At 39.7% G+C, this 144,179-nt stretch overlaps 7 protein-coding genes, 1 long non-coding RNA gene and 2 other non-coding genes across 12 annotated transcripts; 5 read left to right on the plus strand and 5 right to left on the minus strand.

Moving 5' to 3' along the window:
• Window positions 1-358: 358 nt before the first annotated feature.
• Window positions 359-14,876, minus strand: LOC137609727 (sphingosine kinase 1-like). 2 transcript variants are annotated; one of them, XM_068336962.1, is made up of 6 exons: window positions 14,417-14,876; window positions 9,477-9,626; window positions 6,306-6,400; window positions 5,284-5,399; window positions 3,897-4,702; window positions 359-1,715 (listed from the first exon to the last, which is right to left on the minus strand). In XM_068336962.1, the coding sequence occupies exons 1-6, from the start codon at window positions 14,841-14,843 to the stop codon at window positions 1,624-1,626; spliced, it is 1,686 nt and encodes a 561-aa protein (XP_068193063.1). In that variant the 5' UTR covers window positions 14,844-14,876; the 3' UTR covers window positions 359-1,623. The 2 variants fall into 2 exon arrangements, with proteins under 2 accessions (XP_068193063.1, XP_068193064.1); XM_068336963.1 differs by lacking the exon at window positions 359-1,715 and having other exon boundaries at window positions 2,969-4,702.
• Window positions 14,877-17,111: 2,235 nt separating this feature from the next.
• Window positions 17,112-18,392, plus strand: LOC137610280 (uncharacterized). The gene is made up of 5 exons (XR_011038445.1): window positions 17,112-17,247; window positions 17,539-17,602; window positions 17,774-17,837; window positions 18,017-18,073; window positions 18,255-18,392. It is a non-coding gene; the product is annotated as an uncharacterized lncRNA (long non-coding RNA).
• On the plus strand, window positions 17,876-17,943 carry LOC137610389 (small nucleolar RNA SNORD49). The gene has a single exon (XR_011038479.1). It is a non-coding gene; the product is annotated as a small nucleolar RNA SNORD49 (small nucleolar RNA).
• LOC137610388 (small nucleolar RNA R38) lies at window positions 18,109-18,178 on the plus strand. The gene has a single exon (XR_011038478.1). It is a non-coding gene; the product is annotated as a small nucleolar RNA R38 (small nucleolar RNA).
• A 14-nt stretch (window positions 18,393-18,406) lies between the features above and the next one.
• Window positions 18,407-27,298, minus strand: LOC137610279 (fas-binding factor 1 homolog). The gene is made up of 27 exons (XM_068337820.1): window positions 27,213-27,298; window positions 26,222-26,276; window positions 25,282-25,419; window positions 24,995-25,173; window positions 24,748-24,889; window positions 24,515-24,589; window positions 24,379-24,429; window positions 23,804-23,936; window positions 23,454-23,620; window positions 23,294-23,375; window positions 22,764-23,207; window positions 22,613-22,672; window positions 22,458-22,528; window positions 21,998-22,047; window positions 21,621-21,746; window positions 21,424-21,521; window positions 21,087-21,293; window positions 20,777-20,884; window positions 20,535-20,674; window positions 20,325-20,443; window positions 20,089-20,211; window positions 19,832-20,008; window positions 19,463-19,639; window positions 19,244-19,381; window positions 19,078-19,174; window positions 18,878-19,005; window positions 18,407-18,544 (listed from the first exon to the last, which is right to left on the minus strand). Exons 4-27 carry the CDS (start codon window positions 25,004-25,006, stop codon window positions 18,473-18,475), a joined length of 2,997 nt encoding a protein of 998 aa, XP_068193921.1. The 5' UTR covers window positions 25,007-25,173; window positions 25,282-25,419; window positions 26,222-26,276; window positions 27,213-27,298; the 3' UTR covers window positions 18,407-18,472.
• A 6,033-nt stretch (window positions 27,299-33,331) lies between these two features.
• Window positions 33,332-39,245, minus strand: LOC137609803 (cytoglobin-1-like). The gene is made up of 4 exons (XM_068337103.1): window positions 39,107-39,245; window positions 38,884-39,026; window positions 34,601-34,832; window positions 33,332-34,140 (listed from the first exon to the last, which is right to left on the minus strand). The coding sequence occupies exons 1-4, from the start codon at window positions 39,242-39,244 to the stop codon at window positions 33,973-33,975; spliced, it is 681 nt and encodes a 226-aa protein (XP_068193204.1). The 5' UTR covers window position 39,245; the 3' UTR covers window positions 33,332-33,972.
• Window positions 39,246-44,985: 5,740 nt separating this feature from the next.
• prpsap1 (phosphoribosyl pyrophosphate synthetase-associated protein 1) lies at window positions 44,986-57,125 on the plus strand. 2 transcript variants are annotated; one of them, XM_068336929.1, is made up of 11 exons: window positions 44,986-45,390; window positions 46,748-46,800; window positions 47,645-47,711; window positions 48,485-48,657; window positions 48,791-48,906; window positions 49,005-49,060; window positions 49,217-49,362; window positions 50,264-50,305; window positions 52,749-52,819; window positions 53,851-53,997; window positions 54,767-57,125. In XM_068336929.1, exons 1-11 carry the CDS (start codon window positions 45,308-45,310, stop codon window positions 54,923-54,925), a joined length of 1,113 nt encoding a protein of 370 aa, XP_068193030.1. In that variant the 5' UTR covers window positions 44,986-45,307; the 3' UTR covers window positions 54,926-57,125. The 2 variants fall into 2 exon arrangements, with proteins under 2 accessions (XP_068193030.1, XP_068193031.1); XM_068336930.1 differs by lacking the exon at window positions 50,264-50,305.
• Window positions 57,126-59,046: 1,921 nt separating this feature from the next.
• Window positions 59,047-60,247, minus strand: LOC137609971 (ras-related protein Rap-2a-like). Its single transcript, XM_068337355.1, has one exon. The coding sequence runs from the start codon at window positions 60,141-60,143 to the stop codon at window positions 59,517-59,519; it is 627 nt and encodes a 208-aa protein (XP_068193456.1). The 5' UTR covers window positions 60,144-60,247; the 3' UTR covers window positions 59,047-59,516.
• Window positions 60,248-73,080: 12,833 nt separating this feature from the next.
• LOC137610095 (cell adhesion molecule 1) lies at window positions 73,081-74,950 on the minus strand. Its single transcript, XM_068337541.1, has 3 exons — window positions 74,714-74,950; window positions 73,723-74,037; window positions 73,081-73,609 (listed from the first exon to the last, which is right to left on the minus strand). Exons 1-3 carry the CDS (start codon window positions 74,796-74,798, stop codon window positions 73,251-73,253), a joined length of 759 nt encoding a protein of 252 aa, XP_068193642.1. The 5' UTR covers window positions 74,799-74,950; the 3' UTR covers window positions 73,081-73,250.
• An 8,226-nt stretch (window positions 74,951-83,176) lies between these two features.
• On the plus strand, window positions 83,177-131,956 carry LOC137609849 (alpha-1,6-mannosylglycoprotein 6-beta-N-acetylglucosaminyltransferase B-like). The gene is made up of 18 exons (XM_068337184.1): window positions 83,177-83,545; window positions 85,510-85,622; window positions 95,723-95,867; window positions 99,085-99,194; window positions 100,434-100,507; window positions 101,365-101,532; window positions 103,701-103,865; window positions 106,600-106,769; window positions 115,400-115,531; window positions 117,292-117,425; window positions 118,237-118,367; window positions 119,688-119,693; window positions 120,890-121,045; window positions 121,184-121,330; window positions 121,552-121,668; window positions 123,996-124,070; window positions 130,129-130,397; window positions 131,205-131,956. Exons 1-18 carry the CDS (start codon window positions 83,478-83,480, stop codon window positions 131,401-131,403), a joined length of 2,379 nt encoding a protein of 792 aa, XP_068193285.1. The 5' UTR covers window positions 83,177-83,477; the 3' UTR covers window positions 131,404-131,956.
• The last annotated feature ends 12,223 nt before the right edge of the window (window positions 131,957-144,179 follow it).

Here is a 144,179-nt window from a genome sequence, read left to right on the forward strand (position 1 = left end):
TATTATAACTTTAGCTCCCATCCCTAAACCAGATCATTTTTCACCTTTAATTGGTCCTTACAGGTGAAAATACATCTCATTCTGCTCAGAATATATTAGAGGCTCATCTTCATGTTTTCATAAATTTACAAGGGCATTCATAAAATACTTCATCTTATAATTAGCTCCTTCAAGGATTCTCTTTGTCTTTTTGTTTGTTTGTTGTTGAGAGCAACAAAATAGAACAACCCATCAGATTCTAGTAGAAATGATGTTCACTAGAATCCAGAATATATTGTATCACTTATCATCATGTTAAAAACTCATGAAGTGAAACAATGTAAGAGAAACAAATACAGAGATCTTGTTCTTCTGGTATGAATATGTTTATTGATCTTTAAAAAAATCTACAAACAAAGAATTACAAGGTAAATAAAGGGAGATAAGGGATACCTGGTCATTAATTACAGACTTATTGATATTACATCTTAACAGTCATTCATTCTATCTTCCACAAACAGTCACATGTCAGACTTCCATCTCGAGCAGTGTTTGTGTTAGAATCATACCCTGTACAGATCAGGCCCTGGAGCGACCTCAGTTCACAATGATGCTCATCAATCACTAAAATGTGAGAGTGGAACATTTTTTATTTTATCTGTATGCAACATCTTCCTGCTGTCTTGTGTGATGACAAAGGCACTTCCTGGAGATACTTTTATGTCCTGTTTGCATTTAGGTCAAAGTGAATACCTGCATTACGTGGCACACAAATAATGTCGATGGTAAATGGTTTCAGACTCACATTCAACTAAACCATGTGGCTCCACTTAGTGACTGAAATTAAGTCCAGTTTCTATCACATTGAAAGACAAAACCGTGAGCAAAACATTCATCACCAATATGTCAATCAAGTCACAGCCTCAAACTTTTGTTTAATGTGGAACAGCATAACACAAAGCAAAACATCACTGGCTTTGCAGACTCTGGGTCATCGCCTTTCTGAAATCATACACTTAATAAAACGTTAATAAAAATATGAATATTAACGTGTGTTAGAGAAAAAAAGCTGCTGTTAAATTAGGGCATCCACTACGATGCTGTAAATGAACATAATCTTGAAACAATTTTTTTGTATTTGCGTCTGTAATTCTATGCAACTATCAAGTATGGTACATTAATCTGATGATAAATTACATTAGACTGGATGTTTGCTCTCTGCTAATCACGGTTGGCTTGAGGGAAACAGTGCCTGAGACTAATATAATCTATTAATTACTGTAAATATAAGAAGCAGGAAAGAGGATGCAGTCTGAGGAGGCTGTGTTGTGTGAGAATGGGATATATTCCAGGATGTAATTTTCCCTCCACATCATTAATACCATGTGTGAGCCGATCCAGCAGAGGGACCCCTAACTCCATATATCAACAGCCACACGAGGCATTTGCATAGCACATCTCTGCCATTATGAGATGCATGTTATACATTTAGTAATGAAGAGTGCACATGGACATCCTGCAGAGCAGAATGATGCAATTCAAAGAAGCTGGATAGCGTCATTGATTATACAGCAATCCTAGACGACTGCATGGAACACAGAAGCTTTAACTATGACTGTACAGAATCTGTAAGGTGTAAAATTGTCAAATCAAGTTAAAGGCAAGAACATCGGCACTGCAGTGAAAACTGAGGATGGAGGAGGTCAGCTTCAAGTATAGTAGAAGTCCTTTCGATACTGTAAAACATGATGATGAGTCATTACAAATGGAATAAACAGTTTATCAGCAGGAAATGTGTTTTTTTTTTCAGCAGTTCAATTCACAGGAACTTATACAAATAACACAGAATAAAAATGAAAAACTTTCTGCCTCTCTTCACACCAAATTATTTTCATATTTAGTCCATAACTTCTTCATTTCATCAAGGGAATACACTTTAATGTTAATGTTTCTCTTCCTTTTTCCAAAGCTCTGCAAACAGCAACAGGACAATAAAGTGTGTCATCAGTGTGTTATTAGGTCTCTGTCTTAATGTTATTGAACTCAGGGTGACAGTGAAGCATTCAGCAAAAAAACAAACAAACTTGTTTCCATCATTTCTTTCAGCTTCATTAGTCTGTCAAAAGAATCTGTTTTTCCTTTCAGCACAAGAGGTGATTTTGCTTTTAGCACTTGTTTGAGTGTGAACATCGCCCCGCTGACAAGCCGTTTATAACCAAATTGATTTGTTTTTAAGGTCACAGATGACAGTGATGGCATTCAGCTGCTGCATATGTGGGTGTAACTGATTCGGTCAGAGTGCAACAAACTAAAGTGAGAGGATGTATGTGTGTATGTGTGTGTGTGTGTGGGGGGCACTGATAATAATGGTAACACTTAGATTCTCTCCTGTTGTGGTGCAGCCTTAGCAAAGCTACTAAAAAGGCCCCAAGCAGATTGCTTGACTCTCTACTGCTCACTATTGATTGCACGTCGCTCAATATGCACCTCACTGGTCCAGTGTGAGATCTGCTGTCTCAGTGTTACTGAGCTGAAACAACCAGACAAGTGTTACTGAAACTCACTTTCAAACTTTGGTATGATGATTTAAAAAAAAAACAACAACAAAAAAACTGTCCATCTCTATTTTGATGCATTTAAAGGAGTAAAGCTTAACGTTAAGGACACATTAGGTGCTGATTGCTCATTAACCAAATGATGGAGAAAAAGAGAGAGGGAGTACAATCATCTGATGGCTGGTCAGGAGGGGATCAGATGCACAGTAGCAGACCACGCCCCTCCCCCCTCACTAAGTGCTGCAGAGATGTGAGGGAATGTGTGTGTGTGTGTGTGTGTGTGTGTGTGTGTGTGTGTGTGTGTGTGTGTGTGTGTGTGTGTGTGTGTCTGTGTGTCTGTGTGTGTGTCTGTGTGTGCGTGTGTCTGTGTGTTCCAAGGAGGGGGGGATGGGTAAAAGAAAGTGAGAGTGTGTTTATGTATTAGACGAGGTGGCTCCCCCAGTTTGATGATGGTTGCAGAGGAAGGGGGGGGGGGGGTGAAATGGATTGGCTGGTGATGGAGGTGTAAAGTCACACAGGCTAGCTTTCCTTCCGCACCAACAGCACTTAATGCGTGATTAGCTGGGGGATGTTTTCACACACACGCGAAGGGGAAAGAGGGGGTAAATTCACTGGCTTGGATCAAGGATTGCTTTTTTTATGTAAGATATGCAAAGATTAAAGATTTTCCTACATCAAATCCCCACAGGATTTATGTCTTCTGAGAAAGAAAGCTCCTCTTCAGCTGGGTTAAGAAGGTGGGGGCGCTGTCAGAGCCCAAGTGGGAGGTTTCCAGCCCAGTGTAGTACAGTGAGACAAGGGGCGTGGCCTGTCCACAAGTCTCCCAGGATGGGGAAATGTGCTTCTCTTCATGTGTGTCATGCTTATGAGGTCAGACAGCAGAGTGCAGTCCTCAGTCACTACAACCATGCTGCTTTGTGCCAAAGCTCCTCACACACAATCGCACACACGCACGCACACACACACACACACACACATATTCAAAAACATACATAAATATGCACACAGTCACACACAAATCCCTCCCCATTTTTTCTAAGCTGGAACCAGCCAGCAGCGAGATCATCCATGACTGACCCTGAATGCAACATTGAGAGATAGCGGAGTCCATAAAAATAGTTGCTTCTGTAGAAAAATAGAGGAATTTCCGTGAGGCTGATAAAATGTCTTTGGCACGTAAAAAAAACCCCCCATAGCTTACATAAAGAACTGGACTCAGAGAATAAAAAGCCAAACAAAGCTCTCCAGCCAGAAAGATTAAGATAATCCAAATTCATCCACAGATGAGTTTGGCCAGTCCAGGGTGGATTTGAGCCTGAACAGGCCCGTACTCCACCATTTCTCCATCCACAGTAATCATACCTTGTGGGGTGAAGGGTTCCAGCCGCAAAGCCTTGACCTTCTCGTACACCAGGTGGGGGCAGCCACATGCTAAGTGGGCACCCTTCTCCATAGCCAGGAAAAGACGCAGGAGTGCCGGGCGTGAGATCCCTGCAGTTACGTAAAAAAGGTGAATCATCCCATCATCTGCCATTGCACCAGGAACTGTCCATAAGTTCTCTGCAAGGTGGGACTGGTAAATAGCCAGCACCAAGACAAAGTCCTCCTCCTTCACCACTGTCCAGCTCTCTGGGACTGGCTGATCCAGGTCAGGAAGCAGAGTGTCCACTGGTGCACTCTGGCTCTCAGGTCTCTTAGTGTTGATAGAGTTGTTGGAAGAATTGTTGATGGTGTTGTGGTTGGAATTTGTGCTGTTGTGATTGTGGCGAGAGTTCTGGTTGGGAGAAGTGTTGGGGATCAGCTGACATGGAAGAGAGGAGCAGAATGACGGATGCTGAGGTGTGGAGGGAGGCTGGTCTGCCTTGATGCTCCCTTTTGGAAGTTCCACCACCTCCCTCACGGGAAGATATGCTAACCTGCCCTGATAGACTTTGAGGGAAGCCAGACGCACCAGGGTGCCCATGAGGAATCGGATCGCTCCAACGTGACGGTACTTCTCGCTCTCAATGTCGACATCAGCGACAAATCCCCAGGCCAGGGAGAGAAAGGAGAAGAGGCGCTGCTTGGAGCCCAGGTGGATGGACACCAGGTCCAGGGAACCGACCAGACCTTTGCAGAGGATGAAACCACAACTGAGCAGAAGCTCCTCATTCCATGCTGGAGGTGACCTGAGAGAAAGAAGAGCAGTCAGTAACCATAGCAGGACAAAACATCAAGAAACAAAATCAGGAGTTCATGCAGTGATGAAGCTGATGATGAGTGGCAGAATGGTGTGTGGACAATGACAGCTCCAGTATAAGAAGTGGTCGAATAGAATCACAGGATTTTTTAAATTTTATTTTCAGCTACGGCCCTGAACACAAGCGACAACCCTGGAAAGTCAAACGGATTCCACTTTTTCTTTTATGGTCGTCTCCACAGAGAACCAGCAGATGGAGATGATAGGTGTGTGTGCTACATTAACTGGTTCCACATACACACAACACATTATAATCACATAATAAACAAGTTCTAAACCCATTACATCACTCTTTTGGGAGTTATTTGCCGCCTGAAATGACCTCTGCCGCACGGCAAAGTAGCTCTAGCACGCTCCATCTCCTCCCTCCTGAGGCACGATGTGCCCAGTCAGCCTTTGGAATAATTGCATAGAAATGAGCTAAATTGCTCCTTTTTTAGGTTTAGGGAGGTTTGTCTTTCCTCTCTGCTGGTCCATGCATTTAAATGACTCGTTAATGGCCTGACTCACTGTGAATAGTGGTGGACAGAGGCAGCCAGGGCATTGCCTGAGCCACCTGGTAGGATACCCAGAGGAGTCTGGATGGCCTCTTGCCAGTCCTCTCGCTCCATTAGACCATTAATCACCTTAATGAACAAGAACAAAAACAACAACAGAATCAGACCACGGTTCAAAATAGAAAGCAGCATCTGAGTGTGACCAGAAGACAGGAGAAAACGTGGTTCTGTGTCATGTGATGGTCTATATATTTATGCATCAGACAAGCATTTACACAATGGTAGATTCAAACATTTGACAATATTTTCCAAACATCTGCTGATCATTTTTATACAATGACATTCATCAAAAACTAGAAAAAGTTTGTTTATCTACAAGGGAAAATTTTTTAGTATATATGTGCATCATGTTTGGAAAAAAAATCAGATTTTTTTTGTTTCAGTCAACTCTGACACATTCTAAGAATAGTAACATGGCTGGGAAGGTCTATATAATTACACATCTTTATCCGTTTTGGGAAACTTAAATCATAAAATAAGGGGTAAAAAAATATGAAATAAAGTGCAATACTTAACATAACTTCTGATATTAATGACTACTGTTTCTTTTTTACATTTATTGACTGTGTCAAAAAAAATTGTTGAGCCCTAAATAAGTAAGATACGCTTTGTGTTCTTAATGTTCTCCAGGAAAGCCTCGCCAAAATAAAAGCACTGTCATTAGTTTTCACAGGGTGTGAGGGAGCTTTCTGTTAAAAAGGGAAAGGCATTATCGATGTCCAAAACATATTGACTGTCCAATCACATCACAGACATTATGTTTGTTTACAAAGCTGATAGCAGCCATAATGGAGAGATTTTGACCGTCACTCAAAATCTAAAAGAAAATAAATGTAATCATTTGTTTAATTCTAAGACAACAAACACATAAAAAGAAATCATATGGGTTACGAATCTCATTTTATTTGACTGTGTTTATCCAAGTGTTTTAGATCTGAATTCATGCTTGAAAGGCTGTGGGAAAAGTCAAAGCACCTCAAACAGCAGCCCGTCACCAGACATGATCACCAGGGCGTCCCACTGTGACAAATCGGCCTTCTTCACCACCTCCCTTGCGTGGTTCTGGTGCTCTGTGTGGTGACAAAAATAAAGAGACTGAAAGAGTCGAGTAATAAAATAGCCAAAATAAAAACAAGGACAGTCAAGGGAAGAGAAATGAACAAGCTGCCTACGGCCGGCGTAGCATCATGGAGATTAGAGAGAAAGAGATTCAGTGTCCCCACCTCACATCAGCCAATCCTGTGGCTACTCAACAGTTCCAAGGCAGCTTAGCCCCAATGCAAACATCTGCGACTGACTAATGTGTATGAGTGTGTATATGTATGTGCGTCTAAATATTGGTTAATGCGCTCAAGGCAGGCTGAGCTGTTTCCTCGGCCTAGTTTTTATTGCCAGCATCTCTGACTGGGTCCCTCCGGAGGGGTCTCTGTGGGCTCCTCCTGCCAGCATTAAAGTCCACAGTCCTAAAACTATAAATACAAATTATAAAGTGAGGAAATTTCAATATTCAGAATGTGAATTGGTAAAATATCTGAACCAGCCATAAATAAACCATAACCCAGCTACGAACCACAAACTGTTCGATTTTGGCAAAACAACTGTATTAAGCTTCTCTGTCTTGGCATATACCTGTTCACTCATGTTTGAATAACAAAAAATCATCCTGATGCTCTGTCTATGTGCTTTGGAATAATTCCATGACTATGGGTATTCATAGATAAACTGTTTCCCTTTTGGAAATCTACCAAAAACATTTCCCCCGATATTTAGTATTCGATTCATTTGTAAAACATATTTAATTGAGGGATACTGATGAGTTATAAAGTCAAAACGTATTATAAAATAAATACAATACATTTTTTTCCCAAAATGTTTACAAATGTTAAATAGTCTTGAAAATCACTATAAATTTTTTATTTTGATTTTTTGGAGTTTTTCATCAAAGTGCAAATTAGTTTGATTTATCACTGACACTTAATGTCTGTTATTTACTTTCACACCTGTGGTGCAAAACAAGTATAGAAATTATGCGATGTGGTTGAAATGAACCTGAATATAAATAAACACCTGACAAATATATAAATATGTAATGATATATGATATTATTTATTAACATCTCACACTCACTAGTCAATTTTCAATTTAACCAGTGATGCTCTATGTGTGTTTGTGTCAAAGATACCGCTTTGGAGAAAGAGAGAAAAAGAGGGAAATATAGAGAGAGAGGGAAAGGGAGAGGGAGAGACAGACAGTTAAGAGAGGGAGAAGGAGAAAAAAACAAAGAGGGAGCAGAGAGAGAAGGAGAGCACATGGAGAACAGACAGCACAGAAGTATTGATGCAAAGCCATCATGAAGGAAATATTTTTCAGCTTCACGTATTGATTGAGGACAAAACTGAAATAAAACATCCGTCCTCTCCTTTCCTTTCACTTTGCTCAACCTCTACCTGTAGACCCCCCCCCCCCACACACACACACACACACACACACACACACACTCTCCTGGGCCTCTTTCGCTCTCTCCATCCCATTTGTTTGCTTGTGCTGGGGAGGCTGGAGGCAGTGATTCAGTGCTGTGTTGACAGACTGCGTTGCACAGCTGACTCAGCACTTCAAACCTCTCGACGCTCAGGATGCTTTACTTCCCAGCCACTTCCTCATTCAGTGTGGCCACTGCCCAACACCCCACCTAAACCTGCAAACCTGAAGGTGGGGCAGCTCGGGGTTTCATGTAAACTGTGGATTATTCCTTTAGCTGCATGGGTTTTGTCTGATAGTTACATTCCTTAAAGATAAATACTGTAGATATGCCATAAAAATGAGATTAGCTCCAGTTCTTCCTCTTCCAGAGCTAGTTTTTCCTCGTTCCACTCTGCCTCCTTCTGAGGTCAAGCAGGGTAAAGATAATCCTGGTGCACTGGATGCTTCATGCACTATGTAAAAGCTACACGCTGGCACGAGAAGCGCCTTCACTGGAACTTGTCCTTCCTCGGGCAATGGCTGTGTGATACATTCATCAAGGAAAGGCATGCTGGGAAAAGTGCTGCCAATTAAACCAACCGTAGTCACATGTTACCCCTGACTGTATGAGACCACTGAAGACCCTCAGTGACCCTCTGGCTGTTTTTTTGGCTGGTTACCAAAAATACTGATTTAGCCTCAAATGCCATTTAATATACGATTGTGCAACACATCTTCCTTATTATATAAAATATATTAAGTAATGCCGATAAACAATACATCTGTTCACAATGACACAATTATTCCAAGAATATCAAAGTTGTGACAAACAGACCATCTGGCAGCTTTAAACAGGGTTTACTTCTCAGAGCTCCAACCTGTGGCTGTTCATTTTATTTATGTACAATATGTTCACAGGAGATTTCCTGAAGCTTGTATCCAGGATCACTTGACTAAGATCAAAATTTCCATCCCGTGTTCTTCTGACATTTAACCAGTGGCAGAGAGCCAAGTTCTGAAAGTAGAAGAATATTACATTTTTCTGCTGTCACTACAAAGATGAAGGTGATACTAAAAGCCAGCTCATGACCATCTAAGTATCAATCAAACAAGAACTCAAGAGGAGACAATCATTCCACTCATTAAGTAGTCTCAGATTACATGATTCCCCCTCAGTTTGCAAAAGCTCTGTCCTCAAAGCCATAGTCCTGAAAACCTCCTGATGCCAGTTGAGCTGAAAGAAATAGCTAATTGTTGGCATGGTAGTGGGTGAAAGTTAAAACCCAGAGGCCAACTGGTGCATTGTGCATCTTTTTTTTTTTTTTTTACACCTTTGGCATTAAAGCATTTCTCTATTTCCCAGCAGCTCGCTGGCATTCAGAGAGGGGTCACTCAAAGTTCACAGCCTCTGATGGCAGCAACGAACACATGGCACTGTTTAAGGTCACCAAAGTCACTAGCAATTCATACAGAATGAGCAGCTGGGGAGAATGGGACAAGAGTTTAATAAGGATCGGTGTACGTGAGCTTGAGTGCATGACGTGTGTTAATGCACTTGAAGTTGTTGTGTAGGAAACTACACAAATAATGCATTGCACAGCAGAAAATAGATATTTGTTTCATCTGTCATAGTAAAATCCTGTTCTTCCAGGAGAAGCTAAACCATATTTGTGTGATGCTACTGACCTGTGATGACTAGTGTATAGGGAACAGCGGCCTCCGTGAGCATGGCCTGCACATGGCCAGTGAAGAGCTGGAGAGCCTGGCCGCGACCGCTGTGAGGGTTCACCAGTATCATGACTCTGCACGGCCGCCGCACCTCCGTATACACCACACCTGAGATGGACAGAGAAAAGTGGATGTGAATGGATGCCAGGATAGAGGATGGTTTTGTTATGCATGATCAAATATTGGAAGGAATGTCTAAGGACAGGTTCATTCCTTCTGGGGAAAAGAGCAGGAAACAGTTAAGCCATCGGCTGTGACAGGGTACAGCTACGACGTTGCTGAATGTTAATGTGACAAAGCAGCTTCCTTCAAGGAGAGAGGGGTAACATACTTCCCTGTCGGGATCATACAGATTATTAATAGTAATTCTGTGACATATTATTAATCCCCATGAGGATGTCTTCCTGTACTTTATGTCCCTGAAAGTCATAAAAGTAATGGAGAGATGATTTGCTTCACCAAGGTGAACAAGCTTTCAGTATCTTGCCCAAGGTCACTTTGACAAATGCTTTACTTAACTGATGTAAAACTTGTCTGTGACTTAATAAAGTCAACTTTGTGTGAAAGTGAAAAACGGAAGCAATTCGAACATTTAAGAAATTCCTTTCACCTTCCTAAAGTAGACTATTTTAGATGCTTACAATTTAGACACCCTTTATCAAAACAAAAGACCAGAACAAAACCACACTCCTCACAGGACCAGATAAATACTTCATACATTCATATGTGGATAGAGGTTAAGAAAAGGTAATCTCTTAATTTTACATCAAACTTTTATAGATAAACCTAAATAATTCAGTAAATATTAAAGAAAGATGGAACCAAGATTCAACTAGTGATATCAAGGGATGGCTGGGAAGAAATAGGTGTGACAGAGGAGTTCAAGGTGGAGGTGGGACTGCATCAGGGATCAGCTCTGAGCCCCTTCTTGTCCGCTATGGTGATGGACAGGCTGACAGGCGAGGTTAAACAGGAATCTCCATGGACTATGATGTTTGTAGATGAAATTGTGATCTGCAGTGAGAGCAGGGAACAGGTGGAGGAGAAGCTAGAGAGGTGGAGGTTTGTCCTGGAAAGGAGAGGAATGAAGGTTAGCCGCAGTAAGACAGAGTACATGTGTGTGAAGGAGAGGGACCCATGGATGGATGGGTGGGTAGGTGGGTAGGTAGGTAGGTAGGTAGGTAGGTAGGTAGGTAGGTAGGTAGGTAGGTAGGTAGGTAGGTAGGTAGGTAGGTAGGTAGGTAGGTAGGTAGGTAGGTAGACAGACTGTTGTATTGATGCTAACAGCAGATCAGTTATCACTTTGTTGTCACAAGTGTGCCCTGATTGGTGCAAACACTAAATAAAGTTCCAATGTGTCTCCAGTGTCTCATACTGCAGTCCTGGTGGGATTTATTAAACCCAGATTTGACATTGAAGAAAGCCCTCAGGGGGAGAAACAAACATGCTTCTTCTCACTGCTGTCTTTCAAAGCTGTCTTGCTTAGCAGTAACTATATCCAGACTGGACTGACGTGTCTGCAAACAAGTTGCATTCTGAGGTTGGGTGAGTGCCTGCTGGAGAGGAGTGGAAACGGTCCAAAGAATACAAACATGGCTGTCCACTGAGGCATCACCAGGCTGAGGGAAGGCGGGGGCGGAGAGGCAGGGTGTTGACAGGCCATCACAGCCGTGTGACACATAATGGAAGACGAAGGTTCCGAAGGGACCGAGATGCTGGATGGGGTTAGAGGTCGTATGGTGACAGGACAACTTGGAACAGAACCTCACAGAACACACACTAACAGACACACACCTGAGCCTGCAGCTGCTGAAAAAAGGTGCCCTTAGAGGAAGCTGAGCAGACTCTTTCCTCCCCCCTCTCTCTGCATATTTTAAGGGTCAGACACAAAGACACAGACTCATTGGAAAAATCCAACCAATCCACATCAGCTTCATATCACAGAAACATAAGTGGAATCAAAGGAATGTGGAAAACCTAGTATATACATGTAAATCTGTTTCTGGCCTCCTACAAGCAGAAAGGATACACCCAGTAACAGTACAGGTGGTGACTGGTAAGGAAAGTCAAATCAAGTAACCATCATCCTGTCTCATTGCATGCAATTTCTGGTGCTTCTAACCAGGGGAAATATTGTGGCAGCACATTATTGTGTACAGGGCTATATCATAGTGTATGCTCTTCATTATTTACAGCTCATTCCTTCCAGTGAGCCCTCGCTAAGAATAAAAACCCTCTGAGACGTTCTGCTACGGAGTAAATTACATTTCTGAAGTGCCAACCTCCATGTAAACTAGCATCACATGCTGGCATTCATTAATTTATACTTTATACTAGAATCACAGTGATATCTGTCTAAATACCAGTATTGCACTTCAATTTCACTTTTAATCCAACCTATCCATCTGCAGGGCCAGATGAGATGACATGCAATTAACTCAGGGGGTAAATACGCAGTTAAGGATTAGCAAATCACCATGACATTCATACACCCTTTACCAAGAGGCAGTTTTCTGTTGCAACGACGTTACATATTTATATCACATAATATATTCTGTTAAATGCTGTATTATATTATGGGATGGCCCGGATCTGCAATGTTAAACAAGCTCATACATTAATGATGTGGTCGCTGAAAAAGATGAAAAGTGGGAAAAACAAAAATCTGGGTTGGGAAGAGTTGTTGGTGAGGACATTCTATTTGAAAAACTCCCAAGCAGAAGCTCTCTGGTGGGTCCAGTCAGAAGGCTGATAAAGTGTGTGTGGAGGGGGGGGGGGTGTGGAGGGGGGGGGGTGCTAGTTACCTCTGTCCACCAGTTTAGCTTGTATTAACATCTACTGGCTGCAGACCAAAGGGAGGATGGATGTTCGTCTTCACAGAGTGCCAGTCTCTCTCTCTCTCTCTCTCTCTCTCTCTCTCTCTCTCTCTCTCTCTCTCTCTCTCTCTCTCTCTCTCTCTCTCTTTTAGAGAAAATCTTTCTCTCACTTAGTCATACTTTCAACAAACAGGTGTACATCATAGATTTGAAATATAAGAAGAATCACAAAAATGATTGGCAGATTATATTTTTTCTTTTGGGCTAAACAAAGATGGCAGTTTATCTGAGGAGGAAGAGAAAAGTTAAAGGTTTGTCTGACTGCAGTGCAGAAGCCATTTTAGGAAGAACGTGTCAAGCAAGAATCAGAATCGATTTTAACTGTTTCAGACCTATGAATGATTTAGACACTTTTACAAACCTATGCTGTGTCAAAGGTGTCTTATGTTCCATGTGGAATGGAGAACTTGTGTTCAGTCAGTGGTGGGTCTAATTCACAAATTTTTTGCTTATGTTCCTATACATGTCATATGTTTTTTTTTTTTTTAAATGTGAGTTCCTGTTTAGACGAAAGCAAAAAGATGATTTTGGAGAACAGTTAGTTGTCCACAAAAATATTGTGTTAACGTGATTATCTTGTAATTTGGATTTAATGAATGAACGGAATTTTAAAAAATCAACCCCCGCCCCCTCTCCATCCACCTCTCCCACATTGGTGGTGTACACCTGGAGGCTGCTACCAGGAGGGTGACCTCATTCCTCATCATGCAACACTAACACTCCACCCAACATGACATTCAACATTCCCTATTCATCGCTGCCAAATATCCTCGTCCTCTTCTTCCACTCTGCAAGGCATGTCTGCTTTACTTTACATATTTCTACAGAAAGAGAATGCCTGACTTGGCAGAGTTGATTCACAATTTAAAACAAAGAAAATAATGATTTCAGAACCTAAATAGTTTTATCCAATCACCTAAATGTATCAATACTTACTCCAAACTGAGCAGGAAGGGCTGATTAGCTGCAAAAAACATCACTCATAAGGCGGTCTGACCGTCTTTCAGGTGAGAGATGCTAATGAGGCTGGAAGACAAAGGAACCTGAGGATAGTCTGCATTTGAACAGAGCAGGACATGATGAGACCTAATTAGATGTAGCTGCTGCAAGACAAGATGAGAAACAGGCTTTGTTGTGATGGTGATTGTTTTTTCCCATCAACAATTAAATCTCGGTGGGGGTTCGCTGAGCAGGACTAATGAAGCTCCTGTAAATATTCTGCACACTGATGAGAGTGACTCTCTTTAAATGATCCATTTTGTGGGTTTGTGAAATCTACAGTTCAGATCCAGAGTCATTGCTCTCATGTGGGCCGTATAAACAGCTGTAAATGTGGGTGGATCAGGTTGAGTGGCAGGTAGAGCAGGTTACTGAGAGGAATGTGTGCAGTCTCTCAGTCAAAGCAGTTTGTGGCAACAGGAGGGTGAAGTGTTGTTGGGGCATAACATCAGGCTTTTTGATGAGCCCACAATGTTAAACTGTCAAATCTCAACAGTATTCTGATATTTTAGTACAGTATATTAGAGATGCATACTGTAAAAAAAAATATGGGAAGGTAAAAGAAAAAGTTTGGAAACTAAAATCAGACGGGTTACATGTTCCAGCATCCACAGTGCTCATTGATAAGGCAACATCCCCTGAATAAGACTCTACAGTATTTTTAGTTTGTTTAAAAGTGCAGGGTAGCCTCAGCCGCCACAGGATGAATACGTGAATGCTGGCTGATGTTGTTGACAATCAGACAAGTCTTTCAAAATAAAATAAAGGACTCATATAGGCAAAAAACCCCCAAAAACCTGTCATTTACTGACAAAACTGTGGTCAGTGTTGTGCTGCAGATGAATTTATTTATAATTTATATTTACTCCGCTTGTTGTTTTTGCACTTTATGTTGCTATTTCCTCACCTTCAACATTCATCACACTCCTGTCAGTGTGTTACACACACAGGCCTGTCTACTTGTGCTGTAAAGTTGCGTGTTGGTCGTTCGGGATGGGTATGGATGTTTACCCCAGTGCTCACCGTCTCTCCGGAGCGCCTGACGCGCGGAGGCATCTCTGATGGCTCCAGCCCATCTCTCTGCCTCCTGGAAGTTGACAAGCGGGTCCTGGACCAGCGCGACCCGAAAGCACTGCTCTACCTTCTGCCGGGCCACCCCGGCGCTCATCCAGCGCCTCTTGAGCGGATAGAAATAGGCTGTAAAGTAAGCGCCGACGTCCGCGCTGTCCGGCCCTCTGTGAGCGCGGCAGCCGACACAGTCAGTCATGTTAAAAACCACCTCAGTCCGACCGGGTGACGAGGAGATCCTCTGGACGGTCAACGCGCTGTCCGACAGGCTCACCGAGTACCGGTCTCTGTCGTTCAGCATGTCGGTGAACTCCCCGTACAGCACGCCAACGACCCCGTTCCGTTGGCGGGATGGCTCCCGTTCACCGGCGTCTTTCTCCATCCCGGACGGACAGTGCGACGCGTCCGGGCTGGTGGGCGGATGGCGGCACTGACTCGGTCTGGTGAGGACTGCCGTGGGACCCTGTCGGGATGAGAACAGCAGCTTTCACAGTTCGAAGTCTCTCCCTAGTGACTAAAAGAGGGAATGGCAGTGATGGAAGTGTCGAGGCTGTCCGCCATACAAACTCTGTCCTCTTTGCTTCCAGCTGTCAAGAGTCCTGTCTGGTGAAAACAGGTAGCAGAATAGTCTAAGTTCTCACTAGTGCTCTCAGTTCGAATACAGTTCGAACTTTCATTAAATTCAAACTTCGATACTTACTTATATCTATTTTAAGACTACAGCCTAGAGTCTCATTTCCTTTATAAGAACTACACAACACCATCACCTCATAAACTCAATACAATATAGAATATTATGACAAAAGACAAAAATAACAGAGGGGTAGGGCCGAGAGAAAACACTCCCATTGAAGTGTTGTGTATTTAATATCATTATTCATTAATCTATCCGTCCATCCATCCATTTATTCATGCATTCATTCATTCATTCTTTCATTTTCCGAACCGTTTCCTCCGCTTCACTGGATATTAGTCAGTATCAATACATTTAGTCTTTGTTTCTCTGTATTCTTTTATTTATTTTTGGTTAATTTTATTACAATTTTTACCATAAAGTTTAGCAGAGAATCAAACCGAGAATTAAACTGAACTTTCCCTCCATGCTTCTTCTCTGTCTATTTATAATCATTGCATGAAAAGTATTATTCAGACTAAAAGCAAAAGTGATTTTTTTTTTTGCTCTCTCTCGCTTGACTCACTTATACGTTTTTTTGTGGCCCATATCACTAAAATTCCGACAGAAAAGATGGACAGAAGTCAGAAATGGAGGATCACGGCAACGGTCTTTTCCCTTTGTGTTTACCTGCCATTATCTACCTTTCTTTGTTTACCTGTCTCTCCCATCCTGGCTCCACGACTGTGTGTGACGTCAGCGCTGCTGTGATCTGAGACTTTAAAAATAACCCTCTCACTGTTGATTATTAAATGGTGAATAAACTACACTTTAACTATGTATGTTTGTAAATCCAATTATGATGAGATCAGTTCCTCACCAGCCATGAACCTCACAGCACATCACTGATACATACAGTCCATTTGGAACTGGTGCATTACCAAAACCACATGTAACTCTAATTCTTTATTTTTCATTTCATTTCATTTGCCTTCTGGATTGAAATATGAAAGCATAATAGATTGTACAGTCAGTCAGTCATTTTCATATTACCACCGCTATATCCGCCGCAGCGGGTCACGGGGAGCTGGAGCCTATCCCAGTGGCATAGGGCGTGAGGCGGGGGACACTCCGGGCACGACGCCAGTGCACCGTGGAGCCACCGTGTTGTGAGGCCACAGCGCTACCCACTGCGCCATTGGTTATTATTATTATTATTATTATTATTATTATTATTATTATTATTATTATTATTATTATTATTATTATTATTATTATGCATTGTAAAAGGTGACATCAAGATTACATTTTATTATTTGGCATGACCTAACAAATTGCTCATGGTCAAACATTTCACTCATAAATTTCATTAAGGTTACTTCGCTGTCAAAAACCGAGTATTATACTGTACTATCAAAGTTGCACAATCTTTAATTTTCCGATCACTTAAAAAACAATGGTTGTGCTTGTACACATAACTGTGAGTTTATTGGATTGTAATTGTTTTTACGGTTCTTTTTTTTGTTAGATGTCCTCCTCATTTTGGACTGGCAGGTTTTTTTCGGTGACATTCTGTCCTGTGGAAGCCGATTGTTGAGTCACGAGTGGCAGGAGTTAGTGGTGGATCTGTGGGCAATGTCCACGCTTGTCAGATTATTTTACCCCACCAACTGTACATTCTTTTGCCGGGGAGCAGGCCAGCATCCAGAGAGAGAACCCACGCTGACACCGGGAGAACACGCGAACTCCGCACAGAGCGGGACTCGAATCCGGACCCGCCGTGTTGTGAGGCCAGAGCGCCACCCACTGCGCAAAATAAAAAATAAAATTTCGCAAGTCACGAAGTCAACTTGTACCAAAGCTGTCCTACATACACTGTAGATGTATCGGAAATTATTGATATCGTTTTCCACATTGATTAAGAGTGAGTGGTGCTTTTTAAAGGCTTTAGCTGCGTGAACTTTTGGTATTCACTTTTAACCACGCCCAATAATCGGTTACGCCGGATATGACGTAACATGGGGATTTAGTCTTTCCGGATACGGTCTCCCGCTGTTGTTCGTTATATGTACCGCGCTGCTACTGTATGTGCAGAAAGACTCCGACTACATCATGAAGCTTTCAGATAAAGCCATGAAAACAGTCTTCGTTGCAGTGGAGCCGCCATGATTAGGTAATATAACTTGGTTATTAATGAGACTTACGTGTGTGGTAGTCTGATGACGATTTCTCATGAATGTGCTAGCCTTCTAGCAGCTAGCTAATCCCGAAACGAGGCGAACACGTGCAGGGTTTCCAATGCAAGTAGTTGGTGCTTTTGGACAAGTTAGGCACATGTTCAAATCGTTGGCTAGTGTAGTGTTAACCTACGAAATCCCAATTTGTGACATTCATATAGTCACTGGATTTTTACATTTTCGATAATGGATCTCATGTCAGATTTGTTGCATGTGCTTTTTCCTAGCTAGTCTTCACTGACTTGGAATGAGGCTAATATGTCTGGCATGAAAACGTCGCCATGATGAAAGGTAAAACGGAGCATCTGCGTCTTTCATTTTATTCTCTCAAAAGTATGATGAGTTTGTTATCCCTGTCTGAAAAATAAGATGCGGAAACAAATAGTATCTGACATGCAGAAAACAACCACGTGTTCCTTCATGCTGCTGCTTGATGATCAGTAATGAAGTGTGTTATTTCAGATTCAAAGATGATCGAACCACGTGGTTCTGATTTCCAGAATAAAGACGGGAGCATGGTAAAAAGGTTTGTACCAGTTGTGTTCTTTTTAGTGTGTTCAATGACTCGGTGATGAAAACATAGGAAGTGCCGTCTGATGCGACAACTGACGATGGCAATAACTGTTCTGAGAATCATTGTTGAACGTTTTGCCTTTGGTGTGCATTAATTGAACTCTTGATCTAGTTGTTGGTGTCTCCCTGCAGGTCTTTGCATCTTGTGAAGTGAGTGATGACCCGTGAGTGCTGAGATGAGTTGAACAGGTTAAAAAAAATTACACTGATGTTTAATGTTGAAGTCAAGCCATTGATGATACAAGTTATCCCTGTCTGAAGTGTATTGTGGAGTCATGGTATCCTGAGGCTTTACTAGAGATGTGGGGCTAATATAGTCTCTGATGTTATTATTATGTGAAGATGTAACTATGTTACTTTTGATTTTCAGTTAACCATGGAGTGGACATGATACCAGCTTTGGACTGAACCAGTAATCCAGATCCAGACACCATGATTTAATATCAACCACATTGCACATTTACAAAATAATATGTGTAAAACATGATTAACAGAACTACCAAAATTCAAGTATTTAGTTCGCAATGTGTAATGTCAACACTACTGACTCCTTGGATATTTCCTTCAGTCTGTTGATTTGTAATATTTCTAAAATGGCTTGTAGGTCTTCTTTTTCAACTTGTCCAGGAAAATCTGCTCATCTTCAATGTACCTTGAGTCCTGTGTACAGGAAAATAAAATGATGAAATCGAACAGGAAATGTTTACTGGAAGACATTATCAATGTATAACAATAAAATCCCCTACAATTAACAATCCTGTGTTTATTTTCATTATGTTAAGGAATATAAACAGTGTTATCTTGAGTTTGTTTTTAAATTATGTATTTGGGACAATATTTAACATCTAACGTTTCAATGACACCGTTGTATCAGGACAAGTCTGCCAAAATAACTATTTATGGTAGGTCGGCATATCTGTCTTTCATGATGGTGCAAGGATTAATCGTGTCAGTGGTCAGTAGTGGTTCTAATGTGCAAGAGATTTCCTTTACCTTGTCTGTATTGTACTTCCACAGAGCCAAACTAGTTTGAAAAGATGTAGACTCCACATTGGCAAGTGCAAGAGTAGTCCTTGTGGTTGATTGCAGCTCGGACTTTGGCAACATTGAACCTTTATTTTCTGAGAAAAAAGACAAAACCCTGCTGTAAACTTAATTTATAATGGTGAAATTTTTTAATGACCTGACCTCACCTGATAAAATGGGTGAAATAGACTGGAAAGGATTAACTGGTGACTCCAGTGTTTGCGTCTCCATTGCGTTCTGCAGATGATTTAACCGAATTTGGTCCTGTAATGATTTTTCATGTGACTGGTGTTCATCTGCTTTCCAAACCTACAATCTAAAAAACACGTGTACCTTAAGAATCCGCTGCTCTTGCTGCCTCAGCCGCTCTGTCTGCACATGGATTTTTGCGAGCCTTGCCTCATGCATAGCCTCTATGTGTTTTGCTTCCTGCAGTGCTCGTTCACCTTCATCATACTTCTCTGCGGCGAGCTGCATGAAATACAATGTGCTTTAATATACAGTACTGTGTAAATCACTCTACATGCAGGGATCTGTGAAGGGGGAGTTTACCTTGGAAAAGGCCTCCACCTCCTGGGCTTTAGTCTTGACCCTCAAGGCTGAGCTGCTTATTTGCTCTTTCTCATTGTCCAGTTCTTCTCTCAGTCTTTCCAGAGTCTCTGTCTCACGTGCCACTAAAATCTCCTTTTGTTTTAACTCTGCAGTGCGAAGCTTTAGGTCCGCTTGTTCCTACAACAATCAGAAATAATTACCTTGTTTTGTCATTTGGCATCCCGTGTAGCCCCAGAGTTCTGACTGATTTATGACTTCATATATATTCCATCATACCTGGTGATGTCACCAAAAATATAAGTAGTAAATAGCTTTGAAAATGTACTCAGCATTAAAGGCCAATATGATGCCGTTTTCCCTGAGAGTTACCTGTGCCAGACTGATGATGGAGCCCTCTCTCTTCTCCAAGAGGCTGCTAACATCACGCTCGGCTCTCTCATACCTCTGTTTCTCCATGGCGTGGAATTGGTCGCGCTCAATTGCTAGCTTCTTCCTCTCCTCTGCACAATGCTGTATCACTGACTTCTGTTCCTCCAGTAATGCACTCTGATGGAAACAAACCACGGTAGGATGAGCACGGTAGGATGTCCATTGCTGGCTCTGATGTGAATGTCAGCCAGTCTCACCTTTGCTCTATCCAGCTCCTCTCTTTCCATGCTGATCTGCAATGTGAGGGCATGTCGCTCTTCCTCCAGTCCTCTTTGAGTAGACTCTACCTTGGCCTGCTCTGCTGTCACCTTCCAGCGTTCCTGAGACATAGAAGATGTGGTTCTCAGAGTAAAGTAAATATCTTTTTCAGGTGTTTGTATGCTATTGCTATACTGCCATTTAGTTTCTTTTTAGGGCCTGATTTCACCCTGACCTTCTCAAGCTGCCTCTGCTGCTCATTGAGCTGACTGTCCATCCTAGAAATGATTTCCTTGAGGTGTGCTCTCTCCTCTGCCATGGCTTTCTGCTGTTGAGCCAGACGGTCCTGCATCACTGATATATAACAGAACTATTACAAAACTTTGACTTTCGTCTATTGTGTTTCAAGTGTGTGGGTGTGGGTGTGGGTGCTGGTTTGACTTACATCGAAGCTGCTCGTCTCTGTGCCGGGCGCCCTGCTCCAGGCCATGAGCTGTGTGCTCATGTGTGCTCTCCACCCGAGAAGAAATCTCCCCAAGTCGGGAGGAGAACTGCTCCATCCGCTCTATCACCACTGTGAGTGACCTGAACACCAGAACGCAGATATAGCAGAAGATAGTAAAGATAGAAGACTGCTCAAGGAACCATTTGAATAAAGCATCGTCTTCAATGACACTCATGACCTACCTGGTCTGAGATGTTGCACTTGTAACTGCATCAATTTCCTCATCTTTAAGTTTCTTCAGCCACTGAATTTGATCCTCATGGTCTTTCTTCATCTCCAAGATAGATTTCCTTGACAGCAAAGTTGGAGAAATAAACTAAAAATAAGATTGATTACAAGCTCACTTAAAATATGTCATCACATTGGATGAGGAAAATACTACTGATCCTTTTCAGGTACCACTGAAAATCATTAATTAATAGCTGATTAAATAATTTGTTGATGCAGATACTGTAGAATGGCTACCACACAGAAGAGGTTTCTTTTGTGTACCTCTGGAGGTCTTTGAGTCTCTCTACTTCCCGGTCTCTGTCTTGCTGGGTCTGTGCCAGTTTGCGCTGGTACTGAGCTTGCAGTTCTGAGCGTTCCTGCTCAGCCGATTGGGTTACCACTGCCAAGCGCTCTTTTAAGTCGTCACACTCTCGTCGTGCTTGTGCTTCCCTCTGGGCTGCCCATTCTTCAAGCAATTTCACACGAGCCCTAGACCGCACAGAGAAATATGCCTTAACAATACAGATCCATGCAAGCAGCTGAAAGTACACGGATTAGTTACAAAATGCTATTGTTATACAGAAACAAACAAAAAAGGGGGTGAGGGTGGTCTAACTACTTGTGTGCATTCTCCATGAGCTCCATATCCTTTTTGTGATGCTGTTGGACAATCTCCAATGCTTGGTTTTTGTCTAATTCTAGGTGAAGGGTCTTCACCTGGACAAAAACACAAAAGGTGGTCAAGATGAACAGGTACATAGACAGAAGATTATTATTCCTTAGTGTCAACACAGCAGACACACTTCTCAATCATACCTGGCCCTCCAGCTGGATGATGCGAGCCTGTAAAGTCTGATAATCCCCAGGTGGTTGATCACTCTCTATGCATCTCTGTATGACTCCTGCATCTCCGACAGTGCCTCCACCCGGCAACTGGGACTGCTTCACCATCAGGGGCAAAAGTCAACGAAGAATGGCAAGATAAATGGGTTGATATATATCAAATAAATCTGCAGGTAGGGATGTTTATGTTCCTGACCTCTTGTCGTGCATTCAGCTGTGGAAGACTGTCTGCTGAAAGTGTCACCTTTTTACAAAAGCTGACGCTTCCAGCAGTGTTCCACAGATTACAAAAGCCATAAAACATATTATCGCAAATTTTGACGAACTATTGTTCAGAAAAGCACAAATACCTGTGTAATAACAGAGGGTGTCTTTTGTATCTCATGTTGCTGGGGGACCGCTGGAAAGAAAACATACCTGAGTTACTGGAACAAATCACAAAGTACTGTAACTAAAAATTGTGCTGTAACTAAAAATTGTGCTTTTTTCAATAGATTTCTTAAGTAAGAAATCACTGATTACTTTAAATCTGGACATTTGCAGTGTTTTTTTTTGTACATGTGCTGGTTCTAAACATTTTTTAAATGTATGGGGTGAAAAGTCCTTTTGTATCAGAATATAAGAATCAGCTAGAAAACTCTTCTGGCGCCTCACAGCTTTGTTTGTCCTTAGTTTTAGTCTTGTTTGAGGAGCCTATTGTAGCATTTTAGCAGTAAATCTATCTGTAAAATTATATATTTAGATTCAAAAAGGCCAAATGAGGTAACAGGCATCAACTTGAAAGAATCTCTCTGCTGCTAAAGCTGATACCTGGCATGGTCCTCTTCTCTCTGGCAGGAGAAGAATGAGCAGTGAGGCAGGGGTGTTCAGAAAATGTATTACTGCAAAAAAAAAAAAAATCAAACTGTATAAAACTAAACAAAATACTGTCACTCGCAGTAGGCTTTACATGATAAACATCTTACCTGGCCTCTGTAACACCTGTGGCCTCTCTCACCCTGGGAGCTTGTGATGCCACTGATTTACTAAAAGTAAAGCAAATTACTATTATCAGATCAGAAGAACAAACTCAACTCAACATTGTGTTTACTTTGTTGCGTATCCCTTCGTCAGTACCTAAGAATCAATTCCTTATCAATTTCTTTTCCTAGACCTGAATTGTCTTCTTGGGTGGATGCTTTTGTGTCAAACATTGGCAGTGCCTTCTTCCTGTGAAGAGCTGCTGCTAACCAGTCTTCCTTCTCTTGCCCTCTCCCCTGGCTTTTAGACGCCTCCAGCTTGGTTGGCTCTTCTGTTTGATCAGGTGAGGGTGGGGTTTCTGCAGCTGCAGCATATGTATGGCTGCCATTCAGAGAGGGTTTTCTTTCTAATGAAGGAGAAGAAGCCTTTGTAGACTCCGCTGCAGTCTTAGCCATGGCTGCATCTGCCTCTAAAAACAAATCGTCATCATTTGGTTTGAGGCAAAGCCAGTCAGCTGCTGAGTTTCGTTGTTGGGAGGAGTTTGGGGTGGTGGGTTTGGGTTTATTCTCTGGAGTAGAGGAACTGTCATCATCTGTTGATCTGCAAATTTGGAAAAACAATTAAGTCTAGTTTTGCATTGCAAGCAAAAACACTGCTGTAAAACCAAGATGAAACCACACACAGACCTTTTAAACTGTCTACGAGATGGTCGTCTTGTTAGTCTGGATGCCACAGTGGGCTGATAGGTGCCAAATGTGAAGTCATCCTCTAAAAGTGATTACAATAAATTAATAAATATGTTTTCAAAGGCTTTCTCTTGTGAAAAAAATGCAGAATTGTGCAAACCTGAGGGTAGGGATGCTTTATTATCTTTGAGATCTTGCAGCTGCTTCTCTTGAGACAAAGGTGGCTCCTTCCTCTCACCCTTCAGACGTCGTTCGACAAGACTGCTGGAAGTCAAACTCTCTAGAATCTTGTCCAATTTTGTATGCGTTCTCTGAGGTGCCTCAATCCTGAGATGGCAGGCAAAGTGAAAGCAAACAAAATAACAGGTAGAATAAGAGACGTTGCTTTGTAAAACAGTGTCAACGTTTGATTTTGATTTTACCTACTAAGGCAGACATTATTCATCATTGGAGCATTAGAAACAAAGATGATAAAGAATGAGGCAGTGAGAGTACAAAACAAATTAATACCTTTCCTCATTGGACCAAAGTGCAGCGTCCTTCTTCTTGAAACTGTTTTCATCATCATTTAATCCGAGAGTATCGATAAGGTCATCCACAGCATGATCAAATGTCACATCACCTTGATTCTTTGCAGATGTAGCTGATTCACCAAAAAATGAACACAGTCCTTTTTTGGTTACTATTAATACAATTGAAATATGTTTTGTTTTTGTTAAATGTGAAATATGAACAACCAAAATACATTTTTATCCATTCATTCAAAGACATTCAGTTTCTTTGATTGCATGAACATGTTTTTAAAATAAAAATGTATTGAACACTTGAGCTTTACATGTTTGTGTCATCAAGACAGATGAAGCTGAAGGAGCTGTGTTTGGTCTACTGTATGTGTTAGTGTATTACCATGAGCTCGTGAGGAATTTAAGGTAATAGACTAACCAGACTTTAGTCATGATCCGCACAAATACGTATTTGGGATATCCAAGTACAGTACTATCAAAACTACATACAAATACAAGGGAAACTAAAAACAAATCATTCCACCACAAAAAGGTCCAACTCATTGTATTATACTAATTTACCTTTAGTGTGAGGTGTTTGAGCAATATCGTCCTCATCACAATCACCACTGTCTAAATTAATGCAATACATTGACAAAAAAATTATCAGTAAACCACTGTTGAGGGAAATAAAGCTCCTTATTTAAGGCTGACTCACCAAAGAAGGTAAACTTCTTGTCATTACGCGCTTTGAATGAAGGTGAAAAGCTTGGCATCCCCTCTTCTGTGGTGGCTTCATGAGATTGGACAGGAAGAGACATAGTTCTCTGTAATTGCCTCGAGAAGCAATTCATTCTTTGTACCTGCTTTGAAGTAAACCTCAAAGCCGATACTTAGATGCAGCCACTAATGAGAAAGCAATTTATGCCAAACCCATCTGCATGGGATTACCTGCTTCGTCTGGTTGGACATGACTTTCAAACAAGTCATTTTTTGTTGCTTTATTAATTGACTTTGTTTGTGAAGAAGCTGAACTTGGCTTTTTGGAAAAGCCAATTTCAGGAAAAAGTTCATCGTCCTCATCATCCATTTCCTGTACAAAAGGTTGAAGACAAACTATTAGCACACTGAGGGGCCCATGCACCTTACATAGAAAGTTACAAATCAGAATCAGAATCTTAAAACATGATATACCTACCATCATGTCCATATTTTAAAATATTTTTTTACAGGCCCCGCCTCTTGCCCGTAAATCTGTTGGAATAAGCTCCAGCAACCACGTGACCCGCGTTAAGCAGAAACAGCGGTTAAGAAGATGAATGAATGAATCGTGTACTTCATTGTGGTAGCACGATCTGCTACTGACACCTTAGAGACCTTTGACAAAAAAAATCAAATTAACAATAAAATATTATATGTTATTCATATGTAAGATTGATGGATGGATAAATCTATGTTCCCCTTTTCACATCCAAGTCTACATACCTCAGTGCCCTTGTAATGGACCTGAAGTTGATCACAGAATCTCACACAATACAGGTTGGAATGGATTCTGAAAGATGTTTACTGTAGCACGCAGAATGGAGTTATTGTACGTGCTTCACAACTGTTCTTTCATATTCCCTATACACAATAAAAAACAAACAAAAATTAAACGTCAAAAGCGGTAAAACCATTTCTTAGCCTCAATGAGTATTATCCAACTAACAGGCAAGAGGCAAAATGGTTAGGCCACCTAACATTCTCTTGCTCAAAGGGTTGCCATATACACCACCTACTAGTGTAAACTTTGAAATTCCCTGGTGTATGATACATTTGACAAAGCACTAGTAAATTACCGTTGATAAATTAATTTGCCTGTTTTTTTTGTTTCACTTTTAGGACTGAACTCTGAGCAATTTCTGGGCCATGTTTAATAACAGTCGATTAACTGGCTTCACTATTCACCAGCGCTGGTTCTGACTCCAGTGACAATTGCTGATACAGGGAGAAACTACCATTGAGAGCCAGGAAGTCTAGACGGTGGGCAGGGCATTTGCTCTGTCCGCGACTCAGTCCTTTACTTGCAGAGGCGATGGGACGGGCCTTGGTCTCACCCTGACAAACCTGAGACTAAACAGCATCAGTCGAGTCATACAAGCCTTGAATCACTTGCATTTTGTATAGCTGAATAAACCTATTAATAAATAATTATTATTTGATTATATAGTTAATTAACATATAAATTACCATAATCAATTGATATAATGAATGGATGAATGAATTACACATTTGAATTAATCTATATACACCATTCCTATTTTCTTCTGCCACTGATGTCATCAGTGGCAGAAAAGCTGGATGATAAAAAAACAAAACAAAACACTTCAACAGCAACAGTTACCATTTACAGCTGGTGGTAACCCTTAAATTCCTCCCTACTTACCAATTCAGTGTTCAAAGACTTGTCTTTTCCTTTCCAGATTGGTCCGCTGAGCAATCTGGAAAGGATATACTGGAATTCAATACAATTTTGAAATAGTTAATACAATAGTAACATTGATAACACAAGTTGGTTTAAGTTTAATAATCAAAATAGCTATTAAGCAAATAAAACTATATGGGGCACACTTTAAGTTAGGGGATTTTTATTATATTTGAGATCCCAACATTTCATCCTGTCTTCACATCTATTTGTAGGATTACCTAAAAACTAGAAGGGGCACACAAAAAAACAAAAAAAACCTCCATCACGATAGATCAGTCATCATCACTATCACAAGATTATTAGGTTATGAGCACTACCTTTTGTAAACAGAGGATTTGAAAAATGCTCTAAATCAGTCCAAAACTGAAAGGATTCTATGTCATATGCTCAACAATCCCACCCGTTTTTGCGTACCTCCACTCGTGTCCAAATAATCCTACAGATTATATGTTGCTAAATGGACAGTTTGAATCATAGTAACGCAGGATTTTTCTCCTATATGAACACAAGTAAATAACATGGCTTGTTTTAGGTTAATTCCTGCATATGGTATATTGATACGGCAAATAAAAATCTGAACAACTCACTTTTGTATAGGTTGCCCTTCTACTGTGTTGCCAGAAAACAGTGATTTCATTAGGTTGACTTACTTAGTAGAAGAAAATAAATTGTATTCATGGAAAGTGTTCTAAAAACATGCTTTAAATAATCATATTTGTTCAAATATATCTTGAAAATGTTGACACTCTGGGGTCCTTCGATACAGCTGCGATGGCGTCATGCGTCTGTAGTTACGATTATAAATGGCTAAATACCAAATCGTACTATGCCTTAGCCACATTGTGCAGTGATGCTACACTAAATGCCAAATTCTCGAAGACTATAAATGTACAGTAACTATAAAGTTTTAACTTTACAATGTACGTAGAGCAAAAGCTAAATCCACTACCTGAAGCATATTTGTAGTAACATCAACGCTTTACACTCTCATAGTCGTGGGACCGCGGCCGCAGCATCGCGAGACAGATATTTCCGGTTTTCTCGCCACAGTGCATTATGGGAAGAATAGTCTTGACAGAGGACGTCTGCGCTACATTTAATCCACGAGGTTTCTTGTTGTGAACATCAATTGACCTAATCCGAATATAAACATTGTCACCAGCAGGTGGTACCAGAGTTTAAAACTGGTAAAACATTGAGGAGCTAAATTGCATCAGTTCTGAATATTAGGTTAAGATTTATTCAGTCAGCTGTAGGTTAATCAATAGCCTACAATCATTTATGATGGAATACCCTTGTTGTTTACCCATTTACCTTAATCTTGAAACCTAACAACTAGAGAATTAATGAACTAAGACAAGATCACAAAACTGCCCCAGTGCACAGAAGCAGTTTTATAACCAGGATACAATTTGTCAATATCTAAATATGTCATTGAAATTTTTGAAGAATTCAGTGATTTTGTTGGCCTCTACACTGCCTGTAAAATCTGTTGCACATAAGAGGATCCTTGCACTTCTTTGTGAGGTATATTCTGTGCTTAAGGCATTTAGAGGCTCTAAAGTCAATTGAGACATTGTGATTTTTTTATTTACAAAAAAACTTTGATTACGTTTAAAATTTCAAGAGAAATTCAAGTTGGTATTCATGTATTTGAGGGACAGTTTTCAATGATTTTCAACACAGTTCACTATTTGGATTACAAATTCAAGAGGAACTAGGTTATTTTTGGGATCTTAAAATAAGTACGTTACTTTCTGTATCACATTGGCTTTTAGCATAAATCATTACATGCACTGAAAGTAAGCAAAACATTAAACATGTAGCTGGTTTTCATTCAGAGACATGGAACATGCGTCATTTTAAATCTGAATCCCATCTGCTGTGTAACAAAAATGATTTATAACGTAGTTTGGATGATGAATATACAGTATTTGCCAGTTTTCACCATTTTTAGTCTTTTTCTGTTTATTTTCTCAACAATTGGAACATCTGCAGGACACATAAGGGAGGCAGGAATCTCATGGAATGTCAAGTGCACATGATTCAGATATGATTGATGATAGAAAATGATGTCCAAGACAAATGTGTTTTGATAGCAGGAAGGCACGGAAAAACAGAAATGGATAAAGAAATCATTGTTTTTTGGCTCTAAGTTGAATCAAGGTAATACAAGTTTCTTCACTTCTAGAAAAGTTCTCCATTTGTTCTGAGGTTCATTTTAAATCATTCGTAGCAAGTGAGAGAACTCACCTTCACGGTCATTTGACTTTAGATACTAGCTTATCTGATGTTATCTCATGTCTGCAGGAGAAGGACGAGGAGCACAATGGGAGCAAAAGATGACATGCAAGTGATGAATGATGGAGCAGAAAGAAAAACAAAACCTCGCTAAAAAATGTTGTAACGCTTGGAAGCACTTGCCTACATAAAAATTATTCACTTGACAAATAGAAGATAACATATCCACGGCCTGTGACCTGCAAGTACAAAAGTCAGTTATTTATTACTTTATATGAAGATCTTTTGCAGCTGCATTAAAATACATGGTTGTAGAGCAGTCATGTTTTTATAAAAACTCTCCAAAGAGATGAAGGATTGTTGGTTGGCTTATGAATCATTTAGCATTAACCGCGTAGCAGTGAATGCTTAAAAGCTAAATGTGGGGCAACTGTCCTTGCTCTTTATGCATCTGTGCCTCTGTAACATGCTCCAATGCTCCACTTTTCTTCCTTTCCCTTGCAATACAATTCCAGCGGAAATATGAAGATCATTGTCTTCCATGGTCTCATGCTTGCACGTTTGGATATGCTGGTCATTAGTTAGGAAATATGTTCTCCACTGTTCATCCATCCATCTTCTTCCGCTTATCCAGGGTCGGGTCGCAGGGGCAGCAGCTTAAGCAGGGAAGCCCAGACTTCCCTCTCACTAACCACTTCGTCCAGCTCCTCCGGGAGAATTCCAAGGCGTTCCCAGGCCAACCGGGAGACATAGTCTCTCCAGCGTGTCCTGGGTCGTCCCCAGGGCGTCCTCCCAGTTCTCCACTGGAGTTTTGTCAAATAAAGAAAGTGACCTATTGCCACTGAATTGGCTAATGTCATCCAGACTATTTAACTGCAACTCCAAAGAGTTGTTTCAAGGTCTATGAGATCAAGCCTTTCTCTTTCTGTATCAGCACAGCTGTCCTGAGAGGCTTGATCTCATTCACCTTGAAACAACTCTTTGGAGTTGCAGCAAGATAGTCTTGATGACATTAGCCGATTCAGTTGCATTAGGTCACTTTCTTGATTGACGTGACTGCGTATCCTTACCCCAGTAATCTCACTGATGTCATTTCTGAATCTCAGCTGCTGTATGGCTCTTCATATATGGCACATCATTCTCAGCATCCTCATTCTGCCTGTGACAGATGATACAAAACAATGAAGTATCATTTCCAATATCAGAGTGTTTTTTAACGCAGCTATCTGCAAAAGATTTGGAGAAAATGTTTTATATAATAAGATGTTGCTGTTTATCTGCTCATAATCATATAAAGTAGCTCTTGCCATAGAGCTGTAGCAATGAGGGATTGTCCATCTTTTGTGGTTTAACACGACTGGAGGCAGGGAGAGCTGAAGAAATGGTACTGCTTGTCAATAGCGTTCCCCTTCATTCACCTTGCCAGTAAGACACTGGAATACACTTTTGTTAGGTATCAAGCCACTTAATCCACATGCTGTCACTTGAGGGAACCCTAAAATAATCAAAGGATCAATTTCAAATCAATGAAGAGGAGAATTCTCACCCACCGTCTCACTCTCCAACATATAAAACAAATGTGCTTTCTGTTATTACATATCTGTCTTCTCTCAAAAGATTAAACTAAAGTAAGCTTTTGAAACCACAAGCTTACTTTAGTTTGAATCCAAATTTAATTTATGAATTAGGAGGAAGAAGAAAATGGGAGAGAATAAGGATGAAAAGAAAGAGATAAATTAAATTTAAAATTTTTTAAAAATACCAGAATGAGCCTTCACCAGAACCTTCCAGGCACAAAGTACTGTTAAACCTCCAGGTCAAGTGCTTTTCTATTGCTAGTCAGGGTGCAACATACCATTCTTAAAATCAAAGTCTGGATATGTAACTTTTTGAAACATTACACAACCTCGAAATATGATTCAGGAGTTGCATCTAAAGACAGTCAAAGGTCACAGAGAGAAAATTCAGGAAATACTTAATTGCAGTATGGACAATGTGGTAATGACGTGATTAAGTCATGTTTAAAAAAATATGATTTTTTTTAACACCTCAATGCTGCGGATCCATTTCTAAGAACAAGAAGAAAGGAAGAAGTAGATGAAGATTTGATAAAGAAGAAGAAGAACAAGAAGAAGAACAAGAAAAAGAACAAGAAGAACAAGAACAAGAAGACTGGAAAATACAGTCAGTTTCTACGACTCCCTCCTGCTACATAAATTAAATCACATTTTCTACTCTCTCTCACAAATCAACAGTTCATTACTAATACTCACGGCTTGATCTTGGTGGAGAATCTCTGCCACAGGATGAGAGCAATGGTTGTGAGGACCGCCATGGTGGTGCACATGGTCCAACCCCAAGGGCCCTCTTCCTCAGGGACCGACGGTGGTTCAGAGGACTGAGATCTCTCCCATCAAAAGGCTTGAATGGTTATCGACAGAGTTTTTGACATAACTGTCTTTACAATTCCTGTCTTCTCTTTTATCTCTAACTCATTATTGGAGAGATTAGCTTGGAGGATTAGGTAGGATCAAGAGGGGGGTTGGCGCTTACCAGTAGAACTAGGAAGTAAACAGAGTATGTTGTTCATTTCCTTTCTGATGCATACCCCCTTGCAACCAGGTGTAGACATGGTAAGTCTCATTAACCTCTAAATCAAAGGCCTGAAATTTGAAAGAGGTAAATTTCACAGAATGGGTTAAGCAGACCAATCAAATCTAAGTAAATCTGAATAATTCACTGATGGCTAAGTGCAGAGCTCCAATGGCCTAACTCAGGAAACGAGAGATAAATTATGGTAATTCTGCAGTTGATCCACTTATACTGCACTGCTGACTCAAGCATAGAATAATGGAGCAGTAGGCCAAGCAAAGGAGACGAAAGGTCTAATTTTGTGTCCAAAGCTGTGACCAGGAATGTGGGAATTCAGTAAGTTTAAAAGGATTTGACATTTTGGTCTTCCTCCTCATCCGCTATGGTGGGTCGCGGGGGGCTGGAGTCTATGCCAGCTGACTGGGGGTGTGAGGTTGGGAAAGCTCCGGGCACGACGCCAGTGCACTGCGGCATTTCAGATTTAAATACACCATCCCCCGCTGAATCGCCGGCCATCAACCCAGAGGTCACTGGTGACAGCACAAAGGTTAAACAGGACACGGGTGACAGCACAAAGGTTCAACAGTTGCTGTCCACCAACCCAGAGCCACAAAATAACACGCAAGACAAGGACAATAGCACAAAGGTTGGAGGCTGAGGGAGGCTGATACAAGTAGCTCTGAGAACGAAAATGACACTTGTTTGAAAGACGCTGTAACAGAAAAATATGATTTGCAAAAGATAAAAGAAAAATACCAGCAAGACACAAAAGGTTCTAGCGCCAAAGTAGAAATTTTTTTTCCTGACCTCAACATGTTTCTGGATAACATCCGTTTTTATTTTAAAAAAACAGAGCCACTGCCGGGGCGGCAGTGGCTCAGTGGTAGAGCGGACGCCTTGGAACCAGACAGCACCCAGCCATCGGCGGCTCAATTCCCGCTCCAGCCAGACATCCTTGGAGTGTGAGCTGACAGTGGGAGGTGTCAGCTCACCTCCCAGCCACCGCCTAGGCGCCCCTGAGCAAGGTGCCGTCCCCCCCACAAGCTGCTCATTGGGGCACACCCCCGAAGCTGCGACCCATCCCTCCACCCCCCCTGCACTCGCTGTCATCAACTGCATGCCTACAGGCCCCTAGTGTGTGTTGTGTTCAGGGGCCTGTATACAATGTTTGTGTGTTTGTATTCTGACTAACACATGTATATATATATATATATATATATATATATATATATGCATGTACAAAAACAACTGGAGTGTAAAACATAATTTCCCCATTGTGTGGATGAATAAAGGTGGATTATTATTATTATTACGGAAGGAAGTGACCAACCAATTTTTACGGACCAAGAGGTTTTTAATTTTAAGAAAGAAACGACAAAAGTAAAAAGCATGATTGTGGAGAACGATTAGTTGGTTTTTGAATTTTGTTTACTTTTCTTTTCTAAACCTGTGTTTTTGTGTTTGATAAATATTAAAAGGTTAGACCTTTTCTTTAAGAAACACACAGTGCTGTGTGTGTTTCTTGAATCTTCCACGATTCAAGATTACATGCCAACATTCTGTAATCAAATCAAAAACAAAATACTTCCTGAAATGAACTTTTAATTCACTAAGGCTCAACCCCATACTGATGGCACCAAGGGATTAGTGATGGACTGGTGTTAGTAGGTTTGTGGACAACTAGTGTTTCCAGAGCTTCCGAGGTTTGCTGACCATAAACAAACTCTGCAGCGTTGTTTTATGACACCTTTTCTCATGGGTTGTTCCTGCTTCAAAACCACGCTGAGCAACTGACATGGTAATTAAACTGTGGGATAACGAAAGGTTGCATGCAAGTGTCACAGAGACTTGGCACAGTGGAAATCAGGAACAATAACTATATAACCTGATCTAACCAAATGTTTTCAAAAAGATTTGGAATAAATTCAAGTACATTTCACACATGCTCTGCACACATACGCACCTCTTAGTTGGTTTGCTCACATTCCTCATTTTCTATGTCAGTATGTCATGCCAGTTTGCAATGCTATGTTTTCAACATTCAACAATTCCGTACTGTATAAGTATGATACCCATCTCCGCTGCCATGTCTTTACCTGACTATTTTAATAAATATATGTTGATGCAGTCCCAAATAAGAGTCAGTAAAAATTATATTAGATCTAATTTGTGTTTTATTATCATTTTTAAAAAAAATTTTCTAGACAGATTGTTATAAAACACATTACCAATGTATTGCAACTATTTGATGTTTATTCCACATGACTGGCCTCAGCACCAAGTGAAGATGTTACAATAAAAAGATAGAAAGTACAGTATTGTTGTTGACTTGTCATTGTTCTGGCTAATCCATTGATTAGGATATACTTATGTTAAGTAGTAAAGTATACCAGTTTTTTACTATAGATTTCAGGAAAATATATTAAGTGTAACATTTGATCAGTGAGCACAAATTGTAGACCATATTGGCGTTGATGACATAAAAACATTAAATTTTCTACTGTAATTAACCAATCCCATCATTGCATATGTGAATTCTAGCTGATAAACTATACATCTTAATAACTTGTAGTCATATAAACAAATATTTCTTTTCTATTGTAAATTTATATGGTTTAAATTTATAATATTAAAAAATCTTTAGTTTCATAGGCACATTTTGTATATTGATTAAATAATTCTGTAGTATGAAATAACATAACTGTGCTGCTATACAAAAGATAGCAATCATTATGCTGTATTTTCACTGTAGTACAAAGTATGTGAACTGTACAAGGAAAAGCTGGAATGTTACAATTATGAATTACTGAACATAATGAATTATGTGAACTGTTTGCTAGGTATTTCACAGTTTAAAAACTTATTAATTCTTTCTTCTACTTCGATGTTGATGCCGACCCCTTAATCCAGCCTACTTCGTCATATGCGGCTTTGACAGCACTGTAGAGATTAGCCAATAATTTGGTCCATGCAGCAGCCACCTCCGATGTCACAACTTCTGAAAATGCTTCCTTTAGGACCGTCAGTATCACACCACTAAGGATCTGAGCAAGACAAAACAAAAGGCAGTACTTAAGACACCTTGCTCTGCTAAATTGATGGCTTGACATTTGGGGAAATATGAATGAATTGAATTCATTAGTTTTCCTGTCTTGAAGCTACAACTAGCTAAAGGTTAGTTTAGCTTAATGTGGGAAAACAGCTAACTTTACTCGGTTCTCAAGCTCAGAACTAACATTTTATATATCATTAGCTTTTCATTTTGAGAATTATTATTCTTTCAAAGCAATGCCACTGCCTAAAAACATTTCATTTCCTCAGCCTAGTGCACTGACTTTTTTTCTTCCTCATTGCAGCGTCTCAATATCTGATAGCAGATATAGTTAAACAGTCAATTTTATGCCCTCTAAAGGTTTATCAAAGCACACACATTCCATTATTTAAAGTTAATGCCTGAGAGTGTGCTTATGTCAGTTCTTTTCTTATCAATATAAACAACTTTACCTTAAAGTAAATAGGCTCCACGTGGTGCCGGAGTGCATGGGACTTGCCCAGCCCATTTAGCACCAAGGCCACCTTCTCTGAGTTGTAAAGGTTCACAATCACATCATTGATGAGATTCATGACTCTTTCACCATGCTTTTTCAGCTTGTCGTTGTTCTGCAGCTCCTCTATCCTCTCAATGTGCTTGAAATCCTTGAAAAACTTCATGGATGATGGGAAGTCAGTAAAAAACCTGCAAGGACAGATAAACTCTGTGAGAAGTACATACAACATTACTGTATACTGTATGCTTTAGACTAGTAATACGCAATGCTGTTAAACTGCTGGGGGACTCCCCGTGTCTTGCCTTTTCTCCCTTTTTCACCCATAAAATTGTGATAAAATGAATTCATTTCTTTGTTCTAAACCAGCTCTTCCTGTAAAGTGTCTTGATGTAAACTTTGTTGTGGTTTGGTACTGTTAAAACAGTCGATAAAATTAACTTGACTTGACTTGTTTGCTCAAGTGTCCGTCATGTCAAGCATTCACGACCATGTGAGCAACTTTCACTCCTTGTCTCTGATTGTATTTATTGCAAGTACCATTAAGTAGTTATTGCAAATTTGATGCAAACAATATAGTCAGCACATTTTTTTTCTTGTGTCCTAGTTGGAGGAGTGTTATTTCTTAATATATTCTGATGGACACTGTGCTGTTCCTGGCAAAAAAGAAATGTTGAGTTTAAATTAATTTTCTTTGATTTGCATCTCAGAACCTCAGGTATCACAGAGTACCTAGAGTGGACCTAGAACTCTCCTCATCCACGGTCTGGAAAGAGGGCCAAGGGATCTGGTTGTCAAATCCTGATGCCCCATCCCCCTCCGTCTCTCAAACAACCAAATCAGAAGAGGACGCAAATACTTCTGTTATCTCTGAAACATATGGCTCCATACCAGACTTTCACTTGTGAATTTAAACGTCTGAAAAAGGAGGCAGCTAGAACATGACATGCTAACCTCTCAGCTCTAAGTAAAGTGCCATGACATGTTCTGGAACCAAGTATTTCAAATTTGACATAAAACTAATGAGGAACTGTGGTGTTTAATCTTTTTCCTTGGTAATTATATAACCTGTGGTTGCATATAAATAGCCTCATTAGTACTTTATATGATAATTGGGCTCTTAATACTCTCTGTCTTAATGAAGACCATCTGAAGAGCTGAATTCAGAGAAAATTTCTAATTACAGAGCCATAATTTTCTACTTTGGATCTTATCTGTTACCCTGAAGACTGTCTGTCTGAAAAATGTTACTGAGTTTCAGCAGTGGAAGCATCTCCACATACAGCTGAAGGTAGAGTTTACTATTGTCAATCTTCTGAATCAAGCCCCATTCCTCAGATTCCTCTAGGTCACAGGGTCTTTCTAAAGGAATGTTTGGGTTTGAATCATTTAAGTTTCCACTTGCCATAGAAATAAAAACACATCAGGTTTGGACTAAACTCCCTCTCAACTTTAACCTCTAGCAATCATGATAAATTACAAAGGTGAGTTCTATCAGACAGTGAATCTCGTTGCTCTTTAATCAATGATTGGTTGTCCTTCCTGCTAAACATGACCTGTTGCTGGGTGGGGAGAGTGCCAAATATTTCTAACTGACAGAGTATCATGTTTATTTTTGGCTTCAACACCCTGATACACACGATCAAGAAACACAGGGATAGTTCGGTGTCACATGCTAACAAATGTGATTGAAATCTTATACAGTCATGGATAAAATTTTGGAGTAGCCACGTTATAAGAGATGATCTGTATGCCTTGTGGCTCCAGCAAACAAGAAGCAAAACAAAAATTTGACCTTTCCACAAAGAATTACTGGGTGCCACTTTTAGTCAGCTATATTAGGGTGGGCTGGTAGAAATACTAGGTGGGAAACTTGAACGATAGATAAGCCAGGGGTTAGAGAATTTTTAAAGTCCTGATAGGGCCCAAATGCAGCACAAGAATGATAATGGCTTTTCTTATCATCTTTCACAGGAAGACGCACAAGAATGTAAGCATTAGCAAGGGTCCATGGCAAGGCCGTGGAGCTGGAAGATATGTAGCAGAATAATAATAATAATAAGTTCACCAGTCACCAGATGAATGAAGCTTGGCCAGGGACACAAAGTGGACCATCTTACTGAACTGGTAAAACACTGTCAGGACAATGGTGTGGCCATTTGAGGGTGTTATACTGGTAACTAAGCCTAGAAAGATGTGAATCCAGGGTTGATGGGGCACAGACAAGGATTGCAGGAGCTCATTAGGAGCCTGATGAGAAGGACAGTGTCACTTGCAGACTGGACAGGTGTTGACATACTCTTGGGTGTCCTGGTCCAGGGTAGCCCACCAGTAAATCTGCTGCAGGATTTCTTTAGCTTTCTGAATCTCATAATTGCAGATTAGTTGGGAGTAGTGCACCCTGGAGGACTTGGGTGTGCAGGGAAGTGAGGACAAACAACTGGTGGATCAGTTGCTGGGTCTGGTTAACCCATAGAAGCTGACCCTTTACTCCACTTCCTGAGTAATTCAGGCAATAAGGTGGAAGGATGGAATGATTGTGTCAGGGTTAGAAGTGGAATTCTTCCTTGGGAGTTGAGGGGACAAGATGTCCACGTTAGGGTGGTGGCAAGAATTACCAGAATTTCCTCTTTGACTGGTGAGTCCAGCGTTTTTTCTGGGTATTGGTAGTTGTAGGGGCCAACTTGCCCACAGTAAAGGCAGAGGTTCCTTTATTTGCTGGCTGGCTAGAGGACCAATGGACTCAGGATGAGGCCTTGGTCAGGTCATCAAGCATTGTTCTGCCTCTCTTGTCATCTTGCCTGAATGTGGTGGTCCATGAAGCCAGTGAAACCCATCCAGAAAAAGGAGCAGTTCATAGGAGACCAGAAATTTTTTGCATAATTGCCGCAGTGAGCCACTAAGTTCTAGTCACATTGGCAGGCCTAGTTGGAAAAGTCAGTGAAGTAGTCAGCAACAGTTTGGTTCTCTTGGTACATACCCAGTAGTGGCAGCAGAAGATCAGTCTAGGGGTGAGTGCTGGAAAGTCTTGCATCAAAGGGCAGAGAATAGTCAGAGTGTGGAGAGGTGTGGGGCTTAAATACAGACAAAAACTTTACCCAAAAACTATATTGCTTATGAGCAGCAACATTGTGAGAGAAGTGGAGTACCTTCATGCCTAATCTGGGAAAAAAATGAATCAACAACAATCAAGCCTGTAGTCAAACAACAAATGAACTATATCTATTGGGGTGTTGGGAAATTGGTTGATGTTTCCCAGCATGCTTTAGAGTATTTCAGACCTTAAATCCTGAGTTTTGATGTGTTAGGTTTAAAGTTGTCTTTTGTGCAGTAGTTCGTTATTTACAGATGTTCAGGTTGAGAATAGTTTCTGTTGCATAAACATCATTTGCATCATGGGTTGATTCTGCCATGTTTAGCGACATCGTGATTCGGTTAAAAACATTTGTGCTTTTAGAGATTTACTCTCTTATTGACCATAAAGCAAGTAAGTAAGATGGGAAATTATGACTGCCAGTCATCTAATAATTGTCGCAAATAATTGCTATTGGAAGCATAGTTTTGTAAGCTGCGTGTTAAGTAGTTTGAGCTTCAGCAACATGCAATGTCAGGCCAGACTTAATAATAGTAATGTAACACATACAGCCTTCTTTGAGCAGACCTTTTAGATGTTCATCGCAAAAGTAGGTGTGGCAGAGGAAATCAAGACAACAGACAGATTGCGAATGTTATCATTAATAAGTATACAGAACACAGCAAGTTTTGTACATCCCTTTGAATAAACCAAATGTATGTGTCAACAGCAGACCATAAATGATCTTGGAAAAGTTGATAACTCACTGTTTGTAGAGCAGAATGAAGAGTACTGCAAGTAATTGAGTATTGCGCATCTGACTCTACAAGTGAGTGATTTTGGAGGTGGGATGCAGATTACATGCTCAAACAGAAGGCAGGAATGGTACTATTATATGCTATACTAGTATCCATAATACCATTCTGATGGCTGAACAAAAAATGTAATTCTTCAGTTTTGATTTATGGGCAAGTCACAAATTGCCACCAATGTTCCGGCCTCGTACTCAGCTGAAGCTTTTTATAAGAAGAAAACTTCTAAAATGAAAATTAGATGTACTACTCTCCACCTTAATCCTTCAGCCATCTTCAAGCAAACTAATTCCATCTGCAACCAAGGTTGGGATTTCCAAACATAAAAGATCAGAGAGAGCAAATAAAAACTCGTACCTCATTAGTATCGCTGCCCCGTTGTCCATGTGGTTCTCATAGACTTTTATCCAGGACTCCTGTATCATCACTACGTCCTTGTCAGTCAGAGTGCTTGGTTGCTCTAGGAGGTCCAGCTCTCCCTCTTCCTGTCTCATCTCCATCTGGGGACACAATTGTGCTGAACTTGCAAAATGATGAGAGTATAACCCCTCTTTTAAAAATAAACAATATATTTTCCTACCTTTCTTTCTGTTTTATACTTTTTTCTTGGTGAGTGAGGAAGTAGATCCCTTCTCTCCTTTTTTCTTTGCTCTTCACCTCTGGGTCTCTGCTCAGCAAGAGTGTAAGTGAGGAACAGGCTGAAAAAAAAACACCTCATAAGAAACACACGCATCATCTGAGGAGGAGCCTGTTCACGCTCTGTTTTACATGCTCCCTTCCCTCTCTCTCCCCTACTTTCTCACTCTACTTACCTCACCTTTTTGGTTGGTGTTTGATGAAAATATGATGGTATGAAAAAAAATCAGAAGGAGACACATAATCCCTGCCATGTTTGAGTATGATGAACTGTAAGATAATAAGTATAAAACAGGATAAAGGGGGCACACCCTGACCCTGTTCTCAATTGTCACCGACTCAGAACATTCAGGAGATTAACCTGTAATAATATTGAATTTGTCACAAAGCTCCTGTAAAATGTAAAAGCACTTCTGTGTAAAAATGCTTCCGAATGCAAAGGTAGAATGTAGAGCAACCTATAGCTAACATTATATAGGTTACATGTCTCCACTCTATTTTGTTTTTCATTTTGTTATATGTGCACACACTCAAGAGACACACACATAGAGCGTCCACATATATTTTGCACATTGGGTTTGGAAGGATTTCTTGAGGGAATTCTAACCTAACTTCATGTGTAATGGTGATTACTTAAGAATAGTATATCTGTGGATTGGGAAAACAGGTCAATGTTAAGAAACTGTCATTGAAGAGCAGATATAGGAGTAGCAAAAATGTGTGAAATGTTGTGACTATTATTTGAGTGAAGTGCTAATTATTGCTTTACAGCAGAGGTACAATGTACAGTAAGTGCCAGCAACATACGGATCCAAGTTATACATTTACAGAATCCTTGAAAGCCAGTCAGTCAGTCAGTCATTTTCTTAACCCACTTAATCCGCTTACGCAGCTCGCCGGGGAGCCGGTGCCTATCCCGGCAGTCTTAGGGCGCAAGGTGGGGGACACTCCGGGCATGACGCCAGTGTACCGCGGATCCTTGAAAGCAATCCATTAAATATTCAGTTAATGAAAAACTGTGCTGAAAGCTGACATATATCACTTCTGGATTGCCATGTCTCTCGGAAAATGGCCTTTGCAAACACCCTTACTCAATAGCACCAAGGTAAATACATAGTTATTTATTAAGTCTACGAATTATTCTGTAAATATTTTTAAGATTAATCATCAAGCTAGCTGCCTGGTCAGTATCAGATAGGAAGGGTCAGATGAGGGCGTAACCGATCAGACAAACATGGAGACCTAGCCAATAATTATAAATCAAAATGCTCAGCAATACTTGGTTTATGTTTCATCAGAGGAATCCAAATATTTTTTTGTGTTTCATAATTGTTTCTGCTCTCCAGACCCACACTAAAAAAATTGTTTGTTGTACAGTACTTGGAAATTGTAATCAACTTGATGGAATTTTGGCAGACCCATGTCCTTTATTCCACTATTCCAGTGCTTTTTTTTTTGGTAACTACAGATTTATTATGGGATATAAAATTGAATTCAGTGCTATTTACTGGGACAAACTGTTCATCATTTTGACTGAAATAAACACATGACAGCAAACATGTTTTTCAATGTTCAAAGACAGAAATATTATGAAGTTATATTATAAAAAATATATAACATTTTTCACTCTTTCTACATGCAATGATTTTTCAACTATCCAACCCTAACTTAACAGAACATGCACCAAGCAGCAATGAAAATCATGAAATGTGTAAAAGTTCCCTATCAGAAATGTGAATGTGTCTTTCCTTCTTATATTTCTCCTCTTGTCACATTTGTTGTTGTTTTTTAAATTTTGTATACTTTAGTAATCCCTGAAGGGAAATTAAGAGCACACTGTTGTTTCAAACAAATACATGTATGTATATGTTAGTATGTACAGGCCACTGTAACACACAAACAGACACAGCGGGGCCTGTAAGCATGCAAGGGGAGGCAGAGTGGCGGGCAGGTCCTATATGGTGCACCCCAAATGAGCAACTTGTAAAGGGGGACGGCGCCTTGCTCAAGGGTGCCTTGGCAGTTCACGGGAGGTGAGCTGACACCTCCCACTGTCAGCCCACATTCCAGGCGGCTGGGCGGGGGCGGAAATCAATCCGCAGATCTTGGAACATTGGACGACCTGCTCTACCGCTCTGCCTCTTACCTGCTCTTACCTCTGAGTCATTGCCACAGCGGTAAAGCCACACAACATCAGTCAAAATCAATTCTGTGCTGCGCGTCTGTTAATAATTAAATGTAAGCACACTTCAGTTTACATAGCAAGGAGCTTATTTTTAAATTTGTTCAATCTAACCTCTTTTTTTTTGTTTTGAAAAGGTATTGAGTTACTGTGGACATATTTTTATTTTTCTGGATCTGGACAACTGAGTTTAAATTCCTGAAAAATAGAGCACAGAATCAATAAATGATAAATAAGCTTCAAAGTACAAAAGCAAAATGCACTTAGGCAAAACAAAACTTTTTTTGATATTTTACACAATATGCAAAAATGGGCGACACGGTGGTAGTGGGTAGCCCTGTTGTATCATAGCAAGAAGGTTCCATGTTCCATCTCTTTCTGTGTGGATTTGTATGTTCTCACTGCATCTGTGTAGTTTTTCTTCAGGTTCTCTGGCTTCCTCCCACCTCCAAAAAATTGTAACTATAGGTGAACTGCTCACACCAAATTGTCTGTAGGTGTGAGTGTGAGTGTGAGTGTGTTTGTCTTTCAAATGGCCCCAGACTGAGCTGGTGTCTTGGCCGGCAGGGAGCTGAATAGGGTCCAGCAGACTTGTGACCTGTAAGCGGCTGAAGATGAGATGATTGCAGTCGTCTCATCTGTATCTCCCTGATTCAGTTCTATCTCTACCTTGAACTCGTCTGTCACACCTTTGTAATTTGTATAGCTAATGAAGAAGAAGAAATTATTTAATTGGAACTTTTGATATAGTCATCTCTTCTCTGAGTAGGATCTCATGATTTTATTTTTTTGGATTACTTTATTTCTAAAAGCAAAGCGTGTCAATCAATCACTCAGTGGATCAGGACCAATAAGTGCTGACATCTAGTGGTCACCTGGAATAACACAAGCTTTCAGATGTGAGACATTCATTTTCCTAACCTGCTTCATCCATTGTCGTGGGTCACGAGGTGCTGCAGCCTATGCCAGCCGACTGGGGCTTCATTATTTCTCAATTCAATGCTTTTCATACAGCTTAGGAGAGTTAAACAGTGTGACATGCACCAAGCAATAAATGAGAATTTTAATGTGTGGAAAACTGTAGAATCAATGAGAACATAAAACCTTGTTCTGCATGTAGTCTGCCAATAGTTAGATATGAACACCCCACAGTTCAGTCAAGAAGTTGCATTTTATTTATTATAATATTTACTTGAATTCTATTTGTGAGGACAACTGAAATAGACAATTGCTGGGTGGCAGTGGACCTATTTGTATTTTTCTGTATATGAATAATGTTTTGTTAAAACTATTCAAAGCTAATTGATTTAAAGTGAATTGCATGTTGGTCAAAAGTTTTGAAACACATCAAAAAAAGTTAAGAATATACAAAATCAGTAAATTCCCTTCAATAAAGATTTTTTTTTTCCAGAAACTTCACATAATACATAAGGTAACCACATTTCTACCCAGAAGCATTGATAGCTTTGACCACTGAACGCTAAACTCTGAATGTTTTGGTAACTATCGATCGAGTTAATTGAGAGACATGACGTGAATAAAACATAATTAAGCTTAAACTGTCGTGTCATGTGGCATGACTTTTGATGACCAGGAAGCGCATCAGCCTAATGTGGTGGAATACCTCAGTGGCAGCTTGGCTTAGCCTCTACGCCCCCAATGATAAAAATCTTTCAGCAGTGGTAGAGGTGCTTTCTTTACATTAATAGCATAAAGTTCAGAAAAACTTTGTTTTAATACCCTTGTAACCAATGTTCCCTCTAATTTTTCATGTATCCTGGCAACCACACAAGCTTCGTGAGCGCACTGAGGACTACTGTGAGCAACATGAGATGTCCCCACTGTGGCCACACACCAGTATCACACTTCAAAACCTTGGATCATAGAAAGATACATGACTTATTAAAAGAATGAAACTACAGTAGCAATTTTCATTAAATTACTTTCAATATAAGTGATTTGGCCAACTTGAAATGAAAAAGACATATTGTTCTTCATGGGATGTGTAGTATGTTATATGTGAGGGTGTTGCTATGGCCATGGGGAGAGTGCTGCTTTAGCCAGTGAGACCATGGCTTATGGTCCTGTTCTGGAAGACATGATACATATACACCTTTCAGACATAACATTTTGTTCACATTAAGACATTCACATTTTGCACAATGACGTGTGCTGTTGCTTGTAATACAGTGTAAATGCCTGTAACTCTGTCCATAAAATAAATCTAATGTCTCCTTTTTTTATTAGCAAATCCGACTTAAATTTCAATTTATTATCATGTGGTTGTACACTTTGTCCAGGTTAATGACTTTGTCTGCTTCTTGCTTTTAACTTTCTCTAAAGGAAAAAATCCCACCCAGTTTCACCACTTGTTCTTCTACTTGCATAAACTTCTACAGCCAGTCCATCTTGAAATGAACTACATTTCTTTTTATACTTTGGCTCTGTGAGTGAATGTGTCGCTGACCATTCGTTTCCAGTGTTAACAAGGCAGTCAGAGACTGCAACATCCTGCAACTCCCCTGAATTTGACATTTTACCCTGACTTCACATTTTTGCACCTCTGCCTTCCTGAAAATGTTGCTTTTTGTTTTGTGATTATATCTCATCAGGTTTCAGTGATGTGCACCTAAAAAGGTATAAAAGTGAAAATCTGATCTTGACCCAGTTTTTCAAGGTCAAGGTTGTGATCCAATTTTCATCCCCTTTGCCGCACGAGTAATGCGCTTTTTGTTTCATCTTCATCTGAAACTGTTGTGAAGATATTTGGTGGACGGACGGACGGACACACAAACGCTGACAATTACAATACATCACTGCTTCGCAGGATGTCACCAGCTAAGCTGCACGGCGCGAACAGGGCGCACATGCAGCAGTCAACGCTGATTGGCTGCGTAGCGTGAGTGGACCTTATCGCATCATTGGCTGGACTCCTGTCACTCACGATTTTGTACTTTTTACGATACAAAATGGTACAGAAAAAAAATAGTATCGGTCTAATTAATTAGCTAAGATTAGATCGAATATTATATATTTCTGTTTTCACTACTGTGACACCCCCGGTGTCGTGTAATGTGGGCAAGGATGACAACCACGGACTTCTTTTGGTGAGCTGAATTTCGGCGTCCAACAAGCAACAATCCAGAAATCCCCTCAACTCCCCGCTGAGCTCTCACTTTATAAACAGTATCTTTTTCCTCTCCAAAATAAAAGTTAAAAACGTTACCATTAACAAAAACGAAAAAAAAACTGTTTTTAATCCGGTTATTAATAAACTTGTGCATTTTTATACGGTATAAAAATAATTTCTCGAGCCAGGACATTTTATTTACATTCATTCATCTTCCGAACCGCTCTATCCGCGGTATCCAGTCACTGGTAGCTGGAGGCTACCCCAGCTGGCAATGATTCCTAAATGTAATTATTCGTATCCACATCAGTGTCACAGATCCAACTATGTAAAACTAAATTTAAAAGTACACCACACACGTGTGTGTCAAAGTCTAACACTGTCGATCAGAAGAGCACAAATACAAAAGAGCTCAAACGAACGGATGTATTTCTGCCTGAGGCAGAAGTCACTCCCACTACGACACGTGTTACGCAAACCACAAATGGGAAGTCAGTCACGTACCGGCCTCCGTAGTTGTAAGTGTTGTCAGTTGAACGGCAGGTAGCATATTCGTACCAGACGTATTGAAGCGTGCTGTATGGTCTTCGATAGAATAAATATATCAATTAATGATTGTTTGATAGTTAAACTGTAGATACGTTTGTTTATAAGAAGGAAATACTGTCTTAATTGTCTCATTAAGCCGGCTGGTGTGAAGGCTCATGCTAGCTAGTTAGCTAACGACAACGTCGTAGGGAGGACATCGAATACAAGCGGTGGGTCGGTGACAGACGCGGTACCGCTGCGCATTTACGTCTTCATTTGGCAAAAAAACATTGACAGTCAAAACCATGAACGTCCCTAAAAGTGGTTATCGTGTATTTTCCGCCAATTCCTCCGTTGCATCCACAGAGCTGGCCAAGAAGATTACAGAGTAAGTGGAATGTGGTCTGTTGTGCTTTTATGAAATTAGTCACTGCATGCTAATACCTGCTTCATGCATGAGACATAAGAAATTATTTTAAGCAGAAGTTTCCCAAAGTTAGCTCGAGTACTGTCCAAATGGCGTGGTCACAACTGTACAACAACTTAAAAAAAGAGATTCTTGTTTGCACAGACATTAAGATGGATGGTTAAAAAACAAAACGTCAAAGCTAAGGTGCTGGATGTTTGTATAATACATTTAGAAATAGCTCCAAAGTCTAACGCGACAGGTTTAGTTTCACCCCTGCGTGAGACAGACGAACAGAAATCCTGGAGGAAAAGGCTTTCTTTGCATGTGACGAAGCGTTATCTAGTACAGTACAGTGCTGTTTTTCTCCAAGAGCGACAGTGATGTCAAGCGTGTCTCCACATTTACCAAAGCTTTGTTTCAGAAGAATCCTTGGCTCATGTGGCTGTCACAGTTACCCAACTTAAATCTCATTGAGAAAATCTCCAGTGAGATTTCAAGACGGTGTTTACAATATAAGAACTGATCTGGGGGTTTTTGCTCATGGGATTCTAAATGAAAGTTGCTAGAAGCTGATGTTATGCGTATTTAGACTGGTTCCTAGATAGATAGATAGATAGATAGATAGATAGATAGATACTTTATTAATCCCGGAGGAAATTGCATATATCCACTGCTCAGGCATTACTTAACTAGCAGCAAAGGGTCTCTATAAAGATCTAGTGACACTTGAAAGAGTTGAGTCATTACATCTCGCTTTGTTTCAAAGCGGTGATGTATTACAATCCCGCTTCAAAGCGGTGATGTAATTGTCAGTGTTCGTGTGTTCTTCCGTTTCCATTCGTTTGTTCGTCCACCAAATTTCTTCACAACCATTGCAGATAGAAAGATGTAACAAAAAGGAGATTACTTGAGCGGTAAAGGGGATGAAAATTAGATGACCTAGACAAAACTAGGTCAAGGTCAAATTTCAACTTTTGTACATTCAGGAACCGGATAAGATAGTAAGACAAGGGAGAAGGCCAGTGTGTGTAAGACCATAGATCAAAGCTAGTGCTTTGTTCTATGAAAGTAAGTCAGAGCACTAGCTTTGATATTTCGACCTATGCAAGTAGGTCAGGGTAAAATTTTGAATTTAGGGGTGTCATGGGATGTTGCAGTCTGTGACAGCCTTGGTTCTTGTTTTCATGCTGTAGTAGTCAGTTGTTCCACAACCCGGTTATACAGTGCACATTCGCGCATCAAAGCTGGCGACTTCAGCTGGAGTTTTGTACTCTTTTCTATTAAAGATTGAGTTAAAGTGTTTAGCAGCTCATCAAATTCTGGTTTTGTTTTACAGGAGGCTGGGAGTTGAACTGGGAAAGTCCGTGGTCTTTCAGGAGTCTAATGGAGGTGAGGAGCTCATCATTTCAGAGGCTCATTAAAAGTTTTTTTTTTATTGTGTAAGGGTTTACTTCTTACTTTAAAATGGGGGAATTTCAAAGTGAACATATCGGACATCTTTGGCTACTATTGACATTCAGCCATGAATCATCTGTGTCTCTTTCATCATTATAGGTCGTAATCAATTTGGGTAGCATAACTGTTTTCTTCAATATATGGTGGTTCTTATGTGCTGCACATGAAGGTGTGGCATGTGACCCCAGATATCTTTTTCAAGATTCAGAGTAAATAGAATTAATGTACATGTTCTATACTACAGTCAACTGGATTCCAAACTGCTGGGAATGACTCATCCAAATTGTGTCTTTTTTTTTTTTAAAGTACTAAGGTAATCTATGCGGGGTTCTCTCAGGGTTCTCTGGCTTTCTCCCACCTCCAAAAACATGCTCTTCAGGTTGATTGGCCGGTCCCAAATTGCTCGTAGGAGTGACTGTGTGTGTGTGGTTGTCTGTCTCTGTGTGGCTTCGTGTCCGGAGTTTACCCCACCTCACGCCCTAAGTCAGTTGGGATAGGCTCCAGCTCCCCATGACCCATGACAGCAGACAAAGCGGTAAAGAAAATGGATGGATGGATGGATGGTAACTTGATCATATTTTGAGATTCTGAATGTTTAAAGCTATAATAAGTCCTGGGAAAATTGGTGTACTGTTGACATGATTTAAGTAACATTCATATTTGATCCGATGTGTGTACACTCAATGTGTACAGCCACAGAAAACAAAGAAAATTCCTTCAGGATATGTAGTTGAAATTGCTAAATTAAACGACTGCATCATTTGTTCCCTCACAATAGAAACTAGAGTGGATGTAAAGGAATCGGTTCGTGGACAAACCATCTTCATCATCCAGACCATACCACGGTGAGTAAATAAAAGCATGCTGATTTTTCAGGACAAGTTTCAAGGTTTACTTTATATTTTTCCCAGTAAGAGAACAAATCACATTCCAAAAAAACCAGGTGTGCGCTATAGTGTTTTATAAGTGAGTGCATAAGCCCAATCACTAAAGTAGTCACCACATTTACACCAGTAAAAAAATCTTAGGACACGTCTTGACCTGCAGCCTTCCCACAATGAAGACGTATCAGTTCTCCTATCTGCTTTGATATTAGTCTTGCAGTGGGGGTGGCATTGACATCGGGAGGAGGCACGGGTGTACTGGAGGTACAAAGAGAAATACTAGAGCAAAAATGAAAGAACTTCTAGCGCGAACAAAACGGCTAAAAAAAAAAAGGAAACTTTCTTGGTTATTTTAATGAAAATAAGATAAAAATGAGTGAGAAACAAGTAGTGAAATTGGAGAAAAATTAAAAACGAGCAGAGGAACTGTAACAGGCTGCAGACACATTGGAGCATGCACAATGAAATGAAGGAATTACTTTCAGGTACTTGAGGTTACCACATTTTGTTCTACTGCTTTATTTGATAATTTTGGTTATTTATTGGATTGGAGTGCCTAACCACAACCTCTCTTTATTTTGCAATGCCCTGCTTTTGTGTGAAAAGGCTTGACAATTTGATGGAGAGTGTGAGACACTGTGATGGTTGCCAATTGTTTGGATGGCCTGAGGGGAAAAAAAAGATCTGGTTAGGTCTGAATGTCCATTGTTTCTGTTTCCCCCCCCCCCCCACAGAGATGTCAACACTGCCATCATGGAGCTGCTGGTTATGGCTTATGCCCTCAAGACATCTTGTGCAAAGAATATTATTGGAGTCATTCCTTACTTTCCCTACAGCAAACAGTGCAAGATGAGAAAGAGGGGCTCGATAGTGAGCAAGTTGTTAGCGTCCATGTTGGCAAAAGCAGGTAAGGAAACCAAAATTGAAGTCACCTTGAGATTTGTTACGTCTGTTTGTGCATCAGCATCATGTTCACAATTTTAGTGTTACAGCAGTAAGATGCGGCAATGCTATGCTTCTTCTGTCTTTTTACTCCAAAGGATTAACGCATATCATCACCATGGACTTGCATCAGAAGGAGATCCAGGGATTCTTCAGCTTTCCAGTGGACAACTTGCGTGCCTCTCCTTTCTTGATTCAGTACATCCAGGAGGAGGTGATGATTTCTGGTTGAATATCAATGTTTTGATAATCACACTGAAAAAACACATCTATGAGTCTGATTGAAACACTGACATCTGTTTTTTCTGTTAGATTCCTGATTATAGAAATGCCATCATAGTCGCAAAATCTCCATCAGCAGCTAAGAGGTAACTGTTGAATAACAAATCACACACACCCCGCCCCCCAACATTTATTTTGGTAATGACACCTTTTTTTGAATCAGTGTTTCATAATTTATTTGCAATCGCTGTGCATAAGTGTGCGCTCAGTAATGGATAGAAGTTTTTTCTTTTTCTTCCCAGGGCTCAGTCCTACGCTGAACGCCTGCGTCTGGGTCTGGCTGTGATTCACGGCGAGGCTCAGTGTGCAGAGTCTGACATGGCCGATGGAAGACACTCCCCACCCTGCGTACGCAATACCACCGGACACACAGGGTTGGAGCTCCCTTGTAAGTAAATCCGTCTATGCAAAGTGATATTGATGTTTTTCAGGTTTTCTTAGCAGGATATTAATGTTCAAAGCTTGATAGAAACCATAACATAGTTGCCTTTTATTCAGATTTTTATTTGTGTAGTGTAGTTGCTTAACTCCAGACATAGTAGAAATCCTGAAACGACCAAATGCAGCTGTTATTTGTGCTAACGTGTTTCGAGCTGTTGATTCTGCTGTTTCTCACTCATGTCATCAACCATACTCTTAGAACTTGATTTTTGTGTTACTGCATGTTTTATGTCCACAGTTACACAACCTCTACTCATGCTGCATCCACTGACAGCTGCAACCCCTAACTTACAAAAAGTGAAACGCTCAATAATCTGAGAAATATAGTCACTGCCTGTTTGTTGGCTCAACGTTTGAGTTAAAAAATGTATTCTGTGAGAATAACTAACATGTTTGTGGCATATACTGCATATTTACAGTTAATTAGAGTTAATTTATGTTAAGGCCATGATAGACTGTAATAATTTCAACTGATAGTGTCATTGGCAAATGAATCTGAGGTATTTGTGTCCAGTATTCGCTTTATGATCAGTTAGAATATTTCTGGTCTTACTTTTGTTTCTATTGTCACCCTTGACTTAAAAAATCCTCCTGTTAAAAAATACAAAAAACAAAGCCACAAACATCTGTAACCATTGCAAGAAATATATATATATATATATATATATATATATATATATATATATATATATGTTAAATCTAAACACCATGAGTCTATTGTGTCAATGTGATATGTTTAAAGTTTCTATAGAACTAGCGAGAGGATTTTCCAAGTCTAGACATCATGTGTTTGTCATGTCCAATATTTGTGCATTTGTGTTAATGTGGTGTTTATTTGTTGGTAATAGCAGGCAAACAACAAGCTCCGTTTCCTGGCATAGAGCTCCCAAGTACGACCGTAAACATATCCTATATCTGACTATAAAAGATTCCTCTTCAAATGGTTCCTCAAATCGTGCATGTCTAGATGAAGGTTTTGTGCTGCATCTTGTGAAAATACAGTCTGGATTCAGGAGGGAGAGTCAGTGAATGCACAAACTGTGCACAGACAATTTGCAATTACAAAACCTGTTGAGGCCAATCAGCTTCGGTGTGCTCTGTACTTAATACTACTTGCATGGCATGCTTTACTTTAAACAAGCAGCGCTCATACCGCACCTTCCTAAGATTCCAGACAGCTAGTTCTACAAGATGGCCCAAGTCCTCTTTGTTTTGTGTTTTGATTTTATTTTGAAGTCCACAAATCAAACCAGAAACATGCCAAACCTTTTTTTTGGTTTTGTTTGGTTTTCCTTTTCACAGAAGTATCTGGACTCATCTTGCCAATTAACACGTGGTGCACTCATTTTAAACCCACTCTTAAAACCTGATTAACCTTTGGTCATAAATGCATGTGACAACAAAAGCAAGCATGTTTTGAAACCTAACATCAGTGATGGGAAAAAGAGCATTACAAATGGATTTGTTGGTGTATTTCGGCATAACATTTAGTTTATTATTATATAAAACCACCCTGAAAAGCCTAACTTTCACATTTTTTATTCATGTATAACTATTACCTCCAAAGTGCCACCTAGTAGAAATTTTTCTTCAAAGTATTAAAAAAGATGAGTTTTATTAGAAGGTTCACTCTAAGTAATTTATCTGACCAAACATTTCTCAGGCAGCTTGTTGCATTATCTCGACAAGCTGTAGCACTTATTCTGGAGAGGTGTGTGTACAGTAGTGATGGATGGATGAATCTACAATACATTTCATGAACACAGTGATATCTAGTGGCCAGTATAATTTATAGCAGTCTAGCCTGACGGTTAAGTTTTTTTTTTTTGGTACAAGTCCAAGAAGCCCGAATGACTTTAGGCATGTGAACTTTAAAATATGAATCTGCATTATCTTTCACAAAAATAATTATACTTTTTTCAACAGTTCATTGAACACTTTGAGTGAAGTTAGCTTGACATTGCTTTGTTTAATTGACAAATGTGTTCATACTTCAGGTTATGAAGAGCTTTGGAACGTATTAGTTTGAAGTGAATGTAGTCATGTAATATTCTTTGTTCAACACAAGTGACAGCAAAGTGTGTTGAAGCTTCATGCTTCACAGGAACGAAACAAGCTCTTTGACACTTCGGTATCATCCACCCGTCTCTAGTGTGCCTCTAACAACATGGCTTTTGCTGTAATTAATAGTGTTTATCGTATGAATGTGACACTGCCAGGTTTTCCGATGCTGTGGGACTCACGATACTCGGCGAAGTGTTTTGCAAGGCATGCTTTTCCTCTCTCTGCTTTTCTGTACTTTTTCCTTTACAATCGGCTTGGCTGGCCGATTGTTTACCAGTTGATTGTTTCCTTGTACCCTTTGAATGACCACATTTACATGCACAACAATACACCAGATGCAGCTGTGTTTTAGGATCAATACATCTAATGGGCAGACGTTTGAATTTATGGGATTGAATCAAACCAAAGTGTAACTGTAATACTGTGAACATGCTGTGTGCAGTGATTTATATTAGTCCATCACAGAATGAAGCACTGTCATATTTATGACATCTAGATTTATCTACTGTTGTGACCATTTATAAAGCTTACAAAACACTTTTCTCTCGACAGTCTGTCAAGAAAAGTACATGATGCTGCTTTTACTTATTAGTGATTTGTGTTTGTGATGGACATCTCAGATTTCCCAACAAATGAAGATGCCCAGATGTGAATAATAAATACAGCTGCTGCATCTCCGTTGAGCGGCAAGTGAGATGCTGTCTGATTATTGTGTGCCTGTAAAAGCGGTCTTTGGCAGCAGTGATGTTCGACTGCGGACTGTCCCCTGAACATTGGCAAGTGTGTATGAAGAAACCGTCATTGGTGCTTGTCAGCCACCGTTGTCCTGTGTGAAATGAGACCGTCTGGTGTGTATCGGTTCATCTGCAGACTGCTGCCATAAGCCTGCCACAGTCGGAGCCTGAGGTTGTGTGTGTCCAGGCGGTTGTACATTCTTTTCTGATTGGGTATTCTGGGCAGAAAACCCTGTCATTTGATTTTGCATGGCATGTGCACTACTAAGTGGGGGATTTAATCTCACGGGTAGGTGGGGTACAATGGGGGGAAATGTTTTCGACTTTTGTTCCTTTTTAAATTTACCACATAACAAAGTATAATTTACTTAATCCATTGAAAGATTCTGTAATTTGGGGTGCAGATTTACCAAAATCACCCAATTTTTTTCAACCCATTTTACCCAATCTACTGAGATTTAATGTTGACGGATTGAAGTGCAGCACACACAACCTCCTCGACTCCATGGTTAACGACTTCTGCTTTCCTTTGCAGTGATGATGGCAAAGGAGAAACCTCCCATTACTGTAGTCGGAGATGTGGGAGGAAGAATTGCCATCATTGTGGTAAGATGCTGGGAATTCACCGTTTGTGGCCAGAATAAATGTAGTCATTCTCATTTAATCATCAGTAGTTTCCATTCATGGTGTTTGCAGAGATTTTGTAGTTTACAGGATGATTTAAAGAAATAGAGCAAATGTAAACAATTTTACGACTAATTTTTATCAACCTGACACAAAAATGGTTGGGTGGTAGTCAACCAGTTGTTTGGAATTAATTTTATCTGAAATATAGCTCTTAACCTTGCTAGAAACTTAACTAGCTTGACTAAATTTTCTATATATAAAAATAGGCATAATCATTCCTTTTGATATCCTGGATTTTATACAAATTAAACTTTGTGTCATTTCTGTAGAAAGATGATTTCCTATGGGGATCATTAAAGAATTGATTATTACTACATCCCACTTCAAAGTGGTGATGTAATTGTCAGTGTTAGTGTGTTCGTCCATTTGTCCCTTTGTGGTTGTAGTTATAATTATATTATTAATAATAAAATAGTATTACATTATTGTGATTATTATGATTATTATTATATGTTTGATGTTTTAATTAATATTTTTTTGCATATTTGATAAAACAGGGATCTTGGCCTTGTAAAGAGACTATTACATTTTGAGATGTATGCTGTAGTTAAGAGTATTCTGGATTTTTGAATTTACTCAACGTTCTGCAGCAGGGCCTTACTTACATTCAACCGTTATCATGAAAAATAGAAATAGGCTTATCAAAATAAAGTGCATAAGCATGGACAACTCATGCTTTTCATCCACTATTGAGAGAACAACTAGCTATGTATTTGAAGGGATCTGTGGGTAAGAGCTCGGTAACAGAGGTGGATTGTCACTACCACCAGGATGTAGCTGAGTGGATTTCAAATGTTTGTGAAAGGTAAGAAGTTAAATCTAGAAGAAAAAAAGCCATCGGCATTAAAATGTGTGAAGAATCTTGAGTGCTTTGTTCCTCTCATTTGTGACCACATTGGCTGCACATGTGCCTCTGCAATTGTACAAATGTTTTATTTGTCTTTTTCCAGGATGACATAATAGATGATGTAGGAGACTTTGTAGCAGCTGCAGAAATCCTGAAAGAAAGAGGAGCCTATAAGATTTATATTATGGCCACACACGGCTTACTGTCTGCTGATGCTCCACGCCTCATAGAGGAATCTGCTATCGATGTGGTGAGGACCCCTGAACCTGTTAAACCAATACATCTTGTTACTGTTGAGGACCGATGGAAAGGTTTTGTGTCTTATCTGCTACTTGTCCATTGGGAAGCTTTAAGAGAAGTAACAGTGTAATTAAAAAGAACAATAAAACCCAACCAAAGAACTTATTTGGAACTAGCATACTGTACTTCCCTTTTAGCAGAGCTGTTGTTGCATGAAATTAGTACGTAACCAGAATAAGGAAAGGATCACTATCCAGAAGCTGCGTTTCTGTTTTCAGTTCCCCCTCGATATCTGGATGATAAACCATAAGTTCCATGGTGGGTTTAGCTCCAGTGTTTGATTTTTAGAGTGATTCATGATCATGATTTGTGTTTTATGTATAACTTATCATGAGCCCAGTTGGTTTATCAAATTACTGTCCGGTCTAGCGTGTTGGAACCCCAACAGCGTAACTTAATAGCAGTTCTGCAGCCATCACAGATTAATTGGCTGTAATTTCAGTAGATTAATCTGTTGAAATCTTTGTATACCAAGGACTGTGAAAAAGTTTCAAAAGCGGTAGAAACAGAGTTCTAAGAAGAGAGAAAAAACATGTTGTACAAAGCTATAGATGGTTCTATCCATCCACTGTTTTTAATTCATCCAATTATATAGCCTCAAGTTCCCACACAGACAAACCTTTTAAAGTCAATATCACCCGAGTCACATTGGCTCTAAACTGCTATTTAATTCAAATGTGAAATGTCTCATAATGTCTGGAATGTCATTTGGCCCTCAGGTGGTGGTGACCAACACGGTCCCCCATGAAGTACAGAAGCTACAGTGTCCCAAAATTAACACTGTGGACGTTAGCATGATACTGGCTGAAGCCATCCGCCGCATCCACAATGGAGAGTCCATGGCCTACTTGTTCCGCAACATCACTGTAGACGACTAGGGGACGCCAGAGAGCACCGCAGAGGAGGGTCTGGTAGTGACCGAAGATTCTTCCCAGTGCTGTCACATGATCTGTCATCACATGATCTGTCAGTTTACATGGATCCTAATTCATTTAAAGAAATTTAAATTTTAAGAATCACACCAAGTAATTTAACTTCTTATAATTGTAAAGATTCATTATTTAATGGTGGGGAAATGGGCCTGTTTGAAGGATAGAAGAGTAAACGAGACTGTGAGCTTGTCATATTTCGAATCCTTCCTTAGTGTTTTTGTTCTTGTTTTTTTCCAAATTAAATGGAAGTTGCCTCTTATTTAAAAGGTTGTTTTGACTAATACTAACAGGTTAATGACTGAGCTTTAAGTGTTCAAAGAGAGATGTCCCCTGTATCAAGAAAGGAAACTGTTTCCATCAAGCACTTCTTTTCAGCTCAAGTTGTGATAAAGTTTTTCATCACCATCAGATAAAAGTTGTGAATGGTGCCAATAGAGCCACTCCTTTTTGTCAATTTTTTTAGATTTCCCCTGGGAGAAAACAATGTTTCATGTTCTTGTCTGGACTCTGAAGGTCCTGATTCCCCTGCTGCATTTGTTTCTTTGTCTTTCTACATGTGACCTTTGATTAAAGATGGCCATTAGTCCAAACTCCAGCGTGTCCATTTAGAAAGACTGGAGCTTCTCAAGACAGAGAATAACCTTGTTTATTGTTCTCGGAAGAGCAAGGGCTTGCAGCGTAGCCACGGTAACAACCCCTTAGGCATTAACAGAGTCTTGTCTGCTTGTAATGTGACACGGATGTCAGGTTTACTGTTGCCTAATGAAGTGGACAGAGCTGCTTGGAGGGGACATGACTTTATTGCCCCTCATGATGACTGCAGCGCAGCACTGTGACTTTCTTGTCTTGTATTTGGGCATAAAAGACAAGAAACAGCCACACAGACAAGACCTGACAAACTCCTTCGATACAACCTTTTCACTCCTATTTTTGTTTGTTCCTATGTGACACAATGAGCTTTTACAGGAATGTGTGGTTTAGAATTTTATAATCTAAGCTATGTTGGGGTCAGTTAAACTAAGTTGTAATAAAAGATATTTTCTTATGTATTCTTAGCTGTGAAGATTCTGATGGATGCGGTGAGTTAGAGGGCTGTACTGCTCTTCACCTGACATGCGGTTTCATTGTCTCAGAGCATCAGAATGGTCAGATTTAAAAAGTGTAATGTGAGGCTCAAAGTATTAAAAATGATATTTGAACTAAAGTAAAAACAATGTGCCTCATGTCCATTAGGATCCCGTTAATCTGGATCACATTTAAAGACAAAAGGAACTTTGACAAGTAACTGCAAACCAAACTAAAAATGGCTTCTGACTGAGTGAAGTGTTGTTAATGTGAAAGTCACTCTCCAATAAGAGATGGGTTGCTCCGTCAATGAAACACAACATGATGAGTAAACAATGTGTTTAACCTGATGCACTTTGATATCGGTAAACGTTTATTTGATTTTTGATGCCAGCAACAAGTTGGGACAGGGATGATAGAATGGGAAAGGTTGGGGAAAAACTAAAGTGTGCTGAAGTACTCAAGTCAAAGCTGAAATTGACATTGTCACGAATTATATTTGTTATTTTAAATGCATTCAGTTCAGCAAATTGGCAAACAGAATAAATTCAAAAAGACTTTATTGGCAGGATGCTTGTTGCTTCAGATGTCAATTGTGTTTCTTTATGAAAGAACCTTTTCTTTTTTGAACATGTGCACTTCTTTTGCCCTTAGAGTAACATATAAGAAAGTAGCACATTTGTTCTTGAGCCTTTTGCTCAGGGAAATATCTTTTTGTAGACAGAGCATGGTTATTTTTTTATGCTTTGTTCCTGTTTCACATGTTGAAAGACGCTTGTTGAATGTCTTCCATACATCAGTACTGTACGTCATTTTATCTCTGCGTCTTGATGTATTTCTCCCCATGTGCAAATATTGAACAATGTCTGCACAGAGTTAGGTGTTGTCTGTAACCTCTGGTGGGGCTGTGCCAGCTCAGGCTGTATAGCTACTACTGCTATTCCATGTTGTCTGATTATTGTTGTATAAACTGTTTTACCTTGTCTATGAAATGGAGGATGCATAATTTTGAAGCAACACATTTCTGTACAGCTGTTTGTTTGCAGTTAATGTGACAATAAAACACTTTCCTCTCGCTGTATTTTATCTTTATATCATTGAAGGAAATCTTCTATATTTAACTTAAAAGTTAACTTAAAAGTCACATTTATTGTTTAGTTTGGAATACGGATTATTTTTAAGGTCTACATTTCTAGCTCCACAAAAATATTAAATATTTTGGCTTTTTTAAAAATCATGCTATACTTGAGCAATTTACATTTTCTCCTCTTATAAGTTATTGCTCATAAATATGGGACAGTTTTTGTGATAATTCTCAACATAAGTTGCATCTTTAAAAAAATTAAGAAAATGTTAACATGGTTCAGTTTAGATTAAAAGTTTTGATTTTGTTTCATTTTGGTTTCTTTTGGCTAACTGAAGAAAAAACTAAAATTTAATGTCTTAAAGCTGAAAAGCAAAGCTGAAAGATAATTGAAAAAAAAAGACCACTGTTTTGTGTGAGTAAAGGTTTCTGTTTCAAGTTTGTACAGTAAATCTTGTAGTGATAGTCAGAGATCCTGCACTTGTTCACAACTTCTCAGGCATCTGAACAACACTGAGGAGCTTTGACCAAGTATAGGAGCAGAGACCAGCACAGAACCATTGAAGCAAACAATTATTCACAATAAATGAGATTTCAATTGATGTCTACAACTATTTGAACTTTTTTTTAAAGCCTCTCTTACAGAATCCTAGCTTATGATTGAAAAGTTTAGTTAACTCCTAAACTGTGATAACGGACGTCTCACCTCTCTGGGCCCCTTCGCGTGCTTCAAAAGATGAGGTTGGGCAGCTGCTAGTCTAAATGGGACACGAACAGGAACTACTGAGATGATAATCGGGCCACTTCCTCGTCTGACAATGCACCTTGTCTCTAAGTGTTGTTTTGGAAAAGGGGAAGTTTAATTTATTTCCCTCTCACAACCAGGGCTCATCTGACCTTTTTTAAAAATCAGTGTATTTTATTTTCTGTATATTAAAAGAGGTCTTAGAGAACAACTGGATGTCCAGGAAAAATACATGTTTTATAACAGGAAGAAAGTATGTTTAATACTAAATATCTTAACTGAATTTCGGTGAAATCTATCTACATTAAATCATATAAATCCCCACTGAGTAGTTAATTCCACCAAGTTAATGGCACGTATTGTTTCCTCGTCTCCATGCAGGTGCTGATATTTCACCCATGTTTGCTTCCCTCATACTATTTGTTGATAACACATGCATTGTTTGCTTCCACATTCCACCTACAATCAAATAGCAAATTTATGGCCACCAGAGGGCCACAGAACACAGGTCAGAGCATTCCCTGGGTTTACTTTTAGGAATGCCTATGTGTGTAAGGACAATGCCTTACATCATTCATGTGTCACATCAAGATTATACACTCATGTTTTTCTAATCATCGCCATTTTCTATTGAGCTGCCTAAAATATCAGTTAACGTAACCTGCAGAAAGACAACTGATGGTGGAGTCCCTTTTCCCAGGTCATTAAATGCCCGGCGATCTATTTGCCAACATGGGACCATGATTCCACAGCACCAGTTCAAAATCCAAAAGATGTAAAATCACAATACAACACAGGGAAGGCAACAGGGACTCTGCGAATACTGCAATTCTGCTGGGTTCTTGTGTGAGTTTTTTTTCTCTTTTAAATGTTCTGCGTTTTATTCCTTTAAAGAGGAATGTGTCAGGTAAAACAACAGCTCCTCTTTTTCTATCTTGAAATTTAAAACAGATGTACAGTAATAAAAACAGTTTTATCTTCTATCTGTAATTTGCAGTAGGTTTATTCTTCTGCATTTTTTATTGATTTCAACATTGTGTGTGTCTACGTGAGTGTGTGTGCATGTATGTTTGGGTTAGGATTAGGAAATTAATAATACATTTATGATGTTACTGATGTGTAGGGATGGGATGAGACATTATGACCAGAGGCATCTGAATTTTTTTTAAAATTTATGGTAAACACTGAATAAGAACATGACATTGACTTTGTACAATAGCAATGACAAGTTAATATCATTTACATTTTTAAGGAATACACAACTTTGTGTTACTGAACAAAGAAGATAGTTATAGAAGAAGAACCAGACTTCTCAATGTAACATTTGATGTGTCTTTAAAATATATACACGTGTAAACAGCTCTTCTATTGTTCATTTAATTCATGAAGCTGTCTCATGTACACAGACATTTGAGCGAATGCACATCACTTCACACTTATTGCACTTTTAAAGAACAAAACAAAAAAAGACCAGCAACACATGCAATTACATGAAAACATAATACTGTTGCTGCACTGTCAGTTGTTTTCATCTTTGCAGCATCTCTTTGCCTCCATAGCCGCTGTGGGGTTTAGAAAGCCCTTCCAGTCTCTCTTGAGCAGCTCTCATCTGGTGTCACTGACTACTGAACTGCTGCACATCATTAGGAGAGGATGCAGCTGTTGGTCTTGTTCATAGGAGGTCGTTTGCTTCTCTCTTTGGGTAAGGTTTCCCTCCTCCGGTGCAACATTGGACCAAGCCAACTGGGCAAGTTCGCCTGCTGCAGCAGCTCCCTAAAAGCCTCCAGCACGTTGACATTGTCTTTGGCAGAGGATTCCAAGAAACTGTGGTTCCAGTCCAGCTCCACTGTGGACAGCACATCCTTGCTGGACACCAGACGCTCACTGTGACGATCTATTTTGTTGCCTATAATCACAATAGGCGTATATTTGTCATCTTTGACCTCTAGGATCTCGTCTCGCAGACTTTTGACCGCCTCCAGGGATTCGGGGTCATCCACGGCATAGACCAGGGCGAAGGCGTCACTGTTCTGTATGGAGAGCTTACGCATGGCGGGGAATGAGTAGCTGCCGCTGGTGTCCATAATGTTAATGGTGACTTTGACATCCCCTGCCTGGTACTCCTTCCTGTGGAGCTCCTCCACGGTTCGTAAGTGCTTGGGTTCAAAAGTGTCTTTGAGGAAGCGTTGGATGAGGGCTGTCTTCCCCACTCCAGCTGCCCCCAAAAATACCACTCGCACCTCCTTCTTCTCCTTTACTTCAAAAGACATAATGAGCTACTGTGGGTGTTTTTCTCCCAATGACAGAATAAAAGGATCTTTCTTCCTGCCCTTTATCTTTTTTCCTTTACTGTTGCTTCCGTGCCTGAAAAGTAGTGAATGAAGGAGTGGGATGTAGTTGTGGGAGATAGCAGTATTTATGTCCACTCACAGAACCTGCCCCCTTCTGCTCTCAGCCAATCAGGAGTGGGCAGTATCTCCCTCTTATTCTGATTATACACCAGCCAATCACAGGACCCCATGCAAATCAAGTAGAGTCAGAAACAAACAGGTGACAGTGTTCTTTTTTAAAATAAATACCATGCAGAACACAATGGAGAGCATTCAGTGTTTTTGAGTGAACACATGAAGTATTATGAATGTCTTGAGATCCACACTAAATGTTTCTGCCACACATTATGGATGTGGTCATCACCGATAGTGTTAAAATATTTCTGTTTGCATTCTAATGCATGTTTCATGAATTAAATCCCTCTACATTTATTATTACACATTGATGAGGTAAATATTGCCTTTTTATTGATTAAAATAAAATGAGTTCTTAATTAAGATAACAGCTGACAAAACAATCTCAGATCAGGATTGTGTTCTGATAAACATCATGATGTCATCCTAATTTACTTACTACTTAAGATCTGATCACATGATCCAGCGATCCAGGAGAGGTACAATAAAGCTAACTAACTAACCAACCAACCAACCAACCAACCAACCAACCAACCAACCAACCAACCAACCAACCAACCAACCAACCAACCAACCAACCAACCAACCAACCATTATTTGGCATTTTTGGTGTAATACACAGAATTTCAATTTCTTTATGAATGTGAATATAAATTTATTACTTTCATAAAATAAATCAGTGACTTGTTAAACATTTGTTAATAAGTTATATTAGTTCCCTGGCCATTGTGTGAATTATAATTGTATTAGTATTGTATTTGGTGGACAGACATATAAAGGGGAACTTGTACCAGTTTAACATGGGTCATCAATAGGGCTCTGTTGTTTATTTCACCTGACTACTTCTTTTAACATAAATATAGTTGTGCGCATCAACACCACATATAGGCATTCTTTTCAGATTCAGTACAGGCTGATGTGTTTCCAGTTATTTGATATTTTTGCTGTTCAATGCGGTCACTTAAGATTCCCCTTGTTTATCTCTATGCACAAATAGACTCCTTTATTCAGAAGTGATTTAGTGAGCATTTCCTGCAGATTTTCGATGCCATGTTGATAAATTGTCACCAAGAGAGAAATCTTATTATTCTCATCTTAAAATCTACTTTATGACACTGGGGAGAGATGGAGGCATTCAATTCAGACAAGTAGAACAATAATATATTCTAATATATTATTATTCTGTCTTTCATGGTCTCTGACCTGAGACTTGGTGGTTGCTATGGTGCCACTGAAGTACTTCTCTACTGTCTTGTATTCAGGAGGGAACTCGAGGATATTTCCACTGGACTCTGTGACCCATGCTTATCACAAGACTAAACTGGACTGGATGTTGAAACTAAAGGATCAGTCCCCCAGGTTGAGAGATGAAAATATGAGGAAAGGTGAGATTCTGTCTGCCATTGTAAAGAAAATGTGTCTCAATATATTAGTTTTAAGTTCTAATGCTGGGCGTGTAATAACTCCTACAGTTGGGAAGGAGTTTATGAGTCTGAGTCCTGTGGGAGGTACTGTGGTAGTTTAGGTAGCTGTGGGCACTGGCTTGTATACATTTTTGGCAGGAAGTCAATCAAGTTTTTAGTAGGTCTTGAAGTCTTTCCTTTTGGGATATTCATGAAGGATCTGAAGTAGTGGCGAGGAGAGTGTCTGGCATGGGGAGTTAAAGATTAGATCTCTGCTCTTTGGCGATGATGATCTACAGCACACATTGGAATTTCACAGCTGAGTGTAAACTGGCTGGCCTGAAAGGTAGCACCTTGATAGCACCTCTTGGGGTAACATCAATACAGTATCCACACCTCATATACTAATAATATACAGTTCTGGTCCAATTAGCAGATGTTGGTACACTAAATATTGAACATGGTTAACATTAGGCCCATCAAGTTGTTGTGAGCAGTGAACACTGTTGAGGGAAATCCCTACAGATATTTTATACCACACTTCCCTCTTACTGTGTTGAAACCACAGGGAGATTGTTGATTGTTTGTTGATGACACTTTGCTTTTATAGACAGACAGTACGTGTATGAATAGCTTTTGAGGGTTTTCTGAATTGTGGTATTGGGTGGCCGGTCACCCACAGTGGCTAAGAGGTGTCTGTTTGTGATGATGGGTGGCTGTGGTACATGGTGATGGGAGGAACAATCCTCTCAAGTGAGGTAAACTGGTCAACAGCATCTTATGACAGATAAAATTGAAATAAATGAATTAACGTGTCTTCAGTGTTTCCTCTTACCTTTCCTGAGTAAAAGTAAAAAAGGGAATAATTTCTTTGGAAGATAGGTGTGGTTTATTTCTATGGGTTTATTGAGCAGGGTGTGTTGACCTGACCAGCAAGCCCGGCCCGTCAGTCAAACATTCTGTGTTTCATTATGTGTGGTTAGCCCTGTCCTGCTTTACTTTTACTCATCTAATGTAGACTTGGATCAAAGTTATTAAAGCATGCACTGAGATAGTAGTGCAAAACAAATAATTCCTAATAATCCGTAATATTGGTGTATCCTACCGTGGTTATAAGGTTCTCTCATATCATAAATAAATGCAGGTGTACAACAAGATGTTCTGGTTGGTGGCTCACAAACGTTGCACCATGCTGTAAAGTCATTTGCCCTTTACAGCTAAGCTAAGTGAGCAATTTAAGGACTCTGTACTCCAGCAGACAATATGACAGTCGCAAAACAGGCAGGAGCTGCGCACTTTGTTTGCCCATGGATTGAAGACAAGATCAATAGGCTTTCAATCCCATCAAGTAGTATATGTAGGGCAGAGAAGAGTGGTACAGCTTGTTCTTAGGTATTTGCTCATGCAAAAGTACTGTATGTTTTAATAGGCTGGATAAGTACATGGTATACTGTACCGTATATAATGTGCATATTACGTTTCAACAGGGTTTTAAGTTACATTACTGTGACAATCATTATCTTGGGTGGATGAACTATTTTAATTTAGTTAACCTACATACAGTAGATGTACAACAAGTTATCATCTACATGTATATACAAGAAACACTGGTCTGCACAGTGCAGTGATAGATGTGACTCGTTTTTGGATAGATTCCTCGACCATAAATTAACAGTGGTTTGTTGTTTTTTTTGTTAAGCGTGGGTAAAGTTTGAGTTGGTGATATATCAGGATTGTAGTTTTCAATCATAGTTCCACAATATACAAAAACCAAAAGAGTTCTGTAAAAATACTGAAAGGAGCTGAGAAAATGTTGACACCTAACTGAATCAGCAGTTTCACTAATGATTAATTATCTCTTATCAGCATATTTTTTTCTTGTCTTTACATGTTTGTCGATAAGCAGTACAGAACACAAAACCCACAAAAGGCCACCAACACCAGGCAGCAAATTTCTTATCTTCTCTCCTAATCCATCCTTTTCATTTAGAGTGCACATGCAGGTCACTCTCACCAGTGTGTATTGAAACCTGCTCCCTCCTAAGTTCTGGCCCCAGGTCCACTGACATAGTTCTTTGGCTCTGGAACATTATGTCCTGGATAATGGGAGGTGTGGCTGCAATGTTGAAGAAAGGGTTTAACAGAAACTTGCTAATGGAGGCTGGATCTACGATGCCTTCCTGCAATAGAAGATGTTTTCCCAGTCTGAGGAAGCATTAGGTGGTACGAATTGAAAGGCCTACTTTACACTCTAAACATAGATATTCTGAATAACCTGTTTCAGGCAGACTTAAAGTATTTTTGTTGTTGGCATTAGTGAAGACTCCTCTGTAATCCCTAATTTTCTGTGTCCGCAGATATGGATCAAAACAACAAGGTGTACACTGTGAGTGAAGAGGGATCTTTTTATCCATCAGAAGTTTGCAGCACTGCTGGCCATTAGAGAGGTCCAGTGAAGGGAAGGTACACAGTAAAACATAAATAGATTAGATAATCAGGAGATGAATTGAATGATATTTTAGACTAGTTCTCCTCAGATTTTGTTATGCAATGTTTGGCTTTAAAAAGCAGCTGAGTCATCCAAAAACAACAGGTATTTTCTTCGCTATTGAGAAGGTGGGTAGGGAATTGTTATGTATTCAGTTCAGAAAAACAAATTGCCTTGATTCATTTCTTTAGGATAATGAATCCTGTTGGTGGATGTGACAAGCGGCATTATTTTTATTTATAAATAGGGTAAATAAGGAAAGTATTTTTAAGAAGGTACAGAAAAAAAATTCAAGTAAACACGGTCCATTTATTTGTAAGGTCTGTAAGTGATTCATACATACCCAGACTGACGTCATGTAAATGTCTGACAATATTATAGAAAGAATTCATAAAGACATGGCTTTATGGCTTTAAGACATTATTTTTTAATCAGGAATTCTTGTTTCGATTAAAAACAAATCGTGCTCTGAAATGTGACTTATGATTGATAGTTGAGGTGAACTAGAGGATTCTAAAGCTTTTAGTACTGTATTATGATTACCAAACCATGTATATTAAACATACCAGATCCTCCAACACTGTGGTGTTATTTTCAGCAAATTGACTCTGACGTGAAGAAATTATATTCCTTGAAAATGTCCCTCGTGTATCTGTAGCATCCTCAACACTCAAGAACTTGCAAACTCCCAAAGTCTTGGGTCTTTTCTTCGATATGTTTTCAGACTGTGGGAGGGAGTCAGAGCACCCAGATGAACTAAGCAAAGCATAGTTGCAGCCTGTTAGCATATATAGAGCTGAATTATACTCCAAACTAAATTGAAAAGTTGGAAGCTGTATTTTACAGACAAACAAACATACTTAAAGCAATTAAGCACTGCTGTAGCATAGTTCTTGATAAGGACGCACTAAGCCATACAAAATATCAAGTGCCTCATTCTCTACCTATTGATTAACACTGCCAGTCCAGAAATAATGTCGGTTTTAATTACTTTGATAAAGTTCAAGAGGATTAAAAACATTTTCAGTTCACACCAGACTGAAATAAATTGAAGCCCACAAGCTATTTGAAGAAAATTAGTTTTTAGCCTTGCATGTACTTCACAATTAAATCAGAATGTGAAGTGTTTGAGGTATTTTTTCTTTATTGCAAAGGAAACAAACAAAAATATTTGAACAGTTCAGCCAAATCAAATCAGCATACAATATAAGGCCCGACTTCAGAGAGGTTGAAATAAGATTCAACAAAAACATTTTTTTCAATTGAAGATAAATTAGTCAGTTAGTCCACAAACACATCTGACATATCTGGCTATGATAAGAGCCCTTATAGTAGATGTGACACAGCATTAAATAATAAGCTGATCACCATAGAGATATTACAGTCTGATAAACATGATGCATTTATACTGTATTTATCATGCTGCAAACAATTCTCCATCTAACTTGAATGACTGCTGAATGATGATTCCTGCTGTTTCTTCAGCTAAACGTTACAAGGAAGAAACAGAGATGACCACAGTCAGGCTATTAGCATATGCTGCTGCAAATCATCTGTGAAGCTGTTCATAAAAATATTTTTTCATTTGATAAATATTTGTTTGGTAGACTGGCAAATCTTCCTGACTTCCACCTGTCACTTCAGGAAATTATGCTTCAGAGCATGAATGCATCTTCAGTTTATGAGTAGAATATACTTCCTATCAAAAATGCATTGAAATATATAAAAGTCCATATATCAAGCTCATAAATGCAGGTACAAACTACTGTCAAGGATTAATGACGTCTTTAAGATCATTGACTGCACCTAATAATAATTCTTTTTGATTAATGTGATTAGTGACCTCATACATTTTGTACTCCCACCTCTGGATATGAATGATTAGTTCAGCATTCTTTACAAAGATGATGAGCCATGCATACCAATACTAACCACATGCATAATACAATAGATGCGACTGCTTGATATGCATGATCCGACCAACACATCAGATATGGTATCCTAGGGTTTAAATCAATATTCCACATGGCGACTGGTTTAATAGATGTTATTCTTATCAGGAGAGAGGCTGTCAGGTTGCTTCTAGCAGAGGATTTGACTCCAGAAGAGAACCATGACCTTCTGCTCTGTCACGAAAATCATTATTAGGGAAGTTCTTGTATTACATGTAGGTTACACTTCCTTGAAGACTGTAATGATCCATGTGCTTCATCTCTCACCTTTGCTTGAGCAATCAAAAAAGCCGTCTTATGTAAGGTGCCATGAGGTCAGTCTTGGTCAGATATGGTACATGCATCTGCAAAATAAATTGTGGGTGCCAGCTTGAGAAAAAATATTATAACATTTACCTCCCAGCTGCTCAACATCACCATGGTGACAAGAAACCACACTTATACAATGGCACTTGCGGTATATCAAAACAAATATCCGGTTACGTCTAAATACCTTATTGTTTAAAGCTGTTTAATAAAATTACCTACAAATTTGAAATGATGTCCAAGATCTGCTCATCTATTGAAAATTCATGCAGCCTGCTAGAGGAATGGTAAGTAATAAATCCCACAGGGAGTTATGGAGAATTACCATATCTCTCTACATTCAGTAGCACATTCTACAGTGTAAGATAAACATGTCTACTTGTCTAATGGTTTAAAGGCTCATTGTATGGCACCTCTTATGACCTTCCTCAAGGTGAACATATTCTTCAAGCCCTGTGAATATCTTCAGGCACTCAGCATCTGTGGTGAAATTTGCATCATCAGAGGATTTTGGTTTTTTTTTAAATTTCAGCATTGGTGCTGCATGGTGGCACAGTGAGTAGCGCTGTTGCCCCAGAGAAAGGTCACAGGTTTGATTCCACTTGGATTTTCTATGTGGATGTTTGCCCCCTGTCTGCGTGGGTTCTCCGTCTTCCTCCCACCGCAACTAACATGCATTGGGCATGCTAAATTCCCCTTAGGTGTGAATGTGTTTGTGAATGAATGTTTGTCTCTTTCACTCGATTTCAGCTGGGACGGGCTCTGGCGTAAACCCATGAACCTGATTCAGATATACAGCTGACGACAAGACAATCAGGAATGCAAGAAAAAGAATGAATAAATCTCATCGTTTTCTGACAATTTTCAAAGTTCCACCCCTGCACCTAATTTGATCAAACTCATTTGACACCTTTTCAAAATATCTTGTAGACACATCAATACATGATCTCCTACAGCCCCTGTTATTGGGGTAATAAAGGTAATAAAGGTATTTAAAGTAATAACACAGCTATTAATTCATATGATTAAAAAGAATTAAAGTGGTCTGTTTCCAAAATAGGAGAGCGTATGATTCCAGACATCTCCACCCAGCAGTGAGCTGTTCCTCCTCAACAGTCAGTGAGTTTGAGTCTACAGAGGGCTCATCTGATTTTCCAGCACAGATCTTAATGTTAGCGACCTGCCAGCTCATGCCATCTCTAAATTTACACATGCACGCATGCACACACGCACACACACACACACACACACACACACACACACACACACACACACACACACACACACACACACACACGCACACGCACAAACACACACACTGCACTCTGTGGCGAAAGTGTGAAAAATCTGAAGTATCATGAACCACGTAGAGAAGGTCTACTGGTTGGTGTCTGTTTGGGTTTCAGGACACATGACAGAGGCTTTGTTTGACTGTTTAATGCAGCGAGATAATGGATAGTAATGTTACCAGCAATGGCTGCCAAGGCGCAGTCCCCCCTACAAGATGCTCATTGGGGCGCGACCCTCGTGCGCGACCCGTCACTCCACCTCCCTTGTACCACTCTATGTCCTCTCTGCTTACTAATTGCATGCCTACAGGCCCCTAGTGTGTGCTGTGTTCAGGGGCCTGCAGCCTGTAACCCATGTGTGTAATTAACACATATATGTACATGTGTGAGTGTGAGTGTAAAAAGAATTTCCCCAAGAGGGATAAATAAAGTATAGGTTATTATTATTATTATTATCATCATCATCATCATCATCATCATCATCATCATCATCATCATCATCATCATCATCATCATCATCATCATCATCATCATCATCATCATCATCATCATCATCAACACCATTATTATTATTATTATTATTATTATTATTATTATTAATACTGACATTTCATTCATTCAATCATTATGGGTGAGAATTTGTTGACTTTTTCTAACACATCTTGTTTGCTCTTGTCTAACTGAAAATATCTATGACAAATCTTAATTTAAATGTTCATTAGTTGTTACTTTCAAGCTGGAGAACCCAGAGAGAACCCACACAGACATGGGGGGAACATGCAAACTCTGCACAGAACAAGACTCAAACCTGGTACCTTCTTGCTGTGAGGCAACAGCGTTACCCACTGTGCCATTGTGCTGCCCAAACATATAAATTACAATGCTTGCACCTCGACCACATCATTAAACATGGATTGATATACTGTGAAATGACTTTTACACTCCACATTAAAAACTGAAGGTATTGTGGTTTTAGCTGTGTCAAATGGTGCATATCAAGTTTCCCTATAGCGAGTCCACACATTTGTATATTCGTAGTGGGACAGGGGTTAAGTCTGATCACATCTCAATAAAACGTCATACATGTTTTCTTGAGGCCCTAAAGGTGTGCACTGTACAATTGATTTCTTTAATGTTCTCATTTACCTATTTCTAGCCACGTTTAAACTTTTGCGATTTATTTCAGTTAAAACTTTTGCTTTACTTTTCCTCACCAATATGCATTTACTCAGAAGTGTGAAGTATCAGCATCATGACTCACTAATGTAGCAGCAGGAAGGAAATTATTTGCTTCCGTACTTGAACGGGGGTTTTGAATGAAAAGCATTTCCATCTGTATATTGTTACATTGAGCTTTTCAGACCCGGCAGACTGATGAGTAAAAGAAGAAGAAGAACTGAACTTTATTGAGCTTCTGTAGGGGAAATTATTTTTCCATTCTTGTTATGTTATTATTTGTCACACCATGTATGTCTATGTGTGTACAGGCCCTGTAACAAGGGGCTTGTAAGCATGCAAATAAGAAGAGGTAGAGCGGTGGGCAGCTCCCTCATGGTGTGCTCAATGAGCGGCTTGTAGGGGGACAGTGCCTTGCTCAAGGGCACCTCGGCAGTGCTCAGGAGATAAACTGGCACCTCTCCACTGCCTGTTCACACTCAAAACTTTTTGGTCCACATGGGTCTTGAACCGACCTTCTTCTGTTCCCCAGCCCACATGAATCAGGATCAGCTGTCTGGATCAGAAACTTTGTAAAAGTAACAAAATGATGTAAACCTTGAAGATTTAATGACAGCTTGAAAAAAATACATCTGTCAAGTTGTGATTCATTATGATTGGAAATTATATCATATATTTTTTTAGGGATTAGTATATTTTGCACTTATCAACTGCATACTTCCTTATTTTGAAGATTACAGTTAGCTACACAGAAATTAAACAACCTGTTCTTGATTTTTTTCTTCTTTTTTATATCATTTGACTTTGACTTTGACTTCATGGAAGTTGGGCTATCTTGCGATGCTACAGTGAATTTGTGCTTGTACTAGATTTTTTTTGTCCAGATACGTTGTTGAAAATGATTTAAAATCTTTCCTAGATGAGATTTTTTAAAACATGACATGCCAAGTTGTCAAAAGAAAAAGACCCACTTTATGCTGGATGGGTCAGTTAAACAATTTATATGTGGTGGTTTTCCATGAGGTTATGCAATGACCGCACAGAAAATATATTGTAATTTTCTTGTGCAAAAAACAGCCCATTTCCAGAAAGTGATCCTATTTCCAGAAAAAACTAAACTCTCACATCTTATGTACTTTTGGTAGCTAGAAAAGAATAAAAAGATCACAGTAAATGCACATTAAACACATACATCATCCAATGTGTACATTTACAAGAATGAAACCTAAAAGTTACCTTGCTTTCTATTTACATTTGTTGTCCCTTGTAACATTTTATAACTGGTGTTTTGTGTATCAGATGCCAGTGTAAACAGAATACAGACTTTTTAAAATATAAGCAACTGCTGTACCCATTATTCATTCATTCATCGTCAACCGCTTCAACCGCTGCGGTGGGTCGTGGGGGTGTTGGAGCCTATCCGAGCTGACTGAGGGCTTGAGGCAGGGATAAACTCCAGCTGAGACGCCAGTGCACCACGGGCCGTACTCATTATGTGCATTTATTTTAGAGCATGTTTCTTCAATGCATCACTCATTCCTCTTTACACATAGCTAAGCTCTAGAGGGTGTGAGGTCGAATTATAGACTAAAAACTCAGCTACTCGGGTTACATGTCTATATGATGCGTTTTAAGACACTGCAGGTGTGTCTGTGTTTGACTAGTACTTAATCTGGCTCACAAAATTCATCAATGTGGCGTCATCCTGCAGGGTTGAGCAAAAGTGTGGGTTTGTTTTGTTGTAGCTGTGTTATCTCTTTATTCTATTTAAGTATGTTGCTCCTTTTAATCTGTTTATATTTTGTTGCAAAATGAGTTTCTGACCTACCTACCTACCTACCTATGTACCTATTTGTCTGTCGGTCAGTTTGTCTATCTGTCCATCTGTCTACCTTACACTTTAAGACCAAAAACTAGAATTTCTCGTCATTCACAGTGGAAAATTCAGGCACCAAGAGAGGAAATAAAAATGATTACAGAAAAATCCATATAGTGCTTTCCCTCAGGCTTCAGTCCCTCAAGCTCACCATAGCAACAGTATCATGTTAAGACAAGACAAAAAATAAATTCAATCGTCTTGTCTTTGTAGACCCATCAGTAGAAGTGTAGCAAAGCCTGGAAACATCATTAGGATGAGATATCATTGAAGATGAAGATGAGATGAAGAATCACATTTTTCCCCATTTTGTTTTGTTTTGCTTAGTTTTGATGACAGTGTTATGCATGACATGAGGTGAGTGTCTGTCACACCTCAAATATCACATACAGCCAGAAAACAAACTTCCTACAATCTATTACTCTTTTACTAGCTCATAAACTGTTTGTGCATTTCCATATGCAGGCTTCTAATAACATGTGAGCTGGTGGGAACCATTGTTCTCTAAATAAATGTGGAGGACTTTGTTCTGTCAGTTGTTCCAGCTGGTTGACATGACAGACACACGCTCACATTTATTGAAAGGTTCGTTTGTCTTCTTGACAGTTCCTTGATCTTCAATACAACCTAATCAATTTTGCTGTCACTCTAATAGAGCATATAAGTCCAGTCTCTGGTCCGTCCTTAGTAACTAATTTGTGGTGAGTCTCTGCCTTCGTGGGGGTCCCCTCAGGTCATGTTTTCCTGTAAGTACTGCTCCGGCTTCGGTACCTTGGTCAAACTACCCAAGGATGGATATCTTTTGTCTTTCTGACTCCATAAAGCAGGACACAGTTAAACAAGTTCATTTAATGTTCTCATGCTTTTAAATCCACACATTAGATGCATTACTTTTTTTTTTTTTTTTTTTTGCTTTATGGCTTTTTTTTCCTGTTTACGTAACAGTCCCCGCTGTGATGTCGACTTCACGTTTTATAAATAATGTAATTGTGCAACACCTTACCTGCACATGTCTGTGCTTGCTTGATGTACTGACTGCAATGTTATCCGTGGCTCACGTTGTCTCTTCTTTTATTTGATTATAGCTAAAGGATTACTTTTCTGCAAAAGACTCCATCAGAGTTTGGACACCCTCCCTTAATATATAGTGACTGAATGGCACAGAAACCCCAACAGGGCATCATTGACCTGGTCAACAAGGACAACCAAACTAAAACAACACCAAATTCCCCGTCCTTTTGTAAGCTACAAGGTTGTTTGTGTGTTTTCCTGTCTGACAACTCACTGACACAACACTCGCTGTGGTTCCCCTGAAGGAGTGAATAGTGTACTATGTTTGCAGTGGAGAGTGTACAGATGATTAAACTTGCTTAATCAAACTCTCCACAGACACAGAGTCGCACCATACAAGGGCAGACTCATCCGGTCAAGTGTTTACCCATTCGTAGAGGAAGAAACTGAAGAACACACGTGTAAACTGATGAACACGCATGCAAATAACTAGAGTTCTAACAAAAAGAGAAAAGAACAGAGAGGATCTGGATGTATGTGTCGTACAAAGGCTTGTAATTTACATCTCTGTGTTTAATAAATCAAATGTATTTGTAGGAAATGCTTGAAGAAATTTTGCTTCTCATCCAAAAAGCTTCCTTCCCAATTCTGGTAACCTGGATGACTGAGAATCTTCAGTGAAATCTATATTTTGCAAGTTTGGAGCAAAGAAAAAACCTCAATAAACAACATCGACTACAATTACTGTAGCCGTCATTTGTATTATCTGCAGCTTCTATTTAGATTTATATCCAATATATTTTCTCATGTCCTGTGAATGAAAAAGTCTCATGAAAAAATATTTTCCAAGAAACAATACAGAAGTTATGGGTTTCAGACATATTGCCTCTCGTTTTAAAGGCCTATGCTTTATCCTTTAAGGATTTTGACAATGACTGTTTTCTTTACTATAAAATCAGTATGTTTATACTTCTGCAGTATGTACTTTTTATTTACCTGTGTTTACATACTACGCCAGTGCAGCAGTCATCAGTTGTCATTACTCCTGTGGGGAAAGTCTGCCTCCCTCTGGCCATTGGGATGAAAGGTCAAAAAACACAACAAAAAAAATATTTTCAAACTTTTGTGTCATGGGTGTTAAAATATCATCTTAAATGTTTATTCAAATCAAATAAAGAAAGTCTGTCTTCTGCTTCTCCACTTGTTTTTGCATATTTTTTATGAATTTGGAGAATGAAAACATTTTAGAATAGATGTATAAAAAACGATCAAAACACACACACACACACACACACACACACACACACACACACACACACACACACACACACACACACACACACACACACACACACACACACACACACACACACACACACTAAGGAACTGTTCTTGTTTCTTCTGAGTTTCTTTATGTCAGCCATATCACCATGATCATTTCCACTATTATAATGCTCCATTGCAGTTTGCCCACGTCTCCTGACGACGTATGTTTCGTATACACGTAAAGCTCTAAACTTTTGAGATTCTTCCCAACAGATGGAATCCACATGGAACACACATAAGGCTGGCTAGTATTTCCTTTCTGGACATCTATGGTGCTGGAGACGTTGTGCCGTCCATATTGGTCCTCCTCTTCCCACGTAGTAGCAGAGGCTGTTAAGTTCACCCCATTCTGATGCCAGTGAATGATGCCATTGGGGTAAAGTCCACTAAATACACATTTAGCATGAGTCTTATTGATGGTGTTTTCAAAGGCATCCAAGCAGTCTGTAAAGATCAAGGAATTTTAGAAAAGTAAAATAAGGCAAAAATGAAATTGGTTAAATCCATGTTAACTAATTTCCTCCGGGATTAATAAAGTATTTATCTATCTATCTCACCTTGTACAGCAACAACGGTTGTGGAAGAGTAGGTTCCCTGTGTGGTGTGCAGTTTGCAGTAGTATTTGCCCTGGTTGGGTGGCATCACGTTGAGGAGTGTCATAGTGAGTGTCTGATGATCCGTCTCTGATTTGGTTTCACACACAATGTCAGATTCAGATTGGGGGTTGCGATAATCACATGTTTTGTTGTTACCGTGAAAGGTAAATTTTATTATATGCAGCTGGAGTGTTGAGGCGTCACAGGTCAGGGTCACATTTTCTCCACACTGCACAGTCACCGTGGACAAAGTCCGAAGCTCCACACTTTCATGGACTGAATTATGAGAAGAATGTTTTGGTTAAATCACGGTGTGATGAAAAGTTCCTACAGAAAATACACGGTTTAAATTGTTTTAATATAATTTAATTATCACTTGCTAATCTAAAGCCAATATATTAGGTTCAGTTTAGATTTGGAGCTGCTTGCTAACTCTACTTCACTTAGTGGTTTAGTTCTGCTCTCTGTAGAGTGGGAGAAAATCAGGAGGGGGTTTTAAATCTGCTTTAAAAGGAGGAGGGTGGACCCAAATAGAATGCTAGAGAGGAGCCGTTTGACTGACGTGGGAAGTTTCACTACAAGTGTAGCAGCTCTGGCTTCAGGGAAAGGAAAAAAATGGTGTGTTCAGGCAGGAACATATGAGGGAGCAGGACAGGAGTGAGAGGGAGTGAGTTACTTCTGTCGAAAGAAAATCATAGGATTTAAACTTAAAGATTAGTTTCAATTTCTTGCACCATAATTGAAAAATGATTTACCATATGTACAAAAAAATCTGTAAGTGCACAACTCAAGTTGTCTTTTTGTATGTTTTTGTATAGATTATAGGTATACCCTCCGCAATCTGTAACCTTTGGAGTCATTTTACAAATATCCTAATAACATGTGTTCTCATGCACCAAAAAAAACAAAACAAAACAAAACAACAAAATCAACAACAATAAAACAGCCTCACCTCTGATGCTGACCGCTGAAAGGAACCAGAAGAAAGAAAGCCAGCCACAAGCATGTCGTGTTCTCACATTGGAAAGGAAACTCATCACTGTTATCTTTTGTAAAATGAATGTTCCTCTGATGAGCCACAAACAGAGAGGAGAAAGCTGGTCAGTACTCACCACAGTGCTCTCCTGAAATGCAGCTAAGAGATGTTTATCATCCAGTGCAGATTTCTGGGGAACTAAAATCTAGTCAGCCTCAGCTTTGTCAGAAAATCGTCATGTGGTGTCATGTCTTCACCTCAACATGATAAAACCTGCTCTGGAATGTGTGACTGAGAAACATTCCCTCATGGGAAAAGTAAAATCACCTCAAGCCATCAAACAATCAGACGGTACTCCTGCCAAATACAGATTTAAACAAACAAACAAACAAACAAACAAACAAACAAACAAACAAACAAACAAACAAACAAACAAACAAACAAACCAACACACAAACACACAAACAAACACACAAACAAACAAACAACAGTAGGCTTGATGTTGGAAGAAAATGTAGCGTTTTGCAAAATCACAAGAGAAATTTAATTTGGAAAATATGTAAACATTAACATGTTTAATTCAGATTTAATAACTAATTTAATAAGTGATAATAAATAATTTAGAAAAGTAATTACCCCATGGGGATTATATAAGGATTTATTTATTTGTTTGTTTGTTTGTTTGTTTGTTTGTTTGTTTATTTATCTATCTATCTATCTATCTATCTATCTATCTATCTATCTATCTATCTATCTATCTATCTATCTATCTATCTATCTATCTATCTATCTATCTATCTATCTATCTATCTATCTATCTATCTATCTATCTATCTATTTATTTATTTAAAATGTTTCATTTCGTCAGTCTCTTCAATCAAAACATTTATTTTCTTGGTATTAAAACAGCTCTATGAGTGTCTTTATTTAAGACTCTATTTAAGACTTACAGACAACATTTTGAAAATCCACAATTTCAATGTTGTTTCCACCACAATTGGATTTTGGTCTCAGACCGTGGTTCCAAGAATGGAGTTCTGTTGTTGATAGCATGGAGTAAGTTTCCAGGCTCAAGTTTGGGATTACATACTCAACCATGAGGCAACTATGAGCGAAACATCATATTACCCCTCCAATAAACCCCAAAGGGGTTTTGGTTGAAATGACCCTGAAACCCAAACATTTCCCAATCTCTCGGTGGAGTCTGGAATGACTGAGGGCTTGTTAGTGTGTGTTCTTTGTTTGGGCTTTGGACTGAATGCTTCTTTTTATTGGCCCACTTGTTACACAAGCCATCCTGAATCTGAGCACTGGGTACAGAATAAATCTATTGTCAGTATTTGAAGTGACACAAGCTGTAAAAATACAGAGGAAAAACTTGTTTTTCACAGTTTATTTATTATAACTTAGAAATACCTAGATTTTGGTGACTTAACTGTGACTCACTCAAGTCACTTACTTTTGATTCCAGCAAGGTGTGAAGTCATTCCAGGGTATGCTGGGGGGTTTCATGCTGACTGAATAAAAGTTTTGCATTTAAGCAACATGACATTTGAGTCAGTTGAGTAAACATGTTCCAACAATAGATGTTTTTTCCTACAGATATGAAGAAGATGGCTTTAGGTTTCTTCTAAAACCCAATCTCTTATCAGTTTTGCTGGAGCAAACTTTACAATATGCAAGATGATTATTATGGTTTCCAAAACTCCTGTATGCTGGCTATGTGTTATTTTACTGAGAGCGAATGCAGTATGTCCAATAAATGATTTAAGCAATATATTTTCCATTTCTTTGTAAATATAAGCAAAGTTGTGCTGAGAATAAATTGACCTTTCAACACTTGTACCATCTAGCGCTGACTCCACAGGCATGTCCCACTCACATGCTGCTTTTTTACAATTTGAATTTTAAAAAGCTGTGTACAAGCAAAACAAAATATTGGCAGAAATGCTACAGCAGAAGAGACATCTGCCCAGACATCTAATTACCACAATGCTGTCATTAGAAATCTGAAAGATAGAAAAGCCAGAAGTGACAAGTTGATGAAAATAAAATTTCATCTGTATGTGACTCGAACCCAGCAATTTTACCTCCATGTGTCCCAAATAGCCGCTGTGTGTGTGTGTGCGTGCGTGCGTGTGTGTGTGTGTGCGTGTGTGTGCTCGTGTGCGCACATCTTTTGTGACATAACTTGATTTAAATCAGGAAAAATCGATATGTTTAAAGAAATAATCATAATAAAGGTGAAAATGAGCCTTAAGAGAATAGCTGAAGATCCCGATGAGGAATCTGGCGAAGAAGGAAAAAAAAAATTCAGCTGAAGAAAAATGGGCAAGAATCAGCAGATGGGAGTCTGGGAGTTTGGAATTGACAAATGTTTGTAGAAATGAGATAATGTCCTAAAAAACAGATAGCAATTAGAGAGAAGGAGCTGCTAGTAGAAAACCATCAACATAGGTCATGAGCCACGGGTGTGCAGGCCAGGGCTGTGCGCTGAGGACATCAAGTGGACAGGTGAGGAACTGCTATGAAATCACATCTGGAATGAAGACCAAGACATGCAGAAACTGCAAAAGCTAAACTCTTTTTTTTCTTATCTTCTATTGGAAACTAAACCCAACACTGAACATGCAGGAAGATTTTCCAGATACTGTGATGCATGAAAGTGTTGCTGCTCTGGAGTTCCTCTTAGGTGGGAGACAGACAAGAAGGTGTAAGTGTAGAAACACAACATCTGCAGTGCAAGGAGAACAGTTGTCAGCTGTGAAAGCCGAAAATATTTCTTCAACATGTCATGAACCTGTCCGTGTGAAAAGACTGACAAGAACCATTTCAGTCTGGTGTTCCAAATGAAAGAACAGTGTGGATTTGTATTTCTACTGAGCATGAAACTAAACATATGCAGGAGCTGTCTCAGAATCCGTACGCTTGCTTTTCATTTGAAGATATCAGCTCACATTCAGGAAAGCGCTCTGCAGTTTAATTCCTTCCCATTTTAATATGACATTGTTTAAATCATAACAACGACACAGTTTGTAACAGCGGGTCTTTAATCTTATATTTGAGATTAACTGCCATGTGATGACCGACAGCCACAGTTTAATGACTTCATCCTTTAGTACAGTGACTTCAAAGATGCGTCCCAAGACACGTGCCTCACTTTCCACTCTGGTACAGATGCTGTAGGGCAAACCTTCTATCAAAATAGTCTTATCATCTACCGTACTTACTGTGTCCTGACACGTACTGCACCATAGGGAGGTAAAACGCAGCCTCCAGCTTATTCTTTAAAACCATTACTCAAATCCAACCTTATTAGAACAGATGTCACTTAAATATCCAAAACGCACTGCTCTTCTCTCTAAAATCTCTGAAACTCAGAAAGGTGAGGTATGAGAGACACCGCGTACATCCACACGGGATGTATGCGGTGTCATGGTGCCAATGGAAGAGTTTATATTAAACATCAAATAATGGCAGCATATAATTCATTAAATTGTTGAAATGCTCTGCAGAAGAAGGAGAGGAGAAAGTCCCCATAAAGACAGTCCTTGCTGTATAATGCCAGATAGGTATTACATTCGATGTGTTACCATTAAGACTTTAACAAATCTGAATTTTGATGAAGCCATTTAAATTAAGAATTTTCTATTTTTAGAACACAAATACTAATATACTGAAAAATTTATTTTTCTGACAACATGTTATTTGCTCCGGTTTAACATCAATATTTGTGCTTTCTTCTAAAAATTCAGCAACGGCTCAGTTCTTTGATAGGTAATTTTTGTATTGCATCGTTGCATGGAGCAATAAATCACGGAAGACAATCCCTCAGGGTAGCCTTTGGTCCTTTTTAAGAGTTTCAGTTAGGTTTGTTAGGAAACAGCTGGTCTCTCAAAGGGTTTTGACTTGATATATTTGAGTGAAGTTTTGTCTTCATTTTCTCAATTTATTTGAGTGAAGATGCCAAGTAACATTTACTTTTACCTGAATTGTTTTTGCACCTCATATAAACTGACACAAATTAGATCTGGCATGTCCGGAGTCCGGCCCATGGGCCACTGACAGCCCGAGGTCAGATTCTATATGGCCCGTGAGTTTTGTCTAAAAATGTGTCATATTTTTCCCACCATATGGTGTTCAAATCGAGCATGCAGTTCTTTTTTTCAACACATGGAGGGAGTATTGTGCAACATGTAATGTGTGTCAGTCAAGTACCAGAAAAACCTCAAAAAAGAAGACTGAACAATGGACCAGAGTGAGATTTGGTCCAACCTTTCAGTTGTCATGGCTACAGCAAGTAGAAAAAAAGAAAACTGACGCTTCCAGGATTTTTTTTTCACTGAAGGCCAAACCAAATTGAACGTAGGTGTGAGTGTGGGCATGGTTGGTCTGTCTATATGTGGCCCTGCGATGCACTGGCGATACATCTGGGGTGTATCCTGCCTCTTGCTTGTCTCAAACTGGGATAGGCTTCAGCGTAACTAGTGACCTGCAAAGCGGATAAGCGACTAAAGACGAGATGATTACGGTCGTCTCCTCTTCAAGAAGATGGATTGATGTGAGGTGGGGCGCCTGGAGAAACCTGCAGTGTTTTTTTTTTTGTCTTAAAGGAGAAATTAGACAGATTTTGGTTGAAAGGAACAACCAATGCAAAAACATTCGAACACCATATGAATGTTAAACTTGACAAAGCATCTGAATGCTGAATACCAGTCTTCAATGAAAATATCCAGTACAGCAGTGAGACAACTAGTTGTAAACATCATGGACTTTTGGGATGCAGTTACAACTTCTCCAGAGACACATAATCAGTAATACAGCCCTGCACCACACATTTCCCAGCTTTGCTTGGCAATACAAGTGTGCAAGAGAAACAATTTAGAGCATTAATTGTGTCTTTTGCTGGAGAGTTTGCTCTCCCTTGCTATCCCATTTTTCATGGGCGCAACCAGATTCTTAGCTCTCCTGTTCACCCCATAACTGCTTGTTCCTTACAAGTGGGGCCCCATTTAAAATGGGAGTAAACAGACCTTCCAACAATATAAGATTTATTTTCAAGAAGCATTGTTGCAACAAAAAATAATCTGCCCAAAACAAATTTCCTTACTTTCTGTGTTATGTTTAGATACATTTCTGAGAAAGGCATTCTACATATGTGATATGATAAAGCTACCAAAAGTAGTTAACTAATAAGTAAAGGATTAAACAATTAAAGTTTTTTCAATCATGCAATGGATCTAAAGTGTTTTACCATCCAGCTTTTGCACTTGTGCTATCAAAACAAACTTGACCCAATCAATTAATGAAAAAAGGAAATAATATTTTAATGTTAAAATCAACATGGGGGAACTCAGTGGATCTGTAAGGGACTGTGAAAGTAGCCAATGTCAGAGGAAACTGGTGGATTCATAGGAAACTCAGAAATCAACCGTCAGACTAGTTATTGACTAAGTTATTGATTGCAACCCAATCCATTGTTTCCATTAAATGAGAGTGTATGGAAGGCTTTTTGTTGCCTTCATATCTACCAGTTTTTCCACTAAAAGTAACTATTAATACAATCAAGTAACAAAGTTTGGCAAAAAACCTTTTTGAAAAGTTATTCATTTTCAGTTGGTGTGAGTGAAACTTGGCAAATAGAGAATCGTATGTGGGCAGACGTACTGTGAGCTGCCCTGTTTGGGATTCAGTCCAAGTTTTCTCCCACATTTTTGGCAAACAAACAATGGTGAAAATATAATAAAGATTTAATATAACTTTAGTAGCATTTAAATGAAAAATGGCAATCATAAATTCACTCTAATAAACAACGAGTAACAAACAGCCTCTTGGAACCACTTGTGTTCGTAGATTGAGGACGGCCTGTTCGTCTTTGTCCTTGTCCTCAGTAAAGCAAAGGGAGCCCAAATTAAATACTGGGAGGGAGAAACTCAGGAAGACAGATGGAGAGAGACTAAAACATTGAGGCTGTACATGACAGTGAGATAACACATACTGTAGATATTAGGGGAGTGGTGAGGAAGAATAATTGAAAGCATAAATGCAATGAAAACAAAGGTCATATAAGAGAGAAGAAGATAAAACTTGAGAAACTTTGTGACAGGAGGAGGATGCTGGTGTTATTGTCCTTAATCAAACTCTATGCAGTGGCTGGACCCCTTGAACTTTTACTCATTTTGTTATTTTATGACCACAGACAAAAATTTGTTTTATTTGAATTTTATGTGTAAGACCAACAAAAAGTACTCTGGGTTCTCCGGTTTCCTCCAACCTTCAAAAGCATGCAATTCAGAATAACTGGCCGGTTCACAATTGACCATAGGTGTGAGTGCTTGCATGTGTGTTTGTCTGTGTGTACAAGTGGCTGCGTGGTGCACTGGTGTCGTGCCTGGAGTGAACCGTGCCTCACACTCCCAATCGGCTGGGATAGGCTTCTGCACCCTGCGACCTACGACAGCAGACGAAGCAGGTTTAGAAAATGAATGAATTAAAGGTAAATATGTACATGATTTACATTTTTTTAACAAATAAAAAAAACCCTGAAAAGTGTAGCATGCAAAAATCTTCAACTCCCTTTTCTGTGAGTGTCAACCAGTTGCCTTCAGAAGTTGACTGATGATTGCTTCATGATTTAATGTTAACCTAATATAATCAAATCTGTACAAATACAGCTGTTCTGTGACCACCTCAGAGATTTCTTCAGAGTATATTGGGGAGCAAACAGCATTATTAAGTCCAAGGAACACAACACAGGTCAGGGATCGTGTTGCTGAGAGGTTTAAACAGTGTTAGGTTGTAAAAAGATTTCCAGAGTTTTAAAATCTCACAGAGCACTATTTAATCCATAATCCAGAAATGGAAAAAGTAAACTACAACTGTAAACCTACCAAGATATGGCTTCCACATAAAATTACAGGCTAAATGGTGGTGGCAGCGTCATGCTCTGGGTATGGTCTGGGGACAGGGAAGATGGGTGGAGCCCTCTTGGTCCAAAAGGTAATATCAACAAGCCTGTCAGAGTTCCTACATTATAAAAGAGAAAATGGTGTACATAGGATTAGAGAATGCTTCCACTACCCATCCTTTAGGCGGACATTGGATGATACCAGGACTGTTAATTGTGACTTTTTCCCAGATTTACATACATATGTTATACTGAAGTACATTCACAGTTTTTGTTTGCTGTTTGTTAATCTAATATTTTCCATTTCATAATAAAGTGCGGCATTCTTTAATTCACACAGGTCAGGCAGACTGGAAAATTTGTTGGGGCTGGACCAATCCATAAATAATCAGAATGGCACACAATTGAGTGCAGACATCTGCCAAGGTCCACCAGTCCCCTTTAATTCAATCAAGCCTTATCCAAAAGCAAACTCACAGCCATAAATCACAGGCTACACCCTCTGAAAACATACTTAAATATGGCAGACCTGGGTTTTTGAATAGATATACTCCCCGATACTAACACCTAAATATTCCTCCTTTTTTTCATTGAGATCCTCCAATCATTCCTGGAAATTTTTTAGTGAAATAAACTTTCCATTATGCAAAGCTAGGAGTGAAATTTTTTTTAATTCTACATCTGCTCCTTTAATGGTGTGTAAAAAACGTTCTTCGGCATATCCTGTCAGGAATCACCACAGTGTGTCATCCCATTTCTATTTTAGATGAACTGTCATATTTGTTCTGCAAAATTTTCTACACTGGATTTCCTTCATGCTGAAACCCTCTGCATTTATACGGGCTTGAGACAGGCCTACAGTTGACATTGCCTTGTAACCCCGCAGATGCCTGGGATTGAACCCAGGGCAGCATACATGTGAAGCATGCCCTCTATCACTGAGGTACAAGGTAGGTGTGTATTCTGACCCAAGACCCATCGGAGCATCAAGATCACACAAATCTCTCAGTAGTTTTTTTTAAATAGTCCTCCTGACTAACGAACTGGCTCATAGAAACACTGCGTCCTTAGCGCAGGTGCAGATCTGAGATGAGCTTCTTTTGCGGCATTATTTTTGCAGAATGTATTCTGTATTTTATCCGCTGGGTGTCGCTGTCGATCTGCTTCCAGTCAGTTGCACAAGAAGGACCAATATCATAGGTATTCAAATATCCTTTTATTTCCCATGTACTTAATATTGATTGAATTATATCGAGATGAATTATCTTGATCTTATAACAATCTGATTATGTTTCCGAGTTTAGTATTGTCTGGTGTTTCATTGAGAAGCATTTGTTACTATGTCTTGCTTCATCACTGATGGTCCGGTTTCTTTACCGTCACAGTATTTTCATTATCCATTTTGAAACATTAGATGGCGCTATCGGTAAAACAGCCGCAGCTGAATGACCGTTCACGAAGAGAGTCGATCAGTCTCTAGGAATAAAACAGCCGTGTTTTACTGCGCATACTGCCGTTATGTTTCCAGGACTTTAAACAGGGATATGTGATGAAAATTTATATAAATTTAAGTCCATCTTCTGCCTGTTTATTCGTCTCCATGTTCTGGGAGAGTACAGTCGACCCGTTGCTGCATGACGCGCCGGCGACTCGGGGAGATTCCTGCTGAAGTTGTTTCCGACACAGAGAGCTGTCGGCGTGGAAGTTATACGTTTTCACCACAGTCACATCAGGCAAAGATCAGATAAAAAAAAAAGTTACGGTTTTGTTGCTGGCTCACACAGAGACTTGCACGATGTTAAGGACACCTGGCGCTTTCTACGTGTGCGCAAAATGATCGCATCCAGCAGCGACCTTTTCATTATGATGAGGAGATGCCTTCTCACTTTCAAACCATTCAGGTAAGAGCATGGAAGCCTTCCGTCGTTTATCGATTTGTAAAATTAATAAAGTGGATTATATGTTCCGGATTAATTCCATACAACGTGATAATTCACAAGAAGTAGAGGGAAATACATCGGTGGTGATCAGGCGAACATTGTCTTACGATGCGTTATGATGTCACAGGCGCGCAGCGGTAATGTTCCTAAAGTCCTGCCGGTCCAGATCGTCTGTATTAATGAGAAGAATTGGAATGAAGATGTGCAGAATCTAATTAACAATTGCTGACTAAGCCGAAAGTTTCAGCAGCAGAAGCTGGAGAGGAGTCGAAGCAAATCAAAGTCATTAAAACGACCGCAGCTTGTCGCGTTATTCCACAAATGTTCTGCATGGTGTTTACCGGTAATAGGATTATCAGATGATCGCAACAAACAAACAAACTTCAATTTGATCAATTCGAAATATTAAATATTTTTCAAAAATTTGAAAAAGCTCCTTTTATTGACATTAAAGTCTCTAAATTATTTTACACATTAATAACAAGCATTTCTATTATTTTGCCTAGACCTTTTTAAAAAAAAAAAAAAAATCTGCTATGACCTACTGTAAACGTAAGCATACCCTGGCTGCAGCTTCTGGTGGTGTTACTGAGGAATCTTAGCCCACTCCTCAGAAAGGCAGCCAGTTCCGTGATATTCCTGGTTTACCTGCTCCAAGGGCTCTCACAAAATCTCAGCAGATATTTTCATTTTTAGATTAAGGTGTGATAGCTACTCTAGAATGATCCAGAATTTCTTCTCAAGCTAAAATTAGCTGGGATTGAAGTCCTATTTTAAAAATCCAATGATGCCCAAGCTTCAGATATTTCCTCATACTGGATCCATGTTAGCTCTAAGACCAATCGGTCCCAGCAGTGGTGTGTGCATTGGAATGTAGGAATGGAACCCTGATATAAATTTAGGCTTTGACAGGAACTACACACACTCTGCTAATAGAATAAATCTGTGATGGGTGGTACAGTGTTTCATCTGATTTACATTGATGATATTTTGGGAATTGGATCATTTTGAGAGTGCTCATCAGTAAAAATAACATTTTTTGGACAAAGAACATTTAAATCTAAAGTCAAGGCATGATTAAATGAAGAAATACGTAGTTGTTTTTTTTTTTTACTTGTGCTGACATCCAGCTCAGGCATAGAGTTCCCTCATGCTTCACAGCTCTCTAAGTGAGTATAGTGCTGCTGCATTATGTTCTGCCAGGACTCCAGATGGGATTTAACATCCCAATGAAAAACTCACTTGCTCATTCTATACAGTTCACAGGATGACACTGGGCGATTTTTTTGTGCTGAGTCATTGGCACAATTCTTCAATACCCTTCACCTTTGCCTTACATGCTGGATAGTGATACGATGCCATCAGTTAAGTGTCTGCACCCTTCCTGCCGTTAGTTTCCTGCCTTACAAATCCAATAAAGGAATCTGATGTATACAGAACGAATGCGTCACAATCCGTCCCACAGTGCAATTCCTCAGCACCACTCTCACAGTGTGCAGAAAAGTCCATTTCCGAGGGGAGACAGTTCAAGGCTGATGAAGTTGGGCAATGCAACGTAGCCGCTGGTCTGTAATGTAATGCTTTTATTTCAGATGCTGGCTCGTGAAGCGCAGAACCGAGAACTGTGTTATTCACAAAGCTCATCCATGTAATGGTTCATTTCAGATGGGACAGTGAAGCGAGTACACAAAGCATTTCTGTGGGTTGATTGGTATAATCTGCTTGGGATGGCACAGCCACCCTCCATGAAAACTCCCACAGAAGTTCCTGGGGTTATATCAAAGACTGAACTCTCTGTACACATTATTAATAATTGATTAACCACTGCCTCGTTCTGCTATTACGCTCTTGCGTTTGTCTCCCTCACAAGCTCTAACTTTGACAAGGTCTTGTCACATATTCACCTTTTTTTTGTCCTTCTGCAGGATTTTTGTGGCGGGGATCGGCTTCTTCAGCCTGTGCTTCCTAATGACCTCTCTCGGGGGCCAGTTCTCGGCCAAGAGGACCGGAGATTCCCCATTCACAGTACGAGCAGAAGGTAGGGGTGCAGTTGCATGTCATCACTGCCTGGTCGTCTGTGACAACGGCGGCTCTGCATTGCACTGGTAATGAACAGGCTGGTGAACATGCTGAGAGCTCTGTAGGGCTTCTTTGATTGCCTCCAGCGGGCTGACAGACCTGCTCACTTCGCTCATCGGGAGGGACCGTTGCCGGTGGAGCTCCTCTCGCCTCTGATCTATGCTTAAATCTTTTTTCCTACTACTTTTTTCATTGTGCTCAGTGCCCACACTACCTGTTGACTCACGCTCATTAATTTCTAGTAGTTTTCCTCTTACTGAGGGTTTAGCATTTCAGTTTTCGTCAGTGTCTGAGTTGCTAGAATCAGAGATGTAAAGTTAGATGTATTTTTAAGAGTCTGATGTATTTGGTTCTTATTGACAGCATTTCATTGTTGCAAAGCATTATTGGTAAAGCTTTTAAGCCAGCTGCTTGTACCCTCTTTCGGGTTATTATCTTAGTCATGTGGAATGATGTTGACCTTGCCCTATCAGAGATCAGCAATCAAAGGCACGTCAGAAAAAAGAAATCAAATTTCCATGGAATTAACTTATCTTTCCCTGCACGTCCTGTTTGTGCTTCTGCATATAATCCCCTACAGAAACTGCCATTTGGGAGAGACTCACCTTTTTTATCTCCACTTGGCAATATGTTGACACTGTGTGTCATCCTCTGTGATGGGTACCAGCTGGCATGTAGTGAAGCAGCACCATCATCTATCACAGCCCATCCAAGGACATCGCTTGTTTGTAGTTTGTTTTATTTTACACTGATCCCACTTCATTTCAAACGAGGGAGCACAAATCAACTAATCCTTGCTATACAATGCAGCCTGTCTTTGAGCCAATCCGTGAGGAGAGTCTTGCCGTGGTCGGTTGTTGTTGGTGCAAAAGACGGTGTTGAAATGGTTTTGGCTGACTATTCTGAACGGCCCTACTTGTATTCCAAGCTTCCATGCTGGGCTCGCAGTTGGAGCGCCTCTTCAGGGAGATTAATGTAATTGTGAGAGTGTAGTAATGCTGCTGTCATCACGGGAGACATTTCAAGGCTTTTTCCCATTAATGAATTAACGTTCAGGGGAAGGAGTGAGAGCGAGGAAGAGGGGAAGTCAGGGGTGAGAGTGGAAGACAGGAGAGCTGTCTGATTAATTAACCACTCATAGGCGGCAGTCGAGGGAAGGCATCCGACCTCCGGCTAATTAAACGCTGCCTCTCTGGGTCATGCTGTACAAACACTCGCCATCTGTGTTTATGTGTGCTTGTGCTCACAGCATAATATCGCTGACCTGTCTTTATCTCACCAGTGGACCTTGTGAGAAATAATAGTCCACACCAATCCAGCCTCGACCGCAGGACACTGCATCTACAAGATGTTTCCACTCGCTCACATCTGTTTCTTCATTCTTCATGTGACATCTGTTCACGCAGGAAATTTAAACATGTTGGCGTAGCAAAGGGGACACGGTAACGTCCACAGCCGTCTGAGTCTTGCAGGATAAACAAAATCGCAAGTCTGATGCTGAGAGGAACCGGAGTTTTGTTTACCGGTCATGTCATCATGGCAACAGTTGCCCGAAGAGCAAAAGGTGTAAAGAAAATGTCTTTCTGGCTCTATTTTACCTCTCTCCCATCCACCTCTCTTCTAAAATGTTCTCCGTAAAATCTTTCATAACAAAAACTAAGCCTCTCCTTTTTGCCTGTCAGGTTTTTACAGACTGTTTTCTGCAGAATTAGGACTCCTTCACACCAACGGTATCGGCAAAGCTCGTCTCGTCTTTCTGTTTTGTTAAGGCAGTTTCCTTTACTGTAGTAACCATTCAGTTTACAGTTGTTATGACAACCCACAAGCATACTTTGATGATATTTGCGAAGAGGCAACTATTGCGTGGTTTTCCGTGCTGCCATAAAGACCATTTACAAGTGGCAGGTCTTTTTCTTCTTTACATTCATCCTGTTTGCATGTGGTATCGAATGGTAGTGATGATTCTCTCTGATCAATCAGCAGTTAATGGTGCCGCCCCAATCCAATTTGGTTTTGCCACAGCTTGCTTGGAACTTTGTCAGCGGAGATATAAAAGCAAATAAAACGAGGCTGGCTGATAATGTTGGTGCATAAGAGCCAGTAGTGTGTACTTAACAATCTCTGATTCTCCAGAAAATCATGGAGTTACATATGGACGCTAACCTACATCCATCATCCCTATTCATTGAAGGTACATTGAACTGATGATGTGGACCAGAGAGAGAGAGAAGCTGTTTTTTCAGAGTGGGAAGCATGAAAGGCGAAACACATTTGATTGGAGATATCTTAAAAGCTCCAGAGATGTATTGTAGCTTTCTAATAAGGTCTTTGAAAACCACCGGCATAGTGTGTCTTTCTACTGTCAGGGTCTTAATGCAGCTTTACCACAGAGGGAAGAACAGGCCGAAGATGCTTTTAAGTTTGAACCCTGGTAGAGCAGATCACATGGTTCATATGTTGATGCTTTTTATTCCTAATTTCTAAACTTATTGTTTTAAAGCAGTGAAGCAATGACTTAAAGAGAATACGTAAAAGAAAACTCGCCTTTTAATTAACATGCCACTGACTGTCTGGCTCTGTTGGCATAGGAAGAAAAGATGTGATGGAGGAAGGACTTCCCTTTCATCACTCAGTCACCTGAGTGATGAAAGGGTTGTCAGACCTGAGCAGGTCTGACAACAAGGCTCATAAACTACTGACTTTCAGATTGGATTGACTGAAACAATTGATGAGAAAACATTTTTTTTTGTGTTTCAATGGTTCCTTTATGTCTTTGTGGCATTCGGCCTCTTTATTATGATAGCAATCAAAGAGAAATAGGATTTTCAGACCAAGGCTGACTTCCAAGCATTTGTTTCGTTTTTTTATTGTTGGTGTAGTTTTCCATTACAATATACATATTTTAGACAGTTACTAGGCAGTTGCGCAGATGTACCTCTTGACTAAATTGTCTCCTGGGGGAGGTAGAAAGTACGTCTACCTTCAATGATTGCAGTAGAGGCGGCAATATTATTACCTTTTCATTTGAGTGTATGCACTTTATTATGATAGCGCTTATATGCAGTAGGAATAAACACATTTTCGAAGTAATTAATACATGAGAATAACCACTGATATGAACATTACTGTGGTCTGATTTTATAAGTGAATGAGGTGCACAGGTTGATTCCTGCATTTTTTTAGTCCAGTGGGTTGTGCAAATATTTTCTTCCAAGTGAAAACAGGAAGTATATGAATTCAAACGATCATATTATTATGCAGAAACACAGTATGTATCTCCAGAGGTACAGCAGTCACATGCTCAGCAGAAGGTTGGTGGTTTTAGCCTTGCAGGCTTCATGTTTGAGTGTCCTTGGAAGTAAGATGAGCGCTCCTCTGTGCTTGATTTGTGTGAAATGATGAAAAGAGTGGAAAATGTACATATAGACACTAGTTTTTTCTATTTAATATCAAAGAAGTAATATACAAACTGTCCTTGGAAAATTATTACATGTGAGCTTTTCTTGTGGTTCTTGATAAACTGGGTGCTGTAGAATTTTTTGAAGGCATTGTGGAAAATGCTGAAATTATGTGCTTTATATATTTGCATATTCTTCAACTTTAAAGTTGACATTTGTGTGTGTGTGTGTGTGTGGGGGGGGGGGTTCCCCTGCTGGGAACAAACAACGTAACACAAAATAACGTAATATTCCATTTCAGTTGAACATTTTTTATAGCTGAATTAATAAATCTAACTCTGCATTTATTTGGCACAGGCAGTGTAGGTAAGTAAGCACTGCAGAACATGTTGACCTGAGATGGTCAGAAGAGGGAACTAAAGAAAAATTCCATTTTTAATTGAAGCTGCAGAGAGACTTGTTTAGAGATGTAAAGTTGACACAGGTGCATTGAAAAAAATGGACCTTTTGTTTGAAAATGAAAGGAAAGAAGCTCAATCTCATCAGCCTGGTCTGTAATAAATATCTGAATTAAGGGTGAAAGGGTAGAAGCTAATCCATTTGTGTTGAGGTGTGTGTGTGTATGATTATATGCTGGTGACAGGTGGAGAAAGCTAAGCTGACAGCATGTTAAATTATGTTGAAAGCATTCAATAAAAATCAAGCCCAACACAACATTTAGCTGTCGAGCAGCAGTACAGAAGCTCAGGGCTTGGCGTTGCTAGTGAGAGAAGCTGTGTACTCAGTTTTGTTTCAGACATGCAGATGAAATAATCAAATCCAGAGACTTGCATATACCAACTTTTAGGTGTAGTTAACCAGGCAACCAAATCGGATAACAGAAAAGATCAGAACTCGATGATCATACCCCTTATCTGAATGTCAGATATGGGTGAGATCAGGAGTCACACGCCAGGAGTCACACCAGGAGTCTAAATCCGCTCTACATGAGGGCTGATGTACTCTGAGACTCACTATAGCTTCCTGTAACTATTTAAACATCTAAATAGCAGCCCCCCAACTGTGTGTTTATTCTGACACTGTGAATTTTAATGAGTCACAGAAAGTGATGACTAAAATCAGGGCTTTGAGCCAGAATTTTTTGCCAATCAGTTCATTCTGAACAGAAGCGGAATTATAACGTTTCTAGTTTTGTGTTCCACCCATAAACTAACATTCATGAACCAGTTAGAACAAAAAAAATAAAGTTCCTGAACCGGTTAATAACATTCCTTGTAAATATAAATGTGTAGGTGCCGTATTTTGCGCACCATAAGACACGCTTAAAAGCCTTAAAATTTCTCAAAAATCAACGCTGCGCCTTTTAACATTAAGCGTCTTATGTGTACACTGAGTTCAGAAATCTGTAAAAATGTTTTTGTGTGACTTTAGTCAGCACTCCGCCAGCTCGGCCATTGTCCACCGACACAGGATGTATTACGTCACTACGTACGCCGGCAGCGATGGACCAATTAGAGAACATGACGTGAGGCTACGTCCGGCACACCTCCGGTAGGTACCGGTATGCAGTACAGTGTCTGCCGGTACTGTACCACAGGTACGCTGTTAACCACATTTGTTTGGTTGAAGACCCCCGACAATGACGTCAGCGAAGAGACACGCTTACGACACATCATGTAAACTCCAGGCTATCAGTTCACGTAAAGAGACCAGGGGGCTTTTGTCACGCTTCGCCATCTCTCTTGATCTGTGACTCCATGCCCCCCCACACCACTGCTTCTGTCAAAAACCACGTCAAGCGGCTGAATTCTGAGCTCGTCATCATTCTGGAGGATTAACAAAAGAACTCCAACCGCTGGACATCGGTGTAAACAGAGCCTTTAAAGTGAAGCTGCGTGCGTCGTGGAGCGATGGATGAGAGACCTGAACACACGTTTACCGGGACTGGAGACAGTGCTGAGCGAGTTAAACCCCCACAATATGTGCGTGGATTATGGATCCTGGACTAACGTGTCTGCTTCGACTTTTGTCCGATATGTTTCCCAAAAGCCGGCATCATTACCGGACAGCCACCCTGAAGCCAGTCGGGCAGCGATAGTGAAACTACCGAGCTATTCAATGCAGACCGAAGATGAGGACTTCGAAGGATTTAGCACAGATTTATCAAAAAAAACAAAAGAAATTAAAACATATTTGAAAAATAATTTCGGTGTATTTTTAAAAAAAAATTAAATACGTAGTACAACACAGTTTAACCACAGTTACCTTTTCGCTTCCGTGAGCAACCATGCACCGAACAATAACGTGGCCGTGTGTCCGATTAAAGTACAGAAATAAACTCAGTAATTTAGGCTGCGCCTCTTTATACAATGAGCCGAATGATGCACAAAATACGATAACTTATGGACTTTTAAATTGGCAACTAAAGCAATTAGTTTATATACTATAGACTATGATTATAGATATATCCCTACCCTACAGTAAACAGTACTACACCACTGCTTTATTCAAGTTATATCACTGTAGTTAAGGCTTATGCCTCCTACTTAGACACTACTTGAAATAAGACAAGAATAACTTCCACCATGTAATTTATTGCTGAACAACAGATCTTCATTGTGCTTCTCCCATAGCTCAATATTGTTACAAAGCGCTGGCAGTACGGGGACACACTGCTCTGAAAATGACTGCAGCCAATGAGTTAACGTCTAAATCATACATTTTAAGATTGACACACTGCAGTGTTTAGCTGTAATGAATAAATGGTGACTGGGAGACTGCCCTTTTCTGAACTGCTGCTGATAGCCGCTACTTCTCTCTGCTCTCATCCCGCGTCCAGTGAATGACAGGAAGTGAAACATGAGGTCAAATATTTTTTTCAAGAACGAAAACCCCCCCGGTATTAACTGGTTTACAAATATTTTCTGTTCCGATTCTGTTCCGGAACATTAAAAAATATGACGTTTTCGGTTTCGTTTTCGTTCCAGCCAAAATACCAAAAGTGTCTGGTTTTCGTTGTCTTTCCATGAACCAGTTCAAAGCCCTGACTAAAAGGAAGATAGTCTGTTGCTGCTTGAGAGTGATCAGGTTAGTTTTTCCTGTAGATGTATATGAATGAATCATAGATTGACCAATCGATAAAGGTGGCACCACGTACCTCTCACTGTCGAGCTTCTCATCTCCTCTGCCAGGTAGTTAGTTCAAGTGGAGGATCTCAGAGCTTTATACGTAACTGGATGTGAACTTTTGAAACATAACAAAGCACTCCTCCGCCAGTCGTGTGATACTTTTATTACAAGACGTTAAATAAAACAGTGTTAAGATTGAAAAGCTCAACTAACACAAGGTGTAATGATGGCTCACCAAATTCAAAAAGGTATTGACAAAAAAAGGACTTTGATAAAAGGAAAAAGATCTGCTGGAGAAGTATGATTTTAGTCCTTGAACCTTATCGTAACCAACAGAGCTGATATGAGGTGGTGTTCTTTCGCATTTTTAGTTTATAAACAGTTTGGTTTAGGTGATGCTCTAGCTGTGTTGGATTTAACACAACCACATACATGATTGGAAACATCAGTGAACAGACTGGTGATGTTTGATGGTGTACAATACATACACTCCACCTTGTCCGTGTTTACAGCGATCGTTCTGCCTCATTTTTCTTCCATCTTTCTGTCCTTTGAGGAAGTAGAATTGGTTTCTTTGGATGATAATGTTTCGGTTATTTGGAAGTGCTGAAAGATAAATGAACATTGTGGACAGTCAGGACCACAGTGTGGCGAAATCCGCATTTTTTATTTTATTTTAGGAGTATTAAAATAAATTAAGAGAGCATTTCTGGCAGACTTTCAGATATAATCTCTTTCCATAGGCTGAAAACTCACACAGTATCATGCAACCACTCTGGTCTTCTGGTCAGAGTCAGAGAGATGGTCAGATTAATATTGCAAAAGGTATTTGATTCAAATGAGATTGTATTGGTGTGTAGGTAACGTCAGGGAAAATGAACAGGGAGGAATGAGAATAATTGGCTCAAAGACACTGAAGAGGTAAATTTTTGTAATTCAGCTTACAGAACATTGCCTTGGAAAAATACTGTATCAATATTTGAAACAGTTGACATTATTATTTTAAATAATTCCTTGTTGTAGGCGAGTCTCAGTGGCGTAGCCACTAAACCATGTCGAAGGGCAGTTGTTATTGCTGGCTGGTCAGTGTTTCCCTGTGAGAGCTAAAGTACAAATGGTGATGTAATGGGAATTTGTTCATAATATCGATTTTGCTGTGCCACTTCCAAAATTGAGTCATTAAATGAGATTAGCTGCCTGTAAATCGGCCCTTTATTAACCAGCAGATGAGAAATGACAGATAGGAGGCTCTACATTAGCACAAAGACACCATCAACTCTCACTGCACCGCTGTCAGCATGCCATACCAAGGGATGGAAAACACACACTAGCCAGTATTGTGAGAATGAGCAGAAAGAGTGAAAGGCTGCCTGATGTCAAGTTAATTGCAAACAAGTACACTCAGTTCTAAAGCAAACAGCAGAAAAAAAGCCACCGTGTAGGGTCAGTGTTTAGGCTCAGTAATGGTGATATATGAGTCCAAAATGTGCTAAGAGCATCGCTGTGAAGAAACGTGTTCTTCTGTCACTTGAGCCCAAAGGCTTTGTTAAAAAATAGAGCAGAGAGTTCACCACAGGAAGCTGGGGTCCTCGGAACACAGAAAATAGTTCGCAATTATTGTATTTATGATTAGAAAATGTGTATTACTTATTCTTTTCATAGAATTTGAGTAAGACAGTGTATCCTTGGACAATGTAGTAATTTAGCAGCCTGCAGGGCTTTATTCAGTCTTAAATCACAGCTCCTTTTTCATTCTGTCATGCGTGTTTTTAGACATAATCATCTGATATAAAGCTTCTGTCTGAAAAGGAATTCATATAATTTGTGTCCTGCTGTCACTATCAGGAAAAATTGTTGAATGACTTATGAATTATTCATAAGGAGACTTCTTTTGGCCAGTTTTTTGGAAGATATTTGAGAAACTGTGCCGAGGAAAAGCAGAAAATACGGCAAAGCAATAAAAGGCAGAGATTTGGTCGAATATCTGGGTTCTCCTTCACAAAATCCACTTTGGTGGAGAAGTATACCATTGCAACTTGTGTTTTTTTTGTTTTCTGATGTAGCTTTCCTTTTCTTTAAACTTCAACAACTTCAAATACACACTGGTTTGCACACACACACACACACACACACACACACACACACACACACACACACACACACACACACACACACACACACACACACACACACACACACACACACACACACACACACACACACACACACACACACACACACACACACACACACAAACCAAGAAGATTCCTCTTTGTCCTTATTTTATTTACCGGTAGTGTAATAGGATTTCATGACAGAGAGAGTGACTTTAACCCCAGGCAGTGATAAATGAACTTTGACAGGAGAAGTGAGAGCGCACACAATGCAGTTTCCAAAGCCTAATGCAATTGATGAGGGAACACTGAGAGGTGAGGCTTTATTTTTACTCGTAATGCCCAAGAACAAAATGAGGCTGTTCTTGTTCGTGTTGTTTTTCTAGGGTTTTCACACCAGAAATCCACTTTCGAGTCCCACGAGTGGAATTATTTTTCTTGATTATTTGAATTCCCTTCATCAAAAATGGTGTCTTGCTGCAGCAAATTCTATGCAGAGCCTTTTGGTGATTTTGTGTGGTGATGCAATTACATGTTAATAATTAGTCTTTCCATTGTGTGTGGAGGTTTTATGCAGGGATCTAGACTATACTTGAGCATAGTGATGCAGTGTCAGACCTATGTTGACCTAAATGCTTGTATTTGCAGGTTTTTTAATTGACTAGGTGTTTGTTAACAGCATTATTCTTGTTTGCCACGAGTCGGGCCTGTAATTATTTGAGCCTAGCGGGAAGATAAAACCAATCCCGTCATCGCCCATTTCTGTGTTTTCCTGGAAAGGTGGCCCCAGGAGAGTGGTTCATTTTGTCATGGATAAAAAAGTAACAAAAAACAATACAAACTGTCAAAAAATCAGACATAAAATAAATTAGTTTCAAATGTGACCTTTAGTAAGTCTGTAATATGTAGCAGGTTTGTGCACGGACATGACCGGTATTGTAAGTCACATGAGAAGGAAAATATTTGAAATTAGAGGAACAGATTGTTTTGTTCTGCTGACATTATGTTTGATTTGGACAGAGATGCATTGTACCATACCACAACACTGTCAGACTCACATCCACACTTAATTTCTCTTTCATTTACCCAGCTCCTCACCACATGACTCTTTTCTCTAGATGGACACTTTTTTTCTCCATTTATTCTTCATCTTGCCAACCTTGATACCCAGCAAGAGGAAATGCACTGACATTTCCCTAAATAATATTTTTAAAATGTGCATTTTATTGAATAAAGCAATTTAAATGTTATACAAAAATGAGTGAAATCTATGACAAGCTATCAGACTCTTATTTTCTTTTATTTAAATACGTCTATATATATACACACGTAATATTACAATAAGAGTCCTACTACTCTCTTAGCAAAAATTACTATTATTGTTAAATGTCTTAAACTGTCTGCCTGTGTCTCTTCCAGTGCTCGGTGGTCAAGAGTCTCGTGGGGTGCTGAAGAAAATCAGTGACATGCTGGAGGTCATTATGAAAAGGATGGATGCTCTGTCCAAGCTGGGTAACACCACTGATACCCACAGGCTGGATGAGCTCAGCTCAGCCCTGGACAGGTATAAAATATGGGTTCCCAATGCCCATTTCAATTCTTATGCCTGTCAGATGTGTTTTTATGCAGGTACAGCTTGTGTTACCTGCTGTCTTGTAAGTTTGATGTCTGAGGAAGACGTTACACTACCTGCAAAAACATCAAGTAATTTTAGTAGACCGGTGAAGACCGTACTGTGTCCTTCTCCTTCTTGATGACTAAAAGAACTCATAGCTCCAGTTCTTAAGAGGCACTTGTCAAAAACTACATCTCAGTTAAAGAGGTACAGTCAAGATGGTGTGTGTTGTATGCTTCTATCTGTGGAAACACATTGAAAGTGTTTCTGATAGTTTCTGTCTTTTTTTGTTTTTTGGTAGGAGTTGACAAAATAATAAACCCAATTAAAATGCTCAGTTACAAGTTGTTCTTTCATTGTTAGAAAATTGGAAAAAGTCTTCCCTTTTAGTAAGAGCCAGGACAGTCTGCCAAATGATCCTCTTTTTCACTGATCAGGGAAGATTTACTATTTTATATCAGCAATATTGAAAAGTGTTGGAAGCGATGACTTCAGTGTTACCAGAGGTGATGTAAAGATACTAAAAATCCTGGTTGCATGGCAGCGGCTCAAAATTCTCAAGATTGAATTTGAGGCAAGCTGCAGATTAATCCAACGAGGTCTCCAACCAAGCAAGTGGGAAAATGATGAGTTTATTTAGCATGTTAATATATTTTTAAAAAAAGATAAATATAAAGAAGTAGAGAGGAAGCGGACCAAGTATGGTGCCCTGAGGCATCCCAGTAGGGCCGGTGCATGCTACGGAAAGCTGATGTTGAAGAAAGGGATGTGTTAAAATAAACCTCATTCCTCTCCTCGGGCAGCCAGAGAAATGAAAGAGGCTGTCGAATAAAAAATAAGATGTTTCTGGACAAGCTGAAGCTGCCGGGGCTGAGATGTGGGTGCTCTGCAGTTGTCTTGGCAACAGACCTTGCTCTCATGCCCCCACTGGCTCCTGGTTTGAGGAAAGGAAGCCCCCTTCTGTTTCTGCATTTACTGTTCATTTCCCTTGTGGACTTCATCGTGCTCTTCCTCACTCTTCATGAGTCCACTTCAGTGGAGCCCATACTGCCACACACAATGATAGTAAACATTTATCAAATATTAAAGGCCAAAAGATAAAAAAAATTTGCTCTATATTTGGCCATGATGTTACTGTTGGTAGCATCAAATGATGAACAGAGACTTGAAAGGTTCAACTCCTCTTCTAACCCGGTATCGCAAAAGCCTAATGATTTATCAATATTATTTAATTAGTTAAATAGTAGTTAATTGTTTTACATCCCTTATGGACATACTTCATATACTTCCGACCAAAATTTAATTGGCCAAAATTGACTAAAATTTAATGACAGTGAGAGGGTCAAACTGTTTTGAATAAAACATGGTGTAAAATTTTATCTTTTGCGGTTAATCTTAGAGTTCAGGGATGTTGTCAGGCAGCAAAACCTCTCCTCACCGTTTGTGATCATTATCAACCAATCAATGACCTTTTGTTTTTTAACATCTCATAGGCTGTGTTCAGGCTGCTGGCATATCGGATTTCCTTCAATATCCAAATCTTTTTTTCAGAATTTTTTTTTAGACTATTCACACTGTTTTTATCAAGTGTCCAAATGTGTCCTGGCTCTGTTCAGACTGGGCCGCAATATCGGCCGACAAACATGAAGTTTTGTTACCTTAGCGTATTGGCAATATCACTGTCTGGTAGAGCTGGAGAAAATCTCACACACACCAGACGTTGTCAATTTCTTCCGTTTTTTACCGCTCCATAATGCGCGACGCTTTTGTTTCTGGCACCTTGCTGTCGCGTTGCAGATGAGACGTCACGGTCCGCCATATCTGATCAAAGTTTTGGAGCTGTTCAGACTGAAGACGCATCTGTCCATATCTGAAACGATGCCGAATGTAGTTTCAGTCCGTCCCGAAAATATCGGACATCATGTGGTGTGGAACTGCTCAGACTACAAACATGATATAAGATATCAATCTGGATTGGCTAAAAAAAGGATATGGGCGACTAGTTTGAACAAGGCCTAAATATGGGATGGATAGGATTAATTTGTACATATAAACACATTTAGATTGTTTACCGAAGGCACAAAGGCAGAAATACACGCTTCTTTTAAGAAATTATTTGTTTCATTTTTTATCTGGCTCAGAACCACTGTTTGGGTTTTCTGATTTTACATATTCAGAAGTAAGATTTTGTTTGTTTACATACTGTATAAAAAGGAAAACATAGTTGTTCTATATTATATTAATGCTAATAGAAAGAATGGCAACACTGAATTCATGACGGGGTTAGACTTATTAGTTATTCATTAGTTTGTCATCAAATGCCATACAGACAAGAGTCGCACTGCAAAAAAAAACTAAAAGGGACAGTTCACCCAAAAATATTTTTTTTGCCTACCTGCAAACATTTTTTTTAATATTTCATGAACATTATACAATCCATAAACCATTAATAGAGGTAACGGCAGTGCATTCCTCACACCTATTTGCTTTCTGTTCACTCTCACTCATCAGTTTAGCTAAAATCTCTCTTCCTTTTGGTGTTTGCACCTGAAGTCATGACTTGTTTCTGGTCAGACCGTGAACACAGCAGAGGGTCTTGGCGAACTTGAGATGAAATTGGTTTCTGAGGGAGTCTTTTACTAAAGCTGTGACTGTGGACCGCATACAGCTTCAATTAAACATTCGTTTTCCTTTTAACCATAAAAAAAAAATCTTTTCTGAGTTTTTCATTCCCCCACATGTTTTTTCTTCTTTGTAAACATGAGTTACTCACTCTTTTGCCAAAAGCTTTTGGGCCACAGAGGTCAAATTCAATGAAACATATTGTAGCAACCTGAATGTCTTCTATTTTTATTTCTCCTGTTTGAAAATTCTGATTTTTTTTATCCAAACAAATAAATGATATGTCAGTTTAAAAGCTCTTTCTATTTCACGCCTCATTATAGACAATTAGCATTTCTTCCACCACTTCACTCTCATTGTGAAGTATGAAAGGACAACAAAAGATTTGTAAGAACTAAAGAACTAAGAGACACAGAACTCCAGTTTCTTTTGAAAGCATTTGGTTGCAGTTTCACGACATTAAGAAGATGTTTGTTGTTGGAATATTTTCAACTTTTCCCTTCCTGTTTGTGTGTTCTTGTATTTGTGTGATGTACACCATCAGGATCCAGCCCATTGGACTGGTGGAGCGGATTCAGGCCATAGCCCAGAATATGTCTGATATGGCAGTGAGGGTAGAGCAGATCCTGCAGCGCAGTTTGGCCAACAACCGAGGTATGGTTTGTTTTGCTTATTTATTTTTTTAACACACGCAGCCTCCATGCTGCCCACTTAAAGGCCTTGAGAATACCAAATACAGTCTCCCCCGGCCATTTCAGATTCATCCATTCTGGCGTTACGTCTTCTCTCCTACCGCTTAAGTCAAACCTTGATCTACTTTAACACTTGAATGCAGTTTATGTGTCTCACATGCTTTTGATGATCACATAGAAGATGACAAACATTCGCATCACATTACCCTTTCAAATAAGCCACAGTCAATCAGACGTAGTCCTCCTTTGTTGTTGACAAATATTAACCACATGACTGCAGGAAATCTGAATCATTAGGATGAATTATTGCCTTGTTAATGCCCCCCAGGACTCTCTCCTTTCTTTATAACCCTTCATTCACAATTCCCTCTGTGAGCACCAGATAAAAATTAGACAATGAAATTTAATTCACAATTTTCTTCTTCTTCTGTGCCCTCCAAGTTGTGCTTTGTTTGAAAATTATCAAGCCTACTGTCTCATTTAAATGTCACCATGTAATTTCTGTTGTCATAATGTCTGATATCATTTATATAAGTTTGATCTGACCTAGCATCATAAGAGGTCTGTAATTGTCATGCAAATCAGAGAGAATGGTTGGTTATTATGTCTCTGATTGTTCTCTGTCATACATGACACGACGCTGGTGGAGGAATTTAAAGTGCTTTTTTAATTCGGCTCTACCACTGCTGGGCATCAAGGAGAGCAAAAGAGGGGAAAAGAAGAGGTAGAGGCTGAGGGGAAAAGGGGAAGAGAGCAGAAAAGATGGAAAGAGAAGCAAAAATGGAGCAGTGAATGGAGGCCAGGCTTTTATAGGAGCTTGTTAGTGAGTTGTAGTCTCTAATGTATGCTCCTCATCCCAAAGGCAGGAGGATTCATGCTTTAATGTAAAGGAATGCAGACAAATTCCCAGAGGAAATACTGTTAAGATCTGTTTGATCAATAATCAGCAGAGAGACCGAAAGCTACAGAACGTAAATGTAAATATAATTCATATGGAGCTGGCCATTAAACGTAAACTTGCCAAAAAAACAGATATATTTGAGAGCTATTTAAACAATATCATGCTATGATTTTATCAATAAAATATATAAAACATATGTGTTGATGTTCTAACTGAACAAATCCAAGTAACTTTTCTGATGATGTGTTTGGTCTGTATGTGCAGGTTTTGATAAATCCCTTGCATCTTTCTTTTCTTCAGTTAGGGATGGAGCATTCGGACAATGTGAGACTCCTAAAGATCCCCGTTATCCGGATTGTCTTAGCAAGATGGATGTAAGTCCACATATCACACTTAAGTCCATGAAAATTTCTCAGACAGAACAAATATCCCATCTTCCTGTGTTGGTGCAACATAAATAGTGTTGAAGATAACAGGATGTATGAAGAGGCCTTGCGGAGAACTGGGATGTGTGAGCAACAAATCTCACTGGTCACAACCATTAATGTCAACCTATAGAAACACTTCATGCGTACGTAGTGCATAAATTGTCTATCAAACCAGTAGCAGAGAAAAATGTATACAATGAAAGTTCAAAATGAGCGTCTTTATATTAAGTTGTCTTGAAATAATCAAGGAATTGTAAGAGAAGCTTGATGTTTGAAGTCAACTTGTTAATATCTTTTCAATATATGCCTGCAGCCAAGAGGCACGCATCAGCAGTCTCCTTCACATGTATGCTAACGTGACATATGCAGGGTGCAGTTTGTTCATTCTGCTGGATGAACTTCATCCTCAGGGGGTATCGAGGCTAAGCAAAGGTTTAAGCCACTGAGGTTTTCCACTGCACTTACATGAATGATGCGCTGATGAGCTTCCTAGTAAAGTGCACTATTAAGTCATCCAGTTAATGGCCACGACCACAAAATAACAATGCATGGATTAAACCAAACCTCAAAGACAGAAACCAGTGTTTTCTCTCAATTCTTTGTCTTTATCTACTCATGAGCATCCCATAATCCCATAACTCAGTTATCTACATTAGCGGTTCCTCAAAGCATGAAAGGTTCTTCTACTCAGATAACAATTTTTTTTAAATGAAACCTGTTTTTTTCTGCATGTATCTCACAAGAGACTGCTCACGACCAGTACTGTGATCTCAGCCTCAAACACGTGGATCTTTTCCTTGCAGTGGATGCGCGCCCGTTGGACCTCAGACCCTTGCTACGCCTTTTATGGTGTGGATGGATCTGACTGCTCCTTTCTCATTTACCTGAGTGAGGTGGAGTGGTTCTGCCCCCCACTGGCCTGGAGGAATCAAACTGCCACACCAACTTTGAAGCCTCCGCCTAGGAGACAGGTAACCTGATATGCCCCTTCAGTTTTTTATATTTCCAACCCAACCAAATCTACAGGCCACTGATGTTTTTCTAGGCTTTGGTTACTGCCTGGTGCTAATTTTGTGCTCTGCTTAGGGGTAAAGCAATACCACAGGACTGACGTTAATGCAGTGCAGCCTGTTCAGAGCAAGGAGATGCTCTTAAAATAATTACTCACTTGATAACATAATAACATGTTTTTCATGCCGACAATTCAGCATTTAACGGTAGCAATGGTTCTAAATTGCTTGCCAGCGAGCAAACCGTTGAACAAATCAGGTCAAAAATGTGTTTTTTCTTGGTATGTAGAGCATCTTTTAAACATCTGCATTTTGAGACGGAAATACTCAAGTCAGAATGAATTATTCATTTGAGTCAGAATGACTCAAAATAAAGGTTTTTAAATGGTAGTACCTTCAGATATAAGCTGCTCGACATAAGAGTTTTTTGAGACGTGAGTCGTCGTTCTGTCCCCAGTTTTGTCCTACATATGAGCAAAAATCCGAGGTAGGAGCCATGCTTCGGGACACCACCGGTAGTTGATGGATGGATCCAAAACCAGCTGAGACCAGATCTTACTTTGTTGACAGAGTAAAGACATCGCTCGTGTGTTCTCATAACTTTTCCATTTCTTTTTATACTTAATTACATATAATTATATATGCATTTTTTGATAATTTAAGGGGTTTTGTGCTTTTTGACAAGACTGGAATGGATTAAAACAATTTTAGTTGTTTTAAATTGGGAAAATTTGTTTGACTTACGAGCACAGTCAAGGAATGAATTAGACTTGAATCTCAACATACTACTCTATGTCCTTTTTTTTTTTTTAAATTACTGTCCCATTAACAGTATTGGAAGAAGAATCACCAAACAAAAGAAGCTATCTTGCTCTGTAGTTATTGAAAGGCGGAATAAGACCCAACTTCCTTTTAAAGAAACAAATCAAACTGGTGATCATCTGTGCTGAACGCTATAGTGAGAGCCAGCTATAACAGGATCAAACAGAGTTATTATTTGTTCATTTTTCCATCAGCAGCTATTGGAAGAATTTGAATAGCCAGTTACACAATGTCTGTCATGGTTGTGACTGTCATTTTCATTATTCATTGCTGTTCGCCTCCCTGCACCTTTTCATTGTTAATTTCAACACTATCCACATGATGCATAGCACCTGCAATCGCTCCTCAAGGTCTCCCCAAAGTTCAGACAGCCAATCCAATCTGCACCCCTACATTCTGCTCTAATTGCCAGCCTGTATTCACTTAGACAAATCCCAAACCTTTCCTTGAGAACTTTGCATTATGGTGTGCCTTACACAAGTTGCTCTTGTGTGCAATAACTCATTTGCATTATGAGAGAATGATCCAGTTCTCCAAACTGCATCTGGCTTTCAGAGATCCCCACTTTCATTTTTAGTGTTTACATGTCAAATACTGTTTGTGGGGATTGTTTATTTTTCTGTATTTGTATATCCTCTGTGCTCCCTCGTGCAGTTTCCTACATTGATTAATACTTACACGCTGATATTACACTGTGATCCGGTGATTATGGTAAAATGAAAGCAGACTATTTATCAGGATGATCCAGGAATCCCACAGGCAGCCTGTCTTATAATAGCAGATAACAGGATATGACAGGCTCTCTGAGCTTTATTCACTCTTAACTGCTTGCAATATCTGTGTAGAAAACAGCATTTTAAATACATTTTACTAGCCTTCCACTTCAACTTGAGGTCCTATCTGAATTTTAGATTTGAATTGCAGCCTTTTCTTTAATATTTCCAGGTCTAGAATCTTTGTATGACATCCAAATAAATAAGTGAAACACTGGCTTATGAAAATGTCTCATCACCTGTTTGGCATTTCCAGATGATTTCTTGCTGCTTCCTGTCCTTTTTTATCTTGCTTTTTCGTGTTCTTCCTGTTCTTTTTTACCACCTCATTTTCTTCGTACTTCTTCCTCTTCTTCATGTTTCCTCCTCCTTCTGTTTCTTTTTATAATTCCTGCTTATTGCTTAATCTTTTTGTTGCATCTTCTTGTCTCTTATTTTTGCTTCTTTCACTTCTTCCTCTATTCCCGTTTCTACTGCTTCATCTTCTTCATTTTTACCTTCTATTGCTTCTTCTGTACTGCTTCTGTCATGCAGGCTGTTTTCCAGTCTGACATTGGGAGTCTGCTGGAGCAGGTGGGCACTGGGAAGGAATCGCTGAGCTTCATGAAGAGACGCATACGCAGGCTGGCGGCTCAGTGGGCTTCTGCTGCTCGACGACTGGATGACAAGCTCCGCAACCACTGGAGAGAGCAGAAAAGGGTGAATATCATTCATTCTGCAATGGACTGGAGGATGAAAGTCCTGGATAAGAGAACAAATGTGTGCCTGGGTGTCATTTAAAAAAAAAAATTGTTGTGGCTGCAGATGAGGAGTCAGTGGAAAGTCTTTGACTAGATTTCAACAGATTTTCTTGTTACTTCTTCATCTCTAGAAAAAATATTCCTCAGCACTTAATTTAATAAAAATGTCTTGGTTTTGGCATTAAAGAAAGCAACATGTTTTGGTACAAACATTCATCAGAGCCAGACGGTTGCTTCATACCCACATTCAAGGCTGCTAAATTACAGAAACAGCTGTGACATTTTGTTGGAATAACATTTTGTCTTTTATCTTCAGCTACTCTCTGTGAATTGCAGAATGTTAAACAAAGTTAAACACTGAGAAGAAAGTAGATAACGACACAGAGGAACTCCTGACAGGCTCTGATTTGTTTTGGTGCACTTCTCTACTTGACATTTGCAGGGACATTTCCACAAAGTCTCAAAGAGCACCTCCTGCTGGAGTAGACAAATGATGAAATTTTAGTGATATTAGATCCCTCCTTGTGCACATGTTAAAACATGTATTATTCATATGATAGTGCACCATCCATGTACTGCATCTTCTTACAAATAGATACAGAAAAGTATCCTCGAGATGCCTGCAATCAATGTCGATTTGTTGCATTAAAAACAACATGCTTGACCACTCTACACCCAAGGCACATCATTCTGTCAAACTCTCATCCTGTGATTATTATAATGTATGCAGGTTTACATTTCACAGTGAAGTGCCTTGGCTTTGTTTTATAGATGTCAGTTTCACCTAATCTCATTACACGTGTGGGCAGCTGGATCCTCCAGAAGCTCAAGTGAAACGCAAAGAATCAAAGAGCTTCATTTGTAGCGTTTTGCCTTTTTGTAAGCGAGCTGACAGCATCCTGGTGTTCATCTGCTTCTGTGGTTTCATCAGTTCCTTTCATCAGCCAGGGAGGATAAATCACAGCCTGTTCTGTAAATAACATTATACACTCTTCCCCAAATGCCTGTCTCTTCCCCACTGGGAGAGAGCTTTGTTTATTGTAATGGAGTGTTTGACAGTTATGGTTACTGTCCATTTAACAGACCCTGCAGGCTTGACTTCCATTGCTAAAACACGAGCCCTGTTGAGAAAACAGACACAGACAAATTTGTAGCAAAGACCGATGCTTTTGGAACATCTCCGGTTGCAGGGTTGTTGTGTTTTTCTTCGAGTTTGAGTTACTGTTTGCTTTTTTACTACATTTCACACAAAATTCTGCTTTTAATAAATACCGCAATTTCAAACTTGTGTAGGATGAAAAGATCACCATGTATATGTGTGGTGTAGTACGGCCATGGTTTTGTGATGCTCTGATGCTGCTTTGCTTCCCCGGGAAGTGGAAAACTGCAGCCTGTCGAAGTATCAGAACATCCAAGAAGAAAACCAGAAATATAAGGGAATATGGGCTAACATTCCTCAGGACTGTTGCTAGAAGCTTGGTTTTGGATAGATAGATAGATAGATAGATAGATATGTGCGTCATGTTGTTCTTGGTCATAAAATTGTCTCTACAAAGTGCTAGAGATGCTTATTATTAGAGAATTAATCACTTTGTGACTGCAATTTTTGGTTAAACGTCTTTTTTCTGTGACATTTTGGAAAATACTTCTTTGACTTGGTTATTGAACAATTGATTGAGAGAATATTTTGCAAGTAAATGTGCAGTAATATGTTCGGAATAATGTTGCTCCCATCTGTCGGCAGGAAAATTGTTTCCATTGAACAAGACAGCAGCTTTGTGCACAACAAAAAGAAGAAAAAAAATTATGAACCACAACCCGCGGCGTCTTTCCTGCTGAAATGTTATCTAACATTCAAGCCTGGCTACATGCCTGAACCCTGCACCTCATCAACAAGCAAGGAAGGGAAAAAGCACTGCTAAGGAAAGAGCAATCCCCACTTGTTTTAGTTGTTGTCTAAGCCTGTCTGAGGGCGTTCACTTGCTTATTTCTGAAAATTTATTCTTCATCATCTCCAACAAATGAAAATATCTACCTGGCCAACTTTTGGCGTATGTTGCTGACGTGTGTTTTCTGACATGTAGTTCTCCCACCTGTCAGGTGATGCAGGCTGAGCAGTCTGTTCCTTGCACCGGGGGGACATTCCTTAATAGAGGGTTTTTTTTAGATTTAATTTGTAAAAGGCATTTAGCTATTTCTAGTGAGAGGAACAAAAAACATGTTTGAAAACCTGTTTAACTCTGTCAGATACATGCTGGAATAGTCAGTGGTGGAATTTTATGTTTTTGAATTGATTCCATTTAAACCCTCATTAGTTTTTATGAAATAAAGTTTTGTTGGCATATAATATGAATCAACATCTGTGTGCTCCAGCACATTCAAGAGAAATGTGAATTCCCTGTGGAGAGAGGGGCGAAGAGTTGTTCCGAACTGTCACAAGGGTTCATTCTTTCATTCATCATCAAATCCGCTTCCATTGCAGCATCTGGTGAAAACTGTTGCCATAAGATTCCTGATTAACTAAGCCAGGCTGAACATGGTCTAAATATAAATGTTCAAAATTGGTTGGATATAAAATTTTGTGCTCTACGGAAAATATGCTAAAATATGCATTTTGCATGAACAACACAATGTAGTAGTGCACTCCATTTTTCATTTGTCTTTACTTTTCTCGCTCTTTCTTCTTTGTTCAGATTCTCGTTCATGTGGGCTTTCTGACAGAGGAGTCTGGAGACGTCTTCAGTCCCAAGGTGCTGAAGGGGGGTCCTTTGGGTGAGATGGTGCAATGGGCTGACATCGTCACAACCCTCCATGTGCTGGGACACAACCTCAAGATCTCGTTTTCCCTCAAAGAGCTCCACGGGTAAGTTTAGATTCAGCTTACTCTTCTTTGATCCACTTACTTTTAAGGTCTAGGCAGAACTGCTCTCATTATTGTGCAGTAAAATATCTTTGTTTGATGATGGTTAGAACATCTCTGCAACAATTATCGGTCATTTTACAGACATGCAAACAATTGTCTTTAGAGTATTTTGAGCACAAATGCTTTTCTGTCTCTACCCATTGCTCTGTAAGTGAAGAGCAGTCCAATTGCAGGTCTGCCAACCCTTGTGCCGTTTTCAATCACCTTTAGCCACTCTGAGATAAGCTATCTCTCCTTCCTGCACAGCGTTGTTTCAGCCCGAGGGCTTGACAGCATCGCTCCAGTTTTTCCGCCTCCTTCCTGCATCCGCCTGCCAGCTCCAGAGTGATAACCTGCTCCCTGAACATAATCACAATCATAAGTGCTTATCCTAATGGACAACTGCATCCACGATGCGTCTACCAGTCAGATGGATAGGTTCATCTGAAAATGATGATTGAATGATGATTGTTACCCTGGCGTCTTCAGAAACTGGTTTACGTATTGAACATTTTTTGTGGCATCACAATTGCTTCAGCTTCAAACAGGCTGGTCAATGAAACTACTGTTCTATCAAGATTCTATAAGAGGTTTGTTAGATTTTTTTTCTTGTCATTGAGCAATATAAGGCCAGAAAAGACTGATTGACAACAGTGTGCGCTTTTTCTTGAGTATTGTATGTATTCATTGCTGTAAAGAAGTAAGACGATGCATCGGAGCTCCACTTTGATCTTAAATTTCAAGTCATGAAGAAAAGCTTCTTTGATTATGAACAGACTGGGGGGAGATCAGTGAGGTGGAGAAGACGGTGTGGTGGGAATGCTTCTGCCAGCCATGCTATTATTTACCCACTAATTGGTGTCATGGTGTATTGAATCACTGCATCCTGTCTCAAGGGTGAAAACAATTAGAAATGTAAAAAACAACAATTCTGAGAGAGGAGTTGACTCCCAAAGAAATCGGCTGAGGACAAGGCGATTTTATCTATGAACTCCTATAGTCCATGTGTTTTAATCTGTGTGTTTATGCTGCAGCTGCTACTGACAGTTGATTTAATTATCAAGATTATTTGAGTTGATTAACGCAACACAATACACATTTGTAATTATGTGTTAGACCTGTTTTGGTTGGTATTGGTCATAAAATTGTCATGTTGGGAAAATATGATAGAGGGGGGAAATTGAAGAAATCTTTTTCAGTCTCCTTTCATATTCTCTCTTTGCTTACAGCCGTGAAAACACAATCCAAGGTATATATTACACTTTTTTTTTTAATGAGATTCTTAAATTGCTCTGGTAATGGCAAACACAAAATGTCCATAAATCTTCCTTAGTGTTACTATTAATGAATATAAAAGGGTAGTTGTCTCTATCCCTTACTCTCCCACATGCTATTAAATTGACAAATCATTATGTACGTTGTGCTTCAGCAGATTCCTCCAGGCTTGTATCTATTTACACTTCCTACTCTTCATTTTCCCACCCAGGCTTTGGAAAGAAGCTTAATATTGCTGGATGGTCTCCTGTGGTTCTCATGTGCGGACAGGATTGGTGATAAGTTAAACCCAGATTAGCCACACTTGAAAGCTCAGTAAAAGTGGGAGCTCTGGGTTTGCATCATATAATTGCCTCTAATTGCCAACATTCGTGCTCTCCGGTGGCTTCTTTGAGTCATCGCTTTGGCTGGCATCCTCCCTTTGCTGTACAGCTTTGACAAATCACTTCTCCTCACACATCCCTCCTTCTGTCTTTCTCTATAGCAGCATCTCAAACTTGTATTTTCCCACAGATGTTCCACTGTGGTGCTGAACACACTTTCCTTTTTTCAGTGTTAGATGTTGCACAGCCCATGCTTTTCTCAAGCACAGTTTATCAAGGACTTTAATTGAAAATAACACTTGTGTAGCAAAGCAAATGTTATTTATTGTTGCAGCATCATGTGAATGGATAGTCACCCAGTGACTTTTCATTTCATAACATGAGCAACACAGTATTTTGCATCCATATTTCCCAGAGAGGCACCGACGGTCATGACCTTTGAGTCATGACTGAAAGGACATCATCTCAGCTCCAAGCAGCCTTAGAGATAGGGTGAGGAGCTCCGTCACCGGGGAGGAACTCGAAGTTGAGCCGCTGCTCCTTCACATCGAGCGATGTCTCTCCGCTGGCCTAGGAACACCAACCAATCCCCCCTAAAGAACTGGATGAGGTATGGGGGATAGGGTTGGTTGGTTCCCAGAGAGTTGTTTAGTTGCTTGGAGTGACTTTTACTTGTCCCTTGTGGTCTTATGTAAAATGCATCACAATTCTTAAAATAGATTACATTTCAGAATATAAAGGCCAAATTTTGCAGCAACCTTGAGATCCGAACTTTATGAAAGCTTTTCATTTGACAAATCACTGAAGGATAATTCTTTCAAAATTATTATTATAGATTATTAAACTATTAAACATACTTTTCCCATAAAGATGATGCAAAGTGACGATGAGTTACGAATCCCTCAGGAAGACAAAGGTTAAAGACGAATTCACGTAAAGACAGACTGCATGAAATGGAAGCACCAGCTTTCCTGGGTTTACTGTAGCTGAGGTGGAGACTGAAGTGTTGTGACATCATTTCTGTCACCAACACCGGCCCCTGGAAAGGGCTCTGTGGCAGTTTGCACAGCAGCAAAGACAGCTGTCACTTCCGCTCAGGGATCTCCCCTAATCTCCTCCCAGAGCGACATGGGTAATTACCCGGCAATACAACATAGTGCATCAGCACCTGTGGGTGGAGATGGGCAGGATGAAGTGAGAAAATGGAGAAGGGAGAAAACAAACAGGGTAGTGGTGTTGCTTCAGACGGTTCAAGGTCTGCCAGAAGAGTGGGGAAGAACCCACACTTGTCACTCAGGATGTGTTATGATCCAGAAATGAACAGAAAAGAAATAGCGATGTTTTAACTCTGTGTCACACAGGATGGGTCCCTACTCCGACATATAATCACTGTTTTCACATTATAATGTGTCTCAGGTGCTCCCTCTTGATTTGGACTTTGACTTGTGCTGATATGCATGGACATTTAGTTACGGTTGTTCATTGCCAGCCCTGACCACTGTGGAGCAGCTGACAGAGCACATTAAGACAACCAGCAGGTAATTTCATCATGTTTCTGCCCTATAAACATGCAGATTGCCTGGAGAGTGGGATCGTTTTAGCTGAGAAATGTTTTACAAATGTTAAACCAGGGGTCACTTTCACTGTCGTCCACCAGTCTAAGTGAAAGAGCTGGATATAATGACAGGACTTAAAAAGCAAACAAACCTGAAATTAAAACCCAAAAATGTACCTCACTTCTGGGTTGTACTGTCAGCACCTCAGTTAATAATTACCACATGCTTCACATCTACCATGTTGTGGGGGGGGGGGGGGGGTGGATAACAAGGATCTGGAGCTGCCATTTCACCTTGAATGATGATGAAGCTCATGATGATGCTACATGTTCGGAGGTTGACAGGTACGACTCCATAGATGGATCTGAGGGTGAGGAGCAAGGGCAGATTAAGCTTCCACATCATCAGCGCACCAACAGAATCTGCCTTGGCTCTGGGTTTGCATGTGTCGCAAAAGATCGGCATTCCATGGAATGAAGTAGTTTGAAGTGTTTTCAATGAACAATCTGGATGTGTTAACATGAAATCTGTGCAAGGTCGAGTTTGTGGCAAATGAGCTGGTTTGTTCATAGCGGTATCTTTTTTTTTGTTCTTCATCCTGCTGTCCTGTGTACTGCAGTAGTCGATTAACATTCCAAACCTGATTCCCTCTGATTCACAACAGTGCCACATCAACCGCCACCTACCCACCCACCCCCCGCCGCCCATGTCATTCCCCTCACACAGCAAGCCCTCAGTGAACTCTTTGACCTCATCATCACTGTACATCTTTCTCTTCCAAAGCCTCCTCCCTGCTGAACATGTGCCCTCTTTCTTTTAAGAGTAATGCTTTGGGCCTGTGGAGCGACTTGCATTGATTCGTGAGGGGATCGTTCTCTTTCCATGAACTGGTAAAGTGCCTTTTTGCCAGTGAAAAGCAGTGAATCAGTGTTTTTTTGCACTATTTTTCCCACAACTTATCTCTACTCTTCTGTTCAAGCAGGTCCTTAAAGTAATTCTCAATGTTTTTTTGCTGGTGTGCATCTTTATTTTATCTTTTTATTGAGCATGGTCATTGAATTTGCTCATTCTAACTCTTTTCTGTGTGAGCTTGGTGAAGCGTATGCCTCTCTGCCAACTGATGCAAACCCTTTCGGAAGACACCTTTAGGAACATAAAGTCGTACACAGTGGCATATATTATTAATGCAATGAATGCGGGCAGTCTGATTCATTCTCAGACGACTCTGTGACTGCATTTTTAATATATGAAGAGAGGCTTTGTTTCTGCTAGTCAGCACTGAGCATGCTGAGAGATGCCTTTATTCTGTTAAGACTAACAAAACTACATTTGCCATATTCATTACATGAAAAATGTGCCACCATTATGCAGTAGTATTGTTCTTTTATGAGCGTTAAAATTATAGAGGCTTATGCTGTATCAGATGTTGTCTACACATAAGCTAGCAGGATATATTCAATGTTGGTTTTGCCCAATTCATGGGATTTGTTGATAAAGACAAAAAAGAGGCATCCTCATCCTTTAATCTTCATCCCATAAAAGAAGATAAAGTGCCTTTTCATGTGTGCATACTGTAAAGACGTACGCTCATGCATCATAGTGCAGTGTGTGTACATGCACTCTCATTTTCGAGTTCCTCGCTCCTTAATGCACTTTAATCCCTTTACTCTTCTCTTAAAGTTTGCGGAGATTTGCATACTGTATATCCAATTAAATCTCTGAACAGCCACAGCTTCACTGGATCTGAGAGCAGTCGAGTCAGACACACTTCTGCACTGACTCACTGTAATACATCTGCTCTCCCATTAATGAATGCCACCATTAAACTATTGAGGGTCCATACAGGCTATCCGTCAACTTTGAACACACACAGCGAAACTGCGCACAAACAGACACACTGAAAACTCATCATTTATGCTTATATTTTAAATAACACACACACGCACGCACACACACACACACACACACACACGCACACACACACACACACCAAGTGACGTATTTAGCATATGCGAGTGGGTGTGTGTGTGTGTGTGTACTAGACACATTTTAGTACAATGTGTTCAGTGTTTTTTTTGCTGGTGTGTTTCTCTAAATGCTAATATCACTCCAATCTGAAATGGCATAAATATTTGATGGATTGCCATGAAGTCTGGTTTAGACATCACTGGACCCTCTGTAAGGTAGTTACATATTGCACAAATGATGTAGTTGGATATTCAAATTCAAGCTGGTTTTCTTACAATGTCTCTTAATGTAATAACAAGCAGTGTTAATTGGAGAAATATGATGTATATTGTTTAACAGCCACCAACACTTCAGCATTCATTTTTTCTGCTCTATTGTCTATGCATTGGTACGCTGTAGCTTACGAGCTACTGAATTTTGACAAAGCAATATCTCTTGTAATGAAAACAGGCACACTTGTCTGATTGCCTTTTTACCAGGATTCAGCTGAAAACGGAGCGCTCTGAGGCTGAACTGTATTCTCTCTTAGCAGACAACAAATGTATATCTCCTGTCTTGCCTGCTTTTGCAAACATGGGTTTGTTTTGTGGCTGTTGTCTGGTTTTATTCACGCTATCTTCTTTTCACTTTATCTAAAGTGATCGATGCAGTGGTTCAGATTTGACAAATCAAAGTGTTTATGTACAGACAAGCAGACATGTGAACATGACATTTCAAAATTGATCACATGAGCATGCCGACATCAATACACTGACAATGCAAGAATTGTGTTGAGAAGGTTTGAGAGACTGAAAGGGATCATCAATATTAACAAAGAAATTGCACCCCAGAATATACGGACAACTGAGAAGTGTATTAGTAGTTACCTGCTTCATAAGTCTCACAGATTTGCACACAGACGATAGGTGATTCAAAATATTTTAAGCATAATTGAAGTATTAGTAATTTTTTTTTGGAAATTCAAAAGACATAACCTTTGTGGGCTGACACCAGTGGAGGAGGTGGCAGTCTCTACCCAGGGGTGTTTTGGGGTGCTACAACACATTCACCACGTGCTGCCAGGGGGATGAGCCTCCCCCACCGGTCTGGCACTAACTCAGAAACAAGAACTTCAAGTAATTTCTTCAAAGTAATACCAGTTGATTTGACAGTACACTACAATTAAGAAAATGTCTAGCAATTAATACTGTATTGTACCCCGAAGAGGCGAAGCTGTAGCTGGGAGAGGTTCATTAATGGCGAGATACATGAGGTAACAGCAGGGAGTCTAATCCGTACCTGAGGTCTAATAATAAAGCTGCTCTTAACAATAAAATATCCTCCTACGCTTTTCTGACCAGAGAACACATGGCAGGAACAGAGAGAGGGAACAAACAAACAGGTGTCTTACATAATCCAGCCTGAGGCTGTGTTCACCATCACTTAATAGGATATTGTACTTGCATTACCCATCACACTGGTTTATTGTTAGCACGCAAGCAACTATCAGCAGTAACCATAATGTTCAGCAACAAATACAAAATTGTATCTGACGGTGGTGCTTAAATAAAAGTCTCAAGATAAAAAAAACTGATTAGTGGAGCATCATTTATACTCCACTAATCGCAATGGATAAAACAGCAAAGGCCATTGAGAGCGCATATATGTGTGTGTATATATACACGCACGCACGCACGCACGCACACACACACACACACACACACACACACACACACACACACACACACACACACACACACACACACACAGGCATACATACATACTGTACAAAACAAGATGTACAATTAAGGTGCACTCACAAATGACATTAAGAGGACAATTTCAGAATATTTAAAAATGGATGTGAAATTTAGAGGAAAGCCACGTAAATCCACCTGCTTGTTGATAGGAATAAAAAAAAAAAGTAATACATGTCAGTATCATGCACCTGCTTCAGCAAATCAAAAAGTCTTTCTCTTGGTGATTCATCGATCTAGGGGTCAATATAAATTCATAGTGATCCATCCAGCTGTTGTTCATACATTTCAGTCTGAAGTGGCAGACAGACTGACAATGTCGTCCATGGAGTTGTGTAGAATGATCAACAACCCCAAGAGTGCTTACAGTGCAAAAGGAAGGAAATAGGATACAATAGGAATTGCTATGACTCTCTTGAAACTGGCGTTTATGTTGTAAGTCCTTGAATGGCATCTTGACAAACGTAGATTCAGGACAAGTAAAAGGACCGTTGAAAGCTTGTGTTCAAGGTATTTCATGTCTTTTTCTACCTCTCTTTTTCACCACCGTCTCACAGCTACACACACACACACACACACACACACACACACACACACACACACACACACACACACACACACACACACACACACACACACACACACACAAACTATGGAGAATAGAAGACAAAACATCTGTGAGAAAAGTAGGACAGTCCCATAGAAACTGAATATTCACCTGTTTAGATAAAGTGTTGTGTGGGTTTGTAATGTTTCAGTTCGTGTAGTTTTTATTGAAATACAGGTACAAATATCAGACTCACGTACACTCGTTGATATAAACAACCGCACGCTGCTATGTCCAACTACTGTAGTTCCCCTTTCTGCCTCAACCCTCCACTGAGCGGAACGTTAACACTCCATAGATTAAGATTTCACATCAAGTCACAATAACTCAGCAAATATACTAAGACTAAGTGTACTGTAAGACTAAGTGAACAGTTTGCCGTGATGTCAGACTTCATGTGGGTTTCCTGTCAACGAGTCATCTGCTGTGTTTCGTCCTTTTATCCACATCTCCGTGAACTTCTGAGCAGGAAACAAGTGCACAATGTATTCATGTACAATGGACCGTTCACCAACATCGTGACTGTCAACAATTTGGGTCAGGTTAGGGTAATGTAGGCAGCTATGTAGACTACAGGCTTCCTATAAGAAAACATAGTCACAACCTGCCTGTTATTTCATTTTTTTAAATTATTGACAGGGTTGTCCCTCTGTAAGAGCTAAATGATGTCAGAACTGATGTTAACCGGGTTAGGTTTCTACCTGGAAGCATTAACCGCTGAAAACTGAATGTTTTACTATTTGATGTTAACTATTGGTCGACTAACCTGAGAAATTTAATGGAAATTTAATTGTGTTCATAAGTTGAGGACTACCTGTAGTATAATCACAATATCATGTGGGCTGGTAATCATGACTGGTTTATCATAACTATCAACTCAATAAAGCTCACTAATGTTCCCACACTGCTGCTTTGGGAGACTCCTCTGTGAAGATTGACTCATTTCTGCAGGAATGACAATACTGGACTTGAGTAGTGATATTGATTAAATAGATGAAGGAAGTGATCAGAAAGGACTGCAGTTCTCTCAGAGCCAGTTTAAATGCTTGTTATTGCTAATGCTTTCTCCCCATCATAGTGAGTTTGGCTCAGCTTGAAACCTGAAGCAGATCTGACCTGTCTGCAGGTTTTTGGGGGTCCCTCCAGGACGAGGAAGCTGCCCTTTGACAGGACCTTTGCCCTTTGACCTCATCTACACCGACTACCATGGCCTGCAGCAAATGAAGCAGCACATGGGTCTGTCACTGAGAAAGCACAAGTCAGTCTTTTGCTCTCTCTTTTTCTGTGTGTCTTGTCCAATACTGTCATTTTTGTTTCTTCACCAGCTCTCTGCAGAGTGTTTGTTCTTTGTATCAAATTATGTTACTGGCAATTTCCTTCCTTGTGGAAATGCTCTACTATTGACTTATTGGTTGGCTGGTGTTACAGGCAAGAAACTCCACTGTGCATCAGCAGAATTCTCCATTTGGAGGGATCCAATTTGGCCCTTCTGCACAGCGATCAATCAAGCAGGTGCTCTTTATATGCATCACATTGGAGCCTTGGTTAGTTGTCTATTGAAATGAATAAGGCAGCCTTTACAGTATACCAGGATTTTCCAGAGCTTTCTATTATTTTTTAAAATTATTTTTATGACTTAGCAGGACTGAAGCAGTTCCACTTTACAAGAAAATCATTCTTATTGCATTTAGCAGAGTGCGTTGTTTAATCCAATCAGTCTTTGTGTAAAATCAAACCATAATTGAAGTTCTTTCTAACAGCCTTAAATCTTGTGGATTCCAATTATTTGAATTGTTGAAATAGTTCACACATACAAAATAGTTATAATCATGGTCCATGATAAGCAATTCTTCAGTCCACAATGTACTTTCAGTATATGAGAAAAGAAACAAGCTGCATACATTAACAGCAGAGATTCATATTTCAGATGATCCTTCTGCATGTTGGCTTGTAAAATGAGGTGCTGGCATAGATCTGGTGAAGACGTCGGCTGATTTGGTCCAATGGGGGCGGCAGTGGCTCAGCGGTAGAGCGCGCGGTAGAGCGGGTCGTCCAGTGTTTCAAAGATTGGCGGTCCGATTCCCGCTCCCGCACAAAAAGAACACCTGGAGGTGAGCTGACAGCGGGAGGTGTCAGCCCTGCATGCGTACAGGCCCCGTGTGTGTGTTTGTGTGTTCAAGGCTTGTACACACAAATATATGCATGATTTGATTTGAACTAACTAGAGTGTGCTACTAATTTCCCTGCGGGGATTATAATCAGTATATAAAATAAAATTTAAAAAAAGTTTTTAAAAAAAAAGTCTACAATCAACCATTACTTCTCAGCTTTCTTTAGGTTACAGAGCTATAGTATAATTTCCTTTCCTCCCCTCACAGTCATTAAAGTAGCAGACGTTTATAAATTATATCAACAATAGTTGATTAATTTTTTTTTCTTCAACTCCTCAGTGTGTGCAGTATTCACTGCTATTCAACCACTCCATCTTCTTGTTGTAAACTAATATCGACTCCTCTGTTTCACCAGGAGTTTAATATAATGCCTTCACGTCATCATAAAAGATTTTAGGCCTTTTCATTGTGATTTTATCATCTCAGTGAGCCCTACTGGTGTCAGGTGGTGTCATGATATGTTAGCAGACCCTATGGTGACTGTGACTGTGCTTGAAGTCTCCCTTTAGGCCTTTGTAAACACTGCTCAGTGAACTGTGGCGCTGGTGATTGGAACATGTGTATTTATCACCACTGACATATTTGCAAAGGGAGACAAGGAGACAGTTATTGTGCAGAAAGGAGTCGCTATAGGTCAGAATGAGAGGAATGTGCTCTCCTCCATTGATTTTATGTTGTTGTGTTGTAATTTTACTGCTGTAATTATGCTGATTGATTCATATTGGCCATGCTTGCCTTATAATGAATTATTTCTCACTTCCTGCTGTTTTTCTTTTTTATTCAGAGATGAAACCCTGAGACGACTTTGTTCTAAATTTAGCTCACCCTATTTCTTATTTCTTTCCAGGTGCCACATCCGAGTGATCGACACCTTCGGCACTGAGCCTGCTTATAACCACGAGGAGTACGCCACCCTGCATGGCTACAGGACCAACTGGGGTTACTGGAACCTGCATGGGCAGCAGTACATGACCATGTTCCGTATGTGGTTTTTAATTTACCTTTCCCCTGAAGACGTGCATCTACTCTTGTTGTGATATATTTGGGTGTGTTCACACCTGTGCTTATGCGATGAGCAGACTGCTACCTCATAACGTCCTGAGGCTGCAGCATGAGAAGCGTCGGTGAAACAAACAGCAGAGAACTTGTTTAGAGCAGCTGTGCTTGCGCAGATGCCTGAAGCCACGGACTGTGACCAAGCACCATTAGGCATGCTCACACAGAAATGCTCAAAAACACAAGAAAACACACACAATCATGGCAGATTTGGTGAAATTGGTGGCAGAATAAACTTGAGCAGGGGCCCCACTCTCTCATTTGCAGAGCTTACAGTGGGAGGGATGTCAGCTTTCATCCCAGCTTTAAAAATTGCCTAAAAATACAGTGTCTCTAGCCTTCCCCCTTGACATCCTCCAGATGCAGAAGAGTTTTTGTTGTTGTTGTTGTTGTATCGCTATCATTGATATCGTTGCTTTGTATCCACAGTTCACAAATAGGGAGCTGATGACAGAAAGGCAACATTGTTGTTGTCAGTCATTGTGCCCAGTGAATACAAATGTTTGCATTGTGTGTTAACTGTGTATTGCGTTAGATAAGTATTGCAATATGTGAGTTTTTTTCTGGCATTCTTTTAATTTATAGAACTTCTGCTCTGCTGAATTCTCACTTCGCTTCTTTTCTGTATTCTCCAGAGCACTGTGGATCCACCACAACTCTCTCAGTTTAATCACTTTTTTTTTTGAGACACGAAATAGGACTGGTAACATCGCATTGCTTTGTTTGTCCTTGGCAGCTCACACTCCTGATAACTCTTTTATGGGTTTCGTGGCAGAGGAGCTGAATGAGACGGAGAGATTGAACATTCAGCGGAACAAGGTTGACAATATGGCTGTTGTGTACGGCAAAGAAGCAAACATGTGGAAGGTCAGTATCACACAATACCTCACGGAAGTACTGCTGTTAAAATGTCAACGTTCTTGAAGCATGTTCTTAGTGTCTCCAAGCAGAAAATTATTTCATAAAGATTAGAATCACATCTGTACAGAGCAGAATAATTTTTTTCTTCTTGTTCGTCAGAACTGGAGCTACAGTAGATGCAGTTTCCAAGAACTACGCTACACCTGACTATTATTATTATGACTACAGAGAAGTCTGTGATTACATTCTGTTAGTGGACACTGTGTGTTTATAATGAACATTAAATAAAGATTACAGTCATAGACACAATGGACCCTACACAGTGTTTTTAAGTGAGGCCGTTTTATGACTCTGCATTTCAAAGGTAAAATTATTGACTCTATGAAGGGACAGAACTGTATATGTGCACCTTAAACATTTGATAGGTCATATGAAAGACTTCCAGGTTTATATCCCATGACTCTATTAACGCTCACATCTCACCATCCTTTCTGAAATAAAATGTTTTCAACACTACCCAACAGTTCCTATTCCTCTGGATGTCACATGCCCCCAAGGAGTTATAATGTGTAATGCCTCGTAAGACTCCCAATTTAACGCCTCATTTAGGGCAATCATTGTACCTATACACCTGACGGAGGACTGGAACAAAGACGGATTTAAGTTAAATGTTTCTACTATTAGCATCTATAAGGTTCTGAATGAATTGGAATAATCAGGATAGTTGTTTTTAGCGTCTATCAAGTTCTTTTCTCAGCAAACCATCACCAAAACCAGGTGAAACGCCCAATAGATGTTGCATTTCCTGCAAACAAGTAACTCCTTCAGGAACCTTGCCTGAAGTGTGATGGTAGAGGAACAACAGTTTTTGTTTGGGGTAAATCATCCCCTCCGGCTACTGGCGAGGTTCCTCTGTCATACTGTACCTTTTGAAGTGTGCTGCAGCCTTCCCTGAGGTTTGCTTCCCTTGAATCAGACTGGAGCTTTGTTCCTACGCTGCCGTAACATTTCTTCCTCTCTTAGCTGCAGTGTTACACTGAGAGTCTGAAACATTGCACTGTAAAAGCCGGCAGCATCTGAGTCTCTCCAGACAATGAACAACCCCGCGATGAGATCAGCGTGTTCTTCCATTTCATTTTGATGTTCACATGAGAGCTTGTGGAGCTTTTAAGCTCCCATGACAGGAAAGAAAGACAAATACTTGATGTGATATTTTCTTTTTTTTCTTTATGTCTGTCTATGCCCACATTCCTCCTCCTCAATCTCTGCTCTCACCCCATTACCATTCTGCATTCATCATCCCTTGATGCATCGTTGATGGATCAGCTTCAAGTAAGTACACCTGCTTTTAATGGGCATCTATAACTTGCCCAAAGTGAGACACACAAACAACACAAACCAAGATGTTTCCTTGACTCATCCCGAAGATTTCAGTTGTGTTCACATGAATTCTTAAGATACATTTTTGTTTAAAAATATGACTCATGCACAGTGACTTGACATGTAAAATACTCTTGACATGTAGAATTTGTCACGAGATTTGTGTTTGAAATTGTTATTAAACTGGTATTATGTGTTCAGAAAATGCAATTTAACATTTTAAGAACATAATGCTGTGTCACTTTAAAGGATTTTACAAAATAGAACACATGAAATGCATTCTGAGATTTTTCTTAATATAATAATGTATCTTAAAAAATGTCCAAAAAATGCACCTAAAGTAAGTGTACTAAAATATATTTGTCATTTTATGTGTATTATTCTTGTCATGTATCTTATGTTATAGTGTAGACTTTGATATTAATGTGGTTGATTTTGTCTAAATTTAACAGTTTATCTTCTTGCTAGCTAAGCTACCAGCAAATAAAGCTCGCTCACTTAACTTGTTTTCTACATGTTGTAAAGGCCTTGAGTTTGTGACTGAGGTCCGAAATGTTCCATTAAATGTTTAAAGCTCTACACGGGCTTCAGTATATCAGAGGGGTCACCATCAGTATCGGCTCTGTAGGAAAAGTAGTCCTTGACTTTGCCAGCACATTTTAATAGATTTTCTGAAGATGCCATGCTGTCTCCAGTAGACCTGCTGAGTACAAGCTCATGTCTACACAATGAGTTCTGATGCTTAGTTAATACAGTCAGGTATTCTGTCAGGCATCACTTTCATTTATCTGGGAAAGGATCCAAATTACAAAAATAAAAAAGATTTAAAAAAAACAAAACAAATTAATACAAAATTAATGTCAGCTTTATGTTAATTAGGCTTGTTGTCTCCAAACAGGGTTACTGCACTCCAACAATAGATTATTTAACTATTCAGGTGTTCTGTAACTTCACAGGTTGTGGATACTTGTGGCTCTTCTCCTCTACCCTTTTCAGTACTGATTCATCAGCTCGGTGTTTGTTCAATACTCAGACTGAGTTCATAAACCAGATATTAACTTCAGGTCACTTTGTATTAACATAGGTGCATTTACTGGAAGCTAATTACTTCCTCATATGATTATTAACTCGGTTTGTATGCTGCAAAGGGAAAGGAGAAGTTCTTGTCTGTTCTGCATCGCTACATGGAGATCCACGGGACGGTGTACTATGAGACGCAGCGTCCGCCGGAGGTGCCTGCCTTTGTCAAGAACCACGGTCTGCTGCCTCAGCAGGAGCTGCAGCAGCTCCTCAGGAAGGCCAAGGTGGGAGGAGCACAACTAAAGCGCCAGAAACTTATTTAAAAAACAAACAAACATGTTAAACACTTGGTTTAAGCTTTTGCACATTTCAGCACTTGTATTTGAACTCCACCTTCTCTTTTTTTTCATTTTCTTGTCAAGCTGTTCATCGGCTTTGGGTTCCCCTATGAAGGCCCCGCCCCTTTAGAGGCTATAGCCAATGGCTGTGTCTTTCTACAACCCAAGTTTGATCCTCCACACAGCTCTCTGAATCATGCTTTCTTCAGGGGGAAGCCTACATCCAGGAAGGTAGGCTGATTATTTTTTTCTTAGCCTCCACTTTATTGTTATTAGCGCTTTCAGATGTGCTATTTAGATATTAGCACAGAACAATCACATCATGCATTCTACACACAAAAATCCACCTATATCAGACTTTGAATGGAACACCTTGCACTTCATTAGGTATTTTATTCAAAGCTTATCGTTTTATTGAGGTTGTGAATTCATCTCATTTATTGCCCCCGCAGGTGGCCTCTCAGCATCCGTATGCAGAGCAGTATATTGGCAGACCGCATGTCATTACAATCAACTTCAATAACTCTTCAGAGTTTGACGCGACCATTCGAGAGATCATGGGAATGAATGTAAGTTAAGTTTCTGGCATTTACTTACAAACTCATTAAAAAACATGACTTTCTAAAAGTCTGCCATAGTAAACTTTACACTGCAACTTAATAATGCTGATAATTTGCTCTTGCACATTACATAGTGTTTGGCCTACTTTTAAAACCTCCAGCCTTTAATAGAGCTCTTACTCATGCATCTGACATATAGAAAAATGCTAAGCTGCTTCCCTCTCTGCTGCCCACCCTGCTAATTACTGGAAATATTGAGTGTAGGTAAAGTATGCATGCATCTGGGTATAAGTGGCAATTTTCCAGGGGCCTGTCCCACAGGCAGTGAACATTATCTACAGCAGATCATATTAATCAATCATGCTGTGCTCAATCTGTCACCTCAACAACACAAAGCTCTCAGCCAACTCTCACACAGCACCAGGTGTGCTAACCAGACCCTGTGTTTTCTTGCTGATGGAGGCAAAATAATGCTCTGGGTTCCTGTGGGAAGGAGGAATAAGATGAGAGTAATTGCACCAGCTAGACTAATTCATTCTTTCATTTGAAAGATTAAATGAAACCAGCTTCATTTTCCGTGCTCTTGACCAGCACAAGAGATTCATAGATGTGTTTTTGATTAATAGTTTTCCCAAAAAACCCCTCTAAATTGTGATTTTCGGACCTGATTGTTTAGAAGAGTACAACATTAGCTCAAATTATCTATAATATATCAATTGAAATTCTAAATAAATGCAATACAGAGTGTGTTTCCAAGATACTTTGGTAAATATCTTGACTGGAGGGTTTTTACTTATGCCTTTAAGTGTGAAGAAGAAGAAGAATCCACATTATTGATCCCCTCTAGGGAAAATTAAGTATCACAAGCATCGGGCTAACTTATTTTGTCCTAGTTTAACATAAAGCATTGGAAATGGAATGACTAAGATAAGAAGAGAGAGGATAGTGGAGACAGTGACATAGACATGCAACCACAACCACAATAACTGGCTTTGTGAAAAAAAACAAAAAACTATTATCGTACCTGTTACTTTTATTGTGATTCCTGTATCTTGCTGATTGTATCTCAGACAGAGTACAAATTATAGAATACACCTTTGAACACCGATTAAGCTCTGAATTAAAATTCTAAATGTAATTTGTCTTATTCAAAATTGTGAAGGTGAGGTCATAGTTCTTTCAGGCACATTTTGAGATAACGTCTGTCTGCTCAGCGGCTGTTAACGTTCTTGAAACACTGCAAATTTTAATGGCACCATGGCAACCCTGCATAATGGAAATGAGGAAACAACTATCTGATAAAGAAGGGCTACAACGTAACGAAGGCCCAATTGTTCCCACCAGCTGTGTTTGAGGGTTTTTCTGGACAGGACTGTTTGCAGCAGGCCCACACCTCAGGAATGTTTAATTTTATATCACCCATACCAATATTTTAAAAATGTTAGGTGCTGCTAGATTCCATCTGCCCTCTGTGAACGATTTTTTCTCTCTCTCTCTGTCTGATTCTATAATATAAAGATGCCCTAAAGGCAAATTGTATCACAGAATAGCTGATAAAGTGCCAGATACATTTCATTAAACTCAGATGAAATAAAGTAATAAGTGAGTGCTGAAAAGAAAACAACACTAAAAGGAACAATTTATCAATTTAAAAGCTTCGTGGTTCGAAAGCCTGATAGTAAACAATGAAATCTCAGTTTTGCTACCACAGAAGATGTCCAGGGAGGATTCTGCTTTGGAAATTCGGACAGAATTTGTCCTATCTTCGGTATTTCATGATCACTTATGTCAAGAAGGCCAGAATGGTTTTCAAAACACTGTAATTAATACAAACCTATCCCTGCTGCTGTTGTTCTCTTTAGGGCTGTTAGCATAAAACTCTTGAAAGAAGAGGAGACGCTATTGATTAGTGCCCTTTCAGTGAATTTTAATCTTGCTGCCATAAAAAGCCAGATAATGACTGACAGGCCCAAACACAAACGTGACTAACTGCACCCAGATGACTTGGAAAGCACAGAAACAAAAGCCCCCCACAGCTCTGGCTGACCAGAGGTCTGCTGTCAGTTTAATCCATTGTTTGACGTATTGATGTAGTCATGACTAAAAATAATGAAATCAATTTTCAGTGCTGTCACCTGTGATGTATTAGGTCATTGATTTTAATGTGCAGCTGGTGGCATGATATAAGCCTTTCACAATTACACTAATGAATATGTCAGCCTTGATTAAGTATTAGAAGTCAAGGTCCTTTGATTACAATGACTCTGTGGACAGACACACACTAACAACCACACACCCCTCTGTTTCTTCATCTGTGTGCACATCTGTGTTTGCAGGTGGAGCCTTTCCTGCCTTATGAGTACACCTGTGAGGGAATGCTTGAAAGAGTTGATGCATACATTCAGAATCAGGTGGGCCCCACACTTAGAAGCTCATGATTGTGTCAGAATTTGTTTGAAGGTCATAGCAGCATGTAAACTGGGAATATTAGCAAACTGGAGGCCTTTGGTCGTTAGACATGAGTTAAGAGTCCTCAGACACTATACTATCGGTGAGTGCTTACTACGATGGGGGGTTTTAGGACCAGCAAAGCCTTCTCTGCTGGCCTTGAGGTTGTGAGAATGACAAATGCACTTGATGAAGTTTGTTTCCATCAGTCTATTAAAATCACAACATTGCTTCTCTTTCTTCCATTGCCCTATTTGTTTTCTACTCATAGTCAATAAGTATTTTCAATCTGTCTCCTGGTGAAAATTCTGCCCTGCGTGAGTGAATGCTCTGTTGTGTATCTTCATATTTTTAAGTCATTACATTGAAATTTGACTAATTTCTTGCTGTGAATAAATAGAGTGCGTTCTGTCATGTACATTTAGGACTAGCAGCTTGGCTGGCATTTGTTAGATGGCATTTGTTGTTCTTGGTGATCCTGTTCACTGGTTGGAGTTTGTTCCTGCTTTCCTGGAATTGATTTAGGGTGTGATGACGATGGTCACGGCAGCAGAAATGTGCACCAGAGATGCCTGTCCTAAAGGGTTAACTACCACAAGGACTGCAGTAGTCAATAAAACTAGCATTTGGGAAAAGTTTTTTAGTCATACCTAATATACGTGGAGAAATACAGTGTATGTGATTTAACATTGTAAATTCATAATAATGGTTGATTAGTCATATTGTTCACAATAATTTCCTTGTGTCAAAAGGAAACAATATATTATAGGTACACGCCACTGATTCCACACATCAACCTGTTTTCTCATTATGAACAGCATTATTATTATTAGATGTTTTCTGTGGCTCGAGAAGAAAAGTGTTGCATATTTTAATTTAGGCTTGGATGTAAACTTGCGCATTTCAACTAGTAGGTTGGGAGTTGAATAATATGAGTATTTAGGAGACCAACAAATACAGTGTTATTGACATGTACAGACCCACATTTAAAACTGTGATGCATTGGGGTTTTGATCATTCATAGCTTCTGCTATAACAGACTAATAAAAAACGTATACATCTTTTATAGCACAGAAGGTTTGACCTTTTGTATTTTTCTCTTCATACCTGTACTTCACACTTGTCATAGTAAGTTTGATTAACTTGGTTTTAATATAAAACCAGTGACGTTTACAGGCTCAGTTCCTCAGCGTTTCCATACACTTGAGGTGAGCCTGGTTTAACATGTGTCACATACCAAACATCGACTTTTCCAACAGCGCACAGTCTCTCCATTTCACGAGTGCGTGTTGACAGCTGTAAACACAATGCCGACGCAGAATAAGAATGTGGGAAGGAGACATGACATCTCTGCATTAGAATGGAAAGTGTATTCACCTATGCTCATTAGCGCAGCATTCATTGTGAGGCATCTCATCACCTTGTTGACAGGAGCAGGGGAATTAATTGGCTCTTTTCTGGAGCCTGAAACGATTTGTAGGTGCTTCTTGTTGTTGTGTGTTGGTTCCTCATTCCTGAGCCACTGCATTATTTGTGATTCTGGATAAGTTTAGTGAAAACTCTTCAAACAGTACTGTAGAGGTCAGCGTATGTATCCTCATCATTTCTAATGCTCAAATTCTGTTATTTATGAGAATCTTTCATACCCTTATTGACCTTACCGTTGCAGAGATGTGATTGACTCCAGTCATTTCAAAATGTTTGTGAAATTTATAAAAAGGATTTTCTTTTAAGTACTGGTTACTGCAAGTGGGTGAAGTACTGAAACAGTATTTGGATTTTTATCCCAAACTCAAATTTCCTTGAACCATTCTTATGTTAATAATTTTGATCTGAATTTTCTGGGTGTCTACTCAAGATGTCCCCTTACTGGGATTTTTCATTTGCTTTGTCACAATATTTATTCTGCTGCTAGGCTGCCAGGGTCAGCTATTAATGTCTTTGCAGGCTCCAGTTTCAACGTTAACAGTCTAACACAATATGTACTTTTTCTCAGTGATGCCCCTTGAGGACTTTAATTAAGTCAAGAAACAATGGTCATACATAAACATGAAGATATTATCCACTTTAACAAGCATCAAGATGGGAAATGATAATTAAGATGTGTTATTGGGCAGTTAACAGAAATTTGTGGTGAGTGCTCATAATGAACCACAGCCAAAAGTAATGCTGTGACCCACAAGAAAGAAATATAATGATAACCTGAGTAAATCCATTATGCAGTTTTTAAATAATATCTTTTTAAAAGAGGGAAAAAAAATTCCGAACCTACCTGGTCCTGAAAAAGTAATTCCTCCATATTTTTGAAAAGCCAGTTTTACTATCTAACCATAACCCTAACCCTAAATCACTTAGATATTCTTAAAGAGAGAAGGCTAAAAGATCTCAAAAATAACAAATTGTAGTTTGATCTAAAGAAATTTAAGAACAGATTAAGGGATCATTGACTACCAGTCTGGAAGTGATACAAAGCCATTGCTAAGGTTTTAAGACCCCAGCAAACAATGATAAGAACCCTTTAACCGCAAATGGAAAAAAAAAATCTTGAAACAGTGGTGAACCTTCCCAGCAATGTCCAGCCTACAAAAAGTGCTCAAACAGCAGATTAATGGCTCCCAAGAGGTCTAAACATAACGCAGAACAACATCTAAGCAACTGCCGGCCTCATTTAAGATCAGCATTCATGAGTCCACAATCAGAACAGGGCAGGACAAAAAATGACTTCCATGGGACAGATCCAAGGAAAAAAACCACTGCTGGGCAAAAAAAAGACAAAACACGAAGGCTCGTATCATTTGCCAAAAAGCATTTTTAATGATTGTTTGGAACTTTTGAGAGCACATTCTTTGGACTGATGAGACACAATTGGAAAAATTTGGGAGGTGAGCATACCATTTCATCACACTAAAAATAACGAGAACTACCATTCCATTCAAACAGCACTGGTAGTGGCAGTGTGATTTTCTGAGGGCTACTTTGCTGCTTCAGCAGTAATTGATGGAACCATGAACTCTGCCCTAAACCAGAACATCCGATCAGTGTGTGATCTCGAGCTCAAGCACATTTGGCTTTTGCAGCAGAACTGAACTGATATGCACCAGTAAGGACACATCTAATTTAAAAATGGTTTAAATATGATTCACATCCTGTGGCACAACTTACAAACAGGAAGATTATACCTGAAGAAAGCCCCAGTGTGCTGAATTACGGTAATTCTGAAAAGAAAACTGAGCCAAACATCCTCCACAATAATGTGAAAGGGGCAATTACTTTTTCACATGAGTAATTTGGGTTTTCAATGACGTTTTAACTTAGTTGAATTGAATGATCACGGTGGCATTTTGTTAATTTATATTGTATAATTCCTCAGTTAGTGAGTGGCAGTACAGTAGCTCAGTCCACAGAGAGTTGTCATAAGAACTGGAGGATGGCGGATTAAAGAACAGTTTGGACCACAGCTGGAGAGGTGCCAGTTCACCTCCTGAGGTGTCCTTGAGCAAAGCAAAAAGCCCCAAAAACTGTTCCCAGGATGCCAGCACGTCTGTCGTTCACTTCATCTCTCGACACTTGCACGTCTATAGGTCGTGTGTGTCTATCTGTGTGCGTGTGTATGTGTGTATTTTCATCATCTGAAACATCGAAGTGTGGGAAACAAGTAAAAACAGAAGAAATCCAAAGGGGATGAATACCTACCTGTGATGGTGTCCTCTGGTGCACCTCTCAGACTGTGACGGCTGGTGTGTCGTGTTGCAGTGGCTGGTTCGCTTTCTCTTTCCCAGCGTCTCACACACACTTATTTTCTCAACGTGCCATGACTGACTGTGACTGGCCATCTGGCGCTCACAAGGTCAGACTCCCAATCACACTCAATGCCTTTCTTTTCTCACCGTCTCTTCCCTATTTTCAGACCCCCCGTCCCCCCACCCTCCATTTTATTCCTGCCCTCTCAAGCAAGTCACAGATCATTTTTTCTACTATCTGGCCTAATCTATCACCCTCGTTATCGCCCACAACAACTTTCTCTTGCCTCTGTCAACTGGCAGTGCTTCAATCCTTGAGACCCTCATTTATACCGGCAGTGGAGTCTCTTCCCTACCAAACAGAACGTATATAAAGCCAAGCACAAATAATGGATTGCACATTTTTCTCCTGTTAGTGTTGATAGCTCTATTCAGGTAAGGTTTAAAAGTTAGTGCCAATAATATAGACAATAGACTACCTGTATGAAAACTCCATTGTAACCTGCCTGTTATTTCATTTTTCTTTTTTTAAATTATTGATGGGGTTGTTCATCTGTAGGAGGAACAACTAATGTAGGAACCAGTGTTGGCCAGGTTAGTTTCTGTTCGGAAACATCAACCGGGATGAAAATGAGATGATGACCTTGACCTTGAGAAAACTACATCAAAACACTAGCTTTGATGTATGGTCTGAGATATTTTCTATCCTGAGATATTTTTGTACATATCTCAGGAACCGGATAAGATGGAAAGACGAAACAAAAGGTGTTATATTCAGGGAGGCAAGGGGATGAAAATTAGATCACAACCTTGACCTTGAAAAACTAGTTCAAGGTCACATTTTCACTTTTATACCTTCGAGAGATGTTGCAGTCTGTGACTGCCCTGTTATGTCCTGTTATTGTTTCTGGTAAGTCTTGGGTAATAGTACTTTTGTATTTAGAGTAGTAATGGTATTTAAATAACCTCAAATGGTGATTTGAAATTTGAAATGTAATAAATAACAGCCTCTTGAGACCAATTGTGTTTGTAGGATGAGAACTACCCGTATTTACTTTAACTGCTTACCATACAGAACAGCCATATTAAAAAACAAAACAAAACTTCTGTCAACTGATGTCAACAGTACAGGTATATAACACATGAATAATCTGCAGAAGCGTTTCCTACAAAGTCCTTTTGTTTCATCCCAGCTTTAAATACCAAAGTAAATAATAGATACATGCTATTTACAAGCTCAGATTTAGGCTCCTGTTATTGCACTTGGGGGCTCATTGTCCCACCATTATTGATACAGGGACATTCTCATGGAGCAGATCCAGTTAATGTTAACATGGCTCGACTGCATCACCCATCCACCAACTCATTCTTACTTGAAAGCATAGTAGCTTCCTTTATATTCAAGGCAGATGTAATGTTCACAATGAGCTGGTGTTATGTTTACATGGCCAACAAGAAAATCTAAAAATAATTGCTAATTAAAACCTGTTTGAAATCAAAATCACAATAACCGCACAATAACAATGTCCATCACGGTCCATTCCAGAGGAAAAGCATATCAATGGTGTCATTGTTTAATAGTTGCAGATTTTTGGTGACTCTCATTAATTCTCTTTTAATTTATTTATTTTATTATGAATAGTAATAATATATGTAATAATTATTTAATAATGATTAGCTCATCATCATTGACAATAATAACAAAAAGTAAGCAGTTTTCCCATTTCATACCTCATATTCTGATGATCTGTGTCTGTGTGATTTTCACTGTGTGTGTCTGTTTAATTTGTGTGTGTGTGTGTTCATAACAGTTGTTGTCGGTGCCTAGGAGTGGATGTGTAGCAGTGATGGAGGGGTTGGAAGCCCAGATATTGTCTGTGTGCACTAGGAGCCTGTCTAATAAACAGGTCTGAGGGGCAGTGGGACGCACTGAGAGATATGATTACCTGGCCTTTATGAATAGACCCAGCTACAGGGGGGAATCCAATCACGGATTTTACCAGAACCTAATACTGCCTCTGAACAGCCTTTGGCTGCAACAACTTGATTTGCATCATTTTCCTGGAGAATGGATGAGAGCTTGTCTCTTCTCATAAGCACCTTTTTGTAACACAATGGTTCTTTTATTGCTTTGTGTATCATCTGTCCACAAGTTGAACATTTAGCTGTAGATGTAATTCATGTAACTTTTATTTTGTAGTGTATTCAATATTGTACATGACAGGTTAATGTGTTAGTAATTTAATGCTTATCTCTGTCATTTCATCATCTGTCCTGGCAGGACTTTTGCTCCCCTGAAGCTCCATTCCCACCCATCAACCTGTCTGCTGCCTGGCTGGGTAACCCTCCCAGTCCTTTCATCCTCCTGCCCAACTCCAGCATCCTTACCTGGGCATCTAATGCCAGCTACAGATCGTGGCCACCCCTAAGCGCACTGCGCCTGTTAGCTTCACTGGAGGACCAGTCATGTGTGGAGGCGTGCCAGAGTGTGCGGCTTATATGTGAACCTGCCTTCTATCGCTTCATCAACATTAAGGAGGCTTTTAACGCGTAAGACGTTTCCTCATTAGGATGATATGTAAATTGGCTGTGTGTAATTTAGTTTGAAAAACTTTTTTTTCTTACTCTTGTGGAAACATGGCGATATAATATTAGCATTTCTAAATATTGCGGAATTATAAGCAGTTAGTAGTCTTTCATTTCGGTGTCAACCATACTACTATCTGTGAAGCCCATCCTCAATACCTTTTATAAGGATCTCCTCTTAAAACAATACATTTTAGTGTTCTCATTTGCGTGTGTCCTTGCGTCAAGTTTCTTGTCACGAGAAGCATCTGCCTGATTCAGCCTTATATAAATCGACCAGGGGTGGCATGGTGGCACAGTGGGTAGCACCAACGTGCCAGTTATGACATTGTTGTTAATAAAATTGTTAGAATTAAGTTTGTTTAGGTTTTATATTGTACTCAATACTTGCGTACGCTTCTACTGTATACTCTATTATTACTTTTGGGACACAAAAACATTATGTTGTGATGCACAAATTTTTGCTGAAGCGCATCCCAGGGATGCACTACTTTCGTGAGGTAAATTGAACTCTGCATTTGACTGGAATTCTTCATTTCCTGTTTTAGTTTTAAAACGGTGCAGCAACTCAAAATATAACCAATATTTCTTGAGCTGCTCCCTGAAATATTGTCCTTCAATCTTTGATGTAACACAGACAACACTGTGACATTGAAATTTATAAATACATGAGTGGAAAAATTATTTCTTGCTTATACCATTGATATATTATTAAGCATTTTGTATAAGTGGTATAATAATAACTGCTTTTAAATGTATATGCATTTTTAGGCTGGACCTTCAGTGTGAGGGAGTGGAGTCTGAGATGAACCACCTTTTCCCTGCCTACTCAGCAGAGCATGCTGAATGCAGCGTCCAGCATGACCCACTGCTGTTCAGCTGTGCGGGCTCCAGTCCCAAATACCAGCGCCTTTGTCCCTGCAGAGACTATCGTAGTGGCCAGGTGGCGCTGTGCAGAGACTGCCTATGACCAGCGAACACCACAGATTGAGACTCCTTTGAAAGAAGAGATTTTGGTTGTGCTGTTGAGGAATCTTCGGAATTAGTAGTTTTTGGTGACATGCTGTAACACATGAGCAGTGACTTCACTCCTTAACCTCTGACCAGGCTTCCAAAGCAGGTAAGATGGTATAATGTCTCAGGGAACTGCATGATTGTACGTCTTCTTGAATCTAGTGGTTTAAAGCCTGTATAAAGGTTTACATGGCAGTATCAGGACCACTGTCTTTGTAGAAGTCATGATGAAATATGTCATGTGATGGATCTGTCAAATTAATACTGAAATGATGAGCAATCAAATGGAAAATGTTTCTAATGCTTGAATTTCACAAATGTGTTTACTCAGTGTTGTGTGAATATGTACAATATCATAGTGGAGTTTAGATATTTGTACTAGATGTACACAAAGCCATTTACATCATGTTGAGATGTCCTATTTTAATGTTCTGTAATTAATATATTTGTACGTAAGTGTTATTTAATAAAATACTTGAGAAAGATGCTGAAATTACTTTAAAATGAGACATGGATGGAATTTAATCCACCCAATTTTGTTTGTAAGACTAAATCAATTTTATTGTCAATCATACCTGCATAATTTCTGTGTGTGTGTGTGTGTGTGTGCGTGCGTTCGTGCGTGCGTGCTTGCGTGTGTGTGTGCACATCCATACCGTAAAAAATTAATTTGTGATTTATATTAAAATAATGTCAATGCAGACTCTGTGGTTTATAGAGCTGTCTTCAAATACAGGATGACTAGAGTGCCCTTGGGTTTCCAGAGCGGGTGTATTTCTACACTAGTGATTTAGAATTATTTTGCTTTGTCTTCCTGAAATGAATTTTTATTCTTCAGTTGTTTGGGAGCTTTCACCCTCACAGAAACCCACCATGTGTTATCTTTGTCTAGATGAACATGAACCCAGTTTAATAGCAAAGACATTATGAAAATTGCAGATGTAGCCATCAACCTTCTGTCTGTATAGAGGCAAGATACAAAAATACTGTATAGCGACTGGATCTGGAACAGGAGCATTATTTGGGCATGAGATTTTTTTTTTCTTGTCAATGGCACAAACTACTTGAGCTATTTTGATGATACATGCATTGACAGAATTTAGAATAATGGGTTAGTTCAATTAACAGAGACTGCTGGGCTTTTCCTATGGTTATATACTCCACTGCAGGGGTCCCCAACCTCCGGGCCGTGGACCAGCACCAGTCCGTGGTGCTGGTCCATCTGTTTTATTTATTTTGGAGCCTGAAAGATGCTTTATTTTGAAAAATTACCCGGTTCTCTGTTACATCCGTCTATATCAGTGCTCCCCAAACACTGGGTCGCAACCCGATTCCGGGTCGCGGGACATTAGGTCACCCAAAAAGTATCGGAAATCCTGCTTCCATTTCCAACCTCCTTTCTTTGTGAAGCAGGATTTTCTGCAGTGACCTTAAAGAAAACCAAACTGCGGAGTAGACCGGACATACGGAACACACTTCAGGTATCATTGTCTCCCGTTACCCCAAGATCAGCGGTCCTCAACCACTAATTCTCATTATTGTAATTATTATTATTTGATTGACTTATTCACCCTTCTATTGGAAATGATCAGTATATAAATGCACTGTTTGTAAGTCGCTATATTTTAAAAAAACATCAGTGCAGTCACTTGAATCGAGTTTTTAATATAATTATTTCTTACAATTATTTCATTAACAGAGATGTGGATTATCTATTTATGAAAAAAAGGTTGTTTATTGTCTGTTGATGTCTGCATATTACATAAAAGCACTACGGATGATTTATTATTAGACTACAGCTGTCTTGGCGTCATTAATGATTATCAAGCAAATGAAGGCCAGTCCATGAAAATATTGTCTTAGATTAAAGCGGTCCGTGGCGCAAAAAAGGTTGGGGATCCCTTCTCCACTGGACACACTTTTAGTTGTGAAAAGATTTTTAAAAATTAGTGACAGTTTAAAAAAAAAAAAAAGACTAAAACTTGCCTGGTGCGTTTCCACTGTAATTCATAACTCTGAATTTGTTTGTGCGGCCTGCATGAATGTACAATTAACAAAAGGTGCACGCCAGAGTCACTTTAAATCACCTTTACAGATGGACATTATAATATGCACTGAAATGCTTCAAAGTTATTATCACAAGCGCTGCTGCTCCGCTGAATCAGAAAGTCCTCCACCAAGATAAGAGGATTTTAATGAGACATTCTCCAGTGAGAGTTGAATTTACCAGTTTTGACATAATGATGTCTCTACTGTCTCTTTGATTGATAATAAGGACCATTTCACAATACACTCATTTCTCCACTATATAATCTTAGAACTAATATTGGACTTTCGCTTGATCACTAGCAAGCCAAGGTAAAATAATAGTAGCAGTGCTGAGAAAATTTTCTAATCTTATTGGAATGTTTTGGTGTGGAACAATAACCAATGAGCAAAAGTGATAAAAAAAAAAGGATATCAATTCATCCCTCTCTGAAAGTGTTTTTTTTTTTATCAGCTAAACCAACAGTGTTGCATTCAAGAGCTTTGCTAAAAAAAAACTTCCTTTCAGCTTTTCACGATGTACAAGGTTACGTTAATTTCCTAGCAAGAAAGAAGCGCCAAAGTAAGAAACCACAGAATGAAGGTTTTACATCCCTTAGATAAAAAATGTTTTATTTTTCTGAACAACTTTTGACTTCATTTTCAGACATTTCACACACCCTGCTGAGGAAGCTTTACAGCGACAGATTCAGGTGACACCATGAGCCAAAAAAGATTCATTTATGATGAAACCCTTTTATTTCACTTGCTGTGCAAAGTCTACTGTCTGAAAGATAACAGTATTACAGAAATAAAGTTTAATAGAAAGGAATGATCTCACATGTGCCAGAAAATAATCTCACTGTACATGGATTTCATCAGATAATAATGGCCAGTTTAGCTACATTTAAATCACATATTTCATTACTAATTTACTCTGAATGGTTATGATTTATTTAAGCAGTTAAGAGATTTTACTGATATGGCACCAAAAACTAAGCACCTCAAGACATAATTGAAGCATAACATTTTATACACTATCAGTAATCAGTTATCACACCATCAGTATTTATTCCAGTAGATTTTTTATTATTTCGATTCTGTGGCATGTGTGTAACGTTTATTTGGATCTCTCTGAAACTGTTTCAGTGGTGCGGCAGATGGACATCGTAAGTTTGATTCTGGGTCTACACATTTTTGGTCTAATGTGTTGTCATTCCTTTGGCTACATAACTCTGGCGTAATGCACTACTGTGAAAGGATTCCCATCCACTTGTCTTTGGGATTGTAATTGAGGAATGAGGACAGCTGCCACTCAAACACTGTGCTGCACATACACTTAGCATCATAACTGTAGCTCTAAGGATGTCATTTGTCTCATCATCCATCTTGTAGAACAAACATTCCTGGTTGTCATGAATCCTAAAACAACACAAACATTTCTTCTATATCTTCTTTGTTCATTCCAAAACTGGAGTGCACTTTTGCACTTCTATATGACTTTTTAAAGTCATATAGATTAATTCAAGTCCCAAACAGACCTATAAATAGACATAGTCTGTATTGCTCACTAGTGCTCCTGAATTTACACTTACGTATGTCCTCTAATATTCAGAGGTACAACGCTAAAAGAAGCTAATGTATCTTAGTCAAGATATAACAAAGGATAAAAAAAAATGCTAAATGTCTGACAAGTTTTACAGGACAAATTGCATGGCTGTAGCTTGAGGGGGAATATCTTTGGGGACTGAAGGTTTTGTAAATTTTACAGTAGCACCACCATTCGATGCAAATCTGATGTTTGCAATGGCATGGTGTTTACTTCTATTCTATGGGGTTATTGTTAAATACGAAATGGATTAAAGAATCTTATTATTATTTTCTATTTTGGGGTGTTATATCCAAGTAAAAATCACTTTCGATTTTGTACCCATTAAATTAAGATTAGACACACTAAATTGGCTTAAAATACTTTATTGTATTTTTTTCTTCAAATTCCCAAACCTGATTTATAAATGCTGCAGTGGTAATGCAGCACGATTCATAGCCAAACCAGTCTCTAAATAGATGCATTTGTTTCACTCTCCTCCACACACTGCAGACATCTTCATTCCTCTTGCCTTACCTCACACCTCAGTGCCTCCTCTTCTGGCACGTCTCTATTGTAAAGTCTCTCTTGCTCTCTCCCTCTGTTACACAAAAACACACACACACGCACACACGCACGCACGCACGCATGCACACACACTTGTGGCAAATATGCTTTCCATAAAAAATATGGTTATGGGTTCTGAATTAACTACTATCAAAATGCATATGTATAACAAAAACATGGCAAGCAATAAAAAGCCAGTTTGACACCAGATTAGCTAAAATGCTATCGACTCAGTTTAGGAGGGGCAACACAATAATCAATGTAACTGTACCACAATAGTTGGTGCAGATGGAAGCCACCATAATTGCTGCTCTAACAATCCCGCCAGTATCTCTAGAATTGTGCAGTTGGTGCAGTGAATCGGGAGAAAAACGAACATAGCAACCAAAAAACAACAACACACAAAAAACAGCAAAACCAATTTTCATGTCTGGTGCATTCTGCACTGCTCACACTCAACACACTGTGATGGTATTCCCGTTCGAATAGAACCGCTGTCAGTGCTACTCCTCTTCCTCTCAACTCTCTTGTGCTACCCAATTTATCCAGGAACCGCTTTCTGCCCTCTTTCCTTTTAAATCTCAATCCTCAAGATGAAAATTAATGCAATTCATGGCCAATTACCCACTTTTTACATTCCTGCTGTAGATTTGACTCTCCTTTCTAATCACTTCCCTCCTCTGCTCACTTACATCTCTTTGGCACTTTAGTGAGTGTGACAAGGGAGACCAGTTGCCTTTAACTCTCACTGCCCCACCGCTGCAAGATAAATGCTTCACAGTCAGCATAATGACTGTGCTGCCCGACTCGTTGTGTTTGTGTGCATCCTGTATGCATATGCTCTTCCACATAAATGTAGGTGTCTGAAATACTGACTCTCATAGATTTAATGGAGTGTGCCTGTTAGCGCTAAAGAAGAGCAGTGTAGAAGCCACATTAGTCAATTTGAGTTAGAGCTTTGAATATAAACTGTTATGCTACGTTCTAAATGTGAACCCCAAAGAGATTTTACAAATAAATGCTATAGTTTTCATAGTGTGTTATCAGCTTCCTCAACAGTTCTAGATCTGTTCAAGATAACTGATCAGACTTTTAATATTATTTTCCTCTGTGAAAAGATTTTCATGTTAATGCAGTTTTGCTCATTAGGCAGATTAATTAGCTGTTTTCGACATCTAGCTTGTTTCATTTTCCTTTAGTGCTTTTTTGCATTCCCAGCATCAATTAAAATCCCCTTCAGGCAATGCAGCCACAACAATCACTGCTGCTAGATTTTTTATTGCACTTAACGTGAATAACTGCGATCGAAGCTTGCTCAAGGTCTGCAGGCCTGTTCTTGCAGGATTGTAGCACCCGAGGTAAGATATTGCTCACGCCTTGCCGAGCTCTGCTGCACCATGATAAGATTCTGCTGTCTCTAATAGTGAAGTCAGCTTCAGTTCAATTTGACCAGCGGCATCACAGGTCTGAGGGGCACTGAGAAATAAATATCAAATATTACATCACTACGGCCCATGTTGAAGTTTCATCTTCATGCTCTCAGAGAAGAATTAATATACCTGTGCTCTATTTACACCGCACACCTGAATGCTATTTGTACCAACTCCCGGAGATGCTGCAGCATTAATGCATGCTCTGGGCGCATAATTATTAAAAGACAACAAAGGTTTTATCCGCCTGTTGGCCTTTCAGCCTATTGTTCAGCTGTTTATTCTCACAGGTCAACCCCTTGGAGATGCATCCAAGCTGACTGCTAAACATAGGGGAACCTTTGGTAGCAAAAATAAAAATAAATTTAAATAATGTTACCAAAAGTGTAAAATACAATTGGTTGGTTGGTTGGTTGGTTAGCTGGTTAGTCATTTAGGAGAAGGAGAATCACTAGCCTAATTTTCTCATGGCTTAGTAGAGGATAATGCAAGATACATATTGGAACCTCACGGTATTAAAGTTATAATGAAGATCCAGATCCAGGATTATTTTTAATCCCTCTCATTAGCATATGTATTTTTATTTTATAAAGATTCCCCTAAACTCAATAGTAGCCACTGAACCGATCTGATTTCCATAAAACTTTGTGGAGAGTCGGGACATGGGCCAGCCAAGATAAGGAAAAAAGCTCTCTAGAGGGTGACATTCTAGTTGAGAGATTTATAGGTTCTGCTAGGCCGACTTTATTCACGTCACACACAACCAAGATATGCAGTTTAGCCCATTTCCAGTCTTTGTACCAGCTTAACCAAGCTAACTGGCTGTTAAGTAGCTGTTCAATAGATATGAGTGGTATCAATTATTTTTGGGAACTTTTAACAAGCAGTGGATGATCATATTCCCTAAATTATTTAATTATTCCTCAATAATGGTGTTACCAGCAGTAAAGCTGGGCTTGGAAGAAAGAGTGGGGGCTTTTTTGTGCAAATATATTCTATGACAGTTCCACTTAAGTTCATTTTTTCCTCAAGTGAGAGGAGAGTCAAAGTTATGAGTTCTGGGAAATCTTTTTCATGGGTTCATAGTGTTACATTACCAGCTTCCTGCCTCCAGACAGTGGCTGGATATTTCATGTTTTGCAGAAAATGGACATAGTGTATTTTATATTCAAACTATCAGCATGTATTTCTAAAGTAATGCATGTTCTGGGTAACAATGTAGAGCACAATGACAAGTCCACAGGCCACTCTGCAGTCCCTCTGATATCGTTGTCCTTGGGTTCCTCTAGTAGTTGGCAGCTCAAGCAGAAGACACCCAGACTGTAGCTGTTGGCTTCCTCACTGTCAGTATCTCTGCAACTGTAAATGCCCCTCCATTTCTGAATCTATAGTGTCACATACACACACACACACGCACGCACGCACGCACGCACACACGCACACACACACACACACACACACACACTCACACACACACACACACACACAAACCAACCCTTCACTGTCTCTTGTGGAAAACAATTTTGAAAAAGTTTTGCTGTCTGCAGCGAAGCTTTTAGGGAGGTCTGAGAAGCTCGGTGACTACATTCCCCCAGTCATGACAAATAAGAAAGGCTGAAAGAGTGAAGGGGAAGAGATGAGGCAGAGAGATCCCCATCCCTTATAGACAGTCCACATGCCCTAGTGACTCTGTTGTCTGACAAGACTGTCAAGTCGTAATAGAAAACATTAAGAGAGTGTGAGTGGCGTATGGAAGAGAAGCGGTAACTGCAGTGAAAAGAAAATAGAGATGAAAAGACAAATGACCAAAAAGTAGGAAAAAGATTCAAGGTAGATGGATGAGAGTTTGACGGTTGCCTTTAGACACCTATAAGTGGGAGTGAGATGACACAGCAGGAAAGAGCAGCATGTGTACATGTCACTTTTTATCAGGTCAACTTTTGAAAACTTCTCTGTAATACAGAAGGGTCTTTATGGACAGAATTTCTAGGCCCACCCAAGTTCTGGAGGGAGTCCAGTTTTGGGGACCAACGGATTTCATCTCTACTTTTTGCGGACGACGTTGTCCTGTTGGCCTCATCAAACCTGGACCTTCAGCGTGCACTGGGACGGTTTGCAGCTGATTGTGATGCAAGTATCGGGGGTTCAGCACCTTAAATCCGAGACCATGGTTCCTCGACCAGAAAAGGGTGGTGTGTCCTCTTCAGGTCGGTGGAGAGTCTTTGCCCCAAGTGGAGGAGTTTAAGTATTTTGGGGTCTTGTTCACGAGTGATGGAAGGGTGGAACATGAGATTGACAGACAGGTTGGTGCAGCTTCCGCAGTGATGCAGTCGCTCTATAGGTCTGCCGTGGTGAAGAAGGAGCTGAGTCGCAAGACAAAGCTCTCGATATATCGGTCAATCTATGTTCCTACTCTCACCTATAGTCATGAGCTTTGGGTCCTGACTGAAAGGACAAGATCCCGGATACAAGTGGCTGAAATGAGTTTCCTCTGTAGAGTGGCTGGGCGCTCCCTTAAAGATAGGGTGAGGAGCCCAGTCACCAAGGAGGAGCTTGGAGTACAGCCGCTGCTCCTCCGCCTCCTCATCCCTTATGCTGGTCCTCCTGAGATTTTAATCAGGTCTTCCCTTCCTCAAGATCAAGCCTCTCACAAAATTTTATCCAAATCTCCTCCCAACTTTATGAAATATCTTGAGAAAAACAAATACTTACTTCACTTGGTGATCATATAATCTCATTAAGCATTTCTTTCTTTGGTGGAGGTGAAAAGAAATAGATCTATAAATGAACATGGTTTCTACCAAAGGCTTCTCCTGAATAGCCCTGCGCATCTGTGCGTTTGTCATATGGAGCACTTGTTTCTGTTTTGGTTTTTTTTCAGCTAAGATCTTACCAAAGATAGCATCCCTGAAGCAGCCAGTGGAATCTTGCCAAGACACACATCCTGATGGTAAATCATTAAGATGTTTACTCTTGATTAAATATGTTATTTCACCCTGAAACACTTCAGATGGAAACCGCAGCTCACTGTTTGCAGGCATGAAACTATATCTGATAAATTATTTAACACTTTGCTAATCAGTTGCCTTGACTTTGTATTTGCTGTTGTAGATTAATCCTCGACTCTTTTAAGGATTATGTTAAACTGAACTGACCTCTGATTGCTTCTGATCACTGCAAATGAGATGACAGCAACAGCAGAGATCATTCATGGGAAACTTTGGGTGTTACTTGTAGTTTCTCCAGACAGCTATTACATTTTCTGTCAGTACCAATTATTTCTTTAAGATAGAATTAATTGTCTTGCCAGTTCTTTGAAATGATCTCCATGGTACAGCAGCTATTTTGAGATGTCTAATGAAAGACACTGCAGGAGATACCCATTCCAATCACTTAAGCAGAATGCACATGGAAGCCATTTGATACAGGTTGACAATGTAATTACAGAGAATTGTTTTTGCAGCCTCTAGATCTTCATAATAGTCATATAATTACTCTTTACTGCAAGACCCAGTGGCACTGAAATGACGCATGGGTTAAGGGTGTAAATGAGTTTGTATGTGCAATAACAGGCAGTGCCACTAGAGACTGGTGCGAGCAGACCATTAGGGTGAACAAATAAACCCGAGTTATGTTCCTGTCACATCTCCCTGCTCTTATCCTCCCCTCTGATCTGCCTTAATTGACCTCATTTTAGATGGTTAAGGCTTCTCCCCACACTATTGGACATCACTGATTAATCACATGTCACCACTATCACGAAGTGACATCAAATTACCTCCAATAACAAAGCATGACCTGGCAACAAGCCTCTCTGCACACCAGATGATTTATGTTCTGTCTGTCTAGCATCACTTAAGCAAGGCTTAAAATCTACTCCCACATGTTTTGTCTTCTATCCAATCAAAAGAATTATCTTTCTTCTCCTCCTGGCTATGATGGGGATGATGATACAGCACAGTTTCCAGTTATTCAATTCCCCAAAGAGAAGTGATAGCAATAATGATGTTAATAATGTACAGAGCAGAATTAGAAGGGAGATAAGGAGTGGTCCTGGACGTCACTGAACTCTTCCACAGGCTGGATTCCATTCGAATGTCACACTAATAGACCTTTTCCAGCTCCTACATCTCCATTGACATCCAAAGGTGCTGAAGGCCCACCAGGCCTGCAATAACTAACTATCACTTTCTCCCATCTCACAGAAAATCAGGCGGATGTCCTCAGAGAAATGAATGTGTGTGAAAGTGTGTGGTTGAGAGTAACAAAACGAAAATGTTCTGAACCTAGGTGGACAGGTCCCTTCCAAGTGACTGAGCAAACGGGAACTGCAGTCTGTTTGCTGGGAAAGGGGAACATATGGTTCCACATCTCTCCACATCTCTTCGACCCGACCTGCTAGATCTCCAAAGGGTCTGGCCATTCCTCCACCGGCTGGTGAAGGAAGAGCTCCAGATATCGGTTAGCGCTGCTGCCTCACAACACAGCGGACCTGGGTTCGAGTCCCGCTTTGTGCGGAGTTCGCATGCTCTCCCCGTGTCTGCGTGGGTTCTCTCCGGGTTTTCCGGCTTCCTCCCACCTCCAAAAGCATGCGCTTCAGGTTGATTGGCCGGTTCCAAATTGACCATAGGAGTGAGTGTGTGTGTGTGAATGCTTGTTTGTTTCTATATGGCTCCGCGGTACACTGGCGTCGTGCCCGGAGTGTCCCCCGCCTCACGCCCTGAGACTGCCAGGATAGGCAGTGGCTACCCCGCGACCTGCGTAAGCGGATTAAGCGGGTTGGAAGATGAATGAATGAATGAATATAAAACGCACCGGATTATAAAGCGCGCTACGGGTTTATGAGAAAATTTTAGGCTTTTAGGTGCGCTTTATAGTCCGGAAAATACGGTAATGAATTAAAGTAAATAATGAATTATTTTAAAATTTAGAGATGATACATCTGTAGATGAAATTTTCATGTTCAAATGTTTTGGGGGCTACTGATTTTGGATTGTCTTCTCTGCAGGCTAAGAAAGCGATCGCTCAGTGAGGGTCACGGAGGAATTTTTCCCCAAGAATGCAGTCATCGGGGTTTTCGCCTCTGTCAGTAGTGGAAGAATAGTGAGACAGTAGCCATAGATCTGCGCCATCTTTGTTAAAAATTGAATAGCTGCACTTTATTAAATTTCCCAGTTTTGGTCCATGACTTAAAAGCCATGGAAGGCTGGAATGTGGTGGAAAGTTTTTAATACAATAAAATAATACAATAAAATAATACAATAATATCATTTCATAGAACCAAAGACTGTATTGCATCAATAGATCTGTGTGTGTGTTTGTGTCAAATCATCCAGCACTAGGGAAGACGGCACCAGGATGTCTCGAGGTCATGAAGATTCCACATGAAAATAATCTACTGTTTACCATGTTTGGAAATGCTTGCATAACTGCCAGTATATTTAAATAATTTTGACTGCAATACATGTGTGCTCGCAGGGTTCGCGTGACTGATTAGGTTGTGTCATCAGCTTTGTGAATCTGTCGACTTGATGTCTTTGTTAACATCTTGAAGTCATGATGTGCCTACTGAAACCGGGGGAAAGGTTAGTTGAGAGCAGAGGGGCGGAAGTTCACATCAGACTCCTAACGGTGAAACCGGCCAGTGCATGGCAGTCTGTGAGCAGTCTTATCCAGTAATCAGTTTGCGGATTCCGAACAAAATCAGTTTTGATGGATCCACCGTTTGCAACTTCAGTGAGGCTCTCCTGCTCCAACTCATGGAGGGTAGCAGGTACATCCGAAAAGAGATAATGAAATCCAACTCTCCATCTCATCAGATTCAGCATAGCGTTTGCATGGCTGTGCAGCCTGCTCATAAAGTTGCATTGTTATGCCATGTCTGACACAGTCTGTCACACTGAGTTGATTACCACTCATGAATTGAAGTCCTTTCTTTTGTTTTTGTTCATGTATTCTAACTAGAGCTCCAGGTTTTCCGTCATAGCTTCAGTTTTACATTGTACACTGAAGAGAAGAGATTCTGTAATTGCCGGTGAAGATTCTCACTCGCCCATGTCCTACTAATTCTAATGGTATAAATTGATGCTAAATATAACTGATTTTGAAGACACTGTTGAAAAACCCACTTTCACTACATTATACAGTATGTCCCCTTCTTTGCTTTTGGTCTGTCTTTACAGATATTTTGACCAGAGAAGTGCATTTTGAGTTTTCCAGAATACTGAAGTCCTCTTTACAGTTCCTGTTTCCTCCTTGTAAATCATATTGAAGCTGTTGTTGTTATTGTTTTTGTTGTTGCTGAGATTCCTATAAATTCAAGCAATACAGACCTCATTATATTTTCAAAGTTCATCAATAGTGTTTGATGAATCATTTTGAGAATGGTTTCCTCTCTACTGCAGCATGCTTCCCCTGCTAAGACTTTGTCTCTCCACATCAGATTTCTCGTTATCATTGGTCAGGCTAATAACTTGGCAGGAAAAGCCTGCTTTGCTACTCATAATATGCCTCATGATGAAGTTAGGAGGTATATTTGGTTGTTCTTAAAGCAGATGCAATCTTCAATGGCTGACCTGGTGCTGGCGATTAGTTTGAGATAAACAGGTTAACCAGTATAGTCTTCCTTCTACAACACAGTGAATGTGAATAATCTAGAAGCTGCTAACCACCCCGAGGGAACAAGGCCATGTCCCACTTTATATGCTGCAGCATTTCAAATCCACAGCCTTGGTGAGTCCTCAGGGCCAGATTGAATCTGTCTTTATGTTAATCTAAATACAAATATGTTGATAGACAAAAACAAAATAATGGTGGATCCTACACTGAATGAACATTTTTAAAACATTTTGTTTATTTTTTTCAGGCATGTCATTACAACAGACTTCACACCTTCATCTCAATTATAACATCAACAACATCCGAAAAAAGGGTAGAAGCCATTTGGCTTGTGTAGTTCCCATTCCCAGAATCAACAAAACATCTCTCCTCATTACAATATTTTGTCAACAAAAAACATAAAATTTAAAAAACAATTTATTGTGGCACATTGTTGTTTGAAATCGTTTATTCAGTATTCTGCACGCGTCTTCATCACTTCCTTGAGTGAACGGAAGTTCTTGT

The sequence above is a fragment of the Antennarius striatus genome, chromosome 16 (assembly GCF_040054535.1).
Source record: "Antennarius striatus isolate MH-2024 chromosome 16, ASM4005453v1, whole genome shotgun sequence".
Taxonomy (NCBI): domain Eukaryota; kingdom Metazoa; phylum Chordata; class Actinopteri; order Lophiiformes; family Antennariidae; genus Antennarius; species Antennarius striatus.

Coding starts and splice junctions, on each gene's coding strand:
- LOC137609727 (XM_068336962.1), bottom strand. CDS start 14,843: ATGGAGAAAGACGCCGGTGAACGGGAGCCATCCCGCCAACGGAACGGG. Junction 9,627..14,416: donor TCAGGCGCTCCGGAGAGACG/GTGAGCACTGGG, acceptor TGTCCATCTCAG/GTGTGGTGTATACGGAGGTG. Junction 4,703..5,283: donor TCTGTCCACCACTATTCACA/GTGAGTCAGGCC, acceptor TCTTTCTCTCAG/GTCACCTCCAGCATGGAATG.
- LOC137610279 (XM_068337820.1), bottom strand. Junction 24,590..24,747: donor TGTCCAACCAGACGAAGCAG/GTAATCCCATGC, acceptor AATCTCATGAAG/CCACCACAGAAGAGGGGATG. Junction 23,937..24,378: donor TCAAACACCTCACACTAAAG/GTAAATTAGTAT, acceptor TTGGTGAATCAG/CTACATCTGCAAAGAATCAA.
- LOC137609803 (XM_068337103.1), bottom strand. CDS start 39,244: ATGAGGTGTTTTTTTTTCAGCCTGTTCCTCACTTACACTCTTGCTGAG. Junction 39,027..39,106: donor AGTATAAAACAGAAAGAAAG/GTAGGAAAATAT, acceptor TTGTGTCCCCAG/ATGGAGATGAGACAGGAAGA. Junction 34,833..38,883: donor GGGGCAGCGATACTAATGAG/GTACGAGTTTTT, acceptor CTGTCCTTGCAG/GTTTTTTACTGACTTCCCAT.
- prpsap1 (XM_068336929.1), top strand. CDS start 45,308: ATGAACGTCCCTAAAAGTGGTTATCGTGTATTTTCCGCCAATTCCTCC. Junction 46,801..47,644: donor CTTTCAGGAGTCTAATGGAG/GTGAGGAGCTCA, acceptor CCCTCACAATAG/AAACTAGAGTGGATGTAAAG. Junction 48,907..49,004: donor TTCAGTACATCCAGGAGGAG/GTGATGATTTCT, acceptor TTTTTCTGTTAG/ATTCCTGATTATAGAAATGC.
- LOC137609971 (XM_068337355.1), bottom strand. CDS start 60,143: ATGTCTTTTGAAGTAAAGGAGAAGAAGGAGGTGCGAGTGGTATTTTTG.
- LOC137610095 (XM_068337541.1), bottom strand. CDS start 74,798: ATGAGTTTCCTTTCCAATGTGAGAACACGACATGCTTGTGGCTGGCTT. Junction 74,038..74,713: donor TTCAGCGGTCAGCATCAGAG/GTGAGGCTGTTT, acceptor CTCATAATTCAG/TCCATGAAAGTGTGGAGCTT. Junction 73,610..73,722: donor AACCGTTGTTGCTGTACAAG/GTGAGATAGATA, acceptor TGATCTTTACAG/ACTGCTTGGATGCCTTTGAA.
- LOC137609849 (XM_068337184.1), top strand. CDS start 83,478: ATGATCGCATCCAGCAGCGACCTTTTCATTATGATGAGGAGATGCCTT. Junction 101,533..103,700: donor AGCCTCCGCCTAGGAGACAG/GTAACCTGATAT, acceptor TCTGTCATGCAG/GCTGTTTTCCAGTCTGACAT. Junction 121,046..121,183: donor AGCTCCTCAGGAAGGCCAAG/GTGGGAGGAGCA, acceptor TTTCTTGTCAAG/CTGTTCATCGGCTTTGGGTT.